General features: G+C 37.8%; 1 protein-coding gene across 3 annotated transcripts; it reads left to right on the top strand.

Annotated features, from left to right (window-relative positions):
* The first annotated feature begins 28,566 nt into the window (after positions 1 to 28,566).
* Positions 28,567 to 123,738, top strand: atp6v1h (ATPase H+ transporting V1 subunit H). 3 transcript variants are annotated; one of them, XM_028803523.2, is made up of 14 exons: positions 28,567 to 28,682; positions 29,827 to 29,973; positions 43,204 to 43,303; positions 43,413 to 43,502; positions 49,836 to 49,949; positions 58,356 to 58,460; positions 59,867 to 59,914; positions 69,418 to 69,515; positions 74,422 to 74,614; positions 77,496 to 77,674; positions 79,705 to 79,830; positions 84,026 to 84,127; positions 108,407 to 108,520; positions 123,339 to 123,738. In XM_028803523.2, exons 2-14 carry the CDS (start codon positions 29,870 to 29,872, stop codon positions 123,397 to 123,399), a joined length of 1,434 nt encoding a protein of 477 aa, XP_028659356.1. In that variant the 5' UTR covers positions 28,567 to 28,682; positions 29,827 to 29,869; the 3' UTR covers positions 123,400 to 123,738. The 3 variants fall into 3 exon arrangements, with proteins under 3 accessions (XP_028659356.1, XP_028659358.1, XP_028659357.1); XM_028803524.2 differs by lacking the exon at positions 28,567 to 28,682 and adding an exon at positions 29,243 to 29,368; XM_028803525.2 differs by lacking the exon at positions 123,339 to 123,738 and having other exon boundaries at positions 108,407 to 108,524.
* The last annotated feature ends 20,441 nt before the right edge of the window (positions 123,739 to 144,179 follow it).

Below are 144,179 nucleotides of genomic sequence, written 5' to 3'. Positions count from 1 at the left end.
AATTTAATATCTTGAAGCCTACAGAAATAATTATGAAAAAAGAATTAAAGAAAATTCACAAGCCATCAGCTTGATTGAATATTTTGTTCACATTTCCCAAAAAGATTTGCATATATATCACACTGGGAGGAAAGTGTTTTTCTTTCAAGGGCTGATGATTCGCTAACAAAAAGAACAAAAAGCACAAACTAAATCAATTCGATTAAAATCTTTATTTTTCCTTTTTTCATAATTAAGTTTTTTTTTCATTACAGATTTGCAGGAAACCAGAATCCATCAGGGCAGCATTGGGCACAAAAAGGAAATTCATCCCTATCATCGACATCTTTGAGATGTGGATGAAATAAGAGTATCCAGAAAAAAATGCAAAAATGCAGACATTGTGCAAACTCCACATAGGGAGCCTGGGAATTGAACCCATAAAAATGCAGCACCTATAACACCTAGGTCACTATGCTGCTCACTGTTTATCACATTATCTGATGTTGTTAAATTAAAGTTCCTTTTGCCTGAGTGTAGTTCTTTCCATTCGTTTAAATCAGGGTGCCAAACTCTGATCCTGAAGGGCCACAGTGGCTAAAGGTTTTCATTCTAACCATTTTTTTAATTAGTGACCAGTTTTTGCTGCTAATTAACTTCAGATTAATTGATTTGCTCTTTTTTAATCAGGGGTGAGCAACGACAATCCTGGAGGGACGCAGGTTTTGGTTCCAACCCAATTGTGAGGTCATTTATTGCAGATGAAGTACTTATTGCTCAAATGCCATTTTTCTGCTTCATTTTAGTTGTCTCAATTGTTAAAATTTTGAACCTTAATTGCTTATTTTAATCTTAAAACAGCTGCATTCACTGTTTTTAATGGATCCTTATTAACAATGAGATGCAAATGACAAAGGAACCAGCAGTTCTCTGTCTAGCTTGTTTCCATTTACACCTGTGTGTATCCTTCATGCACTATTTGATTTAATAAAACACTGAAGAGAAAGTGAAGAACTGAAAGTTTTTCATCCATTTTAGGCTACAGATCATTTGGATGATATCCTTAGAAAGGAAAAAAATCTACAATTTAAGAGTGACTTGACATTGCAGAGTTAAAACACTAATAAGTCTATTAAATTTGACCTTTTATTGACAAGGATTGTTTTCTAATTAAGCAACTGGGTTGGAACAAAAACCTTCAGCCACTGAGGCCCTCCAGGACCAATGTTGACTACGCTTGGTCTGATTTTGATAGATAGATAGATAGATAGATAGATAGATAGATAGATAGATAGATAGATAGATAGATAGATAGATAGATAGATAGATAGATAGATAGATAGATAGCACTTTATTTGTCCCCATTGGGATATTTGGCAATATCTTTATCAATATGATATATTTATTTTCATTGTTTGTTAATAATGGTATGTATTATGATGCATTTTACATGAGTTTCCACAGTTCAGAAAATTTTCTAGGTCTTTTTGCAATTTTTTTTACAGCCTCTTCAGTATCTACCACCTCCAATATTAGGGTTATCTCTTAATATCATAAGTTTACTAACTATAGCCAGAATCTGTATCAGTAATATAAATTAGAATAAAAAAGAATCTACAGAGAGACTCCTGATGGACTATACTGATATCCCCATCCATGACAATTCTTCTTTTTACTGTACTCTTTGTCTTTTGTCAATTAATCATCTTGAAATTGAGTTTTGCAAGTTATCTATTATAGATTCTACTTTCAAAATTAATCATTGTTGTGAAACTGTATTAAAGGTTTTTTGAAAGTATAAGTAAAATTATGTGGTTTGATTGTCTTTTATTCTAATTGCCAGTTCCAAAGAGACTAACAGAATGGTGTGGCATTATTTATTCTTAATCGACCAGTATAATCTACTTATAAGTGTTTTTCAGAATTATTCAAGTGAGTATATGCTCATTTTGTGTGTAATGTTAAGAAACTGTGTTTTCAAAAAGCTTTTTCTGGTTTTAGATTCACGTCTGCATTTCGACTTTGATTATTGTTTTCTCGTTTTGGCTTTGGTTGTGGTGTGACAAAGCTTTTGGGTTTATAACTCTGTACTTCTTTTCTCTTGGGTACTTTTCCGATAGCCTTGCTGGTCATTTAGCAAAATAGGTGTGACATACCAATGGGTTTGACTGTGCATGCAGGAAACAATTGGGGGTGGGGGATGCTAAGAGTCCGCAAGCAGATAGGCAAGACAGAGAAGCCCATTAGGTTGTACTTTACCTCCTGCTACCCTGTGGACAATTACCCTGAGGTAAGTTACCTATTCTTTTAAAAGGGAGCTGATGTTAAGGTCTGTTTTGTTTTAAAATATTATATATGTTTTCCTTTGGCCTCTTAGACTAATGTATATCAACTCTGGGGGTTTGTGAGTTGGAAATCTTGTTACTATGATTTAAAATTAGTTTCAGTTTCTTTTACTTAGGGTTAAAAATATTTCATGTTTCACCACAATACCACTGTGTTCTTATGAATGTCACCATATAGTGAATGGTTTGTTTGCAGTTGCTGTCACTTTGCCAAGTATAGCTCACCAGAACTGCAAAGCATGTAACATCACGACAATGACGGTATGAAGGTCAGCATCACATTACAGATTTGACTAAACTCTAAATGTGCTTTTAAAGAGATTTAGCATTGCTTGCTTTTGATTTTTGATTTTACAATTCTAATTACGGTTTTATTTAGTGTTTTTGATATCAACGAGTAGGTTTATAGATTTACCAGTAATGAACGTTGACTTGCTTTCCTGACTATGTTTCATCTTCTGACCCTTTATACCTTTAAATTGCCACTTTCTTTTTTTGGCAGAACAGTTGAGAACCAGAGTTGCTGGCCCATCTAATTCAAATATGGGCCCCAGGAGTTACCCGAGATATTTTTATCCCTGGGGCTCATGTATAACACCGTGCGTAGAACTCACACTATAACATGGCGTAAGCACAAAAGCAGGAATGTACGTACGCACCGAAAAATCCAGATGCAGGAATCTGTATGTACGCAAACTTCCACGTTCTTCCGCCACATAAATCCCGATCAGCGTGAAAAGTAACGCACGTGCACGTGCCTTGTGTCCCGCCCCAACTCCTCCCAGAATTACGCCTCTTTGAATATGCAAATCAATATAAATAGCCCTTAAGCTCAGTCTTCTGTGAAAAGACAATGGGAAAAGCATGGGGGAAAATATAAGAATTTCAGCGAATACCAAGTGGAGGCAAAGTAAAACGTACAGTTTGTTGGTTTAAACAGTGGTATAATCAACAAAAGGAAGTTGATCGAGTGACATAGTGTCGGAGAAACTCAAAAGCTCAAGTTCACAAAGTCGCACGTGCCTAAAATAAAAAAGATGTTGTCACATATCAAAGTCGGCGTGAAAAGGCGACTCGTAGCCCACTATCTGAGTGTCATATGAAAGCTTATTAGGGTACAGAGAAAAAAAATATGCTCACAGTGGAAAAAAGCATGAAATATCAAATTTAATCTCGAAATTTCCACTTTAATCACGTAGTTTATTTTGTCATTAAAGTAGAACATCATAAACTTCATCTTAAAATAGTTTATTTTACTAGTTTCTCAAATCCCATCGTAACTAAAGTAGCACGTTAAATGCTTTGTTCTGTGTTTGATCTTCTATGTACTCTATGTGTGTGAATCACTACGTGCTTCCGTTCTTTCTCTTTCTCCGACAGGACACAGAGTCCATTACATTCGTGATATTACAGGTCTCTGAAATTAAAATACTGAGATGTATACGTGATATCTTTTTCATGATGATAGGAATGAAATCATGTTATTAAACATGGGAACACGGTGGCGCAGTGCTTGTTCATATCTCACGCAAGAGGCTTGCTGCACCATGCGCGACCTTTGATGAAATAATTTATTACAGAAGTACTGTCTCTTTCAAACATACTAACCTCCAATTCCTGTCCTTACTTTTCTTTCTCCAAATACCCAATCGCCACACAATCAGCTCTGTAATAGATGTTAAGTCATCTGTAAGCTTAGAACGCCGATTCTTCAAAACGTTTAAGGAACATTGAAATATCTTCGTAGTACATGTTTAATTATTCTATCCGGCTATCCTTCCAGTGTCGCGTCAGCACCAGCAAAAATACAGCGCAAGACAGGAGCAATCCGTGAGCTAGCTAGCGCTGCGGCACCGTGTCCTCACATGTTTAATTATTAACGATACAGATTATTTAAATGAAGTTAAAGTTTTATCTGTATACTATAATCAACATATTTTGCTGCATTTCATCTTAAAAATGATATCGTCATCATACGCGCTTTATACAGTGGCGCAGGTTGTGCAATTTTATAACTGTAGTGCAAGTTTACAGTGGGGTAATTGTACTTATAAGTACAAACAGTTCTACAAGGAGCACTTGATTGACTGCGTTTATAGTTCTTGGGATGAAACTGTTTCTGAACCGCGAGTTCTGTACAGGAAAGGCTTTGAACCGTTTTGCCGTGGCTGAGGCAGCGTGCTTGATACTGTATACCGATAAGTCTCTTTTCGATCAGCTGCTGCTGTGATTCCCCACTCAGATACAGTGATATAAATACTCCGAGTGGTGCAGTGAGAGTAATATGGAAAAAGATGATCCGCTGTGGCAACCCTTAACGGGAGCAGCTGAAAGCAGAAGATGATTCAGTGAGAGTAACAACGCTAAAGCAGTTATGGTATTTGGAATACTATGGCTATTCCCTGGACCATTATATTGCTACAGGTTAATTACAATCAGATGCATTACACTAATAAACAATATGAAGTTAATTTCAGTGTATTTATAAAGCCGCATCAGGAATGTGGGTCTAAGAAAGAAAGGGTAACTACACAGGAACAGTAGCACTGCTTTGATGCTGGGTGCCGCCAGTCTGCAAAACCGAGCAGAGAAATTGCATATGCCAGGGTACGAGGTACCGTGGAAATGTGCGTGGCTTTACGCCAAGTTTAGGTTTTATACATCACGATTTGAGCGTGGAAACGTTCGTATGCAAGATTTCTGTGCGTACGCACCGTTTATACATGAGGCCCCTGGACTTGATTCCTGAGCTTTCTGTGGAAGTGATTCATACCTGGGGCTTAAAAACCCCTTCCGTTTAACAGACCTTTGAGTTTGGAGTAGGGAGGTTGGGGATAATGAAGGGCTCACAGGGAAGAAGCAAGAGAGACCAGAGAGCAGAAAGAGGACAAAAGGAGTGAGCAAGAGGAGTAATGGAACCTAGGAAAGTGGATTAGCCTTCCTGTAAGCAAGGGCTGGTTTTTGTATTGTCTATTGCTTGCACATTTCTTTATTTTTTTGTTATAATAAACATATTTTCTTTCATATATTTTGGCCCCATTGACTTTACCTTGGCTTCAAAGTCTCCTCTTGAGTACCCCTTAAGTTCCATATTTTTGTGCTCCTGAGCATTTCTACATGTTGAGTAACTCCAAGACAGTCGTTTCTGGTATAATACATTACATTTAAGTTTACCTAATTAACCGATGGAATTTTTAAAACTATAGTAGTGCCACATTCCTATTTATATGCCAATTCATGATATACAGTAGCTATTCCTGTATTTAAGGAAAGGGCATAACTGAGCTATATGCCACTTCATTTGACCTAATTTTACTGTCCTTTAAATGAACAAGTGAAAGGTTTTACAACTCTAGCTCTCCTCTTCTTTTATCAAGTTATGTAACTGTTATAGGATTCTAACAATGGGATCTTAAATGATCCACAAAAATGACATTTTTGTAATATCTAATTTCCTTTTCAATATAGTTTTACCAAACAATCTTATCTCTGTGCCAAATACTAGATCTTTGGCTCATCTTCAACTGTTATGCAATGGCACAACTAACAGAGTTATGATATATAGATTATTTTCAAGCTGACTTGCCCCTGTTTGCACCTTTTTTGTTCTTTTGAATATATATCATTAACTTTCTTCACTTCTTCCATCTGCTAAGTGCTTTCAGAAACCTGACACAAGATGTCTAAATGCTATATTTATTAGCCATCTGTTGACTATCTCGTATGCCATTCAAACAAAAAAAAAACACTGAAATGAAATGATCAGTCTGAAATATGTTAAAATAAAAAGTTATGTTGTAAATGGAAAATTGTTGTCTTCGTTCAGCACGCAGATTATCTGTTACAGTGATCCCTCGCTATGTCGCGCTTCGCCTTTCGCGGCTTCACTCTATCGCAGATTTTATATGTAAGCATATTTAAATATATATCGCGGATTTTTTGCTGGTTCGCGGATTTCTGCGGACAATGGGTCTTTTAATTTCTGGTACATGCTTCCTCAGTTGGTTTGCCCAGTTGATTTCATACAAGGGACGCTATTGGCAGATGGCTGAGAAGCTACCCAACTTACTTTTCTCTTTCTCTCTCTTGCGCTTTCTCTGATCCTGACGTAGGGGGTGTGAGCAGGGGGGCTGTTCGCACACCTAGACGATACGGATGCTCGTCTAAAAATGCTGAAAGATTATCTTCACGTTGCTACCTTCTGTGCAGCTGCTTAGTGAAGCGACATGCTGCACGGTGCATCGCATACTTAAAAGCTCGAAGGGCACGTATTGATTTTTGCATGTTTGTTTTTCTCTGTCTCTCTCTATCTCTCTCTCTCTCTCTCTCCCTGCTCCTGACGGAGGGGGTGTGAGCTGCCGCCTTCAACAGCTTTGGCTTTTAAGTATGCGAAGCACCGCGGCACAAACAGCCCTATTGATTTGTTTGCTTTCTCTGTCTTTATGACAGTCTCTGCTCCTGATGCACACTCCTTTGAAGAGGAAGATATGTTTGCATTCTTTTAATTGTGAGACAGAACTGTCATCTCTGTCTTGTCATGGAGCACAGTTTAAACTTTTGAAAAAGAGACAAATGTTTGTTTGCAGTGTTTGAATAACGTTCCTGTCTCTCTACAACCTCCTGTGTTTCTGCGCAAATCTGTGACCCAAGCATGACAATATAAAAATAACCATATAAACATATGGTTTCTACTTCCCGGATTTTCTTATTTCGCGGGTGGCTATGGAACGCAACCCCCGCGATGGAGGAGGGATTACTGTATTTATTTATAAAAGACAACCATTAAGGATTTGCTCAGATTGTTAGCAAAACTATCTTAAGACTGAACCCAGTGAAGTAGATACCGCACTTAAGAAAAATCTTTTACTGCTTCAACCATGAAAAAGCTAGAATATTGAACAAAGGACAATTAGGTCCATCATAAATATTTTTTTATCTGAAAAAGCAGGCTTTATTTTCACTTCATCACAGGTCACCTAAAGTCTCTTGATGAATGAAGCAGTGGACTTGTGGCAGTTTTAATGAGCCATATTTAAAAAGAACTTCTTTTTATATTAAGAAATTTATCACAAAGAGGCACTTTAATGCCATAGGCAGTGCCTGATTTAAAGAATGTGCTAAACGAACTGCATTTTAATGAAACAGAAAATCTCTGACTTATCACGGAGAAAAATGAGAACATTAGAATTATTAACCACCATATAACCAAGAGAAATGCTGAAAACCAAATCAGATTCATTATATAATTAATTTCCATCATAAAGCAGACGCTATAAAATTTTGTTAATTAAAAGAAAAGGCATCCATTCTTAATAAAATAAATGTCAGCCTGTTTAGAAGTGTAATGTAGCATAATGTACCACTATAAATGTTTAAGTGTTATTGGCTTGCACAGTGAACTTGTGAATAAAATGTGACCCTTGAAGATAAAAGGAAAAAAGGCATACAGGACGGTGCCACCTGGGAGCTTGTGGGGGCTTAAGCCACTCCTAGGAATGTCATAAAAGAAAAGACCCTGCATGTTTTATTTAGTTTAAATATAAATACATTTAATTTTCAGTTGAAAATTTTGCCTGAAATGTGTCTTTTGCTCTTAGTGTTCTTTTCATGCTCTTTAAAAATTCTTATGCCCCTCCAACCTACAGTCACTTGTGTCACTGCTCCTGAATGCATATAAAGTGACATGCACAAATATTTTTTTCTTTTAAATATTAATATGATACTGAGACCCTGGAACAGTAGGAAAGCTCACTCCCAAATAGTGTAATGCTTTTGAATTGCTTACAATTAACCTAACATAATCTACGGCAATGCTTTTCTCTGACAGTTTGTGAGGGATGGAACCGTGAGCATGTAACATCTCAAGGGACTCCGGGCATGGCTAGGTCACTGCTTGTATGGAGTTGTGTTCTCTGTATGTTTGCTTGGGTTTACTCCGGTTTGCACCCACATCCCAATGACACATGCCGCACTGCATACTAATTTGACTTTTGACTTTAATATGGCCCTGTATGACTAATTGGACCATATGCTCTAGTGGCAACCCATTCCAACTCTGTCTCAACAACTAAATATAAGCTACAGTTCACTATGACTCTACAATGAAAAATGAGATTTCATTTAAACAACCTGAGGAAGGGATGGGTCAGTTGCTTTATTTCAACACAGTAGGATCATATTTCAGAGTCAGAAGATAACACAATATAACATTGTTAAAGTTTCAAAATACAATACAAGATCACTGATTATTGAGATCATCTTGACAGCAGTGCAAGGTGTGGTGTAAAATTCATTACTGTCCTCTATGGTAATATACAGTATACAGCAAAAAAGAAAAAGAATATCAACAGGTGGCGGCATTTTGTTTAACTACATCTGTTTATTAGCTGAGTGCATCAGTTGCTGCACACACATGTAGAGGCAGAAACTAGGAGTGTTATTCACCCCAGCATTTGCAACGACCATCTCACCAAATTTCATAAGATCTGACAAAGCAATCAGTTAAACCACCACAAAAATTATATTAATTTGTATATAACTAGGGGGCTTTGCCCCCTGCTCGATTCGCTCTCCAACCCCTGTCTTTGCGGATCTGCTGCTCGTGTATGGGGATGCGGATGTACAATTTAAACAGATTGTTATTTTAAGAGTCATTTCCTAGTTACATAAGATTCATAAATATTTTACTAGATGACAATGAATAATCTATGGTAGGTTCCTATAACCCCCATAAGTAGAACTGAATTGGTATATTCTTGCCATTTCTAACAGCTCTGACTAAACATTATTCTCAGTTAGTGACCAGCCTTGCCATGTGTAAAGTGTAGAGGACACAAGGTTTTAAACTGTGCCCGTGCCCACGGGCCTATGGACATTTTGAGTGTGTGAAGTAACTCTAAGAAAACAGTGCTTATTTAAGTGCAGAACCATATGCTTATAGCGTACAGAAGAAGAATCTAAGAATCTTTAAGTATATAAGAAGTTAAGAACCTTTTGAGTATAGAAGAAAAAGTAAAGAAGTTTTAAGTACAGAAATAACTAAAGTTTCTCAAAAAAAGCTAAGTTTAGAGAAGATATATTTTTCCTTTTTTTGGCTTTTATTCTACGTGCAATTACTTTTTTCTTTATTTTGGTGTGGATTATTTGCTTTTAACTTTCACTAAATATTTTTAAAACGAACTTTTGGACTGAGAGATTTCTTTTGGCACACGTTTTACTCATGCTTGAACTCGCCTTATACTTTGGCAGCTACAGTTATCTTAATGGGAATTGTTACTTATACATAATAGAACTAACTATTTTATATTACAGCGAGTAATTAACCATATTAAAAAGTAGTAAAATGTAATAATTTGAAAGTAAATTATGTTTCATGTTGCGTTAGTTATCCATTGTGTAATACGATTTTGTTTTGTTTGGCTTTGAAAATAACATGCAAATGTTTTTTAAATTTACACTTTATTGTAAAACTTCAGTAAAAACAATTTTTTAATTTAAATTTCCGTCAAAATCACATTGAATTTTGATTCTGTGTTTGGACTTTCATCGTGACAACGCAACGTATAACTGCCCGTGAGAGAATTTCGTTTCTTTCTCTCTAATAAATAAAACGACATTTTCAAATGTTTGTCTCTGAGATTTGTTAATTGTCTTTGCAAAAGCTATTCTAACGGGAAACTGTTAACGTTTTAATATGAATAGCATATCAAGATCTCCTTTGTTGTCTAATGTGTTCCGCGGAAGATGTACTACATTACCAGACGATGTTAACGGTTGTAAATATTCTTCGGATATTGTAAGTTGATGTTTTCATCTTCCGCACGATCACCACCAACTGTTTCAGCATAGTCTATTGATATGCATTTAACCAATTTGCCATGTAACCGATCGACAATTTTGACATTAATTCTTTTGACTTTATTGTTTCTCAGTGCTAGGATTGCCCGTGTACTCATTTCGTCTGTTGATAACCCTTCAAGATGAAATTCTTCAATAAGATTTGGACATAATACATCATCTTTAATTGGGAACTTAAACTGGCTTTGTGCCAGTCACTTTTAAAATTGCTTTTGTATCCCCTGTGTTAAAGAAGTCTAGTCTTGATGCTGACAGTCTTAACAATTTTCAGCCTATTTCTCACATACATTTTTTGTCAAAAGTTCTTGAGAGTGTTGCAGCCTCCCAACTCACCAGTTACTTAACTTCTAATAATTTGATGGAACCCTTTCAGCCTGGTTTCAGGGCAAAGCACAGCTGTGATACTGCTCTGCTTTGGGTAACCAATGATTTGCTTATGGCAGCAGACTCTGGACAAACCATTCCGTTAGATCTTATGTCAGACATGACATTCTACTGTCCAGAATGGAGGACATGCTGGGTATCTCTGGCACTGCCCTCCAGTGGTTTAATTCCTATATGATTATCGGGAAAGAGTTGGTTAGTCTTGGCAACAGCAGGTCCAGCTCAGCGCCGGTCACAAGGAGTTCCTCAGGGTTCTGTCCTCAACCCTCTACTCTTCTGTATCTATATGCTTTCCATTGGCCATATCATTCATAGCTATGGACTGGGTTATCAATTTTATGCCGATGATACTTAACTCTATTTCAGTGTGAAAAGTGAAACTTTGTCAGAGCTTTCTCAGCTCACAACTTGCCTCAGTGAAATTAAAACCTGGATGGAGCAGAACTCTTTAAAATTAAATTGCAACAAAACTGAACTCCTGCATATTGGCACTAAAACACAACTTAGGAAAATGAGCTCCTTCTTAGTTACTTGTGACCTCATCAGACCTTCTACTGATACCAAGAATCTTGATGTCATTTTTGATTCCTCTCTTTCCTAATTTCACCTCTATAATGTATCCCGTGTTCGCTCATTCCTCTCCTTTTCTAATGCTAAGAAACTTGTCTATGCTTTTATCACATCCCACATCAATTATTGTAACTCCCTACTGTTAGGTACCGCTTCTAATCTTATGTCACATCTCCAGTTAATTCAAAACTCTGCTGTAAGAGTCCTAACATGAACCAGCAACAGCGAGCACATCACACCCATCCTGCTTTGCCTCCTCTGGCTCCCTGTGTCTTATAGGATTGAATATAAAATTCAATTATTAACCTACAAAGCTCTAAATGGCCTCTCACCGGACTACATCAGTGATCTTCTCCATCACTATGCTTCTGTTTGCCTACTAAGGTCTTCTGATTCTGACAATCTTATTGTGTCCCACAGTAACCTGCACTCTGTGAGTGAAAGGGCCTTCAGCTGTATAGTGCCCAGACTTTGGAATGACCTCCCGAAATTAATTTGATCAGCTAACTCCATTCATTCTTTTAAAAATACAACTTAAAACTCATCTGTTCAGGAAGGTTTTTATCTTAATCTGACATTTTGCTCCTTCTTTCAGTTTACCTCTCTGTCCAAATTCTCTGTATAATTTGTGTGTGTGTATTATATCACAAATGATGTTATTTGTTCAGGCTTTACTTTTAGTATTGAATCTAGTGTTTTACTCTGGTTTATTATCTTTTATTCTGGTTAAAGGTTTGTATCTTTTGTATCTATCTGTTTTAATGTTCTATTCAGGAAAAATCTGCATTCAATGTTACACATACCTTCTGTTTCTTTATGAGACTCTGTGAAGCACCTTGAACATGGGAAAGGTGCTATATAAATAAAATGTATTATTATTATTATTATTATTATTATTAACACTGTCTATGGCAGTGAGCTTTACTGTAGAAAAATTAAAAAGTGAAATGGAAATCATAATGTTCTGTACATGTGGCATACTACATTGGTGTTCAACATTTTCAAAATTTTGTTTTAATTTTGTTAAACCCAAAAACTAAGTGTGAATGTTTTTCCTTTTGTGAGAAATCCTTGATTTAAGGAGCACTCCACCCCAATTTATTTTCTTTTTTTGGCTATTTTATCTCACATATTTTATAGTGATGACTGAGAAAAACTTTTATTCTCATATTTTCACGGAGAAGTAGATCAAACATTTTATGATAAAAGGCAGTCGATGATGAATAATGCTGAACAACAGCAAACAATATCAAAAATATCCATGAAAAAAATTTCACATTGCTTCTGTCTTATAATCCATCCATCCATCCATTATCCAACCCGCTATATCCTAACTATAGGGTCATGGGGGTCTGCTGGAGCCTGTCCCAGGCAACACAGGGCGCAAGGCAGGAAACAATCCCCGGGCAGGGTGCCAGCCCACCACAGGGCACACCCACACACCAAGCACACACTAGGGACAATTTAGAATCACCATTGTACCTAACCTGCATGTCTTTGGACTGTGGGAGGAAACCCACGCAGACACGGGGAGAACATGCAAACTCCACGCAGGGAGGACCCGGGAAGTAAACCCAGGTCTACTAAGTGCGAGGCAGCAGCGCTACCCACTGCGCCACCATGCCGCCCTGTCTTATAATCCACATGTCAGTTATCCAGTCATTATATCATAAAAACTTTTCTGGTTATATCGTAAAAACTCTTGAATATAAGTTGAGGGACATTATGCTTAGACTAAATAATTCAATAGTGAGACTGCACTTGGAGTATTGTGTGCAGTTCTGGTCATTATTCTACAAGAAAGACATAGTAACACTTGAATCTGTGCACAGGGGATCAACTCAGGGCACCCCAGGACTTAAAGACACATTGTACTCTGACAGACTCAAAAAATTAAATCTGTTTAGTCTTCACCAGAGGAGACTGTGGGGACCTAATCCAGGTCTTCAAAATCCATCCATCCATTTTCCAACCCGCTGAATCCTAACTACAGGGTCACGGGGGTCTGCTGGAGCCAATCCCAGCCAACACAGGGCACAAGGCAGGAACCAATCCTGGGCAGGGTGCCGACCCACCGCAGGACACACACAAACACACCCACACACCAAGCACACACTAGGGCCAATTTAGAATCGCCAATCCACCTAACCTGCATGTCTTTGGACTGTGGGAGGAAACCGGAGCGCCCGGAGGAAACCCACGCAGACACGAGGAGAACATGCAAACTCCATGCAGGGAGGACCCGGGAAGCGAACCTGGGTCCCCAGGTCTCCCAACTGCGAGGCAGCAGCGCTACCCACTGCACCACCATGCCGCCCTCTTCAAAATCCTCAAAGGCATTAATAAAGTAGATCCAGCAGAATTCTTTCAACTTAATAGTGAATCATATATTGAGGACATCAGTAGAAATTAAAGGGAAGCACATTTACTGTAAGACTGAAGCCTCAACATAAATACTGTAGTTGTGGGAATCTGGAACAAACAACTGAAACATGGAGTTGAAGCAGAAACCTTGACACCCTTTAAGAAGAATCTGAATGAGATTTTGGGACTGTTTTGCTATTAGGTAAACAAATGAACTTGATGGACAGAATAGTTGTTTGTCAATTTTCTTAGGTTCTAATGTACAACCACAATTCCAATGAAGTTGGGACGTTGTGTAAAACGTAAATAAAAACAGAATACAATGATTTGCAAATCCTTTTCAACCTATATTCAATTGAATACACTACGAAGACAAGATATCAAATGTTCAAACTAATAAACTTTATTGTTGTTTTGCAGATCTTCACTCATTTTGAATTTGATGCCTGCAACACGTTAGCTGTTATACTCCTTAACACCATGCTGCCCCCTGGGATCTTCCACACTGCCTCAACCACCTCTAAAAACAGAACTTTTATACATGCGAGCCACTTTCCTGCAAAGACTAGTGTGCATGTAGAAAAGAACTGAAAATCTCATACTGACCTTTAAGTATTTTGACACTTGATATCCTTCTGCTGTGAAACATTCTGACCTGTCAGTCTACACATGTCTTAAACAACTATTATTATACACTGATAATTTCTGTATTATCTATATCTATTATTTATTATTTTTTTATTATATTACATATCTTACACATCAATATTGCTGCTACTTCTTTGTCTTGTCTTTGCACAATGTCTTGTCTTGTTTGTGTTTTAATTTTAAATTTAAATTTTAATTCTATTTTTAATTTATTATTTGCACGTCATGTTGTTACACTGTGGACCCTTTGCTTCGCAATTTCGTCTATCTGTATACTTGTATATGGTTGAGATGACAATAAAGTTCACTTTGACTTTGACTTTGAATATATTGTTAGGATTTAAACTTTAAGTCGGAGACTTGTAGATCTTGTAATTCGTGTTGCCATCAGAGAAAAGTAGTGTTTCTTCACAATGAAGAGGCGTATCCGCGAGAATGAAAAGATTTGTTGTTTGGTAAAAGTGAAATCCACATACGTGAGCAGCAGAGACGTGAAGTGGCTGGCACGTAGTGCAGGCCGGGGGGGTTGGCGAGCGAAGCGACCAGGGGGCAAAGCCCCCTAGTAATAAAAATAATAAAGGATCAAAATAAACAGCAAAGATATAAATAGTTCGGTCTACATACATGTTTTTTTAGAACCACTGACAAAGCAATATTGTTAATTAAGAGTCTTATGCTGTACTGAGATCATATCAAACAATGACATGTTCTAGTGTCCAGCAAGTTAAAAGGAACATTTTTATTTCAGATTGTTGTAAATGTTACTTCTCTTTTAGTAAAAAATCTCCCAATTAGACTTTTAGTCTGACAGTGCCTTTGATATATCCAACATCGCAATGTGAGATTTCAATATTATAGGCATTAACTGAGCTTTTCTTTTACTGAGTTATTTATTTACATACAGTTTTTCATTGTTCTCTGCTGCACTCTGCATTTGCCTATTACTTTCTATGTTTGCTTGCCTGAATGCAGTGTTTGTAATTATGCTAGCTGTGAGGTGTGCATGTGCTGTTATCTTCAAAGTAAAGCTAATCTACTGTACTTGCTGTTATTGCTGGCAGCCGACATAAGCAGCAGTTGAAAGAGGCAGGTATCATTAGGTGAGTTGTCAGCTTTATCCTGATGGTTTTCAGGAACTGTTTGATGCCACCTTTGCGGCTTTCTTTGCTGCATGTTTCTGAAGGAATATTTGTTCTTATTTGTGTTTCCTGCTTGTCTTTTGAATCCTGTTACAGTTTCTTCCTCTTTATATTATTACATTTATTTCTATTGTGTCTGTAATGGAGATTAAAAATGCTCAGAAATTAAAATATGCAAAGGAGAGATTAACTGAGTTAAAACCTGCACAAACTATACTTGTTTTCTAAAACACTGTCTTGGTAATATTCTTTTGCTGTTGTGTATTTATAATATCTAGAATTGCTATAATTGTATGTCATATCTTTTAAGAATAAGCTAAGTTTGAACTGGATATTTCAAAGAAAGAAACAATTTTATGACAAGTAAGCATATATTCAAAGTGAAAAACTTTAAAAGGTAAGGCAGGTTTTCTTCACTGATATGAATAGTTGTTCTTTGATCTAACCCCCAAATCCCGACTCCCCCCAGTGTCTTTAAAAGTTTCTATTAAGTGTTCATTCAGGATGTGAAATTTTTATTTTGGGGGTCTTGGGGGAATGAAGCTGTCACTTCTGAGATAGTGAAGCAACACCTCTGAAAATGAAGCTGCAGGATCTGAAATGATTTTGAAAGCTCCATCTTTGGACTAGGCTGCCATTTTTGATAGGGTTTATAGAAGCGCTGTGTTTGAACACAGGAGTATACTTCAATATTCCATGCAGGCATCAGAAACATGGTTTTAGATACCCACCCACTATATGGACAAAAGTATTGGGACTCACTTCTGAATTATTGAGTCCATGTGTTTTAATCAGACCCATTGCCACAGGTGTATAAAATCAAGCACCTAGCTATGCAGTCTCCATTTACAAACATTTGTAAAGCAAAATGTGTCGTCCTGAAGAGCTCAGTGATTTCAAACATGGTACTGTGATACAGTATGATGCCACCTAATCAATAAAATGATTCTTGAAATTTCATCCGTGCTGGATATTCCACAGTCAACTGCAAGTGGTATTATGGGAAAGTGGAAGTGTTTAGGAACAACAGCAAATTGGAAGACCACATAAAGTCATAGGGGTCAACGACTACTAAGGTGCATGGTACATAAATGTCTCCAACGCTGTGTTGATTCAATAGCTGAAGAGTTACAAACTTCCACTAGCATGAATGGTAGCTTCATGGAATGGGTTTCCATGGCCGAGCAGCTGCATTCAAGACTGGAATGCCAAGCATCAGATGGAGTGGTGTAAAGCATACCACCACTGGACTGCAGAGCAGTGGAAACATGTTCTATATAGTAAATAATCACGATTCTCTGTTTGGCAGTCAGATGGGCAAGTCTGGGTTTGGAGGATGCCGGAAGAACGTTACTTACTTAACTGTGAAGTTTGGTGGAGGAGGGATAATGGTGTTGGACTACTTTTCAGGGTTTGGGCTAGGCCCCTTACTTCTAGTGAAGGGCAATTTTAATGCTTCAGCATATCAAGACATTTTGGACAATGCTACGCTTCCAGCTTTGTGGAAACAGTTTGGGAAGGGCCCTCGTCTATTCCAGCATGACTGTATCCCAGTGCACAAAGCAAGGTCCATAAAGACATGGTTAGATGCGTCAGTCTGGAAGAACTTGATTGACCCAGACAGAGCCTTGACCTTAGCCCCATCGAACACCTTTGGGATGAACTAAAAAGGAGATTGCAAGTCAGGCCTTCTCGTCCAGCACCAGTGCCTCACCTCATAAGTGCTCTATAGAATGAATGGGCACAAATTCACACAGAAACACTCCAAGAAGAACACTCCTTCCAAGAAGAGTGGAAGCTGTTATAGTTGAAAAGGGGGGACCAACCATATTAAAGTCTATGTATTTGAATGCAATGTCATTAAAGTCCCTGCTGGTATAATGGTCTGGCATCCCGATACTTTTGTCCATATAGTGTATATGAGCCCCGAATATCTGAGACAGAAAAACTTTAGAATTTATGAGCCTCTGTGGGGGTTTGGGCAGGATGAGTTTGGAAGAATGAGTACTTCTTACTCCTTCAGGAAGAATGCCTGAGGGATGAAAGGCAGGTTAAAACAGCCTCAGTGATAGGAGAACAACAAAAAGTTGGATGATAAGCTGGGTAGACAGAGAGACACAGGACTTGTCCACACTAATGCATTTTTACTTGAAAATGCATACATTTGTCTGTGTTTTCACCTTTGATTCAAACTACCCACTTTCTACCCCTAAACAACAACATTTATTTCTAAAGCACGTTTTCATAAAAATGATGTAGGTCAAAGTGCTTTACAAGAAGAAGAAAAAAAGTTTATAAAAAAATATATATATTTAAAAATTAGGCAATACTAAGTAACAAAGAATAAAGTAAGGTCAGATGGCCAGGAGGACAAAAAAAAAAACAAAAAAAAAAAAAACAACTCCTGCAGGGGTTCTGAGGCCACAGGACCAACCAGACCCACCTGGGCAGGCAAAAAAACTAAGACATCAGAGCCATATACCTCTGAAAACAGCATCAGTGTGATCACACTCTAATTGCGATCTGATTGGTTCATGCTTATTCTATGGCTCTTATTTGATTGGATTCTGCTCTTTACAACGGCTCATTCCCTAACTTTTTCCAACAGAGCTGGCATGAAAGAGTTGTTTTCCACAGCTCTTGTTGGGCTGCTTACCTGTACACATCTGCATTGCAGTTTGTGAAGTCCGAATGCTGCATACATTCGTAAAAATCTAATTATTGTACTTAACAGTCACTACAGTTTTGCCATAAATCCTGTGGCTGCCTGCATTACCATTGTAGTGAAAAATTCATAGCTCCATGAATTGTAAATAACTTAGCTCTCAACCTCTTAATCCATTCAGTAAGGAAGAATTCTGCATCAAAATTAATAAGAAAGTGCTTAAAGAAATGCATGAGTGTAGTATGCAGCCAAGCTCATAATATTGCAGGACTGAGAGAGACAAGAAAGCACAGTGCTGTAAAGAGATATATAGATGCACACAGTTTATTTATTTATTTATCGAGTTGATTCTATAAACATTTTTTGGTACAAGATGCACGCTGATTGCTGTGGCTTGCTTATAATCAGTCATCTCATGAAGGAACATATAGCTATTTTTTTTTAAATGTGGCTTTAAAATTTGCTTTGTTTTTATTTAATGACAGGACGGTCATCAACAGTTCTGAAGAGAGTTACTTTCAACTGATATCAGTGCATTAATGTGACATGGAGGGAATTCGCTCTGGTTCCTTAAAGAATACTTTTCTATTTCTATGTTTTGACCATGCTTTCGGAGTCCTACCTACACTGATAGTTTTGAAAGCACATAAAGCACATGCAGATCTGAATTTTGCAGAGCTCTGAATTTTTTATTACACGTCCATTCAAGGAGTTTGCTGCTAATGTACACATAGGTAAAAGTTCATCATCATATACATTTTTGGGTGTTTTAGCATGGGCACGGATACTTCTGTAAATGATGCAAAAACGCCAGTGTGGACAGAGATCATTTTTGTTTCAAAACTCAATTTTTAAATGAAAACATGGTAGTGTGGATGTAGCCAGAGAGACAAGGGCACAACGAAAGATGACTAGAAACAAGAGGAAATTACAATTTGATTACAGACAGAACTGACTAGAAAGAGCTGACCAGAAATGAGGGCTTGACCAAGGTACTTTTTGTAACTACTAAGATTACAGGGTGTATGGAATTGAAGCACACATATTGAATATGTTGCTGATCTTCATCTGCTTTAACAAACACAGGACAAGGTTGAAATAGTATAAAAAGACACATATATGTTTTGTTTTTGGTTTATGGCACTAACTATTATTTATAGATTAAAACTTATTAAGCCTGCTTTCTTTCTTGTAAGTTTTGTTATATTTGTGCTGCCAAGAGCCGGAAAAATTAGTTCTTTTCTCTCTTAGGTCAATCAAGATTGCAAGAAATAAGCTACAGTCACAGTTTTACCTAAGTGAAGTCTGAAAGTAATAGACTATAGTCTTAGGTGCAAGTGTTTTGCAACTTTGAACTGTGTTTCCATGAAGGTATATGAATAGAGAAATGGGAGTAGTGACAGAAGTGTAACATATACAGTTGTGGTCAAAAATATTGTCACTGCTTCAGGTTTTTTTAAATAATTCTTAATAAAATGTTTTACAATACAAAATGATTGGTGTTACCATAAGTATTTCATTTATTTGCATTGGAAGAACACATAAAACCTGGGGAAAATGTCAAAAATAATTTTATTTCACACAGAATCCCAAAAAAGGTATTGAACATTTTTGCAACTATTGACTTAATATTTGCTACCACATTCTTTGGAAAGAACAATTGCAGTCAGCCACTTCCTGAAGTCAAGAATGAGTTTCTTGCACCTCTGTACTGGATATTTTGACCACTCTTCTTTTGTAAAATGCCTCTGATCTTGCAGATTTTATAGGTGCTTTGTCCTAACAGCACTTTTCAGCTATCCCCACAAGTGGTCGATGGGATTTAGATCATGACTTGTTGCTGGCAAACAGACCAATGCCTGCTTTGAAACCATTTCTGACTGCTTTTTGAAGTGTGTCTTGGGTCTTTGTCCTTCAACGGAAAAGAAGCTTTATGACACTAGCTTCCAAATTTCTTGATAATCTTCAGATTTTATGATATCATGCACAGTTCTCAAGCATCCAGTGCCAGAGGCAGCAAGGCAGCCTCAAAATATAAGTGGTCCACCTCTGTGCTCAAAAATAGGGATACTTTCTTTTATTTAAAGGTTTAATTTTTTTCTGTAAACATAAAGGTGTTATGCTTCAGGAAAAAGCTCAAATTTGGTCTGATCTGTCCAGAGTACATTCTCCTAGAAGGGTGTTGGCTTGTTCAAGTGTGTTTTGGCACACTCCAGTATAGCTTTTTTATGTTTCTGTGTCAGAAGTGGGGTCTTCCTGGGTCTAATATAATAGAGACCCCTTTCCTTCAGATAGTGACAGATGGCTCCAGTTGACACTGCTGCACTTAGTTTCTGAAGGTCAGCTTGGATCTTTTTGGCAGTTGATCAATGTTTTATGTCCATAATTCATCCAATCCTTTGCTACACCTTTCGTCAATTTTTCATTTCCGCCCACATCCAGCGAGGCTGGCTACAGAGCCATGGACCTTAAACATTTTGATAATGAAGCTTACAGTGGTCATAAAAACATAAACATCTCTGAAGATGGGCTTGTAGATGTGTAATTGTTTATACTGTCACACACGTGCACATGGATACAGCTTAAGAGCCTAAATAACAGTAATTCTATGCCAGACCGGGGGCGGAGGAGTGTGCTAACTGTCTCTCTCAGTCTCTTGTAGACCATTCTTTGGAAATCATGCTTGTTTCCAGTGCCAATGATTATGTCACTTCCAGTTCCAGTGCCAATGTCGTAACTTCCCATTCTATCTGTTAAAACATCGTGTCTCAATGCAAGTCAGTTCTGTTTTAGACTCTGTTCTACGCACATCGTGATTATTTCAAATCAACTTTTGCAGCCAGGAAACAATATATGGGTGACTGCCCCAAACCCTTATGATGTCGATGACTCCTTATTATGACAATACCTTTCTTACCTCTTCAGACAATTCTTTACTTTTATGTCTTTTTTCCATGCTGAGTGTGGTGCACACAGGAGCACAAAATACAAGTAAAGTCACCATTTCTGTATTTAAACTTGTTGAATATGTAACTTGTCTCAGGTGATTTAGAATATCAACTACAGCAGCATTACCTGCTTGAAATCCAATTATTTCTTACAACTTTTAAAAAGCCCAAACAATTTTGTCAATACTTTTTTGGGGTTCTATGTGAAATAAGATTATTTGTTTCTCTCCGCATTTATTGTGCAAATAAATGACATGCATATATGGAGTCTTCCGAAAAGTGGTCTGTGGATCTGATACAAAGGAATTTGATTTTTAGGAAAGGTGTCCCCAAAACACTTCCCTCGATAAAACAGTATCTTATGTGTTGCATTTTGTCAAAAACCTCCTAAAACTCACGGTCTTCAAAATATAGATAGTGGATAATATAACATTATTATTAATCTCTAAATCAACTAATCTTAATCAATAATCCAACTCAAGATTATTGCGGTGGCTACAGAATCAACAGCAGCAGCATCAAACACAAGGCAGCAACACACATTGGCATTGGTCCCAGTGTCTGCCCATCATGGGGTCCTCTCATACATAATCCAACACTCACTTACAATTTAGAATAAACAATAAATCTACGTGCTTTTGGAATGTAGAAGGAAAACTAGAGTAAAGGAGAAAAACCCAGAAAGACACAGCATAGCAATGCAAATACCATACAGAGAGTGACTGGGTTGCATGATTTGAAGCAACAGTACTGGATACAAAAGTGGCACTTACCATCTTGCTTCCTTAAAAAAACAAGTTACTTAAAGGTTGTTTTCATTCTCTCAAAACAAAACAAATCATTCAGTGTAACGTGAATTTTGTTATAACAAAATGAATTTTAAAAATGTACAATCTTAAAATGTTATTTGTTGTCAGAATGTCAGTAAAATATCACCACCAAAAATACTGTTGTAACACTGTATAATTTTCCCTATCCTAAAAGCAATATTCATTAGAACATTAGAAAAACTGTGACAAGAAGTGGCCATTCAGCCCAACAAGCTCGTCCATCCTGTTCACCTAGATTGTCCAAAATAACATCAATAGAGATTTGAAGATGCCTAAAGTCCAATTCTCTACCACACCACTTGGTACCTTATTCAATTCTTCTATGTTTCTTTACATGAACAAAAACTTTGTAACGTGTGCAGAATCTTCCCTTAACAACTCTCCAGTTGTGTCACAGTATTCTTGTGGCAGAATTTATTTTAAAGCATCAACTGGGATCTGTATTAATTCCTTTCAGAATTTTAAACACTTCCATCATATGTCCTGTTAATCTGATTTTGTTTAAACTGAACTACTCCTAAGACTTTACTTCCATCTCCTTCCTATCGCCCTTCTGAGGCATGCAGAATGTACACACACCCCCTTGTAATATTATTCTTTCGCCATTGCTGGCATGTTGGGTTGTGCCAGAATCGCCACATTATATTTTTGACTACTGCAATACTGCTAGGCCCTGTACCTGTCCTGTGCAACCCCTTTGTCTTTGTCAGCTCGTTCCCCACCACCCAACACATCACACCATCTTTTCTATTGCTAAAGCACACTTCAATTTAATAAAATGCATTTCTCCAAGCAAATAACATTTTGTAAAATCAGTATTGGAATGAACCAAAGAAAAAAAACAGAAGGGAGAATTATGTTATAAACTCTTTTGAAATGGTTCATATTTCTATCAGCACAGGATTTGTTTTAATCCATGACATGTATCTTCAGAAGCTTTTAAAATGGCTACTGTCTATATGCAGAAGTGGATAATAATACACATCCACAATTAACTTAATTTTGCATGTTTTCTCCTTCTAACATGGTATTCCTGAGTGAAGCATTACAGGCTGATTACCATTACTAACCTGGCCCAGTCTAAGCTTGAAGTTGTGGAGGCCTATGGTTAGTATGTTTTAGTGTTTTCTCCATCATAGTGCTACATTAGTTACTCTAAACAGGTGAGAAAGAGAAAATGTTCTTAGCTTGAGAATGTGCATGGGTATTACCTCTATGATTTCATGCATTCATCCATCTTTCCTTCTTTTTAATAATACATTTATTACTTTAATAATTGCATAACAGTGAGTACAGGTAAATAATGTATTCAGTACTTCATCTTATTTAAAACGGATCACAGATTCCCTTGCCTACCCATAAAGAGAGAAGAGAGGAAAAAGAAGAACATTTCAAGTGTAGAAAATGTTAGCTTGCTAAGTTCAGCATGCTCATTCATTGAGGTTAACATTAATAAATGCTTGCCAGATTCTCAAAGAACTTATGAGGTAAATTAGATTTATTCCTAAATTTAAGAAAATTAAGGCATCATTCTTCCATTGTGTTAGAAACCTGAGTAGAACTATTAAATTGCCGAATGCCAAAACAAACAATAAAAATATAAATAAAGTACTGTTGCCAGCAAAGAGGTTACTTCAGACATGAAATACTCATTTACATTGGTTTGAGCATATTATGTTATTAATTTCATTATTACTTTAGGTTTTAATCAATCCAGCCATTCATATAATATCCTGGTACATTATGAATCTGTTGCATTTATTTTTGGGCAACCCAACCCATTTTTAAAAATTCATATAATGCAGCAAAATGCCTACACAGCATGCATAAAAATATCATCCATCTATCCATCCATCCATTATCCAACCTGCTATATCCTAACTACAGGCTCATGGGGCTGCTGGAGCCAATCCCAGCCAACACAGGGTGCAAGGCAGGAAACAAACACTGGGCAGGGCGCCAGCCCACCGCAGCATAAAAATATCAGTTTCTGAATATTAAGGCTTCTGTTGCAGTCAAGGCAGATGATCTTCCAGAAGTGCTACATCAAAAGATCTGCAAAACAAATCATTATAAAAGGAGAGGCTAAGTTAAACATGAAAATAAGTAAACTGCTAAACGCAGCCTAAACAATCATGATCAGTTATTCCAAAATCTTGACCTTGTGGCACAGCTTCACTACCTATGTTTATAGTTATCAGTAAACCCCACCTAGCTTAAAAACATTATTTTCAATATAGATTAATGGATAAAGAAAGCCACAAGTGACAAACTCACTTACGAAGAAAATCTATAAACCAATACAAACTTCAACAAGAAACATGGTAGTTCACACAAGGCATTACACAAAAGTATTTCTTACTTACTTTGAGATGGTTAAGTACTGTAGACATCACATCAGAACATTGATGCAGAAGGAGTTGTTCTAGAAAATTCAAAGTATTTTTATGTAAATTGTGCCCAATGTCATCTGTCTTTAATATCAGAATGGTTTTCTATAAGGAAATCAAAGATGTCATGGATTTAAAGGAACCTGGCAGGAGAATGATGCCTTAAATCATACAAGTCCCTTTCTAAGGCAATATATGATAGATATATAATGAACATTGCCTTAGAATGTTATATATTTTAAGCTGACCTCAGGTCTTATACTGTTTTGAGGTCCTAAGCTGCAAGTGCTTTATTAGGATATACACTGACCACTGAGTCTGGATTTCACTGTGCACCCGTAGAAGACAGTAAACATAGTTCGGGTTGAGAGGGCTTTTTGTAGTTATCTGAGAAAGTAAAGGCATTGATCAGTTTCCTTGTTGATAATTGAGATGTGTTATGCCAATACTGCATCATCATAAGTGATGGTGACTTGAGTAACTTTTAATGCAGCAGCCCAGTAATGAAAATGGCAATATGCTTCATAAGGTTTATGACCAACTCAGTGGTTTTGCTGATATTAATACAGAAATTTTTGATCTATCACTACTTATCATGTATATTTTTGGTGATCAAGCGTACTGTTATTTTATCACCAGCAAATTTAGTAATTGATACAGAACTGTGTTTGGACACATTGGCACAGGTGAACAAGAAGTTCAGCGGGGTGTAGGATGTGTGAGGGATTTCTGTTCACCTTCCAGCTGACAAACCATAACTATTTGTCACGACCCAACCTTGTCATTTTTAGTGTCTTTGAGACCTATTACTTGTTGATGGCCTGGATGTTCATCAGTGCAGGAGAAGGGGTCCTCTTGGAAAATCTTTGACAATTGTCGGGGATGGGTAATCGAGGATTATCGTCAGAGCAATGTCATGATCCTCTTTGCAAATTATCTGTCACCCATTACCAATTAAGTACAACAATACATGCGACCCAATGGTGGCAACCCATAGATTAAGAAATCCTGTTATAAAGAAATCTGTACAAAGTTCATTAAAAAAAGTTAACATCTACATTAAAAATTTCCACTTTCTCTGTTTGTTTCGGAAGTGGCTATAGACTATCTTTCAATCAATAACCCAAACACACTTGCTGCAATAAACCAAATAATACAATTTATTATTACAATAAGGATAATAGAAAATGGATATAAGTACAGTAAGTACTTTGTATATAGATGTCTATGTATATCGATATTTAAACAAAGGACAATAATAAACAGCATAAAATATAAATTTACGCTAGCTTAGCTGGACTTTTTCTCCTATACAAGAAGACACATAATTTATGAATTCTATTTCTCAGCTTAGTTTTTACCTTTTCTCTCCTAAATAAAAAGGCAAATACCTTATGAATTCTAATCTTTCAAATAATGTGGTCAAGATGGATAAATACTTCAGATAGTTATTAGATTATGTTAAGTTTCTAGATCATGCATTGTGATGGTGTTATTGATTTGCTTACAATTAATCTGCTTTGGTTAAAAAAAAAAAAAACTTGCACAGGTGTGTTTGTGTGTGTGTGAAGCTTTTCGTACTGAATTTAGGAAGATAAATTTATAACACCTTAAAACCTATATTTCACAAAGGTTATTACTTTTCAGTTACAGTCATACCAATAAGCAGAATACATTAGCTGCTGTTATCCTAACTACCGAGTTGCAGCCAATAGTTCTCAGATTCAAAGTAGGTGTACTTAGTACTTAAGGCTTAGTTCTTTTTGGCTCCAGGTGTAGGCAATGCTTTTCTCCAATACTTCTAGGTCGGCTTTCTCCAGCACACATAAAAGAGTGTTCAGAGCAGTTTTTCTTTCTTTGTTCAGGAGCTCTTCTCCTTCTTCTCTTTTTTCACCTTAGTCGCACCCTCTGGTTATGGGAGGTACTGTGGTTTTATCCAAGGTTTCACACTCGGTGGTCTTTTTTTTTTTTTGCTTGCATACAATATATGTTTGCTGGGTAGTTGGTGATCAGTCAACTCCAGTCTTTAGTAAGAGAAATGTGTGGTTTTTGTACAGTCTCCCCCTTACTTGTGCAACTTGCTTTACTTTAGCAAGGTTTACACTCGCAGCACCCTTATTCAACTCTTCCAGTCCAGCACCAGGTTGCCTTTCAGGGTAAAAGGATCATTCCAGCCTCCACACCCTAGGCAAAAGGTACCCTGCCATAGGGAGCAGAGTTTCGGTCAGGTTGACAGCAGGGACAGAATATAGAGAGACCACAGATTTAGTGCTGGCAATAGGTTACAAAGTAAGGAGCTAACGTTTTGTTGTTGGTTTCTTGGGTGCTTAGAGTAGTTGGGTGCATAGTAGTTAAGGTTTTGGATATCAAACATTGAGGCTGTGGATTTCAAATCCTGCTACTGACAATGTGTGACCTTGAGCAAGTCACTTCATCTGCCTGTGCTCCAATTAGAAAAACAAAACAAAAAAATACAGGCATAACCAATTGTATCTCGAATGTTGTAGCCTCGGATAAAAGTATCAGCCATTTAAGTTAATAGATCTTTCAGTATTTTAAATGATTGCCTCAAGCATTATCAAGGCCAGGGGATCCTAACTTAGTCTTCTGGGGCCCCCAAACTGTTCAAGTCTTTGCTCATTCCAGCACACCTGTACCAGGCAATCAGTAACAGTGTACTAAGCCATATGAGCCCCATATGATCCTTGGATACACAATTTGCTGGGTCTCATATGAACCACCCATATAGGACCCATGTTTTGTCCCATATTAGACATATTCGGTGCCCATTGTTTTGCTACCTGGAAAGTTTGCCACTACTTTGGTCTGTATTGTAGTACTCTATTAAATTAATGCATCATTTTTACATCCTGCTTGTGCATTTATTTTGGCTTTTTTAGGGAGGATGCCACCAGTGAACCTTTTCTAGGGCTCCACATGGGCATGGACTGGCACTGCATCACAGAAAACACTTACCTACCCTCAGTCTTAAGAGAGACAATTTAGAGCTTTACCAAACACACATGTCTTTGGAATATGGGTGAAACACTATGGTCAGATTTTCTGAAATTTAACGTGGACACTGTTTATCATCCTAATTTTAGCGGCTATCAGCAGCTGTCAATAATAGATAGATAGATAGATAGATAGATAGATAGATAGATAGATAGATAGATAGATAGATAGATAGATAGATAGATAGATCTTTATTGTCATTGTCACTTTTACAAAGGAACAACGAAATTGAAGGTGCAGTCAACTCAGTGTGAGGCATAAGAGTTAAAAAGACAAGATGAGAGAAAATAATAACAAACCGAATGGTAATAAAAGTACTTTACAAAATATACAAATTGCACTGGTTGACTTAAGGTCTATATTGCACATTGGGAGAATGATATGGTGCAGTTTTATGCAGTTCAGGGCCATGATTGCTTTTGGATAAAAGATATTTTTAAGGTGGTTTGTCTTGGTTTTCATTGCTCTTTACCTCTTGCCCGATAGCAAAAGCTGGAAGAGGCAATGACCGGGATGTGATGAATCCTGTGAAATGTCTATTGCTTTTTTGCGGCGTAGGGAGGTGTAGATTTGTTCCAGAGTGGGAGGGTACAACCAGTTGTTCTCTCTGCTGTCCTGACGACCCTGTGGAGTGCTTTCCTTTCTAAGGAAGTGCAGCTACTGTACCACACACACAGTCAGTACGTAAGCACACTCTCGATGGAACAGTGATAAAAGGCAAGGAGCAGATTTTTGGGGAGATGTTTCTTTCTGAGGATTCTCAGAAAATACAGTCTCTGCTGCACCTTCTTCAGCAGCTCCTTGGTGTTGGCGCTCCATGTCAGGTCATCCTCCAGCTCAATGCCCAGAAACCTGAACACCCGGACCCTCTCCACACAGGTCCTGCAAATGATGAGTGGCTGGATGTCAGTTTTGTTTTTTCTAAAGTCAATAACAAGCTCCTTCATTTTTGTGGTGTTGAGGAGCAGGTTATTGAGTCTGCACCACTCTGACAGCCGCTCCACCTCGTCCTTGTATGCCAGTTCACCCTCCTTGCCCGAGATGAGTCCGACCACCATCGTGTCATCACCGAACTTTATGATCTTGTTTCTATGGTGAGTGCGGACACAACCGTGCGGCGTCCCGGTGTTGAGGCTGAGAGCAGTGGCGGTGTGGAGACCCAGCCTGACCCTCTGGGAGCGACCAGACAGGAAGTCCAATATCCAGCTGCAGGTGAGTGATGGAAGCCCCAGATCTGCCAGTTTGGACACCAGTCGTTGTGGGAGGATGGTGTGATCTAACCGATACAACAGTGCACATGCCTAGCCTAAATTAAACACAAACATCAAACGTAAGTTAAGAAAGCAGAAATCTACACTTCTCATGCGTAAAAACCTCTAACAACTCATGTGCACAGAGACCGAAAACAAAGTGTTAAAAAGTTGTCAGTGACGACTTCTGTGTCACATGATCAAACACCAGGCTTTCCGGGGTCACGTGACAAGGTCACATGCTGTCAGTGTTTGTGAGATTTTATGCCAGAAGCCGACGTAACGGGTTACATCTCAGGTAAAGTAACCGCTGGTGTTTTATTTGAATCAGTCTTGAAATAGTTTTTGCATGATTTTTAAGGGACGTGTTCAACGCCAGTCGCAGTGTTAAACGTTGTGCGCAGACATCTGATTAATATGCTTTACCAGTCTTTCAAGGCCAGGCTTTGCTTAGAGTCAATTTAAGTGGCAGAACAGAAAATGAGTGACAAATCCTATGATTTTTGCTTACTGTAGTAAGCAATATGCTGAGATGAACGAAGACGTAGGGCATTAAACGGTGCTGTCTGAATATTAGGAAATGTCATTCTATAGTGAAGCTTCCCTTCCAGCCTTGCACAACGCTGCAGATAATAAATGACTCTCTTCCCTTTTTATTGTTGCAATTCTTGTAACGACACCCTGTTTTTAATAAAAAGCAGGTCATATTCAAGCATTCCAGTGTTCGGTGTGTGTAGTAACTGCTTTCTTGTTGGTACCAACCAGCGCTACCTTGTGTGAGGAGGAGCCGGTCCGACCACTTCTGGTTCCCGGCTGGCTTTGGCTTGGAGTGATTACAGTGCCGTGTTTACAGTACTCAACACTGCTTGTTTAACGTCTACGCTGTAGAACCGAAAAAAAATGTGAAGGTCACTTTATTTGCCTGTACAGTTAGTTAGTCATCACGGCCTTCTTCCTTGTACGGACTGTCATTATCCGAGAGGAGTAAGTCTTTGCATAAATATGATTTTCTGCCAAATTGTGGCTGATCAAATGTTATCGGTTTTGGAACTTGTAATCTGTGCATGTTACCTGTGAGCGATATAGACTCACAGATTTTATTAAGTTACTTTGTATAATGCTTTTCTTGAAATGTCGGGCTTTGTGTTTTTACAGACATTTTCAATTAAGGAAAATTAAACACTGGTACGGTACGTTTTAAATTATAAGCATTTAAGTGTAATAAACTGTTAAAAATGATGGAGAGTCAATTTTTTAACCTGCCTCACACTGATCCGTTACATTCGAACTACTGTAATGTGCTTCGTCGTGTGCTGTGTACGGCAACGCGCTGTATCAGTGCATGCTCCCTACCTCTCTCTCTCTCTTTCTCTTCAGACCTTTACGAATTTGTATTGCCTCCAAGTATTTATGTGTATATATTTTTTTTTTCTTTTATTTAGAATCTAAACGAAAGAGGATAAACACAAAAAATTGGCTTTCAACATGGACATCCATGGAGCTGTTGACGCAGCTGTACCCACTAATATTATTGCTGCAAAGGCAGCAGAAGTCCGGGCAAATAAAGTAAACTGGCAGTCGTATCTTCAGTAAGTAGAAGGACATGTGTTACTAATTGTTTTATAATACAGGTTTGCGAAATTAAACTCAAACATTTCCTTTAATTGTGTACAGCTATTTTTATTTGCATTCATGAGTACAATAAAAAATATCATTAAATTGTTTACATCATGTTACATTTAAGTACAAAATGTAAAAGAAATTTTATCAAAATTGAATAAATTATACAATTTATTAATGTATACAATATTGTTCTTTGTGAATTTACGAAAGATCTTTAGTCACCTAATATTCTTGAACAAATAAGTAAAAAGCAAATATTCATTAACATGCATATAACTTTGTTTTTGACACCTCTTTATTTTGTTTAATCCAAACCTCTGTTTATTGGCCAGTCATGTGTACACTTTTTCTGGTCTGTCCCCTTGAATCATCCAGCAGTAGTCTACCATCATAATGACATCCCAATGTCTCTTGTACCCTTTTTCCATGTCCTTGTTCTGTTCACTCACTGCTCAAAGATTGTCATGGAAAAATTTAAAATGCATATCCAAAAATGAATTTTAAGACTTTTATTGTAACCCAGTTATTTAAACTTAACCAATATAATTTTTATGGTTTCTTTATAATTTTGATCTTTATAGTTACCCAAAAAGTTAGAATTATCTGAATGATACCCAAGCCACTTGTTCCAGGTTGTTGTTCACACATTCAGATTATGCGTCGGATATCAGTATTTTAGTATTATGTCTGGCAAAAATGTTTTTCTTTTAATTCAGCCTCAGACAAACCCATAAAAGTTTGGAATAAGTACATAAAATAGACTTCATCTTTAAAGATGGGTTTGGCAAACTACTTCATTCAACCAAACTTAATATGAAGTGGTAGTAGTAGCATTTTATCTGGATCCACCAAGCTAGGTCTGATGATGTATATGGCACAAAGCTGTAGCTTTTTTTTGTTTTTTTTTTCTAGCCATTCCTTCTGAACCCCATGTAAATTCTTGTCTCTGCTGCCCCACTCACAGAGAAAACATGGGAATATTGCATATTGTGACTGCCAACCCAGTAAACAAAGAACTTTCAGGTGCCCACATATGAACAGGCCATGCTCATTGTAGTACATTTTCTTATGACAATGTTCAAAGCATAAACACAGGTTTTAATTTTAGAAAATATTAAATTCAAACAAATTACAATAAAATAACATATATATATTTAAGTACAGTGTGAAAACAATACAAAAACTACAAATGACAGCTTAAAAAAACTATTTTTGTGAAAAAATGTTACATGATGAAGAGAATGGTTTTCATTTTTGAATTTAGCACCCAAAATATATAAAAATGACATTAAATTATTAAAACAGTTTTGTTAAATGCATACCTGTGAATTGGTTAAAATCAATGCATTTTTGGAACTTGCTTCACCTGCACTTGATTGCTAGGGATTGTTTAAAACGTAAACATTTACATATGGGATTTTATGGTGCATATGTCACGATGCATTTTTACTGTTGGTAGTCCCCTTGCTTCTCATTGCTATGCTAAATATGGGTGGATGAATGAATGTTAAAGGTCTAGGGAAAGCATGTAGTGAAACATGGGTTTATGCTTCCTGTTTTTCTTTAATATCTTGTGATTGTAGTCAATAGAAGACTCAATGCTCTAAAAGTCCTTTATTGAAACTTGATTATGGAATTCATTCCATAAGTTGCAAATTATGTATGGCAAACATACTTTGTAAGTTCATGATACTTTCAGGTGTGGGTAAATAATTAGCCTTAAAATCAGTAAAGTAATTCAATACTAGCAATTTTTTTTCTCTCTGTTAAATTCTTTTGGCTTAGTTACTGTTTTTATTGTTCAGTGGTAAGAGAAAGAGAACAGCTGACATTAGTCAATTTGCTTAGCCTCTTTAATGTTAGACCTGAACGTCACAAAGGGTTCAAAAAAGTGTTAAAATCATTAGTCCTGAGTATCACTTGGGCAACGGTATAGATTCATCTCGTGTAAGACCCGAGGATTACTCTGGCTGTAAAAGTGCCAACAGTGTTAGTGCAGAGGGTTTCTCAGGTAATGGTATAGGCATGTCTTGCATAAGTATCAGGCCCAAGCGTTACCTGGGCAATTATGTAAATGCATCTATTATTATTATTATTTGTTATGTTATTATACTTTCTACATTTCTGACATCATACTTTTAGTGTTTTGTACATTTTACAGTAGAAAGATGAGATTTAATAAAATGATTTTTTCAAACCAAAAAATTCAAAGCTTTTTGCATGTTATTTGAGAAATAAAATGTAAGGTTAATGAGGTTTAACACTGTTTAAAATTTCTTGGAGAATGAAATTTGAAATAAGGCAGCAGGTATCATTTGTACAGATCTTGGAAGCTGAATTTATTTATTATAAAATAAATAACATAGAGAAGAGCATTGCAGGGCAGTGGTTACCACTGCAGCCTCACAGCACAGACTTTTTTGTTTAAATCTTACCTCCTTTGTGAAACTGTATATTTTCCCTGTGTCTGTGTAGATTTTTCTCTTGTTACTCTGGTTTTCTTCTTACATGCCAAAGACATCTTTTAGGTTAATGTGTGTGTGTTAAAACTCCATGTGAAAGACTGATGCATTATCCAGGACTGATTCTTGTCTTGAGTGAAGAGAGTTCTGAGTAATACAGCAAGTAATGGATGGATGTAACACAAAATCTTTCTTATCCTTTGTTTATTCAACTTCAGTTTAACAGGAAGAATTACTGTTTGCTAAATGAAAATGTTACAATATTTCAGTTTAATGTAAGTTGTTGGCTGTGTGATCAATTGTACATTTAAATGTTTGACCTGATAACCCTGTTATTGGTGCAAGCTGTTTAATATCTTTCTGTATGGTAAAGATAATGTTCCTTATTATTATCTACTGTGCACAACAAACCTAAGCAATTTAAAGTTTTTATTGCCTAGCATTTAACTAGTTGATGCTAATACGTAAATGATAATGATAATATATGATGTATTTGGGAAGCATTAAGAACATTTTGGCAATGTTTTATACCAGTTTTATCTGGATTATGAAGCATCAAATGAGGTAATATTATGTCACAAAGAGATGTAAAGTTTAAGAGTTAAAAGTAAGATTTTGATATCTTTTAGAATCATTAATGTGTTTGTTTTGTAGTTACTATGAGATTTACTCACCTAGTTTTTGTTTATTGTTCTTATTGCCTGTACTGCTCATTTGAGTGTACCTTTTTGAATTCTCAAAAGTAGATGCTATAAAAAGAAAAAAAAAATATGTTACGTGCCAGAATAACCATATTTCGTAAGTCTTGCTTGTGCATCAGCATGGAGACATGGAGTGCATTTCAGATATCCTAACTTTCTCAGGACTTCCCATTTGACCTGTTTAACCCATAGTTATCTTAAGTCTGTCACATTGTATTTTCCCAGAAAAGCTTTCTTGACTGGTCACTTCATCAAATATAAGAGGGCTGTTGTTCTATGTCTCTCATCTCTATGCCCCCATCCCCGACCGCCACCTGTTATTTTATTTACTCTGGAGTCGATGATTTCACTTAAATTGCTATACCCTTGAGTGTACAGTTTTCCTAATTGATGTCAGCATAACAACTACTTCAACATACCCATGCTGTGTTGTGGGAGGAGGAGGAGGTTAGGAGCATGAGCTGATACAGCACGTTGCTGCACCTACCACATGAAAAACCACCTCAGGATCCTAGATTAGGACCTGAATGCCAGCCATGCAATGGGTGACACCTCAGCACCACACTAGTTCAGAAGGAATTGAACAGTGTGAAGTTTTTGTTTTATGGTGGCTGGAGTGCAAATTCTGCCACCAACCCCCAGGGTTGGATGCAGATTAATGTCATACCCAGGAGTGTAATATTTTATAATTTGATTTGCATTTGGATTGTTTTGGTTTAAATTTAAAATCTGCTATTAATGTTCTTTCATTAATAAATTAATTCTATGTTATTTACTCACTGCTTTATGTGTATGCTTTATGTTGAATTTTTTGGAGTTTAAGAAGAGTTTGAATTTCAACATGAAATTTAAAGTCAAGTGTTTTATTCAAAAATGTAATAGGGCCCCCGACCCAGTTTAATAAAGGGAAAACCACACTACTCTTTCTAAGCAAAAATTGAAAGACTAATTTTATCTAAGTCCAAGTACAGAAATGCATGTAAATGCATGTTTTGTGCATATATTGAGTGTAATATAATGAGTGTAAATTTATTTATTTATTTATTGGACGCACTTTGCACGTGCCCAACCTACTTGGAAAGGAGTCTCTCTCTGAATTACCTTTCCTAAAATTTTGTTCCGATTTTTTCCCCTAGAGAGTCAAGGCTAGGTGGCTGTCAAAAAAACAGTGTCCGCTAAAGCCTATTATGGCACTCCTTGTGTGAATTTGGGCTATACAAGAAATATTTTATTGTTATTTTTTTATGTCATCTCTTGCCTCACTTTAAGTGTGAGCAAGGTAGATCATAAAATGCATAGGTAAATTTGTTGACCCAAGTTTTCAAGGCAAATGTCACATTGGTATTGTTGACTTTTCTGAAGAGCTGGTATAGTTAAAAAGATACTCATTATGGTTCCATGGTTACAGATAAAGGGCTGTCTTGTAAACAGTTTATACTTTAATTTCCCCTTGGGGAGAAATAAAGTATATCAGTCTCTCTGTCTGTACTACAGAAGTGGAAACCATGAATTTCAGGGTCACCATTTCAAATAATTTTGTAGTCTAATAATCCAGTGTGAAACTCAGTATTTGAACTCTTTACGGAGAAAAAAATCAGTTTTGCTGGACTCTTTATTAATTTGAATCAGGAGTGGTATATAGAAGTTGCTGCTGTTCTTCCAGTGCACTGGCCAGCATGAAGACGAGAGCAGACATACTGTTTCATAAAGGGTAACATTCAACTATACACATCTCATCAGTTGTACATGTTTCTTTTTTATGTGTTTGATATATTGGTGTATGTACTTCTCATTGTTGGTCCAGAGTGTTGTGTGGAAAACCTATTCACATTTTCCTTTCTCTGCTGCTTGCGCAGACGGCACGGGTTACTACCTAAAGAAGAATAAATAAAGCACTGGAAAACTTCATGGCACAGTGTCACACTGAGCCACTCATTTATTTATTTTTTCCTAATATGTGTGTATATATATTTTAGTGTCCATCCCTTGGTAATGTGCATTTTTAACTACCAAAATTGATATACATCTGAAATATTATGTATACACATATACCATACTTAGCTTCAAGACAGCAGCAAAACAGAGCAAATCTTATGGGATTGATAGCATCTGAGTTTAGTATCAGTACCATCTTAGTTTAGTAGCGGGAGAAAAGTTGTCACTAATCTTTTTGTGATTTTAAAGTGCATAAATGTTTAGAAATTAATACTGCAAGACAGTACACATCACAGTGTTTCAGTATGAGTCTTATGGCATCAACTTAATGCTATTGGGCTCACTTATCAATATATACACCAGTATGGCACACTTTGCCCAGTTTGGCAATGATTACATAAACATGTTTGTCTCTTAAAAACTTCACAATCAGTAGACTATGTTTGAAGAAATAGCCCAAACATGCTTGCTTTAATAAACAAAATACAGTTTATTCATAACAGAAGAATTATAGAAGATGGATGTACAAGTCTATGAAAGTGCATTATTGCTACCAAAACAAAATAGAAGTTTAAGCTGTCTTGCTTTTTCTTCTGTCTTGCTAGCATAAAGTGCATTTGTTGAAAGTTCTTTTTCTTCATTGAGATGAGCTTTTTACTTTTATATATGGTTTCCTTTATTTATATGCCTTGCTGTCCTTTAATGAGGCTGAACTTGATGTGGCACCCATTTCTATCTCTGTTTTTTCACTACCTGGGTTCCGGCACTAGGGTAGGCACATAAGTCTCTGTGGCAGGCCACCCCCAACACAGTAGGACATTTTCTTTGGAGGGAAGAAGATGAATCCATTTTATTTTTTCCCACTTTGTTTTTGAATTTTTGACTTTTTCCCCTCCCATTATTATTATTATTATTATATGAAAGCATTTACAGTTAACTACAATAGCACAAATACTGAAATGGCACTTTATTAGTTGTTCTGATTTTATGTACACCTTAGCAGCAGGATGTTGGGGCCAAAATCAATGAATAAGAGAATTCAGGTTGAGGCTATTAAGTATAATAAATATAACTATAAATGTAAATTCATATTTGCAACTTAAAATATGTAGATTCACCAAATATAAAGTCCTTACATTCTGTTATTCTTAATCAGTGCAATTTATTAATCTACAGTGAACTGTTAATTTATAACTTGAGAGCTTGGAAGTTGCACAGTTATTGAAAGAAGACTTCCAGAAATTGTTAGACGGCAAGTGGAAGATAGCAATGCGGGAAATTCACTCGAGCTCCATATGTGCAAAGCATACAATTATTCAATTCAAAATTATATATTGAGCACATCTGTCTCGCTTAAAATTGTTCCAAAATGTTTCCAGGTCAAGATCCAACCTGTGAACATTGCAATCAAGTTCCAGCCTCATTAGGCCACATGTCCTGGACCTGCACCAAATTAACTTCTTTCTGGACCAAAATCTTTAAATGCCTATCAGACAGCCTTGGTGCCACAATCCCTCCTGACCCATTAACCCAGGAGGGGAAAAAAAAAAAAAAAAGAAGGTGAGTCCGTGCTTTCCATTGAGAGTCTAGGGCCAGCTTAGAAGCTGTGCTGGTAATGGAAAAGATCCTCTGCTGTTTAAAAGTGAGAAGTAGACAAATTAAACACAAGGGGTGTATTAGGTATTATTCCTTTTATTCTGTGCATTATATGGCTATGTAGCATGTTGAGCATAGTGGTCATCAGCTGCATTGAGACATGTTTTTGAACATTGACAAACAGCAAAGAATTGATTGTAAATATGTGAAGGGCCTGTCTGTCAGTACTTTGAGTATGACACTGACACTAATAAGAGCATACAGTAATTTAATAGTTATGCAACTCTCTGGTTTGTGGAATGCAATTAAAACAAAAAACATGAAAAATGTAAGGATATTCTTAAAGTAATTTAATAAAGAAGTCTGTAAACAGGTTGATGACCATGACATACTGGGGAAAAAAAAAACACATGAAAGAAGCTCATATGATTTTACCTTTAACTATGCAGAACGCCGCTGTCTGGTCCAAGTAGTTAAATGCAAAAAGAGAGAATCTATATTAAATCAGTATAGTCTAACAAGTTTTGTGAATCATCTATCCTCATAAGGTGCTGTGAAGCATTTGATACGAATTTTAAAATGCTGAATGCTGCGTGCGTTTCGTAGGTAAACAGTCTTCCTCTTGAATAGATGGACACTATTACAATATGAGTGACACAAAGTTTATAAAACATTTAAAAGGTAGATGGCTGGCAAAAACAGAACCTTATTGAGTCTTTTATATGCTTTTTCTACAAATCCTTTTGCTATGTAGGCACAGTGTACATTTTGTATTCTTCATTGAAAAGTAAGTTTAAAACTAATACAAAAATGTATTTGCAAAGGGTTCTGCTCAAAATAAACATGAATTGATATAAGGCACTAAATATAAAAAAAAAAATAAAATAGAACTGGTCAAATTTCCTAAAACTAAAGTGAAAATAAAGTGACAGTCGAAAATAGTATACAAACAAAAACGTGTTAAAAAACTATCTAATGTGACCTTGGTCCATACTGATTACACAGGGAAGCTCACATAACCTGTCAATAATACAGTGATTTGCTTTGTTTATAACAGTCAATCAGAGAAATGAATCAAACAAATCTTAATTATTTTCCCATCTGCTAAGTGTTGGCCTCACAGTGCACGAGTTACAAAAGGCTGCCATGTTAACCTGCGGATTCAGAGATTCTACAGTATATTCACCATAATCTTTAGACCTTGTCCATATGCTTGTTTCCCTATCTGAAACAATGGATAATGGCAATGATGCAGATGTTAAATGAGCTTCAGAAGAGTTGTGGCAAAAGCAAGACAAACTATTTTCAGTGGCATAGGAAAGATATGCAAATAGTCTGAGATATTTATGAGAGGATGTTAATGAAACTTGTATTGTTTTTAGTTTCTCCTAATAGGTCAGACTGAACTAAACTTGCAATATGCCAAGTGTATATTTAATATATGGTGACCCTAAGTAAATATTGTCTGTATGCCACTGAATGTTTTAATACTTGCTATTGTAAACATGTGCATGATCACAGGAGGCCTTGTGAGTTTGATAACTCTGGGCTTACAAAAGAGCCCTAGAAGTGCCTCTTTGTGCATGATGATGGAATCAAATTGTCTTGTATAGAAAGCTAAACAGAGTTAAGTGCACCAATGTCCCTTTTTCCTTGGTTCCATAAAATTATAATCAGAAATGCCATAATCAGCAGGAAGAGCCTGCAATTGTTTATATCATATACAGCTGGTAAATTATATTTTATTAAGGGTGAAAAACTGCATGATACCAAGCCCTGGCTAAATTGGGTCCTTGCAGAGCTCAGTGCTGTAGCTGATTAACTTTTTAATTTATGTAATTGATTTAGAAAAAAAAAATGATGAAATTTTGCTTAAATTTGCAAAGCATATTGCCTGAAGTGTTAGAAAATTCATTTGATTCAGCAGGCACATGACAGATGGTAATGGACAAAATTCGTATTTAGCCAGATATGTAGAAAATAAAGTTTTGTATATTACAAATGTACAGTATTTACATTTTGTTAACAAAAATGTTTTTAAATTTGGAAGTTGTAGGAAGTAGACTGCTTGCAACTACAAGGTATTAAAAAGAAAGGCTAATAGGATTGGCTTTTTGCTGTGGTTTGGGCAGTGCACATCAAAGGATGTTGTGCTTAAACTGTATAATGAATTTTAGATCCAACACCCAGAATATTACATGCTGGTAAAGTCTACAAAATGATTGCAGTATTGTTTCCTGGGCTGCAAGATTTCAGCAAGGAAAAGAAATAAGTTGTTATCTTTTCATTCTCACACGAGATATCAAGAAAAGAAGTGTAACTAAAGAATTTACAATTAGAAAGGAAAGAAGTGCATTAATTGTCAACTGTTACTTTAAAATGATCTGTTCAGCAGAAACATAAGGGCCAAGACAAAGGGTGATTGAGTATATGTCACAGAGATGTTAAAAAGTGGATTTTGTTTTGTGTAGAGGGATGAAGTTACTTAAAATTGAATTTGGCATATTTTTTGAACTCTTTGAATCATTAGGAACTGACAACTTCACTTCAGTTTTTCTTGTTTTCTTATGCAGTATATTTTCATAGATTTATGCATTGTTCCATGAAATTAGTCACAACATTAAATGAAATTATCTTTTGCAGACATAGCTGTAAATGTAATATTTGTCAAAGTAGAAAAAATTGTGACTGTATAGAAATGTTTTATTAAATTAATAAATCTGAAATCAAATTCATCTGAAGCAAAATAGAAAAGATGTTTAATTTTTATTTGTTGTGGCGAAGAACAGGTGGAAATTTGAATGTCTTAATAATAAAATTGTACAAAATTTAATCTGCTACCTATTTGCTGAAAAAGAAGACTTTTTGCCTTGTAAGCCACAGGACCTCAACCTGTGAAGAATGGAAAGGCAGCATATACATAAGTCTTTTTGCAGTTCCTCGGAATTCATTGGTCACTAGTGACTAGTCAGTTCCTGTACTGTCAGTCACATTTTGATTAGTCACTAAATTTTTTTTTCAGTTTAAAGCCTCTTTCAAAATTGGCATCTTCAGAGTCTTTTAAGTTACAACTGTCATATAACATAATTTGCAAACAAAACCATAATATAAGAATGTATTAACTGTTTTGACCTAGTTAAAAATGTGTTAAGCAATTAGTTGAATTTGCACAATAGACAAACAGCTTCTCATATTATGTTTTATGTTTACATTTCTTTTTTGGAATAAAAACCTCACAAAACATTATTACATGAGGTCTGTCCAAAAAAGTCCATCCATTGTTAATATAACAAGAATGGTTTACATGGCATCGATGTGAAGTGGCAGCCAGTGAGAATGGACTGGAATGCACATGCGTGAACAAAAATGACTTCACTGGACTAGACCGTACGAACTGTATGTAAATATATATTTTTTTAAATTTTTAAGCACAAATATAGTTAATTATACCATAGAATGCACAGCGTAATAGTAAACTAAATGTAAAAACATTGAATAACACTGAGAAAACCTTGAACAACAGGGAAAACTAACACTGCAATAGTTCACGCTATAGTGCTAGGAACCGCTCGCTAAAAACAAATTTTTTTAATGAGTTTTAAGCACAGGGGAAAAAATGAACATTTGAAAAATCCGTAATTTAATAAACCACCAAGAAAAGTAACATTGCAACAATGCAGGCTACGAACCGATCACTGTAAACAACTGAAAACAAAAACAAGCCTTCTCTACCTTATGCGTCCCTCCCTCCCTCTCTCGCTCGCTCTCTCTCTCGCGAGCCTGGAGCGCCTGTGTGTGTCTCTCTGGAGCGCTCCTGTGTGTGTACGCGCCTCTCTCTGGCGCTCCTGTGTGTGTGCGTGTCTCTGTCGTGCTGCCTGTGTGTGTGTGCGTCTCTCTCTCTCTCTGCCTGTGTGTGTGCGCGGCTCTATCTCTCATGCTGCCTGTGTGTGTGCATGGCTCTCTCTCTCGCGCTGCCTGTGTGTGTGTGTTTCGTGCTCTCGCTCTCTCTCTTGCTCGCTGCACAGGAAATGCACAGGGAGAGACTGAACATGTACAAACCGAAAGGGAACCTGTCTTTTTCATATACCGAGTGTGTGGTCGTGAACCGAGGCAAAAGTTTGGCAAACTTTTTGGTCTTAAACCGATTTGTACGAGTACCGAGACGTTCGTGAACCGAGATTCTTCTATATATAATATATATATAATATATATATAGTGTAATAATATAATAATATTATATAGTGTATTATATATGTAATAATATAATAATATTATATATATATATTATATATATATGTATATTAGTATGTATTATATTTAATTTAACGTGTACCTGTAGGGCATAGTAAATAAGGATTTATTGTAGTTTGTTTTTCTATTTTATATTCTGTTTTACTTTATTAGCTTTTTTTTTTATATTTTCTCTTTGTGTTACTATTGCCTTTGTCTATCTGAACAGTTGTAACAAAAGTAATATCCTTTGGGAATAATAAAGGATTCTGATTCATCCTGGTGTGAAATGCTACAAAACCATCTGTTAAGAGTTTGGACTGCACCAAACCACAGTCAGATTATGTACAACTGGAGGAGGTTTAAGATTGTTGTTACTCTCCACAGGAGTGGTTGACCAGCAAAGATCACTCTAGGAGCAAGGCATGTGATTGTTCACAAAGGTCAGAAAAGAAGCAAGCGTAACCTCTAAGCAACTAGAAGTATCTCTCACATTTGTTAATGTTCATGAGTCCAACATCAGGAGAACACTGAACAACAGTGGTGTGCATGGCAGGGTTGTAAGGAAAAACCCACTGTTTCTCAAAAAAAAAAAAAAAATAAAATTGCTTTCCGTGTACAGTTTGTTGACGAGCATGTGGACAAGCCTGAAAGCTATTGGAGTAATGTTTTATGGACAGATGAGATCAAATTAGAAGTTTTTGGTTCAAACGGGATCCAGATTTTGTTCTCTTTGTACCAAGCTATACTTCTTTATGTACTGGCCCTGGATACAGTGAAGATCCTGATATACAGGTTTTTGTTGAGGTTTGGTCACGGAGCAGGTCATTTCTGAGCCTTGACTTTTGTAGCATTTATCAACTGTCCTGTGAAATGACCAGCTTTCCCTGTCAGCAAGTTTTATGTTGTATCCAATGATGCAGATTATCCATGTTTGGCTCTCATTATGTTTGAGGTGGTTCTTCTTCAGGCATCAAGTGATTTATGTAGTTTTCGTAATTGAAGTATCAACTATTTAACCTATTTGGAACTTCATTGATTTATCTCGCCTTGCTTTGAAATTTTGTGTATTGAAGCTGTAATTGTCAAATCTCTTTGATAGCTGATGCACAACTGGTAATCAACCTAATATATCTAATGTTTGCGTCTGCATTTTTAGTTAGAGTTAGTTATTTCAAAGTTAATGTCATTTTTTTTACACAGAGTTTCTATCCATCCATTTATTTTGTCTATGCCCATTAAGGGGAAGCATTTCAGAAAAACATAGGAAATATTTTTGACAGTTCATTCAGAAGTAGTATTCACTATTGATGGATTTATGTTTATTATTGTCACTTCCTGTAAAGATGTTGAATTACAAAGGATGCACTAAACAATGAAAACACCAATTTGCAGTATGCATATAATTCCATATTCTTAATAAAATTATAAAATAAGATAGAGAAAAAAAGTGCACCCTAAGTTGTGTTTGGCAAAAATATATTTTATTCCAGATTTCTAAACAAAATCGTGTTTTTTATTGATGAGGAAATTAATATGCAAACATGTTTTTTTTTTCATTTTAGCCTTTTTAAATTTGCTATAGTTCTCTGTCTTGTTCTGGTTGATTTTTATTTTTTGTTCCTATTTTTAAAGTGTGGTTATAGTGGTAGAAATATTTTTGCTAAACAGGTTCCATAGGTAACAGAGAATTTAAGTTTGCCACCCAAGATTTTCTTCTACTGACATCACCATTTGAATTTGCCCTTTACATAAACGCATGGTTCAGTGCTACTTGAATAAATAGGAAAATTTGCTTTTCTGTGCATGTTACTCTGTCTTGCATGATTTTTCCCAATTCCCAATGACATTCGCATTTGGGTAAATATGTCCTCTAAACTGGAATATTAAAAGAGACTGTGTGTGAATATTTCTTGAAAGTGCCTCATGTGATCAGTGCTACATGGATAGTCTGTGGCCCTTAACTATCCCATAATAGAAAATCCATCTTTCAAATCCACTTTTTTAGAGCAGGAACCCACATGGAAGCTGAAGCCTCATGTTAAGAAAATAAATGAATGGGGGAGTAGTTGATTTTCCTTTTATTAATGTTAGCATTGTTGCTCAATTTTTATATTGAGTAAACCTGAAAAAAAAAAACACATCTTTTTCAACATTTCAAAGGCGTTTGAATTGTTTACGTTTCTAATAAAAGTCTTCCTAATAAAATTTTTATTTGAAAGTTTTCTGTTTTTTAAAAAAATAACTCAGCTCTGTTTGTACTCATTTTAAGGGGGCAAATGATATCAGCAGAGGACTGTGAATTTATTAAGAAGTTTGAAATGGCTCGATCAGAAGAAAAGCAAGTAATACTTACTAATGAAGGACAGCAGGTAAATACATTTACCTTTCAAAATTATTCACCTGGATATATTTTTCCTATAATCATTTTATTGTTTACATAGTGATTTTGATTTTTTTTTCCTTTTTTGTTTTGTACAGTGTGCTAAAACATTCCTTAACCTTATGGCTCACATCTCCAAAGAGCAAACTGTCCAATACATTTTGACAATGATCGATGATACGCTACAGGTAATTGTTCTGAGATTATATCTTGTTGGGTTTTGCAGTTATTTAATTTACTAGGACTTTTAGAACATATATTACAGTTGTTTCTTTAATCAGGACAGGATCAATTTTGCTGTTTCTTGTTATGAAAATCACTTGGATTCTCCATTTTAGTATCCCACTACAAAGTTTTCAAATAGGTTAAGGAGTGTGATCCCTCTATACCCGGCAAACACTACTGCATTCTTGTTGTAATTTATCCAACAATAATCACAAAGTGCCTTAACCTAGATACCCCTTTAACATCGACCTTGATCTCTGTTGCAGAAAGGGACCTAATCACATAATACTTCCAATGCTACATCCACCAATTAAGACATATTCACTGGTGTGATTACTCTCAACCTGTTCTTTCCACTACATCTCAGTTTAGATCAGCATTTCCCCACTGGTGTGTTCAAGTGTTGCTGCTGTGAAGGGCACTGGCTAATCGGTTGTCTTAAGTTCTTTGTTCGTACATCTCATAGTAAGAGTTTGGGCAAAGTACATTTGGAGTCTGCATCCTTTACTTTCCCCTGAGGTGTGAAAGAAGCTTACCAATAAGAGTTGGACCCATTCCAAACTGAAGCATCTCTTCACTATTTTCAGGACCCCCTCAATGTCAATTTTAATTTATCGAACTGTTAATAGTACATTCATCACAATCATCCCACATGCCATGTGCTTATCAGCCTCTCTCTGTACGGAACTCTATAACATACTGTTTAAAGCAAGAGTGCAAGACTGAAAAGTCATTCATGAATCTTTGGTACAAAATACTTGAGTAGTAGGTACAATTATGAGCAGCCTTGTATTTATTATTAGATTAGGTAAACTTTATTAATCCCATGAGGAAATTCAAATGCATACAGGAGCAGAAACATAAAAACCAAGAACACAAACTCATAGGACAGATAATTCATTAAATCAATCAATCAATTAATTGATAAATAAATAAACTTAACAAGCACAATGGGAGGAAGCATTAAATTGCCTGATAGCAGTAGGCAGTAAAGACCCCCAGAGGCGCTTCTTAGCACGCTGTGGTGGCATGAGCCTGTGGTTAAAACTGCTCCAAGAGAGTGCCTCCTAGAGTGAATGGAAGGAATTTTTCATGATAGCATCCAATTTTGCCATCATCCTGTTTTCCTCAACAGCTTCCATTGTGTCCAGGGTTAACCCTGTGATGGAGCAGGCTTTCCTAATAAGTTTGTTCTGTGTTTTGTGCCTAATTTTGCTTCTCCAGTAGACTGCAGCTTACAACACCACACTAGCTACTATGAGCTAATTGAACATTTCCAGCAGCTTGCTGCACACATCAACATACCTGAGTCTCTTTAGCAAGTACAGTCTGCTCTAGCCCTTATTATACAGCGTTACTGTCTTGTCAGGCCTGTCCAATTTTTTGTTAATGTGAAACCCCAGGTACTAGTATCTCTTATACCACTTCTATGTCCTCCTGAATGGCGACTGGTTTCCAAGCTTTCTTGCCACATAGTGTTTTTTTTTTGTCTTGCTGTTGTTGAATAGGTTGTTGTCCCTGCACCACAAGAAAAAGTACTTCACAACTTTCCTGTATTCTGACTCCTCTCCATTATTGGTGTAGCTTATGAAGGAAAAGTTATCTGAAAATTTCTGTAGATGACAAATGCTGGTATTGTGCTGGAAATCTAGAGGGTAAACAGAAGGGAGACAGGACAGTTCCCTGAAGTGCTCTAGTATTACACACCACCGCTTCTGGCACATAGTCCCTCAGCCTCACAAACTGCTGTCTGTTGGTCAGGTAGTCCATGACCCAGGAGATTGTGGGATCATCACGATTCAAAGCCTTGAGCTTTTTTCCATTTGATGAGGCAGAATGGAGTTAAAAGCACTGGACAAGTCAAAGAACATTATCCTGACTACATTACCGGGTTTGTTCAAGTTCGAGTAGGCTTTGTGAAGCATGTAGATGAGAGCATCCTGTACATCTGTATGTACCTGATAGACAAACCGCAGAGGAGCCAGAAGTTCTAAGACCAGGGGTCATAGCTGTTTTAGGACCAGCCTTTCAAAGGTCTTCATAATGTACCTGCATGTAGTAGGAGCATCTGGTCTGAAGTCCTTGGGATCACTGGAATGCCCTTTCTTTAACACTGGAACCACACAGGAAAATTTTTCACAGCTGGGAGAATTATTATGGAAAATCCATGACTTGCACTGAAATCTAGTAATGGGTCTTGAGTTTAGAAAAGGTGAGCTGATCAACTTCTAATTTGGATGTCTCCATAGTTCCCTATATGAAGGTTAGTGTTATATTAAATATTCAGTAAATAACATTTATTCAAGCATTGAGCCTGTCATTTCAAAACAAAAGTTTTAATACTCTGAATAGTTTTTAGGTTCTTATGCATAAACAACAAAGTTTTACTTTGTTCAAAGCTCTAATGAGGAAATCCCTTTCTTTACAACTGCTATGGTGCGGCACACCACCTTGGCCCTCCCTCTAGGGCCTATTTTGTCTGGGAAATCTCCACAGTAGAAGAGAGACCATTCCCATTTGAGTGGTTTATAATCTGATCTAATGCTTTTCATAATGGAAACTTCAGCTATACCTGTTTATTAACCTGTATCTTTTAAAATACATTTCTTGTCCAAATAGGGTAAAGTTTCATCACAAACATCTTGTTTATCCTTCCAGTGTCTGGGCATTAGAGCCAATAGATTAAATCAATACAGCTATTTTTATCAATCCTTTAATGTCAGTTCAATTTTTTGATTCAGTACAATAAAAAGCGATCTTTTGTAACCTAATGTAGGTTATAAATCTCCTACTTCATTATGTGTTTTCAAATAAATTTCTTATCAAAAGAAAAGTGATGAGCAAATGACTAACAGTTTGTTTAGCCACGTGGCGTAAAGGAAAAAGCAGATTCACAATCAGTTATAATCTACAGTACATTGAAATGGGATTGGATAGAAGATGCATAGTTCTTTGCAGGAAAGCAAAATCATATTTACCTTTGGCTACCATCTCGTTCTGAGCATGATGAACGGAACTGTATCAAGCAGTTCTCTTATTATAGGTGCAGTATTCATTTAATATGTGTTTATTTATTTTAGTGATACTTCGCATTTGGGAGTCAGCTGATTTGTACCTGTACTAATTCTAGTTATATTTTAAATTAAGTATAACTCAGAATGTTCTCAGTTTTTGTTTTCAACTAATCCTACTATCAATGTAGTTATTAACTAGAGCTGCTTGTTCAAGTTATGTAATATCCAAGCGGGTCTCGGGGACATGTGAGGGAAACACACACAAAAAATAAAAACTGGGAAAATGTCTTCACTCCATATGACGAGTTTTATAGTGAAGCACATTTTTAAATAAATAATTAGATCTTGCCTGAAGATGAAGGGGCCTGAGCTGTCTCGAAAGCTTGAGTATTATCATCTTTTTGGTTAGTCAATGAAAGGTTTAATTTTTTTTGACTTCTCATTGCAAATAAAAAATTGTAAGTCCTGAAACATACAGGCTGTAAGTGGGAGAAGGTGCTCATGTAAGTGTGCATACACCACTCCGAAGTTGTTTAGGGTGCATGGCTGATCGTGTAAACATGTGCAAATGCAAGTAGGTCAGTCAAGTGCTTTATTCACATCTTTGAGTGGATGGAGGGCAGCACCTTCATCCAGTTGAGGCTATAAAAAGGAACCTGCACAGCAGAGAGGAGGAAGAAAAATAGAGAAAAGAGGCAGCAGTTAAAAGAAAAATGTTTACAGACAACACAAACAGGAGAATGCCAGTATGTGCTAGAATGGAGGCAGGCAGCTGAGTATTGCGCAATGAGAAAGAGTGTATGGCCGATGCTCGAGGGGGCTGAAGCAGGTCACTTCGGCTGAGCATCTTGAGGGAGCCAGAGTGATCCTTTGCTTTGGGGCTGTCATGTAAGGTCAGGATGTAGCACTGTGATTTAGGGGAGCAAGGATTAGTGACATGCCATGCTGGGAGCCTATTTATTTATTCAAGCTCCAGAGCACTGTACATTTGAACACTTTAATTGATTGCTGATTTAAACAAAAGCACTCATCACTTTGCACAAGCCCTTTATTGCTTTAAACCAGTGTTTCCCAAACTCGGTCCTGGGGACCCCCTGTGGCTGCAGTTTTTTGTTCCAACCAGCTTCTGTTTTAATTGAACTCCTGGGCTAATTAAGTGAACTGATATTTCCCAAGTTCTGTGTTTAGGGAACAATATAGAAATTATAAAACTAAGTTTGCTTAAAAAAAAAAAAAAAAAAAAAAATTAAAATATACCAAGCAGTTATATAGGAATAATGTATTTTCATCTTGATTTTCATTCTACTTTTCTAGGTGTTCTAATTGTTTGTTTAATCCATTATTTACTAATTAGTGGGTCTGACTCTAAAGTAGTTGCAGCCTTTGATTATTCAGTGTTGTTTACCTGGGTGTCTGATCTGCTCATTTTAAATTGTCATTATTAAGATACAACGAAGGGGGAAACACTGCACAGAGAAAGGGCAAAGTATAATGAAATCAACAAAAGAGAGTTAAGCATTTAAATCTATAGCAAAAGCAAAAATATTTATAAATGTCTTATAAATGTAAAAATCATGCTGCTGTGCTTTTCTGAATGTCGATTAAAAGAAAAAAAAAATACCAGCTAATTAAATGAGCTCAGTGTTATCAGGTGTTGTCACTGATTAGGAATGTGGTTGGAACAAAATCCTGCAGCCCCAGGGGGTCCCCAGGACCAAGTTTGGGAAACACTGCTTAAACAAAAGCACACAGCAGTTTGCCCCAACCTTTTGCTGACTGTGTGTTCTTATTTGCCCAGCTCATCCTTGGGTACGCTATTGGTGGTTCTGGGTTAAAGAGGCTGCCAGATGCAGCTAGGGAGTGTGGTGCCTATCCAGACTGTCACACTCCCATCTCTCCCACTCCACTGTGTTCTCTTCATTGTCAAGCACCTGTTTGCGCCATTTTAAAGTCTCCCTCTACTTACTTGGGGCCCGAGGATACCCTACCCTCTCACTCCCCACTTCTTTGCAACTCTTCCTTATTCAAGACCCACCTGGAAACCACATGTTAAAGCCAAAGGGATTTTTGTGAAAAGATTAATAGGTGAGTGCTCTCCTTCTGACCTCCACACCCCAATGAGAAATTTGCCACTGTTTGTGTATGTGTTTGTCTCTCTTTCTCTCTCTCTCTCTCTCTCTCTCTCTCTCTCTCTCTCGGGTACAGTCTGCCATCATTAAAAAACTTTTGTTTCACACAGAATCAGAATAGTAGTAATAATAATAATAATACTTTAAAAAAAAAAAAAAATTCCTTAATTCACACAGATAATCTGTATGTTTATTTTTAAATAGGTGTTTATCCAGTTTTAGATCCTGTCATGCCAGTGGGGGGACGCAAACTAAGAACCAGTTTTGGATGGTATATAGATAGATAGATAGCAGTCCATCTTAGGGAACGTTACCCATTTGTACACACACAATTATTTACACTTGCATGGGGTGTAAATTACGATGGCTAATTGAGGGAATATCCATCAAGAAGGGTGGGTATAAAGATTAACATTTTTTAACTTCAGTGGGATTAAATATCCAAAGGACATAAATGATACAGTAAATCACCTTCAAGGCCTATCAAAGGGTGTTTATGAAAAATCGATCAAATCCTAAAAGAGAATTCTATTTGAGTTTGTTGATAAACAGAACATCTGGAGCAATACCTATCTAATATTTAAAAAAAAACAGGAGAAACCCTGTAGTGTTTGGGTTTTAGTGAAGTAAAAAGAAATTTAGCATATTTATGATTGTGTGTGATTAACTTACTGAAACCAATAGTGTTGTTTGTCATTATTAACATTTTTCTGTGTTGCAGCAAGTTTGCCTTATGAACAGTCAATGCTGCAGAGTGGTTCATAACCATGACTTGCTTAATGCCATTACTTTTTACTGGAACAATCACCACCTTAATTTTATTTTTTGCCTCTTAAATGTATCAGTCAACTAGTTCCAGGTGCCTCCTTTAAGTTAATAGAATTAAGTGTATTAGCTTTGTTTGCCAAAGTTAATGATAATGTAACCTGTCCTTGTTGGTGTTAGAAACAGTATGTATTAATAGATCTTTGATCTGTTTAAGCCTTTAAATGAAACATTCTGGAACAAATACATTTGCATTAGTATTAGAGTAAATTACAGAATGTTTTATTAGGTTACTACATTTTTTCAGTTTGGAACAAATACAAACGTATTGTACAATACAATACAGAAGAAGACTGATTTTATTATAATGTTTCTTTTTTATCCTTAGGAAAATCATCAGCGTGTTAATATATTTTTTGATTATGCAAAAAGGACCAAAAACACTGCCTGGTCATACTTTCTACCTATGTTAAATCGACAAGATTTGTTCACTGTTCATATGGTATGTGAAATATTTTGTGTATATATGTATACTGTATCTTTATTGTTTTCTGAATAAATGTATACACTTTTTTCTTTTCACAGTATAGTAATACCAAACAGCAAAAACATAAAATTTTACTTTCAGGAATTAACAAGCTTTTAAGTTAACTTGAAATTATGTCAATTGAAATGGAGAGATACTTTAGAAATTTATAACTGATAATGTCTTACATGAATCCTTCTGTATTTTGGCATTTTTATGATTAATTTAAACTAATTGGGCTGTGTGCAATTCTACTTTAAATTTTTTTTATTGCCTGTAATTTGCTATTGCTATTTTTTTTCCTGGGATTGAGTTCTAGATATTAGAGGATAGTTGTACCTTCCAGGTTATCATTGCCATTTTTCTTCTATTGCAGGAAACGAATTTGATTATGATAAGGAGCTGCATTGTTTTCAACTTTCCATTTCTCTGTCTGAACATTCACAACTGATATTAAAATCACACAAAACAATTTACTTCACTTGCTCTTTCTAGTTAAGAGGTACAAGAAAATCACTTGGCAATGACAAAGACCATTTTAATCCACTTGTACACTTCTTTAACTTAATAAAATGAGGATGCAATTAAAATAAGAAGTCTTAGAGTTTATAAGAAAGTCTTGTAGTAATAGTTTCAAGACATACATTAAATCTTGATTTGAGTCTTAGAGAATAAAACATTGACCTGGCAGTGCTCAACACTTTTCCAAAGTGCCACCACAAGCTGAATGTAGCTGATGAACCAGCTTCCTGTACTGATTGAAACATCTTGCATGTTTGATTTGTAATTTTTTTTATTTTTTATTTTTTTCATTTACTACAGGGGTATTTCTTCCCATTGCTCATTAAAATGGTTTAGGTACATTATAATTAAAAAAAAAAGTAAAATTTATATGACAATATCATCTTTTAGATATTTAGTTAATCTAAAGTGTTAATAGCTTAATGGAATACTCCACCCAAAAATGATATTTTCTGTACATTTTCAGACACGATTGGTAGGAGGTAAATTCCCCACCATGGACTTTTTTTTTTTTTACATCGTTTGCTAAGTAAAAGTATTGATCACTATTGGCTTGTATTAAATCATATATTTTTCTCTCCGTTCTGCATAAAAATTAGATTTTTTTTCTGCCATCGCTTAAAACATTAATTGGGTAAGTAAAAAACAAAAAAATATAATTTTTGGATGGGGTATTCCTTAGTATTGTGCACCAGACATGATTCTCAAACGTGAATACATATCCGGGGGCAATTCGTTAAATAATTTGTAGTGATTAACGGCAATATCCGCCATTATAAAGGCTACAGCCACAGGGCTTCTTCCTAAAAACTCTCACCTCTAATTCCTTCAGTCCGAGCACTAAACTGTTGTGGTTCGGGGAGAGAGCAGGAGAAACTGAATAAGAGTCGATGCTGAAAGGAAGTAAAAAGCTAAAACTACTGTTATCCATTCCGGAGCTCAGTAGCACAAGGTAACTGAAGCTTAATGATTAATTTGCATGTTGTAATGACAGAGTAGACAGACACACATACACACAAACACACATGCATACATAGAACACTGCACTGCATGGCTTCTGTTTGCTATGGTGTCTCTGTCATTTTGACTATTGTATCAATATATGGCATAACAATAGCAAATGGAGTTTACATAAGCATTGTGGTCTTGATATATACTACATGTTAAAATGCTGAGGCTATAGTCTCGATTGGCACATTTCCATTTCCAAGTAGACAGTAATGTTAACTTCCTTTAGTTACTCATTTAGTTGTGCAGTCAGATGGTGGCTTCTGTGCAGCCTTGTCAGTGCTTTACTGGTGTTGTTTTTTCTGATTTGTTGATTCCAGTGAGTATTAAAATCTGCATCTCCTGTGGCTTTTCATTATCAGTAAACTTAACGGCAGTCCTTTTGACAGGGTGTGACATATTTTGCAGTTCATATTTTCGCAAGCATATCTGTCAGATCTTTCAACCTCAGATAGACTCCTTCACTGTGATCATAACAGTGAACAACAGAGCGCACACACAGCACTTGCACTGTCCATTGAAATATTCAAATGACCTTGTAAGGCTTTTTACTTGAAACAGGTAATGTTCATTTTTAACATCTGCTAGAGATTTTTCAACTGTTCATTGTGATCTGAAGTTTGCTCTTAGTCAGACCAGGTTAACAAGAGAAAACCACTGTTCTTGGCAGTTCAAAATCACCTCTCCTTCTTTGCGCTCCACCTTCATGATGCATTGAACTACTTTAGAAATATGATGCTCAGTGAGTCGCCTAAATGTCCCCACACACAAAATTCACACATGGTTGTTTCCTGATTTCAATAAAATTTAAACATTCCTTTAACATGAAAAGAAAATAAATCAACTATTGAATTTGACTTACCAGTTGATTAGTCAGTTGTTTGATAAATTTAACTTATCATTAACATATACATTCCTTTTTTTATTTTGCCTCAGTAGTTTTGCTTCTTAATTTCAGTCATTTGTATATTATTATTAATTTTGTTGTGTTTTTTTTTTCTTTCACTGTCACCCATTATATAGCCTACTTTAACATTGATATTGTTGCTGAAAACTCTGACAACAAATGTAGATATAGTTAGAGTTTGTTCTCTAATTTGTCCTTATTAATCAGTTTGGTAGACTCAATCAATAAATTCATGAGCTCAGTTTTTTAAAGAATATATTTAATTTAAATAGAAAGATTTCAGAAAATATGTAGCATTGATATTTGCCCATTTTCTCAATGGAAAAATATCACATAATGTGAATTACATTACTTTTAGTTTGCAAAGAACCTTGATTTTAATGTATTAAGTCTCAAGGAAATATATATGGCATCCCCGGGTTACGTACAAGATAGGGACTGAAGGTTTGTACTTAAGTTGAATTTGTATGTAAGTCGGAACAGGTACATTATTTTAATAAATGCTATTGTTGACTGACTGTAACCAAGTGCTCTGCCAATGAATGATGGAGTTTCACCTCTCTCTGACCTTTTTATTTTTTCTACTTTACGAGCTGTATATACCCGGCGTTGCCCGGGGCAGAAGTAACCTAATCGGTCAAACACTTACATATATACCAAAGTAAACCTAATCGGTCAAACAGTTACATATATAAAAAAACCGAACCTAATCGGACAAACAGCTTCATATATACAGAAGCGAACCTAATCGGACAAACAGCTAATCTATATACATAAGCAAACCTAATTGGTCAAACAGTTACATAAATACAAAAGCAAACCTAATCGATGAAACAGCTTCATATATACAGAAGCGAACCTAATTGGTCAAACAGTTATGCATGTGCAGAATGATTTTACAAACATTATGCGTGTTAACAATCATTAAAAAGAAAAGATTGAGGAACTCTTCTTCTATATGTGATGAAGCTGGATGAAGCTGACTTGACGAAGACGTTGGTGGCATAGATTGGTTTTTCTAAAACAGAAGAAAAAAATGAGTATCTATTATTATTTTAAATTACAATGAAAATGAGAACCTTGATTAGAGATAGATTATCCGTATTAAAATATGTGCATGAATAAACTTTTGCTAACTCTCTAGCAAAAGTTTATTCATACAAATTGGCATGGGATGGCTTTGTGAAAAAGTAAAAATTAGATAAAAATAAATTGAGAATGCGTACTTCGATTTGACTGAGATTATCTGTAATGATGAAAAAAAAGTTTAGTATGTTTTTTTTTCCATACGGGAAGGATGTAAAACCTTACATAGGCACCCTTCAGCCCGTACTGAAGGGTAGTGTCAGATTCTTACTGACTAAAAAACACCCTTTTTATTCCACAGCTACCCCAAAAACCACTATTACGCATTACTTTGGGGTGGCAGTAGTTTAGTTATGAAACAGCTGGGTCCTGAAAAAAATCTGTCTTATTAGTGGCTTCATCACATATAGAAGAACAGTTCCTCAATCTTTTCTTTTTAATGATTGTTAACACGCATAATGTTTGTAAAATCATTCTGCACATGCATAACTGTTTGACCAATTAGGTTCGCTTCTGTATATATGAAGCTGTTTGATCGATTAGGTTTGCTTTTGTATTTATGTAACTGTTTGACCAATTAGGTTTGCTTATGTATATAGATTAGCTGTTTGTCCGATTAGGTTCGCTTCTGTATATATGAAGCTGTTTGTCCGATTAGGTTTGGTTTTTTTATATATGTAACTGTTTGACCGATTACGTTTACTTTGGTATATATGTAAGTGTTTGACCGATTAGGTTACTTCTGCCCCGGGCAACGCCGGGTATATACAGCTCGTACACATATATATATATATATATACATATCTACATATATATATATATATATATATATATATATATATATATATATATACATATATACATCCACATATCAACATATATATATACACATATATACACACACACACGCTTTATGGGTGATGATTGTTTTACTGTTTTTATCTTTATTTTATTTTATTGTAGAATCAACTCCTATCTGCGCACAGCAGGGCAGCCGTGGGCGGATGCGTATGGTGTATTCACTCGATGTTATCGTGCATTGCGCTGTCAGTGGTATTTTGATAAAAGAATTTGAACAACATATAAGAAGCGTATAAATTATTAAACAGTAAAACATTAACATTTAAGAAGTAAAGTTACATTAAGTACTACTGCAGTGCCTTCGGGTATACCTCATTTTTTGTTTGCCCATTACATGCTTAAATGTATACATTTTTTGGTGCACCTACCCGAGAACACGCGACATATAACCGAGCGTGGGAGAAGCATGGATTTTAAACACGCGTTGAGTTTATCTGCTGGTCTCCCTCGTGGAATAACTGGTAATGTTTGACTAAAATCTACAGCGAGTAAAACGACATTAGCTCCTTTTTTTTTTTTTACGATCTCTGAGATGTTGGCTTTTTTCGGTTCAAGGCTTCATAAGCTCTTTTATGTTGTATGGTGTACTTATCCCAAACCATCATCTTTGAATGTTGCAAGACTTTCGCCTTGTATGTAGATCGGGGTAATTACATTCATTGCATTCCTAGTCTGAATCACAATGTGATTGTATGGGTGGTTACCTGGCACTGTAGGGTTGCCACCCGTCCTTTAAAATATGGAATCGTGCCGCGTTTGAGAATGAAATTGCGCGTCCCGTTTTGAATCAATACTGGACGGGATTTATCCCGTATTTTTTTTATCATTTTTTTTTTAAAGCAGCGTCTCATGCAAATCATCCCACACGCATTTTATGAAGATGCTTCCTTTCCTACTTTTGATTGGGTAATACTTGATGTCATCGTTAGTTTGATTGGTGTTTTTAACTGTCCAGTGAGTAGGGCGTGTCTTTCAACCGTAAGCAGATTTTTTGCACTGGTATCACTGACCTCGACGACGGCGACGTTATACGTCAAAAATAAATTACGATAAATGACGATTTTAGCGATACTTTATTACGATGGCGGCTACATAGACACGATCAAATAAAAACAAAAAAATCAAATACTCATTCTACATTTTCAAAACGTCGAAAAAACGACGGAATGAAAAAAAGGCCCACCCGACGACCCACCCATTCCATTTTTATATATATAGATTTTCAATGGTGATGGTTTTTCTCTTCTTTACTGTATCACCAGCACTTGCATCAGATTTGTGCTTCAGAGACATTTTTGAAGGGTGAAGACAAAAGGTTAAGATGAGCTCTTCTCCACAGCACTGTACAGCTATCACAGCAGGCAGGCATCCTACGTCAGCACGTCTAGTGTACTGACAAGAGACAACTTCCTGCTATGTACGTAACAGTACAAGCAGGCTTGCTATTGAGAATGAATGGGAGTAGCGAGGGGCGGTTCACCACCCACCCACCACACAGTCACCTCCACTACACTATGCAGCCTGCAACGTGTGTCCGCCCACTGAGAACGAACACGGTGCGGCCAAAGGCATGTAGTGAATCGCCCACCACCGCCCCCATTCAACAGGTAGCCACCCGAAGCACATTACAATGCTACCCCCCGCCACCCCGTTCACCCTTAGTGGCCTCCGTTCAGCCACAACCATGTCGCCACTTTTGCAGCATTACCAGCCGCCCACCAAAAACGATTCGGGGGGAGCCGTGTGTAGTGGGCGGGCAGTGAAACGCCCTATACCGCTCCATCCAGCCTGCATCCAGTCAGGAGCAGTAGCGGTGGACAGCGAACCGCCCCATTAAGCTTCCGTCCTGCACATGAGCGATAGCTGTGTCCCCAGTGACTATGGACCACGGGTCACCGCTCGCTTGCCTCCGGGAGCTGCCCAAGCGACACAGAGACACTACACTGCGCGAGCAGCGAAATTGCACCCCTCCAGCCACTACTTGCAGCATCCTCCAGCCAAAGATGACAGAGCGGCAGTTATTGAGGCACATGCGTCACAGCTGCGGCCTTGTTCGTAAGTCATAGGTCGGATGTCCGTAACCTGGGGACTACCTGTACATCAGTTATGTGAACAATAGCAAATTTTTCAGATGTAGATTTTTTGGTAATTTTTTTCATAACTCCCTTTCACGTTTATAAAATATGATAGATGCACTTTTGGGAAAAATTCTTCACACAATTCTCAAAACTGATCATCTTTGTAAATATGTATGCCAAAATGTATGTTTGTCTTTATTCTAATAGTTTTTATAAGTAATAGAGCTACCCATTGCAATTTGTTGAATTTAAAGTGTTTCTATTGTAACTAGGCAGTTGTTTGAAGCTGTAACTACATTATTAAATTATCAAAGTGAAGTGATTTTTAAATTAAGATCAGGGTCATGATAGCATGACAAATCAGCACTTTAAACTGCACTTCACTTTTTAGGCCATGGGTTCTAATTTCATTGCGTCCTGGTCCCTCTTCTGTCTTTAGACCTTGTATGGTACAAGTCCATAAATAGCTGTTCAATGAGCATCCTTATTGGGTATATGAACCTACTTGTCTGGCAAAAGTGACCTATAGGTTACAACTGTCCTCAAAAGATTTTCAGAATATACTAGATCTTTACCATTTAATTAAGTACAATTCCAAAAGTGCTACTTATGATATCGTGCCCACTAATTAAAGGTATGATTGAAGATTTACTTTTGCACCGCAATGGAAAAAATACTGGGTCCTGAAGATTTGCATTATCTGGACAGAATTTGAAAGTCAAAACAATCTGAGAGCCCCTTGAATGGGCAGAGATTGACTGCAACCAAGAGCTGAGTTTTATATCTGAAGGAGGTTTCTCCTTTAGAGATTAGAACGTAAAGACTTCAGCCGCTTAGGAGGATACAGAGAGGTGCAGTAAGGATGTATTTGTTAACCATCATATTGAGCAAAGCCATCATGTGAAAGAAGCAGGGCAGTGAAGACATGCTTTTAGATCAATCTCTTTTGCTAAGGAACAATTAAAACATGAAGGGTTTGTGGCAATAGATGTTGCCAATTCAAAATAAAGGTGGCTAATATTGTTGAGAAAGTAGCCTCTTGTTTGTTTGTTTCTGGCAAAGTCATTTTGGCACTTCATGTTACTAAGTCTGGCCCCTACACAGTTTGTTCTCAGAGGGGTGAACTTTTCATAGGATTGTTAATAGGTTGAGTTTTTTAAGGAAACTTTTTTTTTAATAACCATTGCAGCTATTAGAAATGGCTAATAGTTTTGTATGTTTTTCCTGTTTGTCTTCTGAAATTTCCTTTGTTTGAGGCATGGTGTTCTTATAGAAACCTTGTGTTGACTGCTTCTCTCTCATGGTACAGGTCTAGGTGTAACCAACACTACAGCTAAGCAAACCTGCTATATATCTACTATGTTCCAGTTGCCATTTTACCAAGAAGTTGGAAATATCTGATGTTGGTTTGTTGATCAGATATGGACATTTTCTCTTAGCTGATGTGCTAAGCACACCTTTATTTACTGTAAATCTCATTAAACAACTTAGGGGCATTTGGGTGACCAAACTCTTGAAATTATAAATATTTTACAATAAATGTAGCACATGTATGCCACAGCTAAACTAGATCGCAGCTGGTATTCAGAATTTATTGTGCAGTTTAGGAATGGTTTGTGTTCTTTAGTCCTTTTGAAAACCCCTATAATTAAGATTTTTGTTAAAGATCCTGTAGTAAATATTGTTTAATGAATTTAACGTTTAAGCTGAATGTTTTGACACTTTTACTTTTTTTGAAATTCACTGGTTTTTCATCTCTATAAGCTCATCTTTAAAATGAAAGAATACTAAATTCAGTTTCTAAATTACTGTTAAAATTACAAAATATATAATTATTTGTTTTGAGATATTAGGACAGCTGTTTTACTTAGTTATTTTTATGTATGTGTTATTTACATTTTATTGCCCACTGAATCACAGGCTGCAAGAATTATAGCAAAACTGGCTGCTTGGGGAAGAGAGATGATGGAGGGTAGTGATTTGAATTATTACTTTAACTGGATCAAAACTCAGCTGAGCTCACAGGTATTTTCCTCTTTTGTAAATAACGAAGAATCAAGTATAAAATGTTTATTAACGTCTCCAATGCATTTAGTCCTGTATATTTTAAACAGTGTTCAAATTTAAAAGATTATCAAGAAGAGATGCTATCTGAATCACTGTAGTTAAATGATTAAGGAATTGTTACAGACATTCTGAAAAGTTGAAAAATAGCATATAGCATATAACACTGTCAAACCCATTTAATCCTGTTCAAATGAAAAATAGTTGTGAATGTTATGGTGCATCATTTTAGCTTTCCAAACAATACCTGAGAAACTCTTCTGCATGGACAGAAGAGGAAACAAAATAAATATGATGGCAGATGTTTTTTTTCTCACATAGTTTTTGTCATGCCCCAGAATGAGGCAATGTCTATATGGAATTTTTCTTTTGTAATCTTGAAAAAATTATGTTAGTGTAATTATTTCTTCAAGCATGTACAACAGCAGTATAATTAAATGTGAAACAGTTAAAATGTACAAACAACAGGTAACTGGCAATAAAATGTGTGTGTCTTCATTTATTTTAACATTGAATTGGACTACCCTTAGCTGTCGGAACGGATTTTTAGTACTGTACTGAATGGAATTAGACATTGTCCTTCCAAATATAATCACTTGATGTTATGGGGATGGTAGAAAATGGTGCTTTATGTGCCACCCCTGAATTTTGCAGTGGTGATTATTTAGATAGATAGATAGATAGATAGATAGATAGATAGATAGATAGATAGATAGATAGATAGATAGATAGATAGATAGATAGATAGATAGATAGATAGATAGATAGATAGATAGATACATACATACATACATACATACATACATACATACATACATACTTTATTAATCCCAAGGGGAAATTCACATCACATTACATTTAAGTTGTAATGAAGACAGTTCACGTCCAATGCTCTTAACATAGATTCTCTTCCCTTGTGAACCTGAGCTGTATTAAATGGGTTTGCGAATGTTGTTAGAAAAGGTTATGATTCAGAATAGCAATCAGATGACTTAGATTTAGATTCTGTATTTTTTGGAATAGTAGGTAAATTGGAAATTGAGTTTAATTGTGATCAAGGTTTGCCTTTAAAAGTATTTAGTAAGTTATAGAATTAGCAAAAGATATATTTTTTAAAAACAAATTTTTAAGTGTTTTTGTCACTAAGTCAAATGCTAGTATTAACTGGGGACACTTTTGTTTACTGTGTTTTTTTTTTATTCAAAATTTCCAGAAGCTAAAGTAGTAAATATTTTTATTTCTTAAAATTACTTTTGTATTACAAAAGCCAATTTAGTTTAATGACAAGAATACTTGATCATTTGAAGTCTCTTGTGTATTTTTCCTTTAATTGTGTTTTTTGTTGTTTCTACTTTTTTAATATGTAGAAACTGCGTGCAACAGGTGCTGAGACTGGAATAGTTTCTTCTGGTGATGTAAGTATATAGCAGTGAAGCTTCTGTTTCTACTGTAATAATTTTTTTTAACTTTGTGGCATGTCCCTATCTGGAAAGGGAAGGGTGATTGCCTGGATTGCAGCAACTACAGGGGGATAACACTGCTCTCGGTGCCGGGTAAGGTCCTTGCTAAGGTCGTCCTCAATAGGATCCGTGATCACTTGCTCACCTACCAGCAACCGAAACAGTCTTGTTTTACGCCAAAGAAGTCTACCATCGACCGTATCCTGGCACTGAGGGTTCTCATGGAGCGCAAACGTGAATATTGGGAGAGTTTCTTTGCAGCCTTTGTTGATTTTCGTAAAGCGTTCGACTCAGTTGATCGAGCTGCCCTGTGGGACATCCTGAGGGTTCGCGGGATCCCCTAGAGCCGGGGTACTCAATAGGCGGACTCCGGTCCGCATCCGGACCCAAATACGGTTAAAATCTGGACCGACACCAAAACAAACATGCAAATTTAATCATAATCCAAATGAGTTCTCAATGAAGTGCGCAATTGTGATTCCGCGCGATATATCTTTGAGGTTTCTACTCGGTTTGGTTGCTTCATCTATGTCCAGTCACAGCAGCTGTAACAGTATCATCATAGCAATGTTCCCACTACTCCCCGCCTCCCCCCCAATACTCGCTCGCTCGCTCATTCACGGCAGCCAGATTTATGTACCGGTCACGTGCTCTGGGTCAGGCCGGTGAACAGGCAGTCTCATCACTTGCAGGCAGTGCAAATTTCGATAACTGAATTTTTTTTTTGCTGACTGAAAGTGAAGATGGCTGGCTCAAGACAGTACATTGATAAGAAAAGAAAAGTTGATTTTGAAAACCGCGAATTTAAGAGTGAGTGGACAGAAAAGTATGCGTTCGTGCTCCCCGTGGGAAGCAGAAAACCAATGTGTTTAATCTGCAACGAGACGGTAGCAATAATCAAAAGTGGTAATGTGAAACGCCATTATGAAACCAAGCATGCACATTTCGAACAAAATTACCCTCAGAACTCAGAGGTAAGGACCATAAAAATAAACCAGCTGAAATCATCATATGAAGCTACAAGCAGTGTAATAGTTAGATCAGCCACACAACAGGAGCGGGCAACAGAAGCCTCACTAAGAGTAGCATGGGTCCTGGGAAAAAACAAGAAACCCTTCTCTGATGCTGAAGTAGTCAAAGAGTGTATGAGTGAAGTGGTGACTGCTCTGTTTGAAGGGACTCAAAAGGATGAAATAATCCAGAAAATAAACCAAATACCCTGTTTTGATTCCACTGCTGCAAGACGAGCTGAAATACTCGCTGATGATTTGCTTGAACAACTTAGTTCTGCTATAAAAAAAGCCAAATTCATTTCATTGGCTGTGGATGAATCCACAGATATCACGGACAATGCACAACTCATGGTCTTTGTCAGATTTTTTGATGAAGAAAAGGGAGAATTTCATGAAGATGTTTTGGGTCTCACAAACCTCCATGGACACACAAGGGGGGATGATATCTATGAAGCAGTGACACAGATGCTTAGAGACAGAGCGATAGACCTGAAGCATGTTGTTTCCATTGCTAGTGATGGCGCACCATGTATGATTGGGAAAGAGAGGGGATTAGTGTCACGCTTGAGAACTCACCACCCTGACCTCATGGCATATCACTGCATAATTCACCAGATGGTTTTGTGTGCCAGCCTTGGAGAAAGGTACTCAGAAGTCATGACAACAGTCTTGAAACTAGTCAATTATCTGAGAGCATCCTCTGCTTTGCAACATCGTTTATTGCGCTCATTTCTAATAGAGGTGAATGCAACATTTGATGGTTTGCTCCTTCACAACAATGTCCGGTGGCTTAGTAAAGGCAAGGTACTGGAACGTTTTTGGGCACTGCGGAAAGAGCTGGAGACATTTCTGTTGGATCAGAAGAGTGCAAAAGCCAAACCGTTTGTGGATTTCATGAAGAATGACAAGAAAATGGAAATTGTTGCTTTTCTAACGGACATTACTTCCCATCTTAATGACCTTAATATGAAGCTCCAAGGCAAAAACAGCACAGTGTGTGACCTCATGTTAGCTGTCCGTGCTTTCCAGAGGAAGCTGGAGGTGTTCAAATGTGACTTACAGCAGGACCTGCTTCACTTCCCAAGACTTTTGGATCAGACTGCAGGAAAACATCACCATCGCAATTATGCTGAATTCCTGGACAAGCTGATTAAAAATTTCCAAACTCGCTTTGAAGATTTCCCTTTGGGAAAACAAGTCTTGCTCTGCATCGAAAATCCATTTCTTGTCAAAAATATTGCAGAATTCTCAAATGAAGCCACAAAAGTCTTCCAATGGGCCAGTGCTGCTTCTCTGCAAACAGAGTTAATTGAGCTACAAGAAAACCTAGCACTGCAGGAATCTCACTGTGACCTTGTCACCTTCTGGACAAAGATGGTTACTGCGGCAGGTGTTCCTCTCCTGCAGAAGATGGCCCTTCAAATTCTTACAATGTTTCCCTCAACGTACTGCTGTGAATCTGCCTTTTCCACTATGAACATGGTGAAAAACACATACCGCAACACCCTCACCAATGAACATTTACATCAGTGCCTCCGCCTTGCCCTCACACCTTTTATGCCCAAGTTCAAACAACTGGTGGCACAAAGAAGGTGTCACCTTTCACACTAAAAGGCCTACCATGTCATTTTTTTTGTGTATAGTTCTAAAGTTTTGGGGATTGCCTTTTTTTGGAGTTCTCTATTTGGAATTTGACCGTCACTTTTCCGGACCTCAGACTGAATGGAAATTTAGTAAGTGGACCTTTCAAATTTATATTTGAGTAGCCCTGCCCTAGAGGTTGCTGGATATCATGGCCGGCCTGTACACTGGTACTGTGAGTGCTGTGCAGAGTGGAGCCAGAATCTCTGTTTTTCCCAGTTGATTCTGGGGTTCATCACGGGTATGTTCTTTCTTCTACTCTGTTCAATGCTTGTATGGACTGGGCGTTGGGCAAGGTTGTGGGGTCCAATGGCTGTGGGGCATCTGTTGGTGAAGAAAGACTCACGGATCTTGACTTTGCTGAAGATGCTGTGTTCTTCGCAGAGTCAATGGTGGCTCTGATCGGGGCGCTTAAGAGACTGAGCGAGGAGTTCAGGTGTCTGGGCTTGCAAGTGTCCTGGATAAAAACCAGATCCAGGCCTTTAATGACCTCTTGGGCACATCAGCAGTGTGTCTGTTGGCAGAGAGAGTGTCGACCTTGTCAAGAGGTTTACTTAGTGACATTCATGTCTCTGGTGACTCTTCCTATGAAGTCAGCAGATGGATTGGGAGAGCATGGGGGTCATGAGGTCGCTGGAAAGGGGTGTGTGACGCTCACGATATCTATGCAAAAGGACAAAGGTCCAAGTCTTTTAGAGTCCTGGTGCTTCCTGTCTTGCTGTATGGTTGCGAGACATGGACGCTATCCAGTGACCTGAGATGAAGACTGGACTCCTTTGGTACCGTGTCTCTCCGGAAAATCCTTGGGTACCATTGGTTTGACTTTGTGTCAAATGAGCAGTTGCTCCATATGGAGTCCCGAATGAGGCAAATTACCTGTATTGTGAGGGAGCATTAGTTACAGCATTACAGCCATGTGGCGCGTTTCCCCAAGGGTGATCCGGCTCGTAGGATCCTCATTGTTGGGGACCTGAGTGGTTGGACCAGGCCAAGGGGTCGCCCACGTAACACCTGGCTGCGGCAGATAGAGGGTCATTTCCGGAGGGTGGGACTGGACTGCGTGTCTGCCTGGGGGGTTGCCAACCGGGACCCCGAGTTGTTTTGTCGTGTAGTGGGTGTGGCAACACACTGTACCAGTGCATGTGTTGGATCTTTCTTTCGATAACCATGTTCTTGTAGCCTGATCTTCACAGAATGTCAAGGCTGGTCAACAGCTCCTTTCTTGCTTTAGTAATGTTATATGCTGAGCAGTGATCACTGATGTATAAGCAGTGAATAGCGACAGTAGGTTTTCCACATAATATACACAGCACAAACCATACAAGAGACAACATTTATCAAATTTTTTGCTAAATTCTTCAGATCCAGAGCAGCCACTGTATATACATATACCACCATCTAGCTGCGGGAAAAATAAGGAAGCAAGTATTGCTCACTAATTTTCTAGTTCTTGAGATGATAGAGCCCCTTAGAGTTTTCAGTTAATATTTTCTGAATGGGCACAGTATTTTTGTGAGATTACATATCTATCATTGACTGTTAGGAAATTCTCCTTCCTCTAATTAACATCCCATTCCGTACCCCAGATGGTGGGAAGACTGAAGGAAGTCATTTCAGAGAAAGACTGAGGTGAATTGATAGAGGAAATTAAGTCATTAAGGATGGTAGGTTTCTATTGTTACTTTAGTATAAGTTTAACAACTTGGTGTGACTGTGCGGGTGGGCTTCATGCTACCGGGGCCACCAGGAGCCTCTTGAATCACCACCACCAGTAAAGTTTTCGAGGGATGAGCTCAGCAAATAAGGATACCACACAAAGCAAGGTCAAGGTGCAGTGTGCTCAGAGCTTTTATTAACAACTTGCAAAATACCCACGCTTCGCAGCGGAGAAGTAGTGTGTTAAAGAGGTTATGTAAACATATATATATATACATATACATATCTACATATACACATATCTACATATACATATATATACATACATATACACATCCACATATACATATATATACATGTACAAATTTACACATCTACATATATATATACATATAAATATATACATATCTACATATATATACACATGCACATATATATATATAAATATAGACATACATATATACATACATACATACTGTACATTCACACATATATATATATATTCACGGTATTCGTAGTCTGAATCACAATCTGATTGTATGAGTGGTTACCTACCAGGTAATGCTTATGGTTGGCCAGCAAGTCAGCTAACATCCGCCACGGTGCCTTCAGTTGTGAGAAGCAGATCATAGAATGGTTGAAAATAGTTTACTGTCAAATAATGCAGAGTATGCGACACGTGTTTCGCCCTAATTCTTGGCTCATCAGGCGTACACACTCACTGCACTCCCTTACGGGAATCGAACCTCGGACGTCAGCGCTAGAGGCAAAGCCCCTAACATTGCGCCACGGCGTGTGGTTCGTTTATTTGACAGCATGTAGATCGGGGTAATTACATTCACGGCATTCGTAGTCTGAATTACAATCTGATTGTATAGGTGGTTACCTACCAGGTAACGCTTATGGTTGGCCAGCAAGTCAGCTAACATCAGCCACGGTGCCTTCAGTTGTGAGAAGCAGATCATAGAATGGTTGAAAATAGTTTACTGTCAAACACTGCAAAGAGTACGCGACACGTGTTTCTCCCTAATTCTTGGCTCATCAGGCGTACACACTCACTGCACTCCCTTACGGGAATCGAACCTCGGACGTCAGCGCTAGAGGGGCTTCGCAGTGGTGAAGTATTGCTTTTAAATTTTAATTAAGAAGAAAAGAAAACCTTTTTAAATTGAGGGAAAATATACCAATAACAATTTGTTAAGGATCTGTTTTTTGTGAAGCTGCCTTTACACAGCCTGTCCGCTGTTTTATAAATGAACGCCATATAAGGCCGTCCTTTCTCCTTGCTTAGCGGTTCTATATTGTTTTATTGTTCGTTTATTATGATTGTTATAGTTCTCTTTGTATACCACGTTGTCAGTTCAGCACTCCGGTTGTAATATGACCAAGTCGTGCAAGCTTACTGTTGAGAATGCAATGTATAGTTGTACAGGAGAAAAGCAATCTTGCCAAACTTAATTTAAACTTACGGTTTACACCGTGCTTTGTTTCCGCCTTAGCTGCACTTATGAATATGCTTGTATGCGTCACTCGCTCGCTTCTTGTTGTTTCGCTGCCTTCTCAATTGTGTAATGAATGTTTTCTTCAGCGCTCTTTGGGGCTCTTCCTTGTTTTCTACGTACTGCATTCACAGTCAGTTCACGTGATTACGTGGGAGGCGTGATGACGCGATACGCAACCCCGCCTCCCACGGCCAGCGAGCTGCAGTCCATTACAGTATATGGACAAAAAAGAGGTTCCAGTTATGACCGTTACGCTTTGAATTTCGAAATGAAACCTGCCTAACTTTTGTAAGTAAGCTGTAAGGAATGAGCCTGCCAAATTTCAGCCTTCCACCTACATGGGAAGTTGGAGAATTAGTGATGAGTGAGTGAGTCAGTGAGGGCTTTGCCTTTTATTAGTATAGAAAAAACTAAACAAAACAAAGTTTCGAAAAAGTGCAGTGCTTAAGGAAAGTTCAGTAAATAAATAATCTAATTAAAAACAAAGGTGAGGTGGAGGATAAAATCAGAATAAATAAATTCATTAAAACGAATTTAAAACCAACTGGCAGAAAAGTGTCATCGATGGCGGCTCCTCTGCTTATCCCATACTGGCCTTGCAGAGGAGTCACCCTAACAACAGATGCAGCTGACCTTCCCCAGGGCACGCTCCTGGTCACTCCTGCTTCTCAGACATGTTCAGCTGGTGTGAACCAGTTCCACCCCCACAAGTGTCGGCCACACTCCTGTCCAGTGGCTGTCATCCCAGCTTGCCTGCCTTCTCTCTCCCGAGCCTGCTTTCTTCAGCTCACTCACACTGGCTCCTTCCACCTCTGCCTTCTGCTTTCCCTTTAACCTCCATTCTCTTCTTGTTTTTTTCCTTTCTCCTCTCTCGCATTCACACTTCCATTTTTATGATGGGGATGTGGCATAGCTGTGGCAATCAACAGGTCAGACATCTATTAAGGTCTTGAACAATCCTGTACATGAAATGCAGGGCCGTCCGCTCCCGCATTGTGCACGGGAACCACTCTCGCCCCACCACCACACCCCCACCTAAAGGTGCAAGTCTGGCGATTATGTAAAAGGTGCAAATCAGCCATGGACCTCGCTCTTGGGAACAGGGTTAGTGTTTCATTAATGTTAAATATCATAATAGTGTTAGCAACTATTTCTTCGCTGTTACTTTAGGACATTATGATAATTCTGATGAGATCAGAACAATTCTCTTTTTGTTGCTTTTCTCCTTTTTTCCCCAAATTTGAATACAAAGCTTCAAAACACCACATTTGTTCTTTCTTACAAGTCAGTTAAAATTAAGGCAAAGGAAAAATGCTAATTTAGCTTTGGTAATTATTTCCTAATTAGGAAATTGGCTATTTTAATGTGACAGATCTTCCTCGTACACCAGTTTTATTTATTCTTGAAATTTTAAGGAGGCCTCGATTTTGAGATCTCAAAATGCATGCAGTGATAGGTTCTGAAAGGTAAGGAGATTACACAAAATGAAAGAAGTAGGATTTAAAATCAGCTCTTTTCTGGAACCCATTGAAATGATGTAAGAACCTGGATTATTCAGTTATATCATTTAGTTCAAGTTATGATCTTTGCTTCCTTTTTAAAGTTAACAATAGTAGTTTGTTTGGAAAGACAGTAAAAAATTAAATATTCAATTTTACTTGAGATGAATAATATAACTTTTCAACATCCTGCATTCTAAAGAACCTATTTTGCAGTATTTCTAATCTGGAAGAATCAGGTTTTAAAAAGCATAAAAATAGTAATGATAATTGTAATACTTCAGTTTGAACCGACTTACTTTATATAAGGTGCCCCACTTCCAGTTAGTTATATGGATAAATTACAGCAGGACAAGTCCACATGCCAAGAAGCAGAGATCATCAGCCATGTAGCTGGAAAGAATAGTTTAAGTAGAGGGGATATTTTCTAAGTAGGTTACATACTTAGAAAAAGGGGAACATTGACTTGTAGCTTTAATGTAAAAAACAAAACCGTGTAAGAGAGACAAACAAAAAGGAATATTGATTCAGTAACATCAGTGCACAGGTATACAGATTTGCCAATATATAATTAATGGTGTCAGCATGACAGTAGTGTACTTATTAGTGAAGTGTTTTTGTTTTTCGTTTATTGGGAGACAAGCAATGGAGTTGTAGTGAGTAATGAGAAGTTATACCAGATAGTCAAACAACTGAGATGAATGATGCAAGATTATGGGATTAGTTATGATTAAATAACTAATATAGTCAATAGTAAAGCCTTAGTCAACCAATATAGCCTTACAAATTTACCTTTTCTATGAGATTTCTTACCAGTCACTGCTGTAATGGAGTTATGATTTCATCTGTTTAGCCTGTACAATATAGTCTTAATTGCAATAGAGAGACCAGTAATTCAGTGAACCACCCATGATAAATAGCCTAAAATAGGCACACATTACAATTAATTTATCTGGGTATTTTTACAGTTCTGTATTAGCATTTTAAGGACATGTGCTTCAAACACTTACAGCATTTTTTCCATTATTTATTCCCGAGCTGGCAGTAACCCTGCTATTGTGATGGCTCAGCTTTAATTAAGTGTAATAATATTAAACATTTTCTTTTATTTTCAAAACTCAGACTGTTTACATTTCTCAGACATCTTTGCCGAACTATAATAGGGTCCAAAAATTAATTCCATTTTGACTATTTAAATTGTCAAAGGAAGGATGGCTATAGGTCACATTTTTGGCTGACACAGTTTGAACCAAGAGTTGCAGAATCTTCCAAAAGCAATGCCGGTTTGATTTGGCTCTCTGGTATTCAGAGTTTTGGCCCCATTTTTGAATGACTATACTGTATGTTCTTTACATATACTTGTTTACACAGAGCACATCATTGTTTCCTTGAGCGGCTATCTTATGATTACAAATTAACTGTTCTCAGACTTGAAGTTTTAAAAAAACTGTAGGACCAGAAACTAGTTTTGTAAATTTCAAATCCTGGCAAAGTTGGAATTTTAAGGCTAGTGTAGATTTAACCCTTCAATAATGTGCATCCCTGTTGTAATCTTGAAAATGAGTCCTTATCAGCATTGCAATATGAAGCACGATATATTTAAGCAATTTTTAAATGGTAGTTACAATTAACTGCACTAATTAACAGCTTTATCTTTACATCATGCCTCCAATATAATCACACTATGGTTTGTTTCCCCATGCAATATGTTTCTTTACCCATGTGACAGTAAAAAGTCTGTTTTTTTTTGTTTTTGTTTTCTAGTTGCATAGGACATAGGACCAATATGTGTACAGTGCATATGTATAACTGTTTATTTTAATGTGCATGTTTTTTTAAATGTAGGTAAATTAGATTTAACATCACTTTATATTATCTTTGAAATGTTACAGTAAATTGCACTGAAAAATACTTTTAAGTAAAAGATTATAAATTCATTATAACTAGTGCATTTATATTTTCCTTTACTTAAAGAACAGCATCAATTTAGGAATGATTTGCATTCTGCCAAATTCTTGCTTTTGTAGCGAGATTTAAAAGAACAATTAACCAAACTAATTTCTAAAACATTTTTTCCACAGCTATATTGGTTTTGTATATGCAAATCTGCAATGTTTTATTTTTTATTTATTTTTCTTACTTTTCAGAGTTCTCAATATGTGCAGTGTGTTGCAGGCTGCTTACAGTTAATGCTAAGAGTTAATGAATACCGGTTTGCTTGGGTCGAGGCTGATGGAGTCAACTGGTAAGCCAGAAGACTTGATACTTTCAGTCTTTTGACACAGAATGCATATATAATTATATAGCCAGATTACAGTGGTGTGAAAAACTATTTGCTCCCTTCCTGATTTCTTATTCTTTTGCATGTTTGTCACACAAAATGTTTCTGATCATCAAACACATTTAACCATTAGTCAAATATAACACAAGTAAACACAAAATGCAGTTTGTAAATGGTGGTTTTTATTATTTAGGGAGAAAAAAAAATCCAAACCTACATGGCCCTGTGTGAAAAAGTAATTGCCCCCTGAACCTAATAACTGGTTGGGCCACCCTTAGCAGCAATAACTGCAATGAAGCGTTTGCGATAACTTGCAATGAGTCTTTTACAGCGCTCTGGAGGAATTTTGGCCCACTCATCTTTGCAAAATTGTTGTAATTCAGCTTTATTTGAGGGTTTTCTAGCATGAACCGCCTTTTTAAGGTCATGCCATAGCATCTCAATTGGATTCAGGTCAGGACTTTGACTAGGCCACTCCAAAGTCTTCATTTTGTTTTTCTTCAGCCATTCAGAGGTGGATTTGCTGGTGTGTTTTGGGTCATTGTCCTGTTGCAGCACCCAAGATCGCTTCAGCTTGAGTTGACGAACAGATGGCCGGACATTCTCCTTCAGGATTTTTTGGTAGACAGTAGAATTCATGGTTCCATCTATCACAGCAAGCCTTCCAGGTCCTGAAGCAGCAAAACAACCCCAGACCATCACATTACCACCACCATATTTTACTGTTGGTATGATGTTCTTTTTCTGAAATGCTGTGTTCCTTTTACGCCAGATGTAACGGGACATTTGCCTTCCAAAAAGTTCAACTTTTGACTCATCAGTCCACAAGGTATTTTCCCAAAAGTCTTGGCAATCATTGAGATGTTTCTTAGCAAAATTGAGACAAGCCCTAATGTTCTTTTTGCTTAACAGTGGTTTGCGTCTTGGAAATCTGCCATGCAGGCCATTTTTGCCCAGTCTCTTCCTTATGGTGGAGTCGTGAACACTGACCTTAATTGAGGCAAGTGAGGCCTGCAGTTCTTTAGACGTTGTCCTGGGGTCTTTTGTGACCTCTTGGATGAGTCGTCTCTGCGCTCTTGGGGTAATTTTGGTCGGCCGGCCACTCCTGGGAAGGTTCACCACTGTTCCATGTTTTTGCCATTTGTGGATAATGGCTCTCACTGTGGTTCGCTGGAGTCCCAAAGCTTTAGAAATGGCTTTATAACCTTTACCAGACTGATAGATCTCAATTACTTCTGTTCTCATTTGTTCCTGAATTTCTTTGGATCTTGGCATGATGTCTAGCTTTTGAGGTGCTTTTGGTCTACTTCTCTGTGTCAGGCAGCTCCTATTTAAGTGATTTCTTGATTGAAACAGGTGTGGCAGTAATCAGGCCTGGGGTGGCTACGGAAATTGAACTCAGGTGTGATACACCACAGTTAGGTTATTTTTTAACAAGGGGGCAATTACTTTTTCACAAAGGGCCATGTAGGTTTGGATTTTTTTTCTCCCTAAATAATAAAAACCATCATTTAAAAACTGCATTTTGTGTTTACTTGTGTTATATTTGACTAATGGTTAAATGTGTTTGATGATCAGAAACATTTTGTGTGACAAACATGCAAAAGAATAAGAAATCAGGAAGGGGGCAAATAGTTTTTCACACCACTGTATTTTGTGGGTATTCAAACTAAGTAAGACTTTGGAAAGGTAGTAAAAGGTTATTTATTTATTTAGTACTATCTTTTGAAACATCATTATACTTTTGTTAGTATTTCTTACTTTGTGCTGTAGTCTGTTTTTTTTTTTTGTAATTAATATGTTTAGGATGTGATTTTTGTTTTTGATGAACAGTATGTCAATTTCAGCATGAGATGAGTTTTTCCTTTTTTTAGCCTAAATGAAATAAGCGATTAAAACGTAACAACCACCTTCTGTCAAACTTTCTATGCACATACATACATTCATCTGGGTTGATCCGCTCTATGAAAATCAATTTACTGAAGATAGTTGAAAGCTGTCTCTTAAAGCATTGTCACATTCTAGTGACAGTTTCAGAAACCCAGTAGATTGCTATTTCTGTGTCATCTCATTATTTGTCTGCAGAACTTTCTTTTCTTCATACAAACTGACACTAATGTGCTAGTATGCTTGTCAACCTCATGATCACATCAATTCTTTATTTGCTCCTTTGGAATATCAACTCTCCAGTAATCTGTATTGGGCATAAAACTCTCTTTGAGGAAAGAACCAAGACCTCAGAATTGGAGGTGCTAATTCTCATTCTGACTCTTACATTTGCTCCTGAATCACCCAGTTGCATGCCGGAAATAAATCTGTTGAGACCAATTAGATACTATAACCCATTAAAAGCAGAGGTTTACCTTCAGGTCCCCAGACTGCTTCCTTTCCTAGCCAAGCTACATCTTCATGAAAATCACAAACAAGAAAATATGACATGTTATACACTGTTGTGGAGTCATATAGTGCTCTGAAAAATAATTTGTATGCTTCCTAATTTCCTCTTTTTTTTCCCATTATTTACACAGTCATTGGCCTCAGAGCTTTAGATAAAATGCAGTATTAGAGAAAGGGAACCCAAGTGAACATACCGTATTTACCCGTGTACCATGCGCACATTTTTTCCCAAAAATTAGCATTAGAAAATCAGGTGTGCGTCATACACAAGGAAATTTTTTTCTGTAATGTTTACTTCTTCTGTTTGGGCTCTCTCGCTCGCTCTCTCTCTATTGCTCGTTCGCGCTCGCTCTCTCTCTCTTGCTCGTTCGCTCGCGCTCGCTCTCTCTCTCTTGCTCATTCGCGCTCGCTCTCTCTCTCTTGCTCATTCGCGCTCGCTCTCTCTCACTTGCTCGTTCGCACACTCTCTGTCTCTCTCGTTCGCTCTTGCGCACTCTGTCTCTTGCTTGCGCGCACTCTCTGTCTCTCGCTCGTTCGCTCGCGCTTTCTCTCGCTCGTTAGCTCGCGCTTTCTCTCTCTCGCTCGTTAGCTCGCGCTTTCTCTCTCTCGCTCGTTAGCTCGCGCTTTCTCTCGCTCACTCGTTAGCTCGCGCTTTCTCTCGCTCGTTCGCTCGCGCTTTCTCTCGCTCGTGCGCGCGCGCGCTCTCTCTCTCTCTCTCGCTCGTGCGCGCGCGCTCTCTCTCTTGCTCGTTCGCACTCACTCTCTCTCTCTCTCTCTTGCTCGTTCGCTCTCACTCTCTCTCTCTCTCTCTTGCTCGTTCGCTCTCACTCTCTCTCTCTCTCTCTCTTGCTCGTTCGCTCTCACTCTCTCTCTCTCTTGCTCGTTTGCTCACGCTCTCACCCTTGCTCGCTCTTTCGTCATGCAACAAAAACAGAAGGGCATTTCGCAGAAAACATTCCCTAAACTCTTCCTATACAATCACAACACGCGTCGTACACGGGGAAAATTTTTTTTGTGATTTTCTTTGTAAAAATTAGGGTGCGCGTCTTACACGAGGGCGCGTGGTGCACGAGTAAATATGGTACATTGAAGTTTTTTAAATCATTATGTTTGTATTCAGTGAACAAAGGTATCCAACAACCTCATATGAAAGCAATTGCCCCCATGGTTTTAAAGTTTTTCTTATTACTGTTTAGGAATTTTAGTCCACTCTTCTTTGCCGAATACTGCTATAATTCAGACATATTGTTAGATTTGTGAGCATGAACTGCTTGTTTCATGACCTTCCAAAGCTTTTCTATTGTGTCATTGTCCTGATGCATAACCCAAAAATCTTTAAGCTTTATGTCACATACACAAGTCTGGACATTCCCTTTAAGAATATTTAAGAATATTCTGGTAATGTGCAGAATTCATGATTCCTTTAAATAAGACAAGCCTGCTAGCTCATGAGGCAGCAAAGCATTTCCATCCTATCAAACCCCATGTTTCACTGTAAATATGATGATTTTATTATTGAATTTTGCATTACTTTTACACTAGACATTATGACCAGGGTCGTCCAAAGAGTTCTACTTTTGACTTGTTCACAGAACATTACTTCAAAAGGCTCAGGTATCATACAAGTGTTTCTTTGCTTAATGTGAGAGTATCGCTGCTGTTATTTTTCGATAGCACAGGTTTCTGCCTTGTTATTTTCCCATAAATCCTTTACCACAGTCTGTTTCTTAACATGGAGTTATGAAACCTGACTTTAGCTGAAATTTTTACAACCTGATGAGTATATATTTGTTGTAATATTATTTTTTTTTTGTTTCTGCTCAGAAAAATTATTCAAAGTTAATTTAAATTTACTTCAAGTTAGAAGATAAACACGATTCATCTTGAACTGTCACAAGATTGTTCTATTCCAAATATAGCCATTTTAGAATCATTCTTCCCAGTGATTAAAAATAAATTATTTTTTTCATATTGCACAAACTTTGCATAGGGTTTATACAGTACTAATTATGTGTAAACCATTCAGTCAGAATTGACAGTTGGCATTACAGAGCACCAAGGGAAAAGCAGCACACTATTAACAAAGGACAATATGGTGCAATAATAGTAATGTAGTATCGTCAGCTTTGACTGTGACTTGCATGGGCATTTGAAGCACTTATTTGGCAGAAATGTAATTTAAATGTAACTTGTTTTAACAGTTTTTTTGACCATTGTCAAGTTCAATATTGTATGAGCTGTTACCTTTCTTACTACAATAATTGTGTTCATTTGCATTTACCAGCTGCATTCTAAAATGTTTTCATTTTTGTTTGGTAGGAAAAAAAGATTTCTGTTTCTTTTTATTAGAAATATTTATCATTGATTTAAAATTTTAAATAAAACGACTTGACATTTTTCTTATTTAAAGAAAGTACTGAAATAATCACAAAGCAATTATAACTGTGTTTTTGTACTTTTCTGTTTCCTTCAGTATAATGAGTGTGCTTAACAACAAATGTGGATTCCAGCTACAATATCAGATGATTTTTTGCATCTGGTTACTGGCATTTAGCCCTCAGATGTGTGAGAACCTTCGTCGGTTCAATGTTGTTCCTGCTTTATCAGATATTCTTCAAGAGTCTGCAAAAGAAAAAGTAACTAGAATAATTCTCGCAGCATTTCGGGTAAGACACTAATATTCAAAAATGTAATTGTAAATTAAATTGTTATAGTTGGAAAATAGTTTGATTAATCATTTGAGTACATTCAGTTGCATTCCTGATAAAGCTGCATAACATGTTTTTGCTGTGAAATATGTCGCCTGTAATTGGAAAATTTTCACCCTAAAAAAAGTGTACATTTTGTCAGTCAATTTCAGTTTGTCACTTAGCATATTTGTATATGTAGTTTATTTATATGCCCATAAAGCCTCATTTACACTTACATATGTATTTAGATCCCTGATCTCAAAAGTGAATAAACTTGACACCTTGAAGCTAGAAATATGCCATTCTTTCAATACATGGTCCAAAAGCTTAGCTTTGGTGTGAGCACTTAAATTTGTTTTTTTCACAAAGTTTAGTTCCATTAGGGGTTCTCTGGAGAAGCAAAGAATTGTCATCAAAGGGTGACTTCGGAATAAAGTAAAGCTGAAAGAAATTTTCTTAATTAGGAAACACATTAAAGATTGCAATGTTTCAGGCTTTGCATCTTCATTGCATTTTTTACATCTAGCACTTTTTATGTTTTAAAAATAGACAGTACAAGAAGTGTGATTCTTGCTCTGGTTATGATTTTGATGAAACTGTTATTCAATGTGTTTTGATCTCACCAAGGATTCATTTTGGCATACTCTACCTGGTCATGAACATCTACACATAAAGGATTTTCATTGGGCATCACGAGAAGGTTGTGCACCATGATTTAAAACTGGTGGAAGACTAGCGTTCACGTGCTTGTTCCAACTGACAACACACAAACTTTAAACACTTCTCTTTGTTAGCTCTACATGAAGCCAGGTCACAGTCTTATTTCTTACCTATAGGAACATGACTATGCCCCCTGCTCTATGAACTGATCTTATAGTCAAAGTCATATAGTTGTGTATGAGTAATAGGAAGAGATATAAAGCATTCAGCTTAATTATAAATATTCAAAGCATAGGCAGATTGAAACAAATTATAAATTCATATATTCACATGATTTCCCTTATAGCAGAAATTGGATGCCCATTGGCAAACCCATGCAAACATGACGCTAAATTAAAATTATAAGGGAGAAATTAAACTGGTATGCATTCACCCTATATGTGTAACAAGAATGTTTATCATGACTGGCATTATATTTACTCCTGTCACAGACTAGGACACAAGATGATGTCCTGTCCTCTCTTTAGATAGTGAAAAAACATTTTTGTGATAGGTGATCTACCAGTCAGTGCACTTCTTTCATTTTGCATTTGTACCTACATGCTAATTTCATATAAATACCTATTAATAGTGCTTTTCTTTGTATTTTGCATCCAGACATTTTTTTTTCTTCTTTTTTAATTTTTGATCCACTTATACTTCTGGGTAGAGCCCTTATCTCATACTTGGGGAAGTATGTGATTGTAGTCGTTACCGAGTGTGTGTACTTCTGGAGCAAGTAGCATTTCTGCATTTTTTAAAATATCTGTGAAGAATGCAGTGAATTTAAGTTTTTAACAGTTTTAAAATAAAATTTTTCAATGTAGCATGTAATAGACTTTATGCACACGGTAGTGCTGACATACTTCTGTTGAAATCTCAGCCAGCTCAGAAAAAGAAAAAGAAGTTCACATTTCAGGGTACAGATAACTCAACAACTGAACATTGTTGTATACCTTTATGTGGACCTTCCAATAAGTACAACAAGGTACTTAGTTTTCACACATTTCCCTCAGATGTGGAAACCTGATCTACATGGATCGTCACTATCTGGGAGATAACTTTACAGTTAGTCCCCATACCATAGTTTGTGGCCAGTATTTTAAAAAAGGATTTTCACAAACCAGGGTCTGAGACAGAGCAGTGACTGTTGAAGAAAGGAGCGGTTCTTGCATTGAGTGGAACAATTTGTCCATACCACTTTCAAGACCGGGGATTTGGGAGAGGAGAAAGAAAACGACAAAGGATGACATACCAGGCATGCAGGAGGATGGTAAAATCCTGTAGGACTATGACTACACTTCGGCTCCGGATCTGGATCCAGCAGTTGTCGACCTAGTGCTTGATAAAAATATGTTTCTCAGAGAGGAGATCCTCCATCTGAGGGAACAAATTGAGACCCTTACAATGAAGCAGCAGTTTGGCATTCTCTATTTTGCTGGCTCAGGCAGAGACATATGCATTTTTACAAGGTAAGATGTCCAGCAGACTCATGACGTTATGTATTAAGCTTACATGCATAATCACCTGTCCCTGAATTAAGTTTAATGACTACGTCCGGATCTTACCTTCGTAATTGTGGATGTAGCTTTTAGTTTGTGACATTAGGCACAATGTTTGAATAATGTGACTTGCATCATTTACTGTTAAGTCTGGGCATGTCTTGAAGCGATAAGGTGTAAAATGTCATAGCTAGTCCATTTAGATATCAGCACTGGAAGTGCAGCTGTTGGCTGACGTGGAATCCAGAAGAGAGTGTACGTGTAGCCTATTGGAATTTGGAAATAAATGACCATCTCCTCACAGAAGAATGTCAATATGAAGTCACAGCTCATTTTAAATTAATTAAATTCATTATATGAACAAATTTTAATTGCCACAGGAAAACATAATTTTATGATAAACTGTAGTGATTTTTATAATGTTGAATCCTAAAGTCATTCTCATATTTTAAATGTCATTTAAACATGCAAAATCAAGAATTCTGCCAAAGAGACTAAGTAAAAAATATGGCTATTACTCATCTTCAAAATAAGGATTAGTTGTTCCCAACTATATTTGATTTTATTTTCTTGTGCTGGGGTTTAGTACACACCAAGAAGTGTGATATGAAATCCTGCTTTCATGCATTAATGTTGTTTTTTAAATTTATTTTTAGAATCTCCTAGAAAAGTCTTCTGAAAGAGAAACACGACAGGAATATGCCCTTGCCATGATCCAGTGCAAAGTGCTAAAACAGCTGGAAAATTTGGACCAGCAAAAGTATGATGATGAAGATATTTCTGATGATATTAAGTTTCTTTTGGAGAAGCTGGGAGAAAGCGTGCAAGATCTTAGGTATTCTATCACAAATCCATCCTGTCTAACTATAATCGGAGATATCTTGCAATGTAACATCTTGTTCTCAACATCTTTCGATTGCAGCTTTCATCTCTTCTAGTGTTCTAGTATGCAAACTTGTAACATAATATTCAAAACTATTTTAATTTGCATCAAACTATAGCATAGCTTTTCCAGTGTTTAAACAGAAAATGAGCACAATATTACATACAATTAATGTACAATTAATTAGCTGAACATCTCATTTAATGGGAATCCTTTAAGAAAGAGCAGCCTAAGTCTTCTATAGAGCTGTTATTTTATAAATTTAACCATTATTATGTTTTTTTATTTTCACCAGAATATAGCAGTTTCAGGTTCAAATCCCTGTTTTTAACTTGTATAGTTCTGTGTTTGTTTATTTTAAACCAAAAAAAGTGTTTATGTGGGTAACCATGGGCACCCAAAGAAAGACGTACATTGTAAACATTGCATAGTGGAGCATATTACTATTTTCAAACAGGGTGATTCCTTCCTGTACCTACTGTATCTCTGTTAACATTTTGGTTTCAATGACATTTGATTATCATGGGGTAAGTTTATTTCTGCTAATCTTAGTATTAATAATGATTTATTGTGGTGTGTACCTGAAGCGTTGTCTTCATACTTTTTAGGTAGTTACTGTATTACAAAAATATTAATGTGTGTTATAGGTTTAGATGAATTAGGTATTTTTAACTCTTTAAGGCCTCTAGAGTACTAAATGTCAGTCTGTTGACCAATATATGCTTTACCTTTTTTTGAGAAGATGTTTCTGAGGGAATGGCAGACAGTACAGTAGAACATTATCTTATTTTAATTCTGGTTTACACAAAACATTGGTGGATGACAACATTAAAAAGAATAAAAAGTGTTAAAATTTAAATTGGCATGTTGCGAGTGATGCCCTTTTTTCTCATTGTGTTGTTGCTCTGTTTGAGTCAGTGCAGCATGAATGCCTCTCATATTCTTGCAGTTTTAGCTCACTGTCTCTCCCTCTCATCCTGTTGTACTGTCACTTTCTTTCTCTCTGTTGCTCAAGGTGGCACAAGGAAGAGAGAGGCGCATTACTCTCATATTCTCAACAGTCTCACACAATGGGAAACATAATTTCTCTGTCTTACTTGCCACATGTATCTTCTCATGTTCAGATGTGCACTGGCCATCATTTAGTGAAACAATGCTCAACAAACTACCTGTGCAACCTGAATTGGCTGCAGGTACCGCCTCGTACTCCCAGTAGTGAAAAGGACACTAGGAAAATGTAAAACTAGAGAAGAATAAGTCAGGAAGGATAAATAGAGAGCAAGTATCTGTGGCCAACACCTGCAAAACCATTACCTTTTTGGGGGTTGCCTTGCTGTTGCCTCTCCTGTGCACCTGTGGTCACTTTCATTTGCACCAAAGCAGATAAAGCTGATTCACAATCTGGTTTCCTCCCATAGTCCAAAGACATGCAGGTTAGGTGCATTGGCGATCCTAAATTGTCCCTAGTGTGTGCTTGGTGTGTGTGTGTGCCCTGCGGTGGGCTGGCACCCTGTCCGGGGATTTGTTCCTGCCTTACACCCTGTGTTGGCTGGGATTGGCTCCAGTAGACCCTGTGACCCTGTGTTAGGATATAGCGGGTTGGAGAATGACTGACTGACTGATAATCACTTATGCTTCCTGACTGGACAGATTGAAATCCCAGAAGCTTAATTGAATTGGTGTTAGACTGTAATGATTAAGTATTCACTTTATTATTTTCAACAGTATACTTACTGTACCTATTAATGGTGTTGGGTAAACCATACCTGCTGTTATTTAGGGGCATTTCAAGAGTTTATTTAAGGATATGTCAGAAAATGCAAACTTCCACTATATGTAATTCTCGAAGCTTATCCATTGCATTTACCTGAACTTTAAACAGTAAAAATAAGTGGATTAAAAGGACTAAAGTTGCTTGTTATTTATGTAATCTAAAAAAATGATAATTTAAGAACATTCTTCACATTCATTTCTGTTCATAGCTCATTTGATGAATACAGTTCTGAACTTAAGTCTGGTCGATTAGAGTGGAGTCCTGTACATAAATCAGAAAAGTTCTGGAGAGAAAATGCTGCAAGACTGAATGAAAAGAATTATGAATTGCTCAAGTAAGCTTTTCTTAAGAGTTTTTGAATGCTTGTTGGATAACTAACATTATTTATTTACACAGGCACAACAATGAGGTTTGCTTTATCTTAAATGAACTTTTCATTACATTTCCCTCCTAGCTTTCCAGGTAATAGTTTAAAACTAAATACTAATGTGCTGTCACATTTACATACATTACAAAAGAATTCTTACTTGAATGCCTCCCACACATTAGTGATAGTGGCACACCTCCAACAGTAGTCATTGATTATAACACCATACATTCAATTCATTATCGGATAATATTTACAATAAACATTCAGTTATCACTGTGAATGGCTTATTTTCTATTGCTGAGGTCTTCTGTTTGCCTTTTTCTGATTTTATTGGAATGTAAAGTAGCTGTGTGTCAGTAATATTTTTATCAACTTCACCACCCCCTAAAGAGCTATGTGCTCCTGAACAAGTTTTCATGAGTAAGTGGTGATGGAACAAGGAACAATATGTTCTATGGGACTAGATATTTAAGGAGAAAACTACATGAGACTTAAGGCACATTATTTGATTCACATCTTATGTCACTGGTTTTATAGCCAAGATGTGCAAATGATGTATGTTTCATCCAAACTGGAAAGAAGACCTTCCTTTCTAATTTAAATATAAGCAGTCTCAATTCATTTTCTAATAATTTTTTTCACCAGTATTATGAGATGAACATTTTTAATAACTACAGGTTCATTATTATGTGGCTATTGTATTGCCAGCTCTTTGAGCGTCCATATGAAATCTGCAGTGTCTCCTGCACTAGGTAAAGAACATACAAAGGTTAATACACAAAATGTAACCCTGCATTTAGTAAACAACCAGCAAACATAATCAGGCAAAGCCAGCAGAACTTCCCCCTAGCATTTCATTTCATTAGTTCTGTTAAAATATCTGTGTTTTTGATAAAGAAAGAAGATCTGCTTTATTCAATGGAAAAGCATATTTTAACTCTGGAGTTGTATGGTCATACTGGATTCTCCAATCCCATTGCAAGTTCTATGAAATGCAAAATGTAGCAGTCGCATACTACTGGTTCTGTGAGCAGTGCACCAAAAGCAAAAAAACTCTTCTCTCTGTACCCCAGAGGTGGTTGCCAACATTGCGGATATTATGGAAGTAAGTCCTCATATGAAGATTATCACAACAGATGGTTGAGGTCTGTTTTCATGAACATGTTTAGGCTCACAAAACTTTCCATTTTTGCTGCAAGAGATTATTTTAAGTAATTAAAATGGTCTAACATTTGTCAATAACATTCTCTAGTAATAAAAAATAACAGTTTTTCAAATCTAATGTATTATTTGCTTTTTTAAATCATTGTTATTAAAACTGTCATTGGCAGTTAGTAGAATGTCCAGCTGATTGTTGGACTGTCTGGGAAAACCTAATTTGCCAGTACAAATTGTGGGACATTAAAAGTAATAGCAAAGGCAAATGGTTAAAATGAAAACTGATAAGAACTTTCAAAAACACAAATGCATATCAAAATACAGAAAGCAATTAATTTACATAAATACTATAATAACAACTCATAGATTTACATGGGTAATCTTGATAGATGTAACTTAAAAACTAGACAACAAATAAACTAATTTCCTCTATTTTAAAACCTGAAAATGGATCTAGCTTTTAATTATTATAAAAGTTAAATAAGTGCACAAACATTTAAAAGGCATTAGGATCTGATAAAAATTATGCCATCATCTAGAGTAGTTGAAGCTGAAAGCTTGTCATCTTTGTAAGAGATAGTGGGGCTTTTTTTAATGTTAGCTGACTAAACCAGCCTTATGGTCTGTAGGTCCTGTCTCTTTTTTGAAACATCTTATGTACAGGAACAGTAAAACCTTCCCATTTGCTTAGTGTTACAATGAGAAATAGTTAAGTGAGCAGAAGATGAATTGATCACGAAAAGGCATATAGTCAAAGATGACACAATTCTTTAATATTTTAAGCAAGATTACAATTTTTTTCCATCATTCTCCAGTACAAAATACAAGAAAATGAAACGGGCCTGAAGCAAAGGTTTGGGCACCCGACATGTTCAGTATTTAGCAACATCTCCTTCGGCAAGTTTCACTGCTTGTAAAAGCTTTTTTGTAGCCAGCTAAGAGTCTTTCATTTCTTACTTAGGGAATTTTAGCCCAATTGTCCTTGAGAAAGGCTTCTAATACTGCAAGATTCTTGGGCTGTCTTGCTTGCACTGCTCTTGTGAGATCTATCCACAGATTTTAATAATGTTTAGGTCAGGGGACTGTGAAGGGCGATGGCAAAACTGTCAGCTTGTGCCTCTTGAGGTATTCCAGATTGTAGATTTTGAGGTGTGTTTCAGATCATTATCTTGTTGTAGGACCCATCCTCTTTTTAACTTCAGCTTTTTTTTTTCTTTACAAATGGTGTGATGTTTCCTTTCAGAATTTGCTGGTATTTATTTGAAAGAATTCTTCCCTCTACCAGTGACATGTTCCCATTACCACTGTCTGCAACACAAGCCCAAATGATCTATCCACCCCCATATTTAATTGTTGGAGAGGTGTCCTTTTCCTGGAATTCGGCTAACATTTTTCTCCAAACTTATCTGTTTTGATTTGATTGTTTCCAAAATGCAACAGGCTTGTTTAGATGTTCATTTGCAAACTTCAGGCACTGAATTTTGTGGCTAGGACGCAAGAAAGGTTTTCCTCTGCTAAATTTTCCTGAAGGTCTTTTGCAGTCAAATCGGGGTTTTTATGTGTGTTTATAACAATCCAGTGAGCAATATATAATTTTTTTCTATCATATACATTATACATATCAGAGAGAGGTTGGGAGTGTGCACATGGATTGGGACCCGAGTGTGGCAGGTTGACCCTTCAGCACCACACTGGAACAGTGTGAGGTTTTTTTTATGATGGCTGGAGTTCCAATCCCGCCACCAACCCCCAAGTTTTCACTGTAAATTGGATGACCTGCTTGTAGGGCTGGATGCAGATTAACGTCACTCCCAGGATGAAGTAATTAAAATTTGTCATGACCTGCTGCTTACCAGCCGCTGAAAATGTCTGACCCAGCTATATTTCTTGGTCTGAAAATCTGGCCCAACTGAATTTGTAATTGAATAGCCCTACTTTATGGTATTTACATTGTTGTTTTTCTTAAGATTGCATATATTCATTTGCATACACTAATTATGGTACTGAAAATAGGCGAGTTTTAATTCTGTGTTTCTTTTGATCTTTCTCTAACAAGCAGCATTAGCAGTTTGATTTTTAAGGTCAACGTTTCCTTAAAGCTTGAACATTTTCTTTTAGAAGGTCAGCTTCCCATTGATTATGTAAAGCTTTCACAGGAATCTTTGACTGTGTTGCTTTGATGTTTCATGAGTTGTAATCAACAGTCTGTAAGTTTTCACAAGAGCTGAATGTATTATAACGCAAATTTTTTTCATAACATTAAGTCATATTTTTGTGATTATGTAATATAATGTAAGGTATATATAAATTACAAATACAATGAGTTGTAATTTTTTGTTTTTTAAATAGATTTTTTTTAATGTTCTTGTGTAAGCATTAAATTAAAATTTCGAAAACATCATGTATAACTGTCGTGTAGATTTTAAAAATATCAGCAAATCAGTGGTCAAAATATATTAAGCTCACCTAAACTATCCATGGATTGAGAGGCAAGGCTAAATGCAGGGTAAGCTAATGTACAATTCCACGCTCACTAATACCGGAGACAGTGGCCTTAATCTATGTCACCTTGGTAGAATAATTGGGTTCTACATGGGAGAATGTCCTTAACGCTAAAATCCCTGAAGCCTACGAAAAAACTCGTAATCCCAGGCCAACTGTACATCAGCTTCTTTTATTTTGTAAATATGTCGATCAGCACAAGCAGCAACCAGCCTGCTGTCCCATTCTAAAACCAGCTCAAGCCAAGGCTCCTTATCTGCCTGTGAGGAGCCTGGAGTTGTATAGGGTAAATAATGTGTAATATTATAATAATAAGAGAACCACTGAGCAAAAATGCTTCTTACAATTTATGCCAGCTTAAAAAAAAATATATCCTATAAGTGATTATCTGTCTATAGAATCGTATGAAACAGATACATTTGCAAATTGACGTGATTTTCTCTTATCTTAATTCTTCTATCTTAATTGCTTTTTTTATGTATTCTTTTTTAATGTGTAGAATTCTAACACGGCTTCTGGAAGTTTCTGATGACCCTCAGGTACTAGCAGTAGCAGCACACGATGTTGGTGAATATGTGAGACACTATCCCAGGGGCAAACGGTAAGAAGAAAGTTAAGAATTTCTTTTTGTATGATAGTATTGTTTCACTTTTTTTTTTTTCTTGGCAGTACTGTCATCAAGGCAGAAGTCACATTATAAATACTATTATTGACTTACAAAGTAGACCATGTGATAACTTCTTAAAACCTAGAATAATGTGTAAATGAGTGGGGACCATATTGGTCAACTGTTTAACCTATCACTGATATGTTAGAACATTTTTATGATAATTTATCTTTACATGATTGATACCTTGTTGCTGTTTATTACCAGTCTATAATTATTTAAGCAAAGATTGCATTTTGTTAGGATTTTTGAGGATTGATTGATTGATTGATTGATCGATCAAATGATTATCAGTTTGTTTGTTGCCTTTTTTTAAGTCCATATTATCTTACTCCTTGATTGTTACTGTGTTCTGGGTTAAGACAAGCTCCTGATTTCCCAACTTTTATATACTTTTTTTGATTGTATTGCTGCCAGAATTTATCTCCTAGTTTCAATTTTGATGTCATCTGGTACAGAAGCTTTGATTTATAGTCTTTTATTTCAACAAATACTTTTTGGATATAATATTTTTCTCAGAAAACTGATGGTCTTAATATGTATATACATTTATAAATCCTAATTAATATAGATGTTAATGAAATAATCACTTATTTAAAAAAAAAAAGAAAATCACACATTGAAATAAGAGTAAACAGCATTATGTTTAAATGACCTAAAACTCCCCAAGGCTTGAATAAATATGAGACTTCTGTCATTACAAAAAACAATAATTACCAAGTTTATAGATTAGGATAGAGCAAGGATCTTTGTTAGCTGCTTCATTTCTGAAATGTAAAATTTGCTGTACTTCCTACCAAAGCTCTGCGTGTTTTGCTGTGGTGGTAATATTTTTTATTTTACCACTGATCATAACAGGCACAGATACGTGATTTGATTTTGGTTTAAACTGGTCTCTAATTCCAGATGTTAAATGTTTTATTGTTTTTCTATCGAGTTACGCATATTCCTTAAGATTCAGCTTTCTTGTAAAAATGTATCTTCAGCTACTCCATTTTGTGTGCCTTTCTCAATTTAGGAGTGTACGAACATTCAACTAATAATTTAGTTAAAGAATTAAGAAACAAATACCATGACACATTGTCCCTCACCAATGCTTGAATACTGTCGTGCCACTGCTGTACAGATGAGAATGTAATGACTCTATTTAACTACTTTCAGATACTTTTTAACTAACTTTTGGATTTTTCTAAAGCATTCAGTACTCATGCAAACAATATATTCATAGCTGTTGTCTCTAGTGCCACATAAAAGTCATTACGTCTACTATTATTATACTATTTAATATTATTATATCTAATTGGACTAATTACTGCTCAGTATTACCGGTCTGTATGTGTTACTGTCATATGTACTGAATCTATTGGAAGAATTCTGCAGTATATCCGATTTCATAATTAAATTGGAAAAGAGCATCCTTTTCCTAGTGTATAGTCTTGCATGATCGATTAAACTGGATTACATTCTTTTGATTGTCTTAGAAAATTTCAGACATCTGGGAGTTACAAAAACAAATAAAAAACCTTGCATTCAGATTTTGCAGTCTGAAAAGGTATAAAAGTAGATTGTAATTTCTTCATCTCACTAATTTCTTCATCTCACTTTAGCAGTTAGAATATAGTCCAAATAAATATACTTTTATAAATATATATCAGTTTCATGCAAAGGTTTTGACACCTCTGACCAAGTATATATTTTTTGAAGTAAAATATAAGTAAATACAACTTTGACAGCAGACAAACCAAAAAAAATGTCATTTTTATTCAGTTGTTAGTATGGTGTTACAATTAAATTGATAAACTAAAAGATGTAAAAAAAAATGCTTAAACAGTGGAGTAAATGTGGCATTTGCAAAAATTCTGGCACTGTACTAAGTCAGTCCTCAGTAATGCTCCCATTGGCAAAATACACATCTTGCAAAAGTTTATTGTAGCTATGGGTCTGTGGACTCCTGTTTTAAAATATATTCCACATTCTGCCTTGCAAATTGCTTCTAGTTGTGAATTACTGTATACTTGGGGTGCCTTGCATGTATAGCACGTTTAAGGTCTACCCACAGGTTTTCAAAGATGTTCAAATCTGAGGACAGCAAGTGCAATTCCAAATATTTCACCTTATGTTTTTTGAGGTATTTTCATGCGAAATTTCAAGTGTGTTTTGAATTTTTGTCTTGCTGCAGAAGCCATCCCTTTTTCAGTTTCTGAGTGATTGCCTGACATTCTCCCTGAGGATTTGCTAATATTTAGTGTAATACATTCTTTCCTGTACTTGCACAATGTTTCCTATGACACTAGCTGCCACACAACCCTGAAGCATAATAGATCCACCCCTGTATTTGAAAGCTGGCAAGGTGTTCTTTTCATCAAATGCTGCTTCCTTTTTTCCTCTGCAAACCTTTTATGGTTGTAGTCAAAGAATTCGATTTTAATTTCATCTGTCTACAGTACTTGGTTCCAAAATGCTTCTGTCTTATGCAGATACAGATTTGTATACTTAACGTATTGTTTTTGTGATGAACTCACAGGTAGGGTTTACTTCTGATGACTCTTTTATGAAGGCCATGACTGTGTCATGCACCAACACTCCTTTCTTAGCTAAAACTGCCTGCAGATCCCTTTCAGTCATATGGGAGTTTTGTTACAAACTGTTCTGTCAATTTGCTTGGCCTTCCAGATTGTGTCGTGGCCTCCATGGTTTCCTTTATTTGCTGTTTCTTAATGGCTTCTTAGAATGTGGAGACTTCTAGCTGGAAGTTCTTTTATAGCCTTCCCCTGCGTTGTAGGTATCAGTTAGTTTCATTTTCAGATCCTCAGTCAGTTGCTTAGAAGAGCACATGGTTGTTGAGTGTTGCACAATTTTTGAAAATTCTTATTATTTATCAGGCTCTGAAGCTGTCATCAGCCAATGATTTCTAAGTATAGTTCTTGACTGTAAATCGCTAAGCCAGACCAGATTAACAATCTAACAAGTTCTGAGACCGTAGAACTGAAAATGCAGACAGACTTTTGCAAGTGTAAGTGCACATTTACTGTTTTACATTTATTTAGTCCATTAAATACATTATAATTCTGTGTTAACATATTCTTAAAAATGCCATTGTTTTAGTTTGGCCAAGGGTGCCCAAACTTTTCCATGAACCGTGTGTGTGCGTGTTAAAGTCAGGTGGAGGAAGTGATGTTATCGGGCCTGGAACCAGAAGTGATGTTAATAGGCCCATGTGGCATTTCCCTCGGGTGGTCTTCAGGAGAAAAAGAGAAAGAGTTAATGCACACTGCCAGCACCTGCTCTGGCATGGGATTACCATCCTTTGAGCCCTTTAGCTACCTCCCATGCGCATGTGTTGTGACATGGTCCTCCTCTCCTCAGTCCAGTGCATCGAGTTAGGTGGTCCTAACTGAGAGGTCATGAACCCGAGAAAGAGCATCATTGTTGCCGTGAAGAGACCCTCAACAATCCATCCATCCATTTTCCAACCCGCTGAATCCGAACACAGGGTCACGGGGGTCTGCTGGAGCCAATCCCAGCCAACACAGGGCACAAGGCAGGAAACAATCCTGGGCAGGGTGCCAACCCACCGCAGGACACACACAAACACACCCACACACCAAGCACACACTAGGGCCAATTTAGAATCGCCAATCCACCTAACCTGCATGTCTTTGGACTGTGGGAGGAAACCGGAGTGCCCGGAGGAAACCCACGCAGACACGGGGAGAACATGCAAACTCCATGCAGGGAGGACCCGGGAATCGAACCCAGGTCCCCAGATCTCCCAACTGCGAGGCAGCAGCGCTACCCACTGCGCCACCGTGTCGCCCACCCTCAACAATGAACAAGCTAAAACTTGTAAGATGAAGGTTCAAAAACCACCTTCTGACACGTGAGTTTGATTCTTTGTGTAAGGACATCCACTGTAAGGGTGCATGATCTGTAAGCAAGGTGAACTCATGGCCCAAGAGATAATATTCAAGTTGCGTAATCACCCAATTGATTGCCAAGGCTTCCTGTTGCACTGCCACATACCTGGTTTCCCATTCCAGCAGTTTCTAGCTCAGGAACATGTCAGGGTGCTCAACACCGTCGACACTCTGGCTTCGCACAGCACCAAGACCTGTATCCAAATTGTACGTCTGGAGAATGAAAGGCAAAGAAAAATCTGAAGTTTTCAATACCGGTGCTGACATTATTCAAGACAAAGTGAAGGCCTTGTGGCATAGGAAGTTGAGTGTGTTGGTAATAACCGAACCACTGCATGTCATTCTACTGCTCCCATTTAAAGGAGGCTGGAATTTGTTTGAACTGAAAATGTAATAGTGAAAGAGGGTCTGTGTCAACCTCAATGGGCATGGTTTCATCCTGCAGCACCTGTTGATGACGCTTTTGTCTCACAGCATCCCATGAATCGCCATGTCACTCTGAGTGGCCATGTTTCCTCTCTCACCTGGCTGTGTACATGGCATGGAAGCAACTTTCTCCATTCATTACTGTTCCCAAAAGCTTTTTAGGAGTTGGTGGTGTTATACCGCTTTTACTGTTAGACCAGTCTCACCTCAATATTTCTGGAAACAGGAGATTTCAGAGGACCGCTAACATTAGCTTCTTCAGTGACCCATCGTAATTTATGAAACATGAGCCAGACCTGTACTAGCGGGTTTCTCCATGAATGCAGGTCAGACTGGTCTTACCTTTTAACCAATGTCGCTGCAACACAAATCGGTGAGCAACAATGGAAATGTTGCTACCGGAATCTATTAAAGCTGTCACCCAATGCCCATTAACAAGTGCCACTCCTGTACAAGGGAAAGAAATGGGGCTAGCAAGTGCACAGTACCTCTCTCCCCATGTTCCCCTGCATCCAATGTCTTTGCCAAGCAGAGGATATCGTTGCTTGTCCTTTGGCTTTGGCGCTTGCTTTGTGTTGCAGCAGCTGGGCTCTTGAGTAATGACACACCGCTTCGAGGGTTGATGAGTGGCCTGTTCTGTTCTTTCGCATTGTGAAGCTGCCCTAAGTCTCTCTTTGATCTCAATGAGAGCTTCCATATTTTTGAAAGGTTGCCTCCGAATAGGTTGGGCAAGATATTCGGGAGGGGCATTCAATAGAAAATCACAGGCAACTTGTTTGACTATCAGTCAGGTATTGTTTATATCTGGCCTTAGCCAGCCCCCAGCCCTGCCTCTTAAGGTGAATGCCAGGGAGTGGGTTGGCTACTCTGGGTCAAACATCCACTCATGACACACCCTCACCTGCTGGTCCAGGGATTCCCCATGTCTATCAAGGATCTCTGCCTTGAAGAGGTCATAGTTGGTGGCATTCTCCTATAAGAGACCATAATAAGCCCTCTGCGCTTCAACTTTCAAGAACGGAGCTATTCTGTTAGCCCATTCCGCACTCCAATGATGCCTAGTGGCTGTTTGTTCAAAATTCAAGAAATCACATTCAAAATCATCACCCTCTTGTACAGATAACAGTACCTAGGATAGAGTTCATGCCTTGTCCTTTTGAACAGCAGCATGTGCCTCACATTTGGCAATCCGGGTGCGGGACTGTCCTACCTGGGCACTTATGGACTGGAGCTCCATTGCCATTGCTGTCAGACTGACTTGTAGGTCTTGCTCCTGGCTCATCTTGAGCAAATTCCTGCCGACTATGCCACTGTGAATAAAAGAGAAGAACACATCAAAAGGGGTTTACGGTAGCCACCCCATATACTTCAAGATTTGGCTGGAAAAAGAGCAAAAAATCATCAATAGTTCTTTACGGTCTTGAGTCCAAAACATGGGGCCCAGAATCGGAAGTGATGTTGACAGGCCCAGGTGGAATTTCCAACCGGTGCTTCAGCATGGGATCACCATCTTTCGAGCCCTTTAGCTGCCTCTCATGTGCTCATGACTATAAAATTGTGCTCATAAGTTTATATACCCCAGCAGAATTTGTGAAGTATTGGCCATTGTTTGAAAAATATAAGTAATCATGCTGAAAGCTTTCCTTTCAATTAGGAAGTGTGCTCAGGTGAGGCAATTTATTATCACATAATTATCTGTGCCCTTTTTATATCACAATGACAACCGAAATCATCCAAATTGGCCTGATCAAAAGATTACATACCCTTGAATGTTGGATCTAATAATATACACACAAGTTGACACACACAGGTTCAAATTAAGGGAGAGTGTCCACACCTGTAACCTCTTTGATTGTATTCAGTGTCTGGTCATAAATAGTCAATTTAAATTCATGCAGAGCTGCACTGACTTTGCTGAATTCCAAGCCATGGGGAAAGCAAAAGAACTCTCAAAGGACATGTGAGAAAAGGTTTTTGATTTGTATATATCAGTGAAAGGATATAAAAAATACCATAGGTAATTTAGTGTAAATTGATGACAAGATGAATGCAGTATATTACCGGAAAATATTGGAGGTCAACTTGCATTCATCAGTCTGGAAGCTGTGCATGGGACACACTTGGATCTTCCAACATGACATTGATCCAAAATGCAAGGCCAAGTTGACCCTTCAGTGGCTACAGCAGAAAAGAGTGAAGGTGCTGGTGTGGCTATCACAGTCTCCTGACCTCAATTTCATTGAGCCACTTTGGGGAGATCTTAACACTAGAATTACCAGAGCCTACAAAAAAACTCGTAGATCTGGCCCACCTTAAATCTGTTCGCACCTCTCCACCAGCCTCTTTTGTCCTGTAAATGTGCCGATAAAGACAAGCAGCAAGCAGCCGGCTATTCCATCCCCCCACAGACTTAGAACGTGCACGAACTTCTCCGAGCTCATGCCTTGATTGATTATCTGGGGGTGAAGTGGAGTTTTAGCGTGGAAATAATAGATCGTTATTTGGAACACATGCATTTCATGTGTGTTCCGTTTTTACAATAATCTGTGTAAACACATTGTTAAAACAGAAACGTTTTTCATATTTTAGTAGTAAATGTTACAAAATGTAGGCATAAACTATAGAATGTATGAAGCCTGAAGTCCAAAGATCAAATAAACACGTTCACAAAAGGTTCAAGGAAAAGACAACAGCTTCCGTGGCGTACCGGTAAGATTTGCTGACTTGTAATCAAGAGTCCCCGGTTCGATCCCGACTCACTCCTATACTTGCTGTGTTCAGTAGTGAGCTGCTCTTATTGTTAATATTATACAGTAGACACATACACGGTGAACATTTATAGGACTTGTAAAAGTTACCTTTTTTTTTTCACTTTTATTTTCTCTAAATCATGATCACGATACATACTACCGCGAACCTCCCCCACCCCCCCACCCCCCCGCCCCAACCAAGGAGTTCTGAAGATGTTAGTTTTTATTTGAAACTGGGAATAACTGGAGTTGTGAGTGGTGTTTTGAGACAATGGAACTGGACGTTCTCTCATCTGGAGGGATAAAAGCTGACACACAAACGCTGGCGAATCTGCCTTCTTCGTATCTCACCCTCACTTGATTTTTTTTTATTCAGTTTTATTGAGTGTTCCTGCTCACGCTGAATTAGTATGCACCTTATGGTCTATAATGTCAAAAAAAAAAAAAAACAAAACAAAGACATAGCAATGTATGATATTTGGAATTATTCATTTTATGACCTGTATAGTACATTTCAGAAAACTTTGTGGCACGGATGCAACATTGTTCATATTATTCATATTCATTCGCATAACATCTTGCGGTTTGTAATCAGTGACCGTGTGTTTTTTTTCCCCGATCTTGCCAGTCTCCACATGTTGCTGTATGCTGTTTCTTTTGTACTCCAGGACATGCAGAGGAAAGAATAGTACAGAACAGCAAGTTCAGCGCTATAATCAATCATCAGATTCAAATGTTAACAGTTTACACACACATGCAAGGATTGTCCTTCCTACATTTACAACATGTACCTGTTACAATGTACACACTTTTCTCTATGCTGTGGTTTCTATTACACACCTGAAAGAAAGAGAAAATATATGTGAAAACATCATCGCACTAATGCAATATTTTTTTAAAACGAACAGCATCAGATCAGATGTGAATTTATGCTGGCACTGTTACTTAGAGGCAGATCAGGAGGGACAGGGTGGGGTGACACTGACTCAGTTTACTTTCCTGGGGAAGCGGCTGTCTGAAACAGAAGCTTGTCGACGTTGAATCCTCCTTTTCTTTTTCCATCGCCTTTTCTAGTAAGATGCGACAATGAAGTTCCTCTGCAAGCTGAGTCATGAACACTCTTCTTTTCTAAGTAGCCCTCGTGCATACCTTGCACAGTACATGTACGTTGATCACCGCCAGCATGTTGTAGCACACAGCAACTGGCCACCTGCATGTTCTTGCGTGCACTGAATAAGCTCCAGTTCTTGAATAAAACTGAATTTGAACAATTTTAGGATGAGATAGCAGGCTGCTTGTGCTAATTGACACATTTGCAAAACAAAGATACTGATGAAGAGGTGTGAGGGAATTTAAGTTGGCCCAGCATTGTGAATATTTTCATGGACTTCAGGGATTTTAGTGTTAAAATTAAATCTTTCTTTAAAGTATAGTACACATCTACAAATTTTATATATATATATATATATATACACACAGTGCATCCGGAAAGTATTTACAGCGCATCACTTTTTCCACATTTTGTTATGTTATAGCCTTATTCCAAAATGGATTAAATTCATTTTTTTCCTCAGAATTCTATGCACAACATCCCATAATGACAACGTGAAAAAAGTTTACTTGAGGTTTTTGCAAATTTATTAAGAATAAAAAAAACGAGAAATCACATGTACATAAGTATTCACAGCCTTTGCTCAATACTTTGTCGATGCACCTTTGGCAGCAATTACAGCCTCAAGTCTTTTTGAATATGATGCCACAAGCTTGGCACACCTATCCATGGCCAGTTTCACCCATTCCTCTTTGCAGCACCTCTCAAGCTCCATCAGGTTGGATGGGAAGCGTCGGTGCACAGCCATTTTAAGATCTCTCCAGAGATGTTCAATCGGATTCAAGTCTGGGCTCTGGCTGGGCCACTCAAGGACATTCACAGAGTTGTCCTGAAGCCACACCTTTGATATCTTGGCTGTGTGCTTAGGGTTGTTGTCCTGCTGAAAGATGAACCGTCGCCCCAGTCTGAGGTCAAGAATGCTCTGGAGCAGGTTTTCATCCAGGATGTCTCAGTACATTGCTGCAGTCATCTTTCCCTTTATCCTGACTAGTCTCCCAGTCCATGCCGCTGAAAAACATCCCCACAGCATGATGCTGCCACCACCATGCTTCACTGTAGGGATGGTATTGGCCTGGTGATGAGCGGTGCCTGGTTTCCTCCAAATGTGTTGCCTGGCATTCACACCAAAGAGTTCAATCTTTGTCTCATCAGACCAGAGAATTTTCTTTCTCATGGTGTGAGAGTCCTTCAGGTGCCTTTTGGAAAACTCCAGGCGGGCTGCCATGTGCCTTTAACTAAGGAGTGGCTTCCGTCTGGCCACTCTACCATACAGGCCTGATTGGTGGATTGCTGCAAAGATGGTTGTCCTTCTGGAAGGTTCTCCTCTCTCCACAGAGGACCTCTGGAGCTCTGACAGAGTGACCATTGGGTTCTTGGTCACCTCCCTGACTAAGGCCCCTCTCTTCCGATCGCTCAGTTTAAATGGCCGGCCAGCTCCAGGAAGACTCCTGGTGGTTTTGAACTTCTTCCACTTACGGATGATGGAGGCCACTGTGCTTATTGGGACCTTCAAAGCAGCAGAAATTTTTCTGTAACCTTCCCCAGATTTGTGCCTCAAGACAATCCTGTCTCGGAGGTCTACAGACAATTCCTTTGACTTCATGCTTGGTTTGTGCTCTGACATGAACTGTCAACTGTGGGACCTTATATAGACAGGTGTGTGCCTTTCCAAATCATGTCCAATCAACTGAATTTACCACAGGTGGACTCCAATTAAGCTGCAGAAACATCTCAAGGATGATCAGGGAAAACAGGATGCACCTGAGCTCAATTTTGAGCTTCATGGCAAAGGCTGTGAATACTTATGTACATGTGCTTTCTCAATTTTTTTTATTTTTAATAAATTTGCAAAAATCTCAAGTAAACTTTTTTCACGTTGTCATTATGGGGTGTTGTGTGTAGAATTCTGAGGAAAAAAATGAATTTATTCCATTTTGGAATAAGGCTGTAACATAACAAAATGTGGAGAAAGTGATGCTCTGTGAATACTTTCCGGATGCACTGTGTGTATGTATATATATACGTATATATATATATATATATATATATATATATATATATAATGTTACAGAAACATATTTTTCATTAGTTTCATGGTGTAATTAAGATAAGAAATGTTAAGCACGTTATTTTTGTCACTTTTTGAATTTTATAACATAGTAGCAGGCTCCCAAAACTACTAGTACCACTTTAGTTTAGATATCCATCAACAGTCTCCATACTGTAAATGGTAGTATAAACTGACAGTAGCAAATTTCCAGTCTTATTTTTTTAAGGGTAATTTATTACTGTCCGTAGCATAGTTGATTCATGATAAATTGTTAATCAGCTAACAACAGACTTTAAACATTTGATTAACTATGCTTTTACTGCTTTATAATGGATGTGTAAACTAAAGCATGACCAAAATACCCTTCTGACACATCTGTGCCACCTAAACCACTTAAATGCTCCGTTTGCCTGTACAGCATAGTGCAAAAGTATGTCATGAATGTTAAACTCTGTTTTTTTATGTTACTTATAATACAAACAGATGTTGTACATGAAATATTTAATACCAGTTATTATGAATGACAACACAAGAACAATATTCCTCTATTGCACATAAAGTTTTATTTTTTCTTTATCACTTGTGAATTATTTAAAATTAAACTAGCTTAGAATCACTAATGTGTTGTTATATAGATTTTAAACTATCAATGGTAGAAAAAGCTTCTATATATTATTTTAGTTGCAGACTGATTACGTGTTTAGCAAGATGTGTTTTGACTGTCTGTTTCCATGGAAACCTTTAAAGCTACCTTTTGTTATTTAAAAAAATCAAAAAGGAGGAAAATGTACCTTTCAGGGTCAGAAGCATGCCAGTGAGTGTATGAGAGCAATTTATGCCTCATTTATGCTTTTATACTGCACTTGGCCAGGTCCAAGTTATGTGGGCTGTGTCCTGGCAACGATCTGGTCTGATATTTTAATGGGTTCATGACCATCTTCATTTTTTCTATGCTATATTGATTTCATGTTGTACATTATCTGTTTGGTTTCATGGTCTAGACAGGAGATTTTAGTCTTGCTTATGTTGAACTGTGGGGGAGTATGTAGCTGAGATATGTAAATTATATTTTGTAATACAATGACATTATAAACAATTTTTTATCACAGACTCAAGTTTTGGTAATTCTTTCTGTAAAATCTGACAAACTGGATTCTCTGAAAATGTATAAGCAGAATGAATGGATTGGTTTTCTTATTAATTCATATGCTGCTGATTTCAACATGTCAAAATTTCACATTGCTTGTGTAAGAAAAAGTGAGCATTGTCTATTCTGCTAGGCTTTTAGTGGCACACAAGGTCTGTTAAGACAGCAGATTTAACAGGAATGCAGAAATTCAGCTGTACCCCACCTGCATTTCTGAGTGATGGTTAAAGTAAATGACTAAACTGCAGCTCAGCCAACATTTTGGTCAACTCTTTACTTCATCTGATAGGAACATTTAAATAAGAAGAGATCCCTTCAGACAAAAAACACTCAATAGATGTTTATTTTAGGCTTATAACCACATACTGAGCTTTGGCTTGATGTGATTGACAAGATGAAGCATCTGTAAGCAGGCACTGATTCTATAAGTGGATCTATCTATGTTCGTTTTGCAGACCTTTATTACAGCCCAGTCTCCAGGTTTAAATTCAAATGCTGTTATCTCCAATGAGCTAGTAAGAACAGCTTCTACCTGCATGTAAAAAGACAACACTAGAATTACCAGAGCCTACGAAAAAACTCGGAGATCCGTCCCACCTTAACTCGCTTCTTAAATCCATTCGCACCTCTCCGCCAGAATCTTTTGTCCTCTAAATGTGCCAATAAAGACAAGCTGCAAGCAGCAGGCTATTCCATCCCCCTACCGACTTGTCTTTATCGGCACATTTTGAGGACAAAAGACGCTGGCGGAGAGGTACGAACGGATTTAAGAAGCGAGTTAAGGTGGGACGGATCTACGAGTTTTTTGGTAGGCTCTGGTAATTCTAGTGTTAAGGGTTTTGCTCAATATTCGTTTTACAATGCATCATCTGTAATTTTTGAAAGTTACTTATAGACCCCATATTAATGTCTCATGAGGTGTTAGGCCTGTGTCATTGGGAGTACCACTTGTTAACAATAATGCCAGCAGTTAAACAGATGGTCATTTTATCTAGTCTCTGCTTGTATCTTGGCCAATTTGTTTTTAACACTAGAATTACCAGAGCCAACGAAAATACTTGTAAATCCGGCCCACCTTAAATCCCTTCGCACCTCTCCATCAGTGTCTTTTGTCTTCTAAATGTGTCGATAAGCCCAAGCAGCAAGCAGCCTGCTATACAATCTCCCCACCACCTCAGAACGGACAGGAAGTTCTCCCTGTTCCTGCCTTGACTGATTATCTGGGAGTGAGCTACCTAGAATTGTAAGGGGAAATAATTTGATGTGTGTTTTGTGTCTACAACAATCTATGTAAACACATTGTTAAAACAGAAACGTTTTTCATGTTTTAGTAATAAATGACAAAATGTAGACATGAACTGTATAATGTGTGAAGGCTGATGGCCCAAAATCAAATAAACACTTTCACAAAAGGTGCAAGTACAATACAACAGCTTCTGTGGTGCTGTGGTTAGAACTGGCGATTTATAATCCGGTGGTCGTGAGTTCGAAACCAGCTCCCCAGCAAATTTACCATTTTGAGTAGTGAGCTGCTCTTATTGTTAATATTCTACAATAATACATACATTTGATTTGTATCTGTAACAGCCGGTGTAAATGTATTGCACTTGTAAAAGCGTTTTTTTTTCCACTTTTATTCTCTCAATCACAATCACGATACAACACCCACCCCCTGCCCCAGATCTGACGCAGTTACTTTTTATCTGAAACTGGGAATAACTGTAGATGTGAGTGGTGTTTTGAGACAATGGAACTGGAAATTCTCTGATCTGGAGGGATAAAAGCTGACACACAAATGCTGGTGAATCTGTCATCTTCATATCTCACCGTCACTTGAATTCTTTTTTATTCAGTTTTATTGAGTGTTCCTGCTCACGCTGAATTAGTATGCACCTTATGGTCCATGATGTCAAAGCCACACTGACAAAAAAACAGAGACATAGGTATATATGATATTTGGTATAACTCGTTTTATGACCTGTATAGTACATTTCGGAAAACATTGTGGCACTGATGCAACATTTTTCATATTATTCATATTTGTTTGCACGCCTTCTTGCGCTTGTAAACAGTGACTGTGTTTTTTTTTTTTCTTTTCAATCTTGCTCTTGCAGTCTCCTCATTTTGTAGTAAGATACTGTTTCTTTTGTACTCCAGGACATGTAGAGGAAAGAATAGTACAGAGAGGTCAGTTCTGCGCTATATGCAATCATCAGATTCAAATGTTAACAGTTCCCACACACCCAAGCACCATCCTTTCTACATTTACGACATGTGTACCTATTGCAATGTACACACTTCTCTCTGTGCCGTGTTACTATTACACTGAAGGGGCTGGGGGGAGCGGCAGTCTCGGAACAGAAGCTTGTTGATGTTGCATCCTCTTTTGCTTTATCCATCGCCTTTTCTTGTAAGAAGCAAGGTGAGCCATGAACACTCTTCCTTTCTCAGTGCCCCCGTGCATGCCTTGTACAGTACATGTGCGTTGATTGCCACCAAGTCAATCGTGTTATAGCACAAGCAACTGGCCACCTGCGTGCTTCTGCTCACACTGAATAAGCTCACGTCTTCTGGTGCGCGATGTCAGCGCAGCACCGGGCAAAAAAGAAAGAGACAAATATATGTGACATTTTGAAGAAATCATTTTATGACCTGAATAGTACCAGTCAGAAAACATCGTCACACTAATGTAATATTATTTGAAAATGAACAGCGTCAAATCAGCTGTAAATGTATGGTATTTCTAAAACGTAGCTTTTTTTTTTCAGTTTTATTCTGTCAGTCACATTCATGCTCTCCTTTGCACCCCCCTCCCCCCTTCTGATCTTACTGTAACTAACAGCACCAGTATAAATTCACACCCGATCTGTGTTACAGACACAAATCAAATGTATGTTTTTATTGTATAATATTAACATTAAGAGCAGCTCCCTACTCAAAACGGTAAATTTGCCAGGGAGCTGGTTTTGAACTCATGACCACCAGATTAAAAATTGGCAGTTCTAACCAGAGCACCACAGAATCTGTCGTATTGCACTTGCACCTTTTGTGAAAGTGTTTATTTGATATATGGCCATCAGCCTTCACACATTATACAGTTCATGTCTACATTTTGTCATTTATTACTAAAACATGAAAAATGTTTCTGTTTTAACGATGTGTTTACATAGATTGTTGTAGACACGAAACACACATCAAATTATTTCCCCTTACAATTCTGGGTAGCTCACTCCCAGATAATCAATCAAGGCAGGAACTGGGAGAAGTTCTTGCCTGTTCTGAGGCAGTGGGGGGATTATAGAGCAGGTTGCTTGCTGCTTGGGCTTATCAACACATTTAGAAGACAAAAGATGCTGATGGAGAGGTGCGAAGGGATTTAATGTAGGCCATATTTACGAGTTTTTTCATTGGCTCTGGTAATTCTAGTGTTAATGGTGTAAGTGAATTTCTGAAGCTGGTAAGCGCTATGTACAGGTTTCCTTCCATTTTGTCTATTATGTCCAAAATAGATCCTTAAATAAAAACTTATCCTCTGTAATTATATCTAGTTAGGCTGTTGTGGATTCCACTCAATTAAAAAGTATATCCATCATAACAAGTAAATCACAGTATAAAATAAAGTCAATCTGAATATATACTAAGGCAAAAAAAATGTTCAGTTAGCTTCACAATGTTCAAACTATTGGCACATAACTTTTGCTGCTATGGAAATAGCTTTGCATACTAAAATTCATTTACTATAACACAAAAATGAACCTTTCCCCACTTATTGAAACCTGTGTTAATTTTGCTATCATTATTATTATTTTTTAAGAGGTAATATGGAATGAGAGGGTATCGGTCACTGAAAACCCTGCAACTAGTCCCATTAATATAACATTTGAGAAGAGCCAAATGTCATAACTCTCTTACAAAGAACACAAATGTGTCCAGGATTCATCTGAGATACATGATAGAATTCTCCAAACATGCAAGTATAATAATACACGTAAGCACATTTTTTCTCTGCAGTTTCAAAAGTGTGTTCAAAGCAAAGATTTATTTTTGTTCACATGTTCTTCAAATCATTAGCAAGATATCCTAAAGTGCATCAGTGCTACAGCAAATACTACCTAATAATGTTTCCTGCACAGGTCAATATAGCCACATTCACTTTGCAGAATACTATTATGGTAAAATGACTGAACTATAACACCACAACATTTCTTGTTGTATCCATGGTTAACATTTATTCGAAACTGAAAATTATTACAAACCTCTCTGCATTACAAGATCAAACCTATGATTTCTTACAGTATCTGAACATTTTTGAAGAATGATACAGAATTTAAAATTTATAATAGAAATGATATATTTAAACACTGTGTTACAAATATAAGTAGACCAGTCAAGCAGTGTAGTAAGCTGATTGAAACCCATCAGCTCTGAACTTAACTCTGAAAAAGCTTTGATTGCTTGGTTACATATATTTGACAGTTAAGCAGTTTGTTCAGTGTTGTAGTTTCACTACCTGAAAATAAGAAATACAAGGAGGGGCAGATTGCAGCTGTGAAGTATATCTTAAACATAAGAAAACTACATATTGCTTTTGAATTCTGAAAGAATAAAAATATTTGAATATCTTAAATTGATCCTAAGGCAGGCGAGCAGTACATTATTGCATATTTGTAATTGTGAATTGGGTCTAATCTTTTAATGAATGGCAGTAGTAGATAAAGGAAAATCAGGGAAAATAATATAATAGGTGTAGGTGATGCTTTCATTATTTTCATGTGCAATGTAATAAAAAGTGTAATCTACATACAGTATATGTAAAATATTATAGCCCTCCAATTAACTCAGGCTAGTTAATCATATTATTAAGTTCATCCATTGAATACATTTGTTAATGGACAGTCCTGATTTGCTCTACTGCTGCCTAAATATTTCTGTGGCTACACGTGTCCAGTTTTCAAATGCACATATCAGAACCATTGCTCTTTTGCTAGCTACGTCAAGTGAAGATTATAAAGTGTATTAGTTTTTCACTTGTTTGGTAGTATGTTAGCTTTGTCAGGGTTTGTAAAGCACTGAACTGACTAGAAATTTAGTTGGTTGTGTGTGCACTTGGTCTGAAGTAGAGACGCAGCATTGTGATATGTGATTATAGCTCTGCGGATGGGAGTGGTTGGTTGAGGAGTAAGATGAATTTTATTCAGTTCAATGCATTTTTGTATAGTGCTTTTTACTGAGCACAGGCACAGTGACTTTTGAACATTTTTTCAGGTAAGCTGCAAGAATAAACTTTACAAATTGCTAATAGCACAATAAGTACACATACAGACACATTTATTTAATTACACAGAAAAACATAGAAGTTTGAAACTGATTAAAATAAATGGAAACCAACAGTATCCATCCATTGATTAATTATTGAACTATGGCCATTTGACAACAGAGGAAAGGAGAATAAAAATTATAGTGAGCAGCATCCCTGTAGAAATAACCTCTGGGGGTCCACGATCAATTGTAAGTGATGAAGTCGAACACAATATCATACACTGTCATGGTCCTGAAGACCTTGGACAACTAGTCGCCCACCCCCTACCGGGCATACTATAGTAGAGTCTGTGCTGGACCCTCCAATCTGATGGAAGAATCTTTCTATCTGATGATTTCATGGCTCCCAGTATATTAGGTGATTTGTTCCAGGCAACAAGAAACAAAGTTCTCCACCTGACTACTGTACTCTGTCTTACCCCCCTTAGAGTGAAGAGAAAAGGAGACAGGACTGTTCGCTGTCATACTCCAATGTTCTTCACATCTGTGTCAGAAACACTGTCCTTGAGTCTCACAAACTGTGGTCTGCCCAATAGATAGCCCATTACCCAGGACACCATAGGCTCATCCACCTACTTCTCTCTGAGTTTACCCCTTAACTGGGATGGCTGGATGGTATTTAAGGCAATGGAGAAATCAAAAAACATAATCTTCACAGTACTGCCACCAGAGTTGAATGATCTTTTTTTCTCATTTAGGAGACCTTTTAGCTCCTTAGTAGTCCAGGGCTTGTTGTTTGGAAAACAACACACTGTCTTTGATGATTCCACAGTGTTGACACAAAAGTTAATTTAGTCTGTAATGTAGTGACCGAGTCCCCCAGTATCATCTCCATGTGACTTGTTCTATGTGCAGCAGTGACAGAAATGTTAAAAAAACATTTCAAAAACAGATGGGCAGTAACAGTTGCCTTTCTTGGGTCATTGCAGATGTCTTTTATTCTTGTTGTGGTGTTACCCTATTTTGTAACCCATAACTTTGATAATGCCTTGTAATAAAAACTTTCACCGTGCTTTTGAAATATTCAAGCTTATTTTGCAAGGAATGCAGTACTCTAAACAAACTCTTGTAAACAAGTAGGTCTGATCAGCTTTAATTGTTAAATGTGTAAGTTTAATGTGGACCTTTTCCAGACTTTCAAACGCCTGTTTTATTTAAATAATGTTAGAATACAGTATACAGTGGTGTGAAAAACTATTTGCCCCCTTCCTGATTTCTTATTCTTTTGCATGTTTGTCACAAAAAATGTTTCTGATCATCAAACACATTTAACCATTAGTCAAATATAACACAAGTAAACACAAAATGCATTTTTTAAATGATGGTTTTTATTATTTAGGGAGAAAAAAAATCCAAACCTACATGGCCCTGTGTGAAAAAGTAATTGCCCCCTTGTTAAAAAATAACCTAATTGTGGTGTATCACACCTGAGTTCAATTTCCGTAGCCACCCCCAGGCCTGATTACTGCCACACCTGTTTCAATCAAGAAATCACTTAAATAGGAGCTGCCTGACACAGAGAAGTAGACCAAAAGCACCTCAAAAGCTAGACATCATGCCAAGATCCAAAGAAATTCAGGAACAAATGAGAACAGAAGTAATTGAGATCTATCAGTCTGGTAAAGGTTATAAAGCCATTTCTAAAGCTTTGGGACTCCAGCGAACCACAGTGAGAACCATTATCCACAAATGGCAAAAACATGGAACAGTGGTGAACCTTCCCAGGAGTGGCCGGCCGACCAAAATTACCCCAAGAGCGCAGAGACGACTCATCCGAGAGGTCACAAAAGACCCCAGGACAACGTCTAAAGAACTGCAGGCCTCACTTGCCTCAATTAAGGTCAGTGTTCACGACTCCACCATAAGAAAGAGACTGGGCAAAAACGGACTGCATGGCAGATTTCCAAGACGCAAACCACTGTTAAGCAAAAAGAACATTAGGGCTCGTCTCAATTTTGCTAAGAAACATCTCAATGATTGCCAAGACTTTTGGGAAAATACCTTGTGGACTGATGAGTCAAAAGTTGAACTTTTTGGAAGGCAAATGTCCCGTTACATCTGTTTTGCACGTGTTTCTTGTATGTTTTCTCATTAAAGTTATGCAAATTAGCTAGCTGCGCGAGACAGAAATGTTGAAGCAAGCAGCATCAGATACCCTAACTACGTAGAAAAAGCTAAGAAACACGAGCTTAACTGCAAAATTGAGGGCACAACAATATCCCGACGACTTTTAAGAATCTGGACAACAGCTTTTCTGCAAGTTTTGCCAGCATACCACAGACTGTACACACAAAGGTACTTGCAATGACCACATCAAATCTAAAACCCATCTCAAGAACAAGGAGAAATTAAGATCAAAAAGTGTTCCCCCATCAGGTAACAATAGAGGAAATAACAATCGTCAGATGCAAGATGCCAGTTTGTGGAGGTCTTTGTGGCCATGCGAGTCAGGCATACCTCTCGAAAAAATGACAAAGATGTGTCCTTTCTTTATTAAGCATTGTAAACAAGGAGGTGCGCTGCCAGAAAATGAGAGCAGTCTTCCTCAAACTAATTTGCCCCATGTCTTTGAACAACATATGGATGCTGTTCTTCGAAAGATTCATGGCAATAAAATTTGTTAATAGTTGATGAAACCACAAATACATGAGACCACATAGTTCTCAACATAGTGATAGGTGAATAAACATTTGGCTGTATGTTAATTCTTTTAAGGAAGCAGTTCTATTTGTACATGAAATTATATTTAACCGGTATTAACAGTCTTTTCTGTAGACAAAATGTTATTAGTGAACAGCCCTGGTTGTTAACGGGTTACCTTTTAAAAATTAAGAAAAAACTGAATTGTTAAAACTTTTGACCTGTAATGTTGTCTGTTCGCAGCAAAATCTTCCACATGCAAGTACCACACCTCAAATCAACTCCAGGCCTTTTATCTGCTTAATTGATAATGACATAACAACGGACTTGCCCACACCTGCCCATGAAATAGCCTTTGAGTCAATTGTCCAATTACTTTTGAGCCCCTGAAATGAAGGGATTGTGTTAAAAAATGCTTTAGTTGCCTCACATTTTTATGCAATCTTTTTGTTCACCCCACTGAATTAAAGCTGAAAGTCTGCACTTCAACTGCATCTGAGTTGTTTCGTTTAAAATTCATTGTGGTAATGTACAGAACCAAAATTAGAAAAAAGTTGTCTCTGTCATAATATTTATGGACCTAACTGTACAGATGTTCTGCAGCAAATAAGTAGATTAAGCCTTGCAAGCTGAAGAAAACAATTTACACAGGTGTCCCAGCTTCTGTTGATTACCTAAAAACCCACTCTCTGTCTTAAAGCAGAGTTGGAGCAGACTGTGTTACTATACCGTCTGAGGTACTACTTGGACAGTATTACACTGTAGAAAGTTGTAAATACCAGTAATAATGGAAAGAAAACAGCAATTCACAACTGAAATGAGACAGAGCATTATTACCCTTAGAAGTGTAGATATTTAATTTAGAGAAATTGCAAGAAAATTCAAAGATTCATTGAGTATGGTGTCCTACACAAACCAAAGGCAGTTGGAATACCCAAGGTCACAACCCACTCAGAATACAAGTTTCTGAGGGTCACCAGCTTACGTGATTACAGGCACTTCAAGCACAGCTTAATAGTAGACGATAAAAGCAACTCTCAGTTTCTACTCTGAAAAGAAGACTTTATGCGACAGGTTTGAAAGGCCGAGCGGCAATAACAAAGCCATTCCTTAAAGGAAAAAATAGGGCCTTGAAATACTGGTTGTGGACTACTGCAGACTGGAAGAAAGTCTAATTGACCAATGAATCAAAATGTGTAATCTTCAGTTAATCACACAGGGAGTTTGTATGCTGCAAGTTGGTGAAAGGATAGTTCCTCAGTGTGTGACGCCAACTGTCAAACATGGAAGAGGAAGGGTGATGGCCTGCGGTTCTTTTACTGGACTTTACTTGCACACTGTGACTGGCATTCTGAATTAAAATAATTTCCACAAAAGGTGGCAACTTTGATGAATCAAAAATTTGAATACAATATTGTACACTTAATGATCCTTGATGTTTTTTATTTGCCATTGTTTATTTCTTCTATGCCTTAATTTCATGAAACATTAAGACATTAAACTGTGTGACTTTTCCATTAAAACTGAAAAAAACTGAGGTGTTCTAAAACTTTTGGCTAGTAGTGTATGTGCACTAGTGATAAAAATCAGAGAACAATTTATGAAAAATTGTTTCTTTCAAATATTGGTGACTGTTGCTGCTCACAATTTAAAGTCATAGTAGCTATAGGTATGCTTACTGTTCTACTACAACAACAACAACAACAACATTTATTTATATAGCACATTTTCATACAAAAAGTAGCTCAAAGTGCTTTACATAATGAAGAGAAGAAAAATAAAAGACAAAATAAGAAATTAAAATAAGACAACATTAGTTAACATAGAAAGGAGTAAGGTCCGATGGCCAGGGTGGACAGAAAAAAAAAAAAAAAAAACTCCAGAAGGCTGGAGAAAAAAAATAAAATCTGTAGGTGTTCCAGGCCACGAGACCACCCAGTCCCCTCTGGGCATTCTACCTAACATAAATGAAATAGTCCTCTTTGTAGTTAGGGTTTTTCACGGAGTCACTTGATGCTGATGGTCATACAAACTTCTGGCTTTTAATCCATCCATCATTGTTGGAACATCATGGTGCTTTGGGTAGATGGTGGTGGCGCACGCCACCACCAACAGGACACCGGAAAAGGAAACAGAAGAGAGAGTAGGGGTTAGTACAGATTTTGAATGAATAGTTATTATAATGAATTGGATATACAGAGTATCAGGATTAAATTACAGTGAAGTTATGAGAAGGCCATGTTAAAATAATGTGTTTTCAGTAGTTTTTTAAAGTGCTCCACTGTATTAGCCTGGCGAATTCCTACTGGCAGGCTATTCCAGATTTTAGGTGCATAACAGCAGAAGGCCGTCTCACCACTTCTTTTAAGTTTTGCTCTTGGAATTCTAAGGAGACACTCAGTTGAGGATCTGAGGTTACGATTTGGAATATAAGGTGTCAGACATTCCGATATATAAGCCGGGGCGAGATTATTTAAAGCTTTATAAACCATAAGCAGAATTTTAAAGTCAATTCTGAATGACACAGGTAACCAGTGTAGTGACATCAAAACTGGAGAAATGTGTTCGGATTTTCTTTTCCTGGTAAGGATTCTAGCAGCTGCATTCTGCACTAGTTGCAAACGATTGATGTCTTTTTTGGGTAGACCTGAGAGGAGTGCGTTACAGTAATCTAGCCGACTGAAAACAAATCTAGCCGACTGAAAACAAACGCATGAACTAATTTCTCTGCATCTTTCGATGATATAAGAGGTCTAACTTTTGCTATGTTTCTTAGGTGAAAAAATTCTGTCCTAGTGATCTGATTAATATGCGATTTAAAATTCAGATTACAGTCAATGGTTACCCCTAAGCTTTTTACCTCCGATTTGACTTTTAATCCTAATGCATCCAGTTTATTTCTAATAGCCTCATTGTATCCATTATTGCCAATCACTAACATTTCGTTTTTTTCTTTATTTAATTTGAGAAAGTTACTATTCATCCATTCTGAGATACAAGTTAGACATTGTGTTAGCGAATCAAGAGATTTGGGGTCCTCAGGTGCTATTGATAAATACAGCTGTGTGTCATCAGCATAGCTGTGGTAGCTCACGTTGTGCCCTGAGATAATCTGACCTAATGGAAGCATGTAGATTGAGAAGAGCAGCGGACCCAGGATAGAGCCTTGTGGAACACCATATAGAATATCATGTGTCTTTGAGTTATAATTACCACAACTAACAAAGAATTTTCTCCCTGCCAGGTAGGATTCAAACCAATTTAAGACACTGCCAGAGAGGCCCACCCATTGACTAAGGCGATTCTTAAGAATATTATGATCAATGGTGTCAAATGCGGCACTCAGATCTAAGAGGATGAGAACAGATAAATGGCCTCTGTCTGCATTTACCCACAAGTCATTTACTACTTTAACGAGTGCAGTTTCTGTGCTGTGATTTGTTCTAAAACCTGACTGAAATTTATCAAGAATAGCATGTTTATTGAGGTGCTCATTTAACTGTATAATGACTGCCTTCTCTAGAATTTTACTTAAGAAAGGCAGGTTAGAGATGGGTCTATAATTTTCAAGAGCAGAGGGATCGAGATTATTTTTCTTAAGTAGGGGTTTAACTACCGCAGTCTTAAGACAGTCTGGGAAGACCCCCGTATCTAATGACAAATTTACTATGTCAAGAACATTATCAATTAGCACGCCCGATACTTCTTTGAAAAAATTTGTTGGTATTGGGTCAAGGGCACAGGTGGAGGGTTTCATTTGAGAAATTATTTTATGTAAATCAGGTAAATCTTCCTAGTGAAAGACTTTAATTTGTTTATTATGGGGTACTGGGGTTTAGGAGGATCCTTAGTGTTGGGATTTTAAAAAAATAGCCAAGGCAAAAAAAGTAATCCAACAGAAAACATTGTGATCTAGTCTTCCAGTAACTGTAGCGGGTTTCTTTGCCATAACTTACCTTACCTACCACAAATTACCTTCCAGAGATTCTGAACCAGGTTAAAATCAAGACCCTGGGATAGTCATTTCATCACTTAGATATCCTCCACTTCTAAGAACTACTTCACCTGTTTTGCTGTGTGGCAAGGGGCATTGTCATGCATAAAGAACTGCATGTTGCTGAGGTGCGACCATTGCTGCAGAGAACATCCCCATACCATGACACTTCATTCTCCAAACTTTATGAACTTTTTCACTTGATTTCATCATTCAAATGAACTTTGGACCAGTTCTCTTCAGTCCACACAGCATGCTCCTTAGCAAAGGCTAGTCTAGCATTTTCATTCTTCATGCTAATAAGAGGCCTGATCACTGCATAGTGGACTTTCAGTCTCAATTCTTTCAGATGACGAGACACTGTATGTTGAGACAAATGCTTACCCTGTTCAGCACCGATGCCCTACTTAGAGTCCCAGTATCATCCTGGTCTCTCATGCATACATCTTACAAGAGCGACTGCCCTTTTTTTGGGACTTGAATGACTTTGTTTCTTTGTACAGCTTCAATATTCAAATTATGTTGAATAATCAGTTGGACTTTCCTGGTATTTCAAGACATTAGCAAATTAGAAACAGTAGTTAACTAATAAAATGTGTTCTCAAGTTCTGATTGCTCACCTTCTTCACTTATGTTGTTTAAATCTTTTGTTTTGTGATATAGGATAGTTTTCATTTATGGGATATGATTACAATATGTTTCTTCTATATATGTTGAGATAATATTCAGTTCAATTAAGAAGTGACTTTGTAAATTACAAAAATGTAAATGTAAATCTAATTTTAATCTGTAGTGTGTGTATGTGTGAGTGTGCATTTTTATGTATAAGATCTAATACCTCTTCATTTTTTACTTGTAGTGTAATTGAACAACTTGGAGGAAAGCAGCTTGTGATGAACCATATGCACCATGAAGATCAACAAGTTCGTTATAATGCACTTCTAGCTGTTCAGAAGTTGATGGTTCATAACTGGTGAGTAATGAATAAAAAATGTTTAATTTGATCTATCAGTTATACGTGTGAATTTCCCCTTGGTATTTAATAAAGTTTATCTAATCTAACTATTTTTATGGGTTATGATTGCAAATTGATGCTTTGTTTTCTTTCTCGTTTGGTTAAGTTTTACTTAGGAAATAAAGCTTAATCTTGGTATACTGATTGTTATAGTCACAATTATTCTTTATTATAACTAAATAGAATGTTATATGAATTAGTTGAAGCTTTTTACATTGGCAAGCACTCAAATAGCTTTTGAGCCAGATGGTGTTCAAAAGTTTCATGTCTTGTTAGAAAGTACATTAATAAATGGTGCTTACATCAATACTGAATAAATAGGGTCAAATTCATATTTGCATGTGTTTATTATAGTAAATGGTACTTTTTATTGAAGTAAATCATTTTTATAATCCACTTTTTGTTATTTGCAAGGAAATGTTTTTATCATTACTTGTATAGACTTCAACAAAAAATACTGTTTGTTCCTTCCCGACCACAATCAATTACACATATCCTTCATCAAGAAAGCAAAGTATCCCCACCCCCAGATAGTCAATTAACACTAGAATTACCAAAGCCTACGAAAAAACTCGTAAATCTGTCCAACCTTAAATCCCTTTCCACCTCTCCGTCAACGTGTTTTCTCTTGTACATGTGTGAATAAGAAGCAAGCAGCCTGCTATCACATCCCCCCACCGCAGCACAAAGTTTTCTCAGCTCAAGTCTGTTTACCTGTTGTAGACACGGAACACACATGAAAGCATGTGTTCCAAATAACAATATAGTATTTACTCTTTACAAGTCTAAGCAACTGACACGCAGGTCAGTTTATTGTCAATTTATTAAACACTTCCTCTCCAACCTGAGGGATCATTGCACTAAGACCATCAGTCTAATCAGAGTGAATCCGCCAATATCAATTTATCTTCTCTGGTCAAGTTTTTAATTTGTTACCTGTGTTGATGTGGAGCTAGAATTTTGACAGAGCCATTAGATCAGGGGTGCCCAACTCTAGTCCTGGAGGGCTGCAGTGGCTGTAGGTTTTCATTCTAACCCTTTAGTGATCTGTTTTTGCTGCTAATTAACTTCTTTTGAATTAATTTTAATTGACTTGGTTTTTAAAAAATGTTTCCCTGAATTTCTTCATTGTTCCTGTGAATTGCTTCATTTCTTTCCTTAAATGGCACCCAAACAGAGTGAAGTCAGGGCCTCAAACTCCAACCAATTTCACTCCAACCAGTTGCTTAATGAGGCACTGATTCTTGTTGTTAATTAAACCCATTCTTTAATTCCATGGCTTGTTGCTGCTCTCATTGTGCAATAGCAGACATTTCTGAAATTGTGGATTTTCTCTTTTCTAAGAGCAGATCAGCATTCCTGAGACCTTTACCATTCTTTATTTTCAGATATTGTATGATGGTCACAGTTTGCTGGTCCAGTTTTGGCTCATTTTGTATCTCATTATTGCTTGGCTGTCTAATTAAGGAAAAAGAAACAATTGAGGGGTCTGAGTCTTCAGGAGCAAGTCAAATAAAATAAATTCAAAAGAAGTTAATTAGCAGCAAAAACAGGTCACTAATTAACAAAAAGGGTTAGAATGAAAACCTGCAGCCACTGTGGCCTTCCAGGACTAGAGTTGGGCGCCCCTGCATTAGATAATAATTTACCAGCACACTAAGAGTAGTATGTGAAATCATAAAGTACAATCTTGAAGCATTTGGAAGTTTTCTTACAATGCAGATAATAATTAAGGGGAGAATATCCCATCAAGACATTAGATCCTCTAAAGAAGCTCACCATACTTGTTGATTTGGAGCAACTTCAACTTCTTTTTACCTAAAGTGTTCTATTACAGTTTGATAATTTAGTTTGTCGTAGTTTCTGTCCCATGTTCAGTCTTCTATAGTCATAATAAATAATGTTCTACAATATATGGTATATGTTCTCACTGATAATGCAGTTTTCATTAATGTAAAGAACACCATAGGAATATAATACCGTTTTCATCATTTTAAAGAACACCATAGGAAGCAAGAGTTCAAATCCTTAGAGTTTGGTTTTTTCTTTGTTCTTCATTTGATGTGCTAGTTGTGACTGAACCAAATACTTTTTTGAAATTTAAATAGAATTTGTATTTGTTAGTGCTCTGCGTTTTATTAGATTTTTTTATTTATTTATTTTTGTAGTGTTGTATGACTATAATGGCAAATATATCAGAGAATTTTGGTACCTTCCTGTGGTAAGAATTACTTAACCTTGTAACAAATCTGTTCTTTCTGGTCAATTCTTAATATTGTATACATTTGTACTTGGATGCCCATATTAGTATGTAAGTGCTAAAGAAAGCATGGCTCTCTATGAGTAAAAGAAAGTATCCTAGGCTTGATGGCGTTTTACCAGACCCTATATCAGCCATTTGGGACTAACTTACCCTTACTTTGTTTTAAATCTGAATACAGCTTTGTTTTAAATGCTGAATTATTTCCTCACACTATATAAACTGGTGGTTATCACACTCCTGTTAAAGTAAAGCAAATCTTCCACTAAATGGCCACAGCACAACATCAGATGCAAGGTAGTGGTCAGATAAATAACAGTTAGCTCAAGGGAAAGACTTATATATAAGAAACAAAACATGGCAATTATAAGAGGTGCATGTGTTCAAGGCTGGGGTACACAAATCCCAGTGTAACTGCAAAAAATGATGTGAAAATATCAGGTGTTTGAAAGCAGTACACATAAAGTGCTTGGAGCTACTGTTGTAGACAAAATGCTACATTCATTTGCAAGCGGGAGTAAGAGAAAGAAAAGAAGAGCATCACCACTGTAGTGTAATGCTTAAACCAGAAAAAGTGCAAGATTAAGGTTATATATAGATATACAGTGGCATGTAAAAATTTGGGAACCCTTGCTTAAAATGTCTGTAAATGAGCAGAAGTGTTTTGTGAAAAAATGTTATGTGATGGAGAAAAATGGTTTTCAGTGTTCCATGAATGAGATGACGTGTCATATCTGTTTGTAAATTGGGAAACTGTAAAAGCACCTTTCTTCTCTTCAGTATCAATATGTACACAAGCATACCGAGTGCTAGTCTTCCCCATAAAATGGGAAAAAAACTCTTACCATACACAATCCCAGTGCTTGAGGAATTAAGGGACAAATCAACAAAAGTAATTGTAATAGTAACAGACTTTTAAAAAACATTCTGGTGCTTAAAACTTATAAAGATGGTAGTCAATACTGTCCAAACAAAACATGTTTTCACCACACAAAAACGCTACCCCCCTTCCTGAAAACCGTTAACTTGTCACCAGGCACCACACCTGTCAAAATCATTCTAGAATCCACAACTTTTACAAATAGCAAGGTTTTCTTATTTTAACATCAACCAAAACATATCAGCACCCTTTATAGAGAAAAATGATAGCTTGACCAGGTACAGATGTTAATAAGGATTTCACAAGTCAGGTCCTTGATATTATCTCATCCTATGGAAAACCTTGCGCTCCAAGAAACTACAGCATACAATTAAAAGGTACAGAATTCTGTTTGATCAAGGATTATGAGTCAATATAGGTCCTTTTCCAGTTTGAAAAAGATTTAATAAAGGCCTCTCCAACCCTTTTTTAATGGAAAACTGGTTGCATTTATTGGTAATACAAAGAATTTTAAATAATCTATTTTAACCAGTGGTAAAAGTGTCCCTACAGTTCTCAACTTCTGTGTCATCAGCAAGAGAAATATCTGAATTACAAACACTAGTTTTCTCAACTTTTAAAAAATGTGAGCGGGGAAAATCCTAAATTTCTTGCTAAAGTCATAATGACTTTTATCTTTCGCCATTCTATTCCTCTTACTTTGCCATTGTACACTTCTTCCAAAAAAGAAGTAATTACTTCTTGGATGTAAAAGAGTACTGGTATACTGTATTGGTTGAGCTAAACATACTGATTTGGAAAATGTTTGATCTTAGATACACTATAGAAAACTATATGCACTATAGTCTAAACATGGGCTTGTAAGTGCATAAAATGTTCTCTGAACTAGAAAGGCTGTGTCTGCAAAGGAAGGCAGAAGAACACTCATACCAGAAAATCTTTGCAATACACAGTTAACTTTAAAATAATACACTAGCATAAGGCAGTGACATAGTAACTTTTTCTGACACTTTCTAAATATGTGCTGAGCAAGATATAGTCTCACTTTGGGAAGACAGTCCTATCTGTGTTAACAAGCTAGATGTTCGCTCCTCTGAGAAATACTCTGGTTCTGTGAGGTACAGTCCAAGCTGTTAAGAAAGACAGGTTAACTAGCCTCTAAAAAAACAAAACCAGGTTTCTTTAAACTTGAATAAACATTTAATCATTACACCACTCTCAAGTTAATTCAGCAGCTTATTATTAGTTTGAAGTTTTGATCATGAATTTTGATAACAGGAAAGCATATTATAGACAAGAATAAAACATATATATATGAGTGATATAGAAATGTAACACAAAAGAAAATTTCAGATGTCCGAGAACCAGGGAGCACAACTGAGGAAAAGTCCAGTAAAGGTAGAAGTAGTATCTTTACAATTAGATAAACCTATCTTTTCGTGATAGTGAATTTTCAGATTGTACAGTAAAAGTGTATGAAGCTGACAAATAAGGCAATATTTGTGTTTCAGGCTCCTAACTGAATTATGAAAGTGTAGAGAGAGAGAGAAATCCACTGCAGGATGGATGGAGTGACCACAAAAAATCAGTCAGGCATCTTGAATTACTATGGAAGCAAGTGAAATTAAGGTGAAATAGATAAACAAAAAACATAATTATACATTGATTAGGAATACTAGTGTACCAGTGTCATTTATTTTCTGTTTAACTATTTTTTTTATTTTTGCTGAAGTTGTATAATATTTGTAACACAGACAGTAAGTTGTACTAATACTATGTTATTAGACCTAGCATGAGTGAGTGTATGCTTGAGTGCATTCCACAGTGAAATGGTGTTCATTTCAGTGTTGGCTTTAGAATTGGATTTGGCAAGTTTAGCAGATAGATGATAAGATGTTAGTTTTCTGTGTGATTAGTTATTATGCACGCAAGTCATTTTCTTTGTGTTTTTTACTCTGTTAAAAGTTTTTCTTGCTCTGTTCTATTTTACTTACCCACTTATCCAGGACAGGGTGCCAGTTCATGGCAGGGACAAACAAACATAAACACACACTAGGTTCAATTTAGCAGTAACAATTCAGCTACCAGGTACGTCTGTTGACCAACACAGACGTGGGGAGAACAAGTAAACTCAACATGCAGGCGCACCATCTCTGGACTCCTTACTATAAAACATCAGTGCTAACACTGCACCACTGTGCTATCCTTGTTTGCTATAATTAAAATGGAAATTGTAACATTTTATCAACTTAACCATTTTTCAAATGTGTGTCAGTAGGAGGGGTTTTTATGCAGGTGTATGCATGTGGCTTCACAGGCCATGGCTTCAGAGTTTTGGCACTTACTCCCTTAAAAAGACTCACAGCACAATTAAAGACCTCTACTATCCCGCACAATCATTTTTTTCACTCCTCCTTCACACTAGTAAGTTCATGGACAGTTTGTCACAGTGATGTTTGATGAGGGGAAAAAAATAAGTTAAATGATTTTATTATAAGAATGCATAATAACAAAAAGTGAAGGATTCTCTACAAAGCACTGTACATCTCGAATACATGCAAATACATACTGTGCATAATTTCATATATACTATACAATCATGAAAAAGTTTGGGAACCCCTCTCAGTCTTGTAATTTTGCTGATTTGAATGCACGAAATTGCTCAATACTGATTACTTGCAACACCAAATTGGTTGGATTTGCTCGTTAAGCCTTGAACTTCATAGACAGGTGTATCCAATCATGAGAAAAGGTATTTAAGGTGGTCAATTGCAAGTTGTGCTTCCCTTTGACTCTCCTCTGAAGAGTGACCACATGGGATCCTCAAAGCAACTCTCAAAAGATCTGAAAACAAAGATTGTTGAGTATCATGGTTTAGGGGAAGGCTACAAAAAGCTATCTCAGAGGTTTAAACTGTCAGTTTCAACTGTAAGGAATGGAATCAGGAAATGGAAGGCCACAGGCACAGTTGCTGTTAAACTCAGCAGGTCTGCCAGGCCAAGAAAAACACAGGAGCGGCATATGTGCAGGATTGTGAGAATGGTTACAGACAACCCATAGATGACCTCCAAAGACCTGCAAGAACAGCATGCTGCAGGTGGTGTATCTGTACATAATTCTACAATTCAGCGCAATTTGCACAAAGAACATCTGAATGGCAGGGTGATGAGAAAGAAGCCCTTTCTGCACTCACACCACAAACAGAGTCACTTGTATGCCAATGCTCATTTAGAAAAGCCAGATTCATTTTGGAACAAAGTGCTTTGGACTGATGAGACAAAAATTGAGTAATTTGGTCATAACAAAAAGCACTTTGCATGGCGAAAGAAGAACACCACATTCCACAAAAAACACCTGCTACCTACTGTCAAATTTGGTGGAGGTTCCATCATGCTGTGTGGCTAGTTCAGGGACTGGGGCCTTTGTAAAAGTTGAGGGTTGGATGAATTCAACCCAATATCAACAAATTCTTCAGCATTATGTTCAAGCATCAGTCACAAAGTTGAAGTTACGCAGGGTTGGATATTCCAACAAGACAATGACCCAAAACACAGTTCGAAATCTACAAAGGCATTCATGCAGAGGGAGAAGTACAATGTTCTGTAATGGCAGTCACAGTCCCCTGACTTGAATATCATCGAAAATCTATGGGATGATTTGAAGTGGGCTGTCCATGCTCGGCAGCTATCAAATTTAACTGAACTGGAGAGATTTTGTATGGAAGAATCGTCAAAAATACCTCCATCCAGAATCCAGACACTCATCAAAGGCTATAGGAGGCGTCTAGAGGCTGTAATATTTGCAAAAGGAGGCTCAACTAAGTATTGATGTAATATGTCTGTTAGGGGGCCAAATTTATGCACCTGTCTAATTTTGTTAGGATGCATATTTTCTGTTATTCCAAAAAACTTAATGTCACTGCTGAAATACTACTGTTTCCATAAGGCATGTCGTATATTAAAAGGAAGTTGCTACTTTGAAAGCTCAGCCAGTGATAAACAAAAATCCAAAAAATTAAGAGGGTTCCAAACTTGTTCTTATGACTATATTTATTGAGTTTTTTTCCGCTGTTTTGAGGAGACATGCAAATATGAATTTCATTGTACTAGGTACACAGCTTATAGATTACTATAGATATTATAGATATTACAGCCTCCTTGTGTGCCTTCTTAAAATATTAACATGTTTACCGTCAACCTGTCTAAATCCTGCACACAAAGGAAAATACACTAGATATTGATTACTTTATTAGAAATCTGAAGTCTGCTATTTTTCAAATAATTTTATAAAGCAGTAGCTCATTATATTTCATCATTTATTATTATTATTTGAAGCCCTCAGACAGTTTTTTCTTTGTTAATTGCAGTGAAATGGCACACTGTGACTCTACTAATGCACTGTTGAAACATAAAGTGCTTTAATAATTTAGTGTTTTTTAAGATTATGTATGATGTTTTCAACTTTGTGCAATTATAAAAGTAACATTAAAACCTTATTTACCTTTGAGTTTCTGTTTATGTTCCTTTCTAGTTCTATTGGTATATATAAATCTAGTGGTTTGTTAGTCAAGATAATAGTATACAGTGGTGTGAAAAACTATTTGCCCCCTTCCTGATTTCTTATTCTTTTGCATGTTTGTCACACAAAATGTTTCTGATCATCAAACACATTTAACCATTAGTCAAATATAACACAAGTAAACACAAAATGCAGTTTTTAAATGATGATTTTTATTATTTAGGGAGAAAAAAAATCCAAACCTACATGGCCCTGTGTGAAAAAGTAATTGCCCCCTTGTTAAAAAATAACCTAACTGTGGTGTATCACACCTGAGTTCAATTTCCGTAGCCACCCCCAGGCCTGATTACTGCCACACCTGTTTCAATCAAGAAATCACTTAAATAGGAGCTGCCTGACACAGAGAAGTAGACCAAAAGCACCTCAAAAGCTAGACATCATGCCAAGATCCAAAGAAATTCAGGAACAAATGAGAACAGAAGTAATTGAGATCTATCAGTCTGGTAAAGGTTATAAAGCCATTTCTAAAGCTTTGGGACTTCAGCGAACCACAGTGAGAGCCATTATCCACAAATGGCAAAAACATGGAACAGTGGTGAACCTTCCCAGGAGTGGCCGGCCGACCAAAATTACCCCAAGAGCGCAGAGACGACTCATCCGAGAGGTCACAAAAGACCCCAGGACAACGTCTAAAGAACTGCAGGCCTCACTTGCCTCAATTAAGGTCAGTGTTCACGACTCCACCATAAGAAAGAGACTGGACAAAAACGGCCTGCATGGCAGATTTCCAAGACGCAAACCACTGTTAAGCAAAAAGAACATTAGGGCTCGTCTCAATTTTGCTAAGAAACATCTCAATGATTGCCAAGACTTTTGGGAAAATACCTTGTGGACTGATGAGACAAAAGTTGAACTTTGGGAAGGCAAATGTCCCGTTACATCTGGCGTAAAAGGAACACGGCATTTCAGAAAAAGAACATCATACCAACAGTAAAATATGGTGGTGGTAGTGTGATGGTCTGGGGTTGTTTTGCTGCTTCAGGACCTGGAAGGCTTGCTGTGATAGATGGAACCATGAATTCTACTGTCTACCAAAAAATCCTGAAGGAGAATGTCCGGCCATCTGTTCGTCAACTCAAGCTGAAGCGATCTTGGGTGCTGCAACAGGACAATGACCCAAAACACACCAGCAAATCCACCTCTGAATGGCTGAAGAAAAACAAAATGAAGACTTTGGAGTGGCCTAGTCAAAGTCCTGACCTAAATCCAATTGAAATGCTATGGCATGACCTTAAAAAGGCGGTTCATGCTAGAAAACCCTCAAATAAAGCTGAATTACAACAATTTTGCAAAGATGAGTGGGCTAAAATTCCTCCAGAGCGCTGTAAAAGACTCATGGCAAGTTATCGCAAACGCTTGATTGCAGTTATTGCTGCTAAGGGTGGCCCAACCAGTTATTAGGTTCAGGGGGCAATTACTTTTTCACACAGGGCCATGTAGGTTTGGATTTTTTTTTCTCCCTAAATAATAAAAACCACCATTTACAAACTGCATTTTGTGTTTACTTGTGTTATATTTGACTAATGGTTAAATGTGTTTGATGATCAGAAACATTTTGTGTGACAAACATGCAAAAGAATAAGAAATCAGGAAGGGGGCAAATAGTTTTTCACACCACTGTATTTATGCATTAAAAGTCCCCAGCTGCCTACATCATTTGGCAATTATTATAAAAATGCTATTTGTACTTAAATAGGTTTAATCTGCATTATTTTTTGTTTGCTTTTGTTTTGCATTTGAAATATACTGATTATGTTGGTGCCATAATTTTTCAGTCATTGTACTTTTTTAAAGTTAACATGCATTCTGTTCAGTTTGTAAAATGCAGTTTTCAGGTAATAATGCATATTTTCTGAACAAGATGTGGTTCTTTATTTTTATAGAGAATACATTATTTGCAAAATCACCAGTATAAGCAGTTAATCAATTTTTTCTTTTGTAATGTTGGATTTTACCCATGACAAAGTGTTTTAAATACAATTTTTCAAGTTGATTTGTTACCATGACTAGACATAAATGAATAAATTACTCCACCATAGTAATTCTTGTAGCACTTGTGCAAATTGAAATGTGACTCCTGGCAATCCAAGCAAATTTTATCTATATCTACACTTGGTCTCCAAGGAGAACATCCCTCTAACATGTCAAAACAGTCTTTGTACATAAAGAAGACAAGTGAGGTCTGTCGTTTGAGCATAAGGATTTATTTTAACGTTGAGAAAAATTCAGACAGGCGGTCTCAGGCTAAACCCCCTCTCACTGGGACAGTCTAGCTGCATTAATTCAGTATGCAAACTCCGAGCTAATCTGAGCCTGTTATTACTGTAAATCTACGTATTAGCAGATGCTGGATCAAAGTTTATGGAGGTTACCAGGTTACAGAAATACGTAGTTTCACATGCAGGATGCATTTTGAAGTGCTGTTCCATTAACTTGCATTTTCTGTTTACATATGTGGACCTCGACCTTTTGGGGTTTAATGATTCAGCTATGTAATAAGGAAGATCAAAATAGTTGCAATAATAATTATTATTATTATGCTCAATATTTCCGCACTGAAATATGGTTTATGTACACCTTTATACATAAACCATATTTCAGTGTGTTAATATTGAGCATCCTTGTTTAAGGTTTTTATTATATGTCTGTATTTTAAGCAGTGTAGAGTGTACAACAGTATTGAGAAAATAAATTCATACTCTCTGACAACATGTTTAGACTTACACCAGGTACAATTGCTTTCACTTTTTAGCATGTTTTTGATGTTAACCTTCTTGTGTTACTTTATTAGCAGAGCAGAGAGGCTAGAGAGGCCAGGAGAGATGAGACAGAGGCAGGGAAGCTGAAGGGATTGTGTTAAAAAAAAAATGCTTTAGTTGCTTCACATTTTTATGCAATCGTTTTGTTCACCCCACTGAATTAAAGCTGAAAGTCTGCACTTCAACTGCATCTGAGTTGTTTCATTTAAAATTCATTGTGGTAATGTACAGAACCAAAATTAGGAAAAAGTTGTCTCTGTCCAAATATTTAGAGACCTAACTGTATATATTTTACAAACTATGTCATTGATTATCCATCCATCCATTATCCAACCCACTATATCCTAACTACAGGGTCACAGGTGTCTGCTGGAGCCAATCCCAGCCAACACAGGGCGCAAGGCAGGAAACAAACCCCGGGCAGGGCGCCAGCCCACCGCAGGGCGCGGACACACACACACGCACACACACACACACACACACACACCAAGTACATACTAGGGACAATTTTGTATCGCCAATGCGCCTAACCTGCATGTCTTTGGACTGTGGGAGGAAACCGGAGCACCCGGAGGAAACCCACGCAGACACGAGGAGATCATGCAGACTCCACGCAGGGAGGACCCAGGAAGCAAACATGGGTCTCCTAACTGCGAGGCAGCAGCACTACCCACTGCGCCACCATGCCACCCTCATTGATTATCATGACCTGTAAAACTTTATTTTCCTATAATAACTAAATTTGTATGTTTTCAGACATCATTGCGCCAGATGCACATGCTACGAATATTCTAGTTTTTGAACATAATTGCAGAAAATTTCAGTAGATTATTTTGATCATATATTCAAGTTTCTGTTTCCAAGTCTTTTCATCTTGGTACCCTAATCTAATTCAAGAAGCCTATATAGCTAATATTTGGAAACAGAGAAAAGTATGGTTATATAAAGAGCTTAAATTCAGAAATGTTGTGATGTAATAGTTTTTACCAGCATGAAACAAGTATATACAGTGCATCCAGAAAGTATTCACAGCGCATCACTTTTTCCACACTTTGTTATGTTACAGCCTTATTCCAAAATGGATTAAATTAATTTTTTCCTCAGAATTCTACACACAACACCCCATAATGACAACGTGAAAAAAGTTTACTTGAGGTTTTTGCAAATTTATTCAAATTAAAAAAACTGAGAAAGCACATGTACATAAGTATTCACAGCCTTTGCCATGAAGCTCAAAATTGAGCTCAGGTGCATCCTGTTTCCCCTGATCATCCTTGAGATGTTTCTGCAGCTTAATTGGAGTCCACCTGTGGTAAATTCAGTTGATTGGACATGATTTGAAAAGGCACACTCCTGTCTCTATAAGGTCCCACAGTTGACAGTTCATGTCAGAGCACAAACCAAGCATGAAGTCAAAGGAATTGTCTGTAGACCTCCGAGATAGGATTGTCTCGAGGCACAAATCTGGGGAAGGTTACAGAAAAATTTCTGCTGCTTTGAAGGTCCCAATGAGCACAGTGGCCTCCATCATCCGTAAGTGGAAGAAGGTCGAAACCACCAGGACTCTTCCTAGAGCTGGCCGACCATCTAAACTGAGCAATCGGGGGAGAAGGGCCTTAGTCAGGGAGGTGATCAAAAATCCGATGGTCACTCTGTCAGAGCTCCAGAGGTCCTCTGTGGAGAGAGGAGAACCTTCTAGAAGGACAACCATCTCTGCAGCAATCCACCAATCAGGCCTGTGTGGTAGAGTGGCCAGACGGAAGCCACTCCTTAGTAAAAGGCACATGGCAGCCTGCCTGGAGTTTGCCAAAAGGCACCTGAAGGACTCTCAGACCATGAGAAAGAAAATTCTCTGGTCTGATGAGACAAAGATTGAACTCTTTGGTGTGAATGCCAGGCGTCACATTTGTTGGAAACCTGGCACCATCCCTACAGTGAAGCATGGTGGTGGCAGCATCATGTTGTGGGATGTTTTTCAGCGACAGGGACTGGGAGACTAGTCAGGATAAAGGGAAAGATGACTGCAGCAATGTACAGAGACATCCTGGATGAAAACCTGCTTCAGAGCGCTCTTGACCTCAGACTGGGGTGACGGTTCATCTTTCAGCAGAACAACAACCCTAAGCACACAGCCAAGATATCAAAGGAGTGGCTTCAGGACAACTCTGTGAATGTCCTTGAGTGGCCCAGCCAGAGCCCAAACTTGAATCCGATTGAACATCTCTGGAGAGATCTTAAAATGGCTGTGCACCGACGCTTCCCATCCAACCTGATGAAGCTTGAGAGGTGCTGCAAAGAGGAATGGCCCAAACTGGCCAAGGATAAGTGTGCCAAGCTTGTGGCATCATATTCAAAAAGACTTGAGGCTGTAATTGCTGCCAAAGGTGCATCGACAAAGTATTGAGCAAAGGCTGTGAATACTTATGTACATGTGATTTCTCAGTTTTTTTTATTTTTAATAAATTTACAAAAACCTCAAGTAAACTTTTTTTCACGTTGTCATTATGGGGTGTTGTGTGTAGAATTCTGAGGAAAAAAATGAATTTAATCCATTTTGGTATAAGGCTGTAACATAACAAAATGTGGAAAAAGTGATGCGCTGTGAATACTTTCCGGATGCACTGTATATATACAGGTGCTGGTCATAAAATTAGAATATCATGACAAAGTTGATTTATTTCAGTAATTCCATTCAAAAAGTGAAACTTGTATATTAGATTCATTCATTACACACAGACTGATGTATTTCAAATGTTTATTTCTTTTAATGTTGATGATTATAACTGACAGCTAATGAAAGTCCCAAATTCAGTATCTCGGAAAATTAGAATATTGTGAAAAGGTTCAATATTGAAGACACCTGGTGCCACACTCTAATCAGCTAATTAACTCAAAACACCTGCAAAAGCCTTTAAATGGTCTCTCAGTCTAGTTCTGTAGGCTACACAATCATGGGGAAGACAGCTGACTTGACAGTTGTCCAAAAGATGACCATTGACACCTTGCACAAGGAGGGCAAGACACAAAAGGTCATTGCTAAAGAGGCTGGCTGTTCACAGAGCTATGTGTCCAAGCACATTAACAGAGAGGCGAAGGGAAGGACAAGATGTGGTAGAAAAAAGTGTTACCGCACCCTGGAGAGGATTGTGAAACAAAACCCATTCAAAAATGTGGGGGAAATTCACAAAGAGTGGACTGCAGCTGGAGTCAGTGCTTCAAGAACCACCACGCACAGACGTATGCAAGACATGGGTTTCAGCTGTCACATTCCTTGTGTCAAGCCACTCTTGAACAAGAGACAGTGTCAGAAGCATCTCGCCTGGGCTAAAGACAAAAAGGACTGGACTGCTGCTGAGTGGTCCAAAGTTATGTTCTCTGATGAAAGTAAATTTTGCATTTCCTTTGTAAATCAAGGTCCCAGAGTCTGGAGGAGGAGAGGAGAGGCACAGAATCCACGTTGCGTGAGGTCCAGTGTAAAGTTTCCACAGTCAGTGATGATTTGGTGTGCCATGTCATCTGCTGGTGTTGGTCCATTATGTTTTCTGAGGTCCAAGGTCAACACAGCCGTCTACCAGGAAGTTTTAGAGCACTTCATGCTTCCTGCTGCTAATGAACCATTTTCCAACAGGACCTGGCACCTGCACACAGTGCCAAAGCTACCAGTACCTGGTTTAAGGACCATGGTATCCCTGTTCTTGATTGGCCAGCAAACTCGCCTGACCTTAACCCCATAGAAAATCTATGGGATATTGTGAAGAAGAAGATGCAATACACCAGACCCAACAATTCAGAAGAGCTGAAGGCCACTATCAGAGCAACATGGGCTCTCATAACACCTGAGCAGTGCCACAGACTAATCGACTCCATGCCATGCCGCATTGCTGCAGTAATCCTGGCCAAAGGAGCCCCAACTAAATATTGAGTGCTGTACATGCTCATACTTTTCATGTTCATACCTTTCAGTTGGCCAACATTTCTAAAAATCCTTCTTTTGCATTGGTCTTAATTGATATTCTAATTTTCCGAGATACTGAATTTGGGACTTTCATTAGTTGTCAGATATAATCATCAACATTAAAAGAAATAAACATTTGAAATACATCAGTCTGTGTGTAATGAATGAATCTAATATACAAGTTTCACTTTTTGAATGGAATTACTGAAATAAATCAACTTTGTCATGATATTCTAATTTTATGACCAGCACCTGTATATACATATACATATATATATATATATATATATATATATATATATATATATGGCTCTTGATAATTCTTTGTTTCTTTGTCTTTGCAGGGAATATCTTGGAAAGCAGCTACAGTCAGAACAACCTCCAGCCGTTGCTGCCAGAAGTTAACTTATCCCTGTTTCTTGTTAAAAATATTACTGCTTTTGAAATAAATTAACAATGTCTAATTATTATATAATAGAATGATTTATTCCCATTGCTTTTTTCCTGAAACAATGTGCATGTTATTTGGACCTCATGTTGATCAGTGATAGCTTTATTTGTTGTTCACTAGGTATTAAAAGATTGTGTTTCTCCAAATCAGAGCTTATTAAGAACTAGTCCAGTCACAGTGTTGAAATCTAACAGTTTATTATCTAAGCCATGTGCGTGTCGAAGTGAAATGTTTGTGTCATTGCACTATTTATTCCCAGAATATTAAAAATATTAAAAATATTTATGAATTAATGGTACAGTCTTTTTTGTTTTTCTTTAAAAGAAATTACATTTTATTAGGCACAGAAAACTCCTCCTAGAAGAAGATGTTACTCTTGTAGAAAAGTTGAAAAATAATTCAGAATTTCTATAAAGAAATTACTTAGCCTCTAGAACTTTGGACACCATCTGCAACTCTGCTCTGATATTGTCAGAGCTGAGCTTATTAGCTAATGAAGGACTGTTAGTTGCCTCCCATCACAGTTCACTTGCTTATGATCAGCATACTTTCTAAAATTTGAATAGTATAAGAATTTATTAAAGGCCTGAACCAGTGGTTTCCAAGTTCAGTGCTGTGGCTGCAGGTTTTTATTCAAGCCAAATTCACAATCTGTGCATCATTGTTACTTTAAGTTGATTTCATGGTTTAGTGAGCTTCCTTTTTTTAACTGTTATTAAAAGTTGAAATGTTAAATTAAAGATTTTTCTCCCTTCTTCTTTTTACTATACTCTTTGGTGTTTGATCTGTAAATTGTATCTGCAGCTACATTCTGACCTGTATGATCCACATCTTCATTTTAATAATTATTAAAGAAAGATGTGATGCACTTTAACCAATATTTACAAAGACAAATGTGATGAATAGCAGGACCTATATTGTCAGTATGTGAGGCTTCATGCCTAACTTGAGAAATTTCTGGCATTTATTGATGCTAATTTTTACACATGGCCAAACATATGCTACTTGGTCTAGAACAGCCTCAAGAGCAAAAATTAAAGTTCTTTTTAAAAGTGTTGACTCAAAGTATTTAAATATTTGTACAAGTAATTATTTTTGCTTAGATTATTTAATTCAATAAGGAGTTGCATGACCATCTTCTTCAGTCGTTTAGTCGAGTCTGACTCTTAGTGATCTTATGGACTTTAGCAGGTGTAGCAGATATAGCGTTTGTCCACCTCTTGAACCCTCAGGTACCACTCTTGAGACCAGGTGAAAGTACAACTAATATTATTTTTATTATTGTACAGTGCACAAAGCACTACACACACCACACTCATATACTACAATAAACTCTTCCAACAAACAATCCTCCACTCCCAGACACTTCGCCCTCCTACCTCCCAGCTCAGCACAATGTCTGGGCTTACCCATAATCCTTTTATAGCTCCTGACCCGGAAGTGGTTCCAAGCACAACCCACAAGTCCATTTCCTTCCGGGTCAGGGCAAACAGTCCTCTTCTTCATCCCGGGAGCACGTCGCTTCCTCCAGTCACGTGACTGTGATGCACTCCCGGGTTATAGGGCATGCAAGAGTCCACTAGCCCCTTCACAGCGACTCCTGGCGGCCCCCAAGGTATCCAGCAGGGCTGTGTATAGAAACTACAAAGTCCATGAGGCCCTGCTGGAACTCGGGGCACCAATATGCTGTCCGGAGGGCTCCTCCTAGCGGTCTGGGGGTGAGGGCCGGACTGGAAAGCCGGCAATCCTCCACAGTTCCCCCCTCTCAGCGAAGCCAACTGGGGCGGAGCGTTGATCCCCGCGAGGGACGTTCTCCTCCAAGAGGACGCGTCGTCCGGACCCTGGCGACGATGTCGAGACCCCCCAGCGAACCTTGGGGGAACAGTGTATCGGTTATCCCACCGCTCCCCTGTCCTCCAGGGACAACTTCGCCATAGGTGGCCCGGTTGACGGCAGTTGTAACACCGCCGCCGTCCTCCTGGTCGCCTCTCTTCTTGGGACCTAAAACACCTTGGGAATTCCGTCAGGGTTAGCTCCGCCCTGTCCTCTGCCAAGGAGGGAATTATGGCCGCTTTGCTGCTCTCTGCCCTTTTCTTTATTTTGTTAGGAGACCCTCGTTTTAATTCGGGGATCTCCTGCTTTGTCTGGGGCTTGTGCACAGCGTGAGGCTCTCTATGGAAAAGAGAGAGCCTCTTTGCTGTTTGCACGCCCGTTGTCCTGTGTATTAGTGGAGGCGGCGTCATTAGTACCACATCGCTCCGGGTAACAGCACTATTCAGCCGACCCGGTTCGATTGGCACTTCCTCCACCCCTCCGGTAACCAACGGCAACCCCTTTTCCATGCGGGTCGGGCTCTTAAGGTCCGCATTAGTCCAGAGCGGCGTCTGATACCGCTGCTCCGGTTCTAACGGACAATTGCCCGACCACTCCATCATTGTGCCACACTCCAATGTCGGGTTCACAGCGCTTTGGCAACCGATACTTTTTAAACGCGGTGCCGGTTCACACTGTGTCCCCTTATTATATACGGTACAGAGGGCACCTACCTGCACCGCCGCATTAATCGAGGCCGGGGCTTCACGGCCTAACCGCCGAAGGTATTCCTGCAGTCCCCTCAACGGTACTTCCGCTGTAGCTCCCAGCTCCTCCACACGCTTCCTTAACTCATGTAGTCCCTGGAAGAAAATATTTAGGGGCTCGAGATATTCGTCGAGCTCCCCTAAGTTTATAAAGTTATTTGTCTCGGCCGGCAGTAAGGCTACTTCCTTATTATGATCACCTGCCGGCCGGGAACCAATGAGCACGTCCACTCCTGGCACGTGCTCTGCTGGGGTTCGCAAGGGCTCCTGGGATTTGGAGTCTTTAGAGGAACGGGTAGCCAGCCGCGCCTGGCTGCTGTCTGCCTTTTTAACTTTGCCTGCAGACACTACAGTTACTTCCCGCCCCTCTTTCTTTTTATTTAGTGTTAGCGCTGCTTCGCTCGCCGCCCCCTTCCCCTTCAGGGAGCGCAGACGCGTTGGGGAATTATTGACCTCACCGACGGCTCCAAACTGACCTTCTTTCTGTCGCGCGAGGTCACGTGGACACATCCCACGAATGGGTTGACCGCTTCCAGCCGTCTTCCAGCCCGACTTGCCTTCTGGGTATTGCGGCCATCTTGCCACGGTACGAGGCAGGTTTCCGATTCACCGGGTGTTTTCCGAAGGCAGGCCTCTGCAAAATAGGAATAAAATATCCCCTGCCCATTGGGCATTGCCCCGGCACATACCTCCGGATTTTCCCGCTGTGTCCCCGATTCGTTCAGGGCTGTTGATGCAGCCGATTGCTGGCAGCCTACTTGCAATTGTGCGCTTCGGACTTGCTCAGCCTTTATCGGCTGCTGGTCCCCCTCACACCCAGTCAGGTAAGTCCAGGACAGCTCGGCGTTGGTCGCGGTCTTCACCCAGTTGGTGTTGGCCTTCTTCTTGCCAGACCTTTTCCCCATTGCAGCTGACTGCGTGTCACGGCCCACGATAGCAGCGTTCTTCTTCGCGGGTGGAGTTTTCACCTCCGCGGTTACTAGAGGGACCTTCTTAGGGTTCTCTGCCACAACAAATTTAATTTTAAATGCAGATCCTCTGCCTCCAGACGGCCAGAGAATCCTGCCGACTACGCCAGTGTAGCAGATATAGCGTTTGTCCACCTCTTGAACCCTCAGGTACCACTCTTGAGACCAGGTGAAAGTACAACTAATATTATTTTTATTATTGTACAGTGCACAAAGCACTACACACACCACACTCATATACTACAATAAACTCTTCCAACAAACAATCCTCCACTCCCAGACACTTCGCCCTCCTACCTCCCAGCTCAGCACAATGTCTGGGCTTACCCATAGTCCTTTTATAGCTCCTGACCCGGAAGTGGTTCCAAGCACAACCCACAAGTCCATTTCCTTCCGGGTCAGGGCAAACAGTCCTCTTCTTCATCCCGGGAGCACGTCGCTTCCTCCAGTCACGTGACTGTGACGCACTCCCGGGTTATAGGGCATGCAAAAGTCCACTAGCCCCTTCACAGCGACTCCTGGCGGCCCCCAAGGTATCCAGCAGGGCTGTGTATAGAAACTACAAAGTCCATGAGGCCCTGCTGGAACTCGAGGCACCAATATGCTGTCCGGAGGGCTCCTCCTAGCGGCCTGGGGGTGAGGGCCGGACTGGAAAGCCGGCAATCCTCCACACAGGTCATGTGTCTCTGTCAGCTACTGCTTTTTTAAGTTGTTGTATGGTCATATTCGTGGCCTCATGAATGCTGTTCAACCATCTTAAACTTCTGCTGCCTCTTTCTCCTTTTACCCTAAATTTTACCCAGCATCAAGGTGTTTTCCAGTGAGACTTCTTTTCTCATTATGTGGCCGAAATATTGAAGCTTTAGTTTAAGGATGAGTCCTTCCAAGGAGCAATCTGGGTGTGTTTATTTAGGTATTGACTGATTAGACTTTTTGCAGTCCAGGAAACTGCTCAATAATTTACTCCAACACCACAATTCAAAGGCATCGACTTTTCTGCACATAGCCTTGTTTATGGTTCAGCTATCGCAGCTGAATATTACTACAGGGAAAGACCATAGCCTTAACTATCCTAATCTTTGTATGTAAAGTGATTTGTCTACTCCTTGTTATTTTCTGAAAATTTGCCATTTATTTCCTTTCAAGCAGCAAACGTCTTTTAATTTCTTGTTTGCAGTCACCATCTGCAGAAATGTTTGATCCCAGGAAGGTAAACTCTGATACTACCTTAACTTCTTCCCCATCTATTTGTAAAGGTTTCATCAAAAGCATTCAAGTATGTATACATGCATTTAAGCATACAAGGTACTTGCGTGCATAGAAGCATGTAAACACACAAGTTATTTGTCTGTTTTCTCATCTGTTAATGCTGTGCACCTGTCCAGGATTACAGCCTTCATTCCTTAAAAGCAGGATGTGCCGTTAATGCTAACGTTTCTTTACTGAGCAGACAAGTGAAAATTGCAGAATAGGAATTGCTTGCCTTTACCATCCAGTGTTGTTTTCAACAATGTCTGCACTGTTGATCATCATCAGCATTTACACTCATATAAAAAAGTTTGGGAACCCCTCTCAGCCTGCATAATTATTTACTGTACTTTCAAAAAAATAGATAACAGTGGTATGTCTTTCATTTCCTAGGAACATCTGAGTACTGGGGTGTTTTCCGAACAAAGATTTTTAGTGAAGCAGAAATTAAATCAAATGTGAAAAACTGGCTGTGCAAAAATTTAGGTCCCCTTGTAATTTTGCTGATTTGAATGCATGTAACTGCTCAATTCTGATTACTTGCAACACCAAATTGGTTGATTAGCTCATTAAGCCTTGAACTTCATAGACAGTTGTGTCCAATCATGAGAAAAGGTATTTAAGGTGGTCAATTGCAAGTTGTGCTTCCCTTTGACTCTCCTCTGAAGAGATACAGCATGGGATCCTCAAAGCAACTCTCAAAAGATCTGAAAACAAAGATTGTTGAGTATCATGGTTTAGGGGAAGGCTACAAAAAGCTATCTCAGAGGTTTAAACTGCCAGTTTCAACTGTAAGGAATGTAATCAGGAAATGGAAGGCCACAGGCACAGTTGCTGTTAAACCCAGGTCTGGCAGGCCAAAAAACATACAGGAGCGGCATATGCGCAGGATTGTGAGAATGGTTACAGACAACCCACAGATCACCTTCAAAGACCTGCAAGAACATCTTGCTGCAGATGGTGTATCTGTACATCGTTCTACAGTTCAGCACAATTTGCACAAATAACATAGGTATGGCAGGGTGATGAGAAAGAAGCCCTTTCTGCACTCACACCACAAACAGAGTCGCTTGTTGTATGCAAATGCTCATTTAGACAAGCCAGATTCATTTTGGAACAAAGTACTTTGGACTGATGAGACAAAAATGGAGTTATTTGGTCATAACAAAAAGCGCTTTGCATGGCGGAAGAAGAACACAGCATTCCAAAAAAAAAAAAACACCTGCTACCTACTGTCAAATTTGGTGGAGGTTCCATCATGTTGTGGGGCTGTGTGGCTAGTTCAGGGACTGGGGCCCTTGTTAAAGTCAAGGGTCGGATGAATTCAACCCAATATCAACAAATTCTTCAGGATAATGTTCAAGCATCAGTCACAAAGTTGAAGTTACACAGGCGTTGGATATTCCAACAAGACAATGACCCAAAACACAGTTTGAAATCTACAAAGGCATTCATGCAGAATGTTCTGGAATGACCGTCACAGTCCCCTGACTTGAATATCATCAAAAATCTATGCGATGATTTGAAGCAGGCTGTCCATGCCCGGCAGCCATCAAATTTAACTGAACTGGAGAGATTTTGTATTGAAGAATGGTCAAAAATACCTCCATCCAGAATCCAGACACTCATCAAAGGCTATAGGAGGCATCTAGAGGCTGTTATATTTGCAAAAGGAGGCTCAACTAAGTCTTGATGTAATATCTCCGTTAGGGTGCCCAAATTTATGCACCTGTCTAATTTTGTTAGGATGCATATTGCATATTCTCTGTTAAAAACTTTTTCATATGACTAGGTACAAGAAAAGGATGTTTTAGGGTTTTAATTGATTAAAGGTGAAATAAAAAGAAAATAGTAAAAGAAATACAGTAGACCCCCACGATGTTGTGCTTCAGGGTTCGCAAACTCCGTCGTTGCACTGATTTTTCCTTAGAACCTAACTATTAATTGTAGCAGAAAGCGCAAATATCCTCCGTGATTTTTTTATGGCTTTTTTCGTGGCAATACTGTGTTGTAGAGAGAACAGGAAGCAACCACTGAGGGAAATGCAGTTTGGGATGGTGAAAGTAGCCAATCTGAGAGCGTTATTCATTTCTCCTTGCTGCTGATTGACTGCTGCCCTGTGACACATCCCCAGCTGAGTGTCCTCGTGTTTTCCATTTTGTTATTGTATTCATTTTGTTGTTCTTAAACGCACAAGATGTCGCTGAAATGCCCTGCACCTTCTAAGGCTTCTGCCACTGAGCCTGAGCACCAGAAGAAGTTTAAAACACTCCAGGAGAAAGCTGAACTACTGGATTTGCTCCAGGAACTAAAAAGTTATGCTGCAGTAACACGCCACTATGGCATTAATGAAAGCACCGCACACTACATAAACAAGAATGAAGCAGCGATCTAGAATACCGTATCTAAGTTTCTGTGATAGTGCCAAAAAGGTAACGACTGCAAGGAGTAAAAATATCGCCAGGATGGAATCTGCCTTGGCATTGTGGATCACCGACTGCAGGAAGAAGAACATCCCCTTGTACGGTAACATCATCCGTGAGAAAGCATGGAAATTGTACCAGCAGTTCGCTACAGAAGACAATGTAGCAACTTCCCATCACAATGTTCCTGAAACCTATAAAGAAAAGCCAGCATGAAAACCCACCAAAAAAAGACCCATCCAAAGATGTGACTCCACCTGAAGCACCTGAAGAAGAGGCGCCACCCGAGGAGTTTTAAATCCTCTGCATTGTACTGCACAGCTACTTCATCATCATCATCAATATCATTCATCATTGGTGAGTACCCGTACATTTTACTGTATTTTAATTAAATTAAATTATAATGTATTTATAAAAAAGGAAATGACAGCAAATACCAAAGAAAACGCGCTTGCATGAATTACAGTACGTATAGCGGTAACATCGGTATTTTACATTCTAGCACCGTGGGAGACGTAACAGTACAGTACTGTACATTGCCTTCACCAGCTTACCTTCTTCCCATAGTGCATCCTACTGCCATCTCTTCCCCAGGTAAATGATGCATACACACACCATGCTATCCATCTACAACATGATTCACCAGACCAGGCCACCTTCCTACATTGCTCATGGCCTAGTTCTGACACTTGTGCTCCATTGTGGGTGCTCTCGGCAGTGGACAGGGGTCAGCATGGGAAGTTTGACCAGTCTGTAGCTATGCAGCCCTAGTCACAGCAAGCTGTATGTTCAGACACTATTCTTTCATGGCCAGCATTACGTTTTTCAGTCATTTTTGCTACATTAGTTCTTCTGTGGGCTTGGACAAGTCAGGCTATCCTTCACACTCCATGCACATCATTGATCCTTGGGCACTCGTCACTGGTTGTCCTTCTTGGACCACTTTTGTTGCTAACCACTACAATACAGGAAATACCCCACAAGACCTGCCCTTTTAGATATGCTGTGGCCCAGTCGCTCAGCCACCACAACTTGGCCCTTGTTAAAGTGGCTCAGATCCTTACATTTGCCCATTTTTCCTGCTTCCAACACATCACCTTCAAGTCCTGACTGTTCACTTGCTGCCTACTATATCCCACTCTTTGACAGATGCCATTGTAACGTGATAGTCAGTGTTATCCAATTCATCTGTTAGTGGTTTTAATGTTGTGGCTGTCTGGTGTAGTGATGTTAAAGAGAAAAAAAAGCCAGAGTACGTCCTTTTTTCATTTTTATGTGTTTGCCAGGATGTTACTATTATTTTATGTTAAGATTTTATCCAAGGTTACATGCAGTATCAGGATCTATTACTATGGTTTATATTTGTATTATTTTTTTTTTTAAGTTCGAGTACTGGTAGACTAAGTCACAGGTGTCACACTCCAGGCCTGGAGGGCCGCAGTGGCTGCAGGTTTTCATTCTAACCTTTTTCATAATAAGTGACCAGTTTTCACGGCTAATTAACTTCTTTTCTTTAGCCCTGTTTTAAGGATTCAGTCCCCTGAATTGATTCTTTTCTTCATTAAATGACAGCCAAACAGAAATGAGACGTGAAACGAGTCAAGAGATTACCAGCTTAAACTGTGGATTCAAACTCCAACCAATTTCACTCCAACCAGTTTCTTAATGAGATGCTGATTCTTGTTGTTAATTGAACCCGTCATTTAATTCCATGGCTTGTTGCTGCTCTCATTCTGCCACAGCAGACATTTCCAAAACTGTTGATTGTCTGTTTTACTGAGACCTCCACCCTTCTTTATTTTCAGCTATTGTGTGATGGGCACAGGGGAGCTGGTCATGAGGCTGCTTGTTTTGTGTCTCATTATTGTATGGCTGCTAATTAAGGACAAAGAAACAACTAAGGGGTCTGAGTCACATCAATTAAAACAAAAGTTAATTAGCAGCAAAAACTGATCACTAATTAAGGAGATGGTTAGAAGGAAAACCTGTACCCACTGTGGCCCTCCAGGACCGGAGTTCGACACCCCTGGTAAGTGACTTAAGATCAGGATCACGTTGTGAGGCAGTGTTTGAATTGACAAACTTGTGGTTTGACATCCATTGCTTTAGCTTTTACTCTTACCAAGTCCTAAAATAAAATATATTTTGCTTGGTCATATTTAACAAAGAGTAAGGCAATCTGCAGTAACCATCTGTGAAAAGGTTTCAAGTTTATATTGCTTCTTTATCAGTTAAGATGGTCATTAGGGTCACTTGATGGTCTGAAGTTATCTGAATTGCAGTAACACTATGCTAAGGTGCTCTGAGATGCAGTTGTTGCTGTTTCAGCCAGATAATATTATAAGAGCTATACAGTAAAACAATCACCAAGCAATTTAAAATCCATCATTTTACAATAAGGAGGACAGTTTTCAATTGGAGGTCATTCGGGATTTTTGTCATTCTGGCCAGGAGTTGAACTTCGAGGAAAATACTTTGGATAATCGTAAAGAGTCCAAAATCTACATGCGGAGATCTACAAGTGTCAATGTGGTACGTGTACCAATTTATCACTTTACAATCAGAAAAACTCTGAAAAATTCTGACATTCATGGAAAAGTTAGCCAGGAGAAAGCCTGTTGTCCCCAAAAAGAATGTGGTAGCACACCTTAGGTTTGCAAAGTTGCATCTGAATGACTACAAGGTGCTTATGAATGTCGTCTGAGCAGACAAGCTGAGCGTGAGGACGTTTGGCTGTTGGTCAAAGCCAAATGCCGCATATTACCACAAGACCTTCCAAGTGGTATGATGTGACAAAAAAACTGTAAAAAGCTGGTTACTTTTTAGTAGTTAAAATTTCAATATAATAATTAAGGAAATTTCAGTATAATAATTAAAGTTGGGCGGCACGGTGGCGCAGTGGGTAGCGCTGCTGCCTCGCAGTTGGGAGACCTGGGGACCCGGGTTCACTTCCCGGGTCCTCCCTGCGTGGAGTTTGCATGTTCTCCCCGTGCCTGCGTGGGTTTCCTCCGGGCACTCCGGTTTCCTCCCACAGTCCAAAGACATGCAGGTTAGGTGGATTGGTGATTCTAAATTGGCCCTAGTGTGTGCTTGGTGTGTGTGTGTGTTTGTGTGTGTCCTGCGGTGGGTTGGCACCCTGCCCAGGATTGGTTCCTGCCTTGTGCCCTGTGTTGGCTGGGATTGGCTCCAGCAGACCCCTGTGACCATGTGTTCGGATTCAACGGGTTGGAAAATGGATGGATGGATAATTAAAGTTTACACAAAAAAAAAAAAAAAACTGAATACCAAAACATAGCTAAAATGTACATGTAATTAATGAAGGAGATATCAATATAAGAACTGAAGCTTAAAAAAAGGAAAGGGATGGCCAAAAAGGAATTCAAACATAATATACGGTTGTGGCAAATGTCGCATTACAAATGTTCCAGGTAGAATCTTCTTTGCCTTGCCAGAACATGGTGTGACTCATGATTGTGTGTTTCAAAAGAATGTTGGGATCAGGCTTGTTAGCTCTTCATTCGAGGAACTAAAAATGTAAAACTGATCTTCAATGACCACTTTCAGTTTGGCAGAGTACAAGAGGCTATATCTGATTTCAGCTCTACGTAGGAGCTGTTTAATGCTGTAGAATGTGGATCTTTTAGCAGCTGTTACAGGGGAGAAATCTGGGAAAATATGAATGTGATTGTTTTCAAATATGCATAATCTCCTTTTTCAATCTGAGAAGAGACATCAAGTTTTCTTTGGCCTGTAGGTTGTCGAAATGGACAATTAGGCTTTTCAATTTGGAAGCATTCGATCCACATGTGCGGTAGGCTGCTGAGATCTTGAGGTCCAATTTAAAGTTCACTCCAGTTATTTTAGAGAATAGTTCAGATATGAATTTCACTGGGTTTGGACTTTCTTGTATTTTTTTTGGAAGACCTTCAATTCTGATGTTGGTCCTTCTATATCTATCTTCCAGTGTAGCCAGTTTGTCATCGAGCACTTTCCATTCTGATTTTGTAGCCATTGCTTTTTGATCCATTCATTGTTCAGCTATTTCATTACAAGTCATAAACGATTGCTTAACATCTTGAAGCTGAGCAGCAAGTACTTTAATTTTACTTTCTTACTTACTCGTATTTTGTCACTAAGTTTTCATAGCATTTCTGTAAAGGTTGTAGTAAACTGAGCTTCGGCTGGTGGACAGCCACCCTGACATTATCCTATTGGATACCTTGATAAACTTAGGAAATCATTTGCCCCTTGATGATGGCAAGCTGTCCAGGCACCGAGGCAGCAAAGTAGCCTCAATTCATGATGCACCCTTCGCCAAGCTTCACCGTTGAGGAGATGTTTCCACATTTGTAAACTGTTCCGTGTTGCATTAAACATATGGCAGCTTATTTTTCTCAAACAATTTAACTTAGCTTTATTAGTACACAAAACATTTTCGCAATGGCATTGTGGATTGTGAAGGTGGTGTTTTGTCAAACTTCAGACGCGAAGCAATGTTTTATTCTTTTTCTTTTTTTTTTTTTTTGAGAGCAGCAGTTTCCTTCTTGACATCGTGCCATGGACACCATGCCTGTTCAATGCTTTGTGTATGTTTGACTCTTGAGCAGAGATATTCACCTGTTCCAGTGGCCTTAGCTGTTACTTGAGGGTCCTTTTTTTTTTTTTTTTAACCTAATTAGCCTTCTCCGTTGGCTGGGCATGCACTTCTAGGGAGAGAATCATAGAATACAGTATTCCCTCCTCGATCGCGGGGGTTGTGTTCCAGAACCCCCCCGCGAAAGGTGAAAATCCACGAAGTAGAAACCATATGTTTATATGGTTATTTTTATATTGTCATGCTTGGGTCACAGATTTGCACAGAAACAGGAGGTTGTAGAGAGACAGGAACTTTATTCAAACACTGCAAACAAACATTTGTCTCTTTTTCAAAAGTTTAAACTGTGCTCCATGACAAGACAGAGATGACAGTTCCGTCTCACAATTAAAAGAATGCAAACATATCTTCCTCTTCAAAGGAGTGCGTGTCAGGAGCAGAGAATGTCAGAGCGAGAGAGAGAAAAAAACAAACAATCAAAAACCAATAGGTGCCGTTTGAGCTTTTAAGTATGCGAAGCACCGTGCGGGAAGCATGTCGCTTGACAAAGCAGCTGCAAGGAAGCCCAGCAAGGAAGGGAGCAATGTGAAGGTAGTCTTTCAGCATTTTTAGACGAGCGTCCGTATCGTCTAGGGATGCGAACAGCCCCCCTGCTCACACCCCCTCCGTCAGGAGCAGAGAATGTCAGAGAGAGAGAAAAACAAACAATCAAAAATCAATAGGTGCTGTTTGATCTTTTAAGTATGCGAAGCACCGTGCAGAAAGCATATCATTTGACAAAGCAGCCACAAGTAAGCCCAGCAAGGAAGGGAGCACTGTGAAGGTAGTCTTTCAGCGTTTTTTGAGGAGCAGCCGTATCCTCTAGGGCTGCGAACAGCCCCCGTGCTCACAATATATTTGAGGAGTTTTATTTAATACATAATACGTGCTCTGATTGGGTAGCTTCTCAGCCATCTGCCAATAGCGTCCCTTGTATGAAATCAACTGAGCAAACCAACTGAGGAAGCATGTACCAGAAATTAAAAGACCCATTGTCCACTGAAACCCACGAACCAGCGAAAAATCTGCGATATATATTTAAATATGCTTATATATAAAATCCGTGATAGAGTGAAGCCGCGAAAGTCGAAGTGCAATATAGCGAGGGATTACTGTACTAACCTTGCAGACTACTGCAATACTAAATTCTCTTTATTTATACACAGTTTTTCTACCTGTGGACTGATCAATAACTAAATACTCGGTAATTACTTTGTCACCCTTTTCAGCTTTATGCAAACCAACAATTCTTGATCACAGATCTTTGGAGATTTGTTTTTTGCAAGCAGCAGATGCTTCTTGTGAATAGCAAACTCAAAATGATTGAGCCTTTTGTTAAAGGTCAAAGTATCTCTAAACCACACCTCCAGTCTCGTTTCATTGGTTGCTCTCCAGGTTTCCTTATTCCTGATTCCCATTAGCTTTTGTTGAAGTCATCAGCCCAGGTGTTCATACACTTTTTCCAACCTACACTGTGATTGTTTGAATGATGCATTCTATATGAACAAGAATAATGCAATAATTTGTGTGTTATTAAATAAAACAGACTGTGTATGTTCATTATTTGTAACTTTTGAAGATCAAGCCACATTTTAACACACATTTATACATAAATGGGGTTATTTCCAAAGGGTTTACAAACTGCTTCATGCCACTATAATTTAATAATATATATAAATACTTTTTAAAAACCACGCTTATATTAAGTTAAAAAGTGTACTAAAAAGTAAGTCTCATAAATCATTTGTAAAAAAAAAAAAAAAAAAAAAAAAAAAAAAAAAGCGTGGGCGCTTTTGCTAAGATTTTAAGAAGTGTTTTTTGAATGTTGATTGATAAAAAGTGCCCACGCTTTTATTTTACGCGTGATGTATGAGAGACTTATTTTTTACTTTTTAGTACACTTTTTAACTTAATATAAGCGTGGTTTTTAAAAAGCATTTTTTTATATATATATTATTTTCAGGACGGCACGGTGGCGCAGTGGGTACCGCTGCTGCCTCGCAGTTAGGAGACCCGGGTTCACTTCCCGGGTCCTCCCTGCATGGAGTTTGCATGTTCCCCCCGTGTCTGCGTGGGTTTCCTCCGGGTGCTCCAGTTTCCTCCCACAGTCCAAACACATGCAGGTTAGGTGGATTGGCGATTCCAAATTGTCCCTAGTGTGTGCCCTGCAGTGGGCTGGTACTCTGCCCGGGGTTTGTTTCCTGCCTTACGCCCTGTGTTGGCTGGGATTGGCTCCAGCAGACCCCCGTGACCCTGTAGTTAGGATATAGCGGGTTGGATGATGGATGGATATATTATTTTCAACTTTTTAGTCTTGGGTTTGTTTTAGTATAATTTTGTAATCGATATCACTGGTCAACAAGCATTTTTCTACTGGGATTCTTCATCTGTACTGTAACAAATTTCACTTGCTGACTCCAAATCTGAAAACCGTTTTCGTCCAGCACATCCTATTTTTTAGTTATGATGTTCCAGGCCTTGGACAACTAGGGTGACTGGACAGTAAAGGCGATGTGTTTCAGCATTTAAGAAATGTTGGGTCTCGAGAAAAGTGAAGCCAAAATTAAGGAAAGTGTTTTTGTTGGCCCTGAAATCCGTGAACTGATGCTTGACGATGAGTTTAAAAGGAAACTGAAGCCCACTGAATCAGCACCCTCATTCGTGCAGGTTGTCCAGAGGTTTCTTGACAGTCACAGAGCAGAGAATTATACTGAGCTTGTGGAGAATATGCTGAAAGTATATTAGCTTACGGGAGCCAGAATGTCACTGTAGACACATTTTTTACATTCTCATCTTGACTTTTTACCACCAAATGTAAGCGATGTCAGAGATGAGCATGGGGAAAGATTTCATCAAGATATAAAGGTGATGGAAAACTGATATTGGGGAAAATTCACACTGAGCATGATGGGTGACTACTGTTGGTTCTTGCAAAGAGAGACGGATGTGCAGTACAAGCGCAAAAGTGAGTGCCTCCAATATTTTTGGGCATGCTGACCTCCCTTTTACATTGAGGTAAATTGTCATAAATATGCTTTAACGTGTCTCTGGTATCGTCTTCTAGTTTGTTTTCAGAATAAACAGATCAAAACAATTTTCGTGGGACATAGTCCAAACTCCAGATATTGTGTTGATTTATTATATTGATATTCAAAAGTGTCAAAACGTCAACGATGTGTATTTCAAAAACCTGATGTGCTAGCTTAATTCCAATTTCATATATAAAATCAGTGCAAAAAACTTCATAAAGAGCTGCTCTGAAGTTCCCAGAAGCAAACAAAAAATATTTTTTGTAGACCAGTGTTATTTTAACACTTCCTTTAATATTTCTGTCTATTACTAGCACCATCTATAGGTGAAATCTTGAACTATTCTTCATATGAAAATTTCATTTCTTAATTAACATGGATTAATTGATCAGTTAGTTAAACTGATTATTGATTCATGTATTGTCATCGGAATTGAGTACGTGTGCAAACTTTCAAGTCATTTGGACAATAGGATGTGGGTTAAATATCGATTACAAGATTTGTACCAGACAACAAACAGGTGAAGTTAAAAGAAGCGTGGTAATAATAATAATAATAATAAAAAAAATAAAATCAAAAGAAAATGTTACTAAGCGTCGTGTTTGTAACGTAGGTGTGCAGTTTTCACAAGGTGGATTGATGCTTTTTTAAATGCACAGTGTGCCTGTGGGAGGTCAGATTGATAGCGTTAATACAGTTGCTTTAACACTGTAAATACTGTGCATTTTATTACTTTCGTATGCAGCATTTACCATTCTGACAGATTTCCACCTCTCTTTGGGCCGTCTCTCTGACACAATTTATAAAGTAATACAGGAGCAGATAACCGTTCTAACCTCAGTACATTCAGAGATTGATCTGTCTGATGTCAGCTACACACCTGAAATTGGTTTTGCAAAGGTTTTTTCGTTTCAGACTAAAAATGCTTATGCAGTAAACTTAGTGACATGTAATTTCAGCCAGAGGGCTGCAGCAGGTTAATATTTATCTGAAACGAAGTATTGATTATAAATATATGTAGTTAAGCACATCATTTTCCAATTTAATTGTATTATATAATCTACAGCCAACCTATACCCTCCACCAACTCAGCCCTTGCTAAATTGTTATTGTATTAAACGAAGCTTACTGCCATTGTGGTATTATATGAAACTTACAAAGGAAACTGTAACAATCATTTTAGAAAGCTACAAATATAACCATTAACTTGTGCCATTTTAATTTAGTTTGACTGTTATAATACACCCTTAACTTGTTTATAGGCCACTCCTGAATTGCGTTAAAACTGTTGTTTACACACAGAGTGACATTAACTGTCTCCTGAAGTGCACAGTTTTATTAGCGAAATCCTAAGAATTTAGTTTGCTAAAATAAATTGATTACAATTTAGATTACAGTATAGACCATTGTAACACTAGGTGCAATTCCTTTTGTATAACCAGGAGTTCAAAAGAACCCTTAATATATTTGCTAATGTCCAGAACATGTTTCCAATTAATTACTTTTTGTGATGTCAATATTTAATTAAATGTGTGACTTTAAGTATTTGCTATATGACAATAATGAATGAAGTGATTAGTTGGGTACAGACTCGTTCTATAGGAAATCTTTTACTATGAGGGAGGAAGGTTATGAGCGGTAATAAAAACAGTTAAGCAAACACATATATCATCAGCCTGGAAAGCTTAGTACCCTGTTGGGGCCTCATTTTAAATTAAATGGCACTCTTCTCATTGATTGGCTAATTACTTCTTTAGGGCCTCACACTGTTGAAAATGTTTCACCTGATACAGAATGATGGAAGCAGTCTATTGGACTCAGAAATTGGTTAATGTTAAGTGACAAGAGCCATGAAATGAACTGCTGCGTGAAGTACTTGTAGCCATCATTTCACCCATCTTGACAATCTTTGCTGACTTCATGAAGTCTCCTATTTAAATATTTTATGACAGTGAATTGACTATGTCATACTCCACTAAAAACCTTTTTCTTTATACGTTCACTTGTTTATCAGAGACATAATACAAAATAGATGTGATGAACATTTGATGGCTCACCTTGAAATACAAGATCAGCCAGCGTGTTAAGAAACACATTTGAAAACAGGAAAAAGCTGCTACAGAACGGCTGCTAATGGGAAGTCGATAAATTCCCTAATGGCCATTTTTGTGTATTGATAAATCTTTGCCTTTAAAATACAGCATTAAAAACAGTTTACTTTCATTCAACTTATTACAAGTTAAAATGATTTTCATTTACAATTACTTTCTATAATTTTTATATACTAATTAGAAAACTGGAAAAACTTTTGATGAGAACAGACCATTCAGTCCAACAAAGTTCACCAATCCTATTCACTTAATTTCTCCAAAACAACAAGTTGAGTCTGAGAGTCCCTAAAGGCCTACTGTCTACCACACCACTTGGTAACATATTCCATATGTTCCTCTGTGTAAAGAACATTTTCCTACACTTTGTGTTAAATTTACCCTTAACAAGGGCATCACATTAATCAATAAGGTTACATCTCTTAAGCCCAAAAATACTGAAAAGGCATGTCACAGGGGCAGAGGAGGCAGGAATGGCTGTGTTAAGCCAAGGAAAGCCGCGATCCAAACGTCAGTCAATTCTGTTCAAGGCAGACTACTGCAAACTTAAATCATCAGCCTCATGCCTTCAACACAGGTACAGCTGTTCTTGTTTTTCTAAAAAAAAATAATCTTCTAAGACCATGAACCTTGACTCAATTCAACATGACTGTGTATAATTCTGGATAGTGTCGTTTTAATCAAATTCCAAGCAACAAATTAATTTGCAAAATAAATGTACAGAATGAAATTTGAAAACATCACATTCATATTTTCTCTGTAAACAAATGAAAATGAGTTAAGAACTGATCCTGCTAGACATGTAACCATAATTTCATGCATTATAATTGAGTGTACGTAATCTGTTTCATTCTATTTTATATGATTTGTGATAATAAAGTTTATTAATCAATGCCCACCCGAAGTGGGAACTGGTGGAATTTAGTGGAGTTCAGTTCTGCTTCTTGTCATTCCAACTCAATTCCAATTATATTTCATTAGATTTAGCTGTAATTCCAATACCTAATCCAGGAAATGAATTTGAGTTTACCTTGCATTCTTAATTCAGGTCATGAATAGCCCCAACCCTAAAAGAGATCCTAGAGAAAACATATGCATACCAGGAGGAAAAAGTGCCAACTCCTCACAAACGATGACCGGGTACCAAGGCTGATGAATCTGCTGATCAGCAGCAGTAACCACTGCTCTGTAGTGCCACCAAGCTATGTAAAAATGCAAAGAGTGCAGCCATATAAAACTCACCGACATCTACTAAAATAACTTCCCAAAGACAATAACTAGTCATAAATTAAATAGAGGGTATGGGAAACGATACCAGAAGTCAGGTGGATGACTGTTAATGTATTTTGGACAGTAGCAAGTGTTATTCTCTTGAGCATTCTCAGTTGGCTGATGGAGGTTTAAACCCTTCATCCTCACATAAAGTTTCATACAGGGACAACAAAGAGGTGCTATGATAAAACAAGGAGGAATTTAAGGTTATGAGACATTATATCATTGGTAATTGTCATATTAACAAGAGAAGGTGTCTGACTTAATGTTTTAGAGTCAAGTGTCCACCATGCAGATGACTCAAAAATTATTCAGTTCCCTTTTCTTTCTGCAAATTTTATTCTGTGTAGGTTTAACTTTAAAAGGATAAATTTGCCATGTTTTTCCACCAATCCACACTCAATAACTGAAAGAATGTTTTCAGAAAGGTTTGCAAATTTATCGAAAATTAAAACTGAAACAGGCGGCACAGTGGCGCAGTGGGTAGCGCTGCTGCCTCGCAGTTGGGAGACCTGGGTTCGCTTCCCAGGTCCTCCCTGCATGGAGTTTGCGTGTTCTCCCTGTGTCTGCGTGGGTTTTCTCCGGGCACTCCGGTTTCCTCCCACAGTCCAAAGATATGCAGGTTAGGTGGATTGGCGATTCTAAATTGGCCCTAGTGTGTGGGTGTGTTTGTGTGTGTCCTGTGGTGGGTTGGCACCCTGCCCGGGATTGGTTCCTGCCTTGTGCCCTGTGTTGGCTGGGATTGGCTCCAGCAGACCCCCGTGACCCTGTGTTCAGATTCAGCGGGTTGGAAAATGGATGGATGGATGGATTAAAACTGAAACCTCTCATTATAAAAATATTCACACCTTATGTTGCGGCACTCTAAATTGTGGCCAGGTGCCATCTCTGTGCTTTAATTCTCCTTGAAGTGTTTCTGGAACTTGATTGGAGTCCACTTAGGGAAACGGAATTGATTGGACATCGTTGAGAAAGGCAAACACCTGTGTTTATACAGTAATGTCCCACAATTCACACTGCATATCAGGAAAGAAACCAAGCTGTGAAGTCCAAGGAAGTCTCAGTAGACCTCTGTAATCAAATTATGATGAGGCATAGATCAGAGGAAGGGTATAAAGATAGATAGATAGATCGATAGATACTTTATTAATCCCAAGGGGAAATTCACAAAAAAATATTTCTAAAGCTTTGGGTGTCCCAGTGGCCTCGATAATTGTCAAATAGAATCATTTGGGACCTCCAGAACTCTTCGTAGAATTGGCCTTCCACCCAAACCACAATGCCACTGTGCTACCCGAAGTGTAATAGAAGGAAGAAAAAATAGGAGATGGAGAATTATCAATCAAATGTCATAGTCAAAATAAATGAGTGAACGTCAGACTAACTGTAGACTCTCAGTCCTCACCATCACTAATTCTTGTTGATTTGTTCTAAAAACAATTCAGACTCAACTGCATGCTGCTGTACACTGCAACGAGTGATGACCAAACAGGCAAGTTTTGATTCATATACAATTTTGCAAAACTGATACTAAATTTTGTTTTGCAGGTGGTTTCACAATTGCAAAACACAGAACTTATTAAAAGTTTTTTTTGAAAATAAGAACTACTGCTCCATAAAGCTTCCTCCACACTTCCATGTTGACCTGTGTTCTTTTCTGCAGCTGCGTGTCAAATGTAATCCGTACCACACTAGTAAAATCAATTCTATGTATGCCTCTCATTGACACCACTGATGATGAGTGGCATACGTTTTTTTTTTTAATTGTGACATGCGGCATATTTTTCATACAAAGACACAGTAAACACTCCATTGTGTACTGTGTTTTCCCCACAGAGGTAAATATTTGGTACAAAAATTCCCTTTCCATGCTACTGTCTAGTAACCACCTTATCCTAGTTGAGGAAAGGCACATTTACAGTGATTTTCTGATTATTTTTAGTAGAGATCTTTATTTAAATACTATATGACAAGCAGACACATGTGGAATTAAACTAAAGGCCTTTCGTCTTTTGTGAACGACACAAATTTCACTGGAAGTGAAGTGCTATTTATTTGGCAAATTGTTTTATGAAGTAAAACACTGAGCTTCACTGCAAATTCAGTCAGAGTGACTTGTTATGCTCATAATTAGCTGTAATCTTATTTAGGCAGTGCTTCATATTCACAACATGGGACGTGATTAACAACAGACATTAGCAGCTATAAACAACATGCATATGCAAAGATGGATTGGAAGTGATGGGACCTGCACCCGAGATTATTTCAAAATGGCAGCACCATCATAATGATAAAAATAATGAAGAATGGTAATAATAGTGTGAAAGCATTCAAAAATGTAATAGAAAATAGAGCCTAAATAAATGTTCACTATAGAACCAAGCATTCATGAGTGCCTAGCACTGTAAGTGCTTTACCTCATCTATAAACCATTAATCTGTACTCATACTGTTTTTATGTTTAGTAATTTTCAG

The sequence above is a fragment of the Erpetoichthys calabaricus genome, chromosome 6 (genome assembly GCF_900747795.2).
Source record: "Erpetoichthys calabaricus chromosome 6, fErpCal1.3, whole genome shotgun sequence".
Lineage (NCBI taxonomy): Eukaryota > Metazoa > Chordata > Cladistia > Polypteriformes > Polypteridae > Erpetoichthys > Erpetoichthys calabaricus.
The sequence above is the reverse complement of the archived record's forward strand: the minus strand, read 5'-3'. Positions and strand labels throughout refer to the sequence as shown.

Coding starts and splice junctions, on each gene's coding strand:
- atp6v1h (XM_028803523.2), top strand. CDS start 29,870: ATGGACATCCATGGAGCTGTTGACGCAGCTGTACCCACTAATATTATT. Junction 69,516..74,421: donor GAGGCTGATGGAGTCAACTG/GTAAGCCAGAAG, acceptor TGTTTCCTTCAG/TATAATGAGTGTGCTTAACA. Junction 84,128..108,406: donor CACTATCCCAGGGGCAAACG/GTAAGAAGAAAG, acceptor TTTTACTTGTAG/TGTAATTGAACAACTTGGAG.